The sequence below is a fragment of the Schistosoma haematobium genome, chromosome ZW (genome assembly GCF_000699445.3).
Source record: "Schistosoma haematobium chromosome ZW, whole genome shotgun sequence".
Classification (NCBI taxonomy): domain Eukaryota; kingdom Metazoa; phylum Platyhelminthes; class Trematoda; order Strigeidida; family Schistosomatidae; genus Schistosoma; species Schistosoma haematobium.
The window spans coordinates 33497479-33641657 of NC_067195.1; the positions used below are offsets into that span (position 1 = coordinate 33497479).

A 144179-nucleotide genomic window follows, 5' to 3' on the forward strand; every position below is an offset into this window, starting at 1 on the left:
AGATAAGAAGCAGGTACGGTTAGGATGTGTGACGCGTGTCCATCCATCAGCTGGCGTGACAACCCATGGTGGTTAGAATAAGCTATGTGAGGACCCGAGTCTGTAGACCTCCCAAGGAAATGACGAAGATATGCACCAAATCACCTTATGAAGAGCGCCTCCACTCATTAGAGTATAGACGTCTTAGAGGTGACCTAATAGCTTACAATAACCTTAGCACTTCTGGACATCCCCTAAAACACCTGATTAAGCTTAGTTCCAACACTAACCTAAGGGGTAACACCCAGAAACTAGAGACACAACATAGCAGAACGGACTGTAGGCACAACTTCTACTCCTTAAGAGTTGTCAAATGCTGGAATTTTCTGCCGGCCGAGCTAGTCCAAGCGACTTCCCAGGAGTTTTTTAAGAGGCAACTGGATTTATTCTTAAGGACTAAGTATAGTATCATACTATGACTTACCAATTTCTTTCTCCTCTTTTATTGTTAACATACCTAGTTTCCTGCCTTGAGGTATTGGTGATCCCCTGCTACTAGACACGGAAGCCTGTTAAGCGAAAGCTTCTATTCAGTCCACAACCATTTGAACACATGAACTAGGTGCTGAGAGGCTCGCTTATCACAAGTTTCTTGCAACGATTAAGTAGATAAAACAAAGTAGCATTAGATTCAAAAATTTATTCAAGAACTTTCATTAAGAATCGAATATCAAACAAAGGTTTAAACCAAGTTCCCGTTTAAAAGTTGTATTGGTAATGTTAAGCTGCAGTTCTTGTTGTTTTTTTCCAAACGAAAGAGTAAAAGAAGTCAAAAAATACTGGAAGTGGTTGTGAGACTAAAATGGACGTCCAGCATCCTTTTTATAATCTGTTGTTCGTTGGATCTCCTATAAACAGTTCCATAGGGCCATAGTTCCAAGGGCGAAACAGTTTTCAGGGTCTGTGAAGGCTCACTCCTGTTGCATTCTAAATGAAAAAATATTGATGAATTTAGTCAGAAATGTGGAATATATAAATAACCAAATCACATGTTTTTTAGCAAAGAATTTATGCAGTTGTGATTTACCCTGAGTCCATGAATATTAGATAAGGTCAGCTACTATTACTTGCGCAAAGCATAACATGGGCTTAGTACCGTATTGCAATGCTGTTATTATTTTGCTCCCATTTAAGTATTCCAATGCATATGCGTCTAGTTTAACAGGAAAACATACAAGCAGAGTAGGTGTCTGATAAAATAAAAGTCCCAGTTGTCAAAAAGATTCTTAACATTTGTCCACAGCCAGCTGCATTTAATTGAGACACAGAACACTCATCTTCTAAGACTGTATACTGCTGTTTTGCGGGCAAATAAAAGCTCAGACACTTAGCTATCTTGCTACCGATGTTATTACTGGGGAAATTGTTTAATGACAGTGATCATGAAATATGGTCAGTGATAGATGTACAGTTTAGAAATAAACACCAAACATACTTATCGCTATCTTATAATGTATGACAGCAACAGCATCAAAGGCACGTTTTTTCCTATTTTTAATCAGACTGATCTGAATCCGTATACACATTAGAAACAGGCAACTCTACTAACTAAACTGATCTGTTTCGTTACAGGCTTCAAGCACTATACTTAAGCATATCATAACTCTTTCAACTAAACTGAATTATACGACAACCAAGAACACTAAACTAAGCAAGTGTCATAGTTATTGTTTCACTTGCAAAGACATGTTGCTCAAAACAGTTAAATGGACATAATTAAGCCGATAAAACCAAAACACGAAATATAGGCCAGTTGAACTTACCTAAGAAATTTCTTTTTTTTTTAAAGAAGGATACATATATACTGCTTTCATACTGAAGACAACAGGCAGTTGTTCGTAGAAACATAATTTACAGTACAACAAACTACAGAGGCACCACAGTACTATCAGTACCGGGAAACGTTTTAAACAGTGTTGCTATGCCGGAAGTAAGTGTCGGTAGACAACCAACTTCGAGATCAGCATGCCAGATTTTGTAAGGATCGATCGTAAAGATACAAAATCGCGACACTATGGATCATCGTTGAACAATCAATCAGACGCAACTCGTCACTATACATCAATTACATTGACTATGAGAAGACGTTTGAGTGTGATTAGGAGAACCTTATGGAACCTCGTTCGACACTATGGTGTACCTCGCAATGTCTTCAACATCATCCGAACTTCATCAGACGGAATGTGGTGCAAAGACGTGCATGAAGAACAGCTGACAGACTATTTTTTAGTGAAGTCTGGAGTCAGACAAGTCTGCTTACTCTCTTCCCCACTCTTTCCTCTGGTGGTTGACTAGATTATGAAGACCTCGACATTTGAAGGGATACATGGAGTAAAATGGAGAGGTTGGATGCAGGTAGATGATTTCGACTTCACAAACGACCTTAGCTTTCCATCTCATACACTTCAACAAGTGCAGATGAAGACAATTAGTGTAACAGCAGTCTCTGAATCAGTACACTTCAATACACACAAGGGAAGAAGCGAGATCATCAAATACAAAACGGAGAACACCAAAACCTACCATACGTAATGAAGAAACACTGTAAGAGTTGGAAAATGTCATGTAGCTGGACAGCATCATCGATGAATGTGAAGGATCCGATGCAGACGTAAAAGCAAGGATTGGCAAAGCAAGAGCCAAATCTACGCAGTTGAAGAACATAATGAACTAAACTAACTGTCAACCAATATCAAAGTTCGAGTCTTCAATACGAACATCAAGACAGTCTCACTGATAATTGAAGAACTACCGTAAGCATCATCTAAAAAGTACAATTATTTGTAAACAATTGTCTACACGAGATACTGAATGTCCGTCAGCCGAATACCATCAGCAACAGTCTAGTGTGAGAGAGAACAAGCCAACTTCGAAGTGAAACGGAAATTAGGAGAATATACTGAAAGTGGATAGGACACACATAAAAAGAACCACAAAAGTGCATCACCAGACAAGCACTAAGATGAAATCGTGAAATGAGACGGAAAAGCCGAAGGCCGAATGACACACTGTGTAAGATCCATTTTGAATGCTTTGTGTGTTTGTGAAAATCCCTCCATGTATATACTTGCACTTTGTTCCTATTGATCCTCTTAGTTGTACATTGTTAACTTTTTGACTACATTTGAATTGTTAATATTTGTATTTTATTATAGTTTTCGTTTTTACTACACCTTCACTAATTCCCCATGTTTCTTCTCGAACTGCACTTATGTTGTTTTACTTTATACTAAGTCTGGGTGGCAGCCATTTTTGGTTTGTTCCTGCTTTTGATTGCTTGACCTGTGTCGACTGGAATTGTGCATTTTGGTTGTGAATTGAAGCACTCTTCCAGAATTGAAAACACTGTGTTATAGAGCGACCAATTATTACCTTTTGAACGAATCTGTACGTGATCTATCCAGACAGGATAGAATAACAGTTATTTGTGGTGATTGGTAATTTTCTTGCATCCTGTATCAACTTTCTTATTTATTGTAGTTTAGATTTGATCAATTGAACAATTATTGGTTGGATAGCTGAGTGGTTATATTTGTTTAGGTAATAATGTACACCTAAATTTATGATAAATTATAGAACCGTCATCTTACCCAATTAATTTGTTTTGGTTTCAAACGGGCGAGGGCGCGTATCTAACTCATCCAGACAGCTGTCCGGCAGTCCAAACCATAGTTTGGATCTTATAGTTCTAAACAAATATTTGGTCGAATTTGTTTGGCTTTCGTTTTGTTGATTCCGATCATTATCTCTGGGAATATTTGGTCGTTCGCTTGCGATGCCAAACAATCATCGAAAGAAATTAAGTCCAAGGCTCGTGGATGCTAAAAGAGATGAACAAAAGGATGGATCCCCTCAATCAAGGCAAGTGCCTTATGATGCTTCTATGTGTCATGGTTCATATTCTGATAGGGACGATTGTAATTAAAGTGAATCTAGTTGTGATATAATGGCAGGTGGCATAGAAAACCTTAGTTTAGACGTGAAGCAAGCGAAAAGCGTGATGCCTACGGCGCCTTTCGTTAGTCCCGAGTTACCAAAGGTTAAGTTATTTCGACGGTCAACCTAGAAGTTATTGGAAGTTTTTAAGGGAGTTTGAGACCTATGTAGAATCAAGAATCAAGGATGATAGCCAACGTTTGCTGTATTTGATGCACTATTGTAAGGACAAGGCGAAAGCAGCTATTGAGGGTTGCGTCATGATGGAAGCATCCTCTGGTTATAAAAGAGCAAGGGAAATTCTAAAACGTTAGTTCGGACAGTCTCATGTAATCGCTCGAGAAACATTAGAAGACTAATTCAATGCTGTGAATTTTGAATATACTGACGGGGAGCAACTATCGAACTTGGCTATTAAAATGGAAAACTGTGCTATGGTCTCGGAACAGATGAATTATACTTCTGATCTAAATTCCTTAGTTACTTTGGAAAGAATAGTGAGACTCTTGCCTCAACCTATGCAAGCCCAGTGGGCGGACTGGGTGGATAAATTGACTGAAGATAACAGGGAACCGACCTTCGACGAGCTCACTCAGTTTATCGCATCGCGTGCGAGAGTGGCTTGTAGTAGATTTGGACGGTTAGCAAGTCGTTCAAGAAAAGGGCATAACGTAAAGACGAACTGTCACGTGCAATCGGAGCAAGGGAATAGTTCGACAACGAAAACTAAGTGCAGTATGTGTTCCTACGACCATGCTATCGATAAATGTCCACAGTTCTTAGCGCTTACAGTTCAAGACCGATGGTCCCACGCTAAAAGCAAGGGTATCTGTTTAGTCTGTCTTAGACAAGGACATAGAGTTAATGAATGTAAGCTGACAAAGCGTTGTAACGTTAATGGTTGTGAAAAGAAACACCATTCTTTGTTGCACAGCGAGAGTGAGAAACCTGGTATCTCGAATTGTTGCGGATATACTAAATCACTAATCAGTCAAGTGTGTTTAGGCATGATTCCCGTACGGTTGAAATCGCGAGAGGCCGAGATTGTGGGTTATGCTCTGTTGGACAACGGTTCTGATGTGACACTGATAAAATCAAACTGTTTGAGGTCTCTTGGGCTGAGCGAAGACGAAGCATCAGTGGTAGTTGAGACTGTGGGCGGTGATAGAACAATGAAGGTCACGAGTGCGCCTTTTGAGGTATATTCTTTAGATCGATCTGAACATGTTACGATTGAAGGAGCTCTGATTGTAGCAAGTATACCAGGTCATAAGCCAACAAAGTCAGCAATGAACAACCTAATTAAGTGGCCGCATTTAAGTGATGTGTCAGTAGATAGTCTAGACTCTGAAGAAGTTTTACTGTTGATTGGTTGCGACGTACCAGAAGCACATTGGGTGTTAGACCAACGGTTGGGTGGAAGGAAGAACCCGTACGCTGTGAAAACGTTGCTGGGGTGGACGGTTTTCGGACCTGCGTCATATTCGGAATATAGGAAAAGAGTTGTTAATCACACCAGTAAATTACAGACTTTGGAGAACGAAATACGTAAACGTTATGATGTAGAGTTTTCTAATGTTTATTCAAATGATAAATCAATATCACTAGAAGATAAGGAGGCTATAAAGATTGTGGAAGGTGGCACGCGCTTCGACAACGGTCATTTTGTAGTTTCTATACCGTGGAAAAAGAATCCAGATATGAAAGTGGATAATTATGAAGTAGCAAACCGTAGATTACAAAGTTTGAAGGGTATGTTGTCGAAGGATGTCAGTCTGCACATCAAGTATATCAAAAGTACTGAAAGTGATTTTACTAAGACTTATGCGGAGAGGGTCTTTGAAATATATCTGCAGTCTTATTATCGCCCTCGATGGTATTTACCTCATCATGCAGTATTAAGCATGAAAAAACCAGATCTTAGAGTGGTCCTTGATTGTGCTGCCCAGTTTGCAGGGGTTCCCTCAAATGATATGATTTATCAAGAACCCGACACAACTGCTGAGTTAGTGTGTATATTATTGCGTTTTCGCAAAGAAGCAGTCTCAATCTCTGCGGATGTTGAAGAAATGTTCATGCAAGTGAAGGTCATTGAGTCTGATCGAGGAGCTTTAAGATTTCTGTGGTGGCAGGAGGGAGACATGTCGAGAGAACCATCCGGGTTTCAAATGACATCTCATCCATTTGGTGCCATATCATCGCCGTTTTGCGCGAACTTTGCCTTGAATAAGACGGCCCAAATATTCTCTGACGGTTATGATGGTTATGTCGTAGATGCTGTTAAGAATAATTTCTATGTTGATGATTGCTTGGTATCTTTTCCCACTTGTGATCAAGCAAAGAGTTTCGTTAAGCAGATAAGTGAATTATTATGTAGAGGAGGTTTCAAACTAAAGAAATGGGTTACCAACTCGGAGGAGGTAAGGACCATCTTGCCTGATGTATGTAAAGAACAGTCCTTGATAGAAATGTCAACGGATTACGACACTACTCATCGAACCCTAGGTGTAGAATGAGATTTTAAACAAGATGTATTTAAGTTTTACTTTGATGCACCGGAAAGGCCCCTGACTAGGAGAGGTATTCTATCTATAGTTTCTTCTCTGTTTGATCCTCTGGGTGTAATTGCTCCAGTCTGTCTTACTGCCAAACTCCTCTTGCAAAAATTATGTAAGTCTCAAATAGGCTGGGATCAGCCTCTCAACGAGCCATACATGTCCGCGTGGCTAAGCTGGGTAAGTTTTATGCGTCAGATGGGTCACGTCACGGTAGCTCGAGGTATCAAGAGGAGAACCGACGCGAAAGTGGAATTGCACTTGTTTAATGATGCTTCAGAGGTTAGCTATGGAGCAGTTGCGTACGCACGAGTCAGTTATTTGAAGGAACCACTATATTGTATCTTGCTGTACAGCAAATCTAGGGTAGCACCTATCAGACAAGTCACTATACCGAGACTTGAGATGGCGGCAGCGGTGTTAAGTGTGAGGCTTAGTGAAGTATTACGGAGAAGCCTGCCTAATTTTTTCTGCAAAGTAAACTTCCATACAGATTCCATGATAGTGTTATACTACATTAAGAATATCGAGAACCGATATAGCACCTATGTAGCCAACCGCCTCGCTGTGGTGCACCAGTATACGAAGGTTGAACAATGGAATTACGTAAAGTCGTCACAGAATCCAGCTGACTGGACATCAAGAGGTATACAAAAAACGACTGATCTTGAATCTTGGTTCAAATGTCCTACCTTACTGCACGGCGAATTTTGTACAACAATCACTGACTGTCCGGAACCTGCTCCTGACGATATTGAGTTTAGAAAAACTGCTGTGGTTAATTTGAGTAGTATAAAGCACAACATGTCACCTATTCTCTCTTATTACTCCGAGTGGTTGAAGTTAGTCAGGGCCGTAGCCTGGCTTAGAAGGTTCATAGAATTCCTGATGGTACTTCGTTCCTCGAGTCATGAAGGATCCGTTCATCTAGGATGTTTAAAGGTCAAAGAGCTTGACATCGCCAAGCGTAAAATTTTGTTGATGGTTCAGAAAGAAGTGTATGGAGAAATACTTAGTGGATTTAAAAACAATGGTAAAGTAGTTAGTCACAATGATCTGAAGGGCTTATCACCGATAATGCTTGATGGGTTACTCTGCGTTGGAGGTCGACTAAGCTACTCAGATTTCCCAAATGCCTTTAAACATCCAATAATATTGCCCAGTCGACACTTAGTGACAGAAATGATAATTAGACATTATCATAAGGAACAAGGGCACACAGGAACGTCACAAGTACTGGCCACGATTCGAAAAAGGTATTGGATAATAAAAGGAACCAGCAGGGTTAAGAGAGTGCTAGGAAAGTGTGTGACATGCCGGCGGTTTACGATGAATACAGGGCAACAATTGATGGCACCACTTCCAGCTTGTAGAGTTCAACAAGGATGGTATAGCTTCTCAGCCGTGGGAGTAGACTACTTTGGACCCTTTTTTGTCAAAAGAGGAAGATCATTAGAAAAAAGATATGGATGTGTATTTACTTGCTTGCAAACCCGAGCAGTACATATTGAAATGACACATAGTTTGAATACTGATTCGTTTATAATGGCCTTGTTACGTTTTATTGGAAGAAGAGGGAAACCTGCAGAAATTTACAGTGACAATGGGTCAAATTTCGTGGATGCAATCTGTGAATTAAGGAGATTTGTGCAACAGTTGAATCAACAGAAAATAGACAAAGAACTGTCAGCTAGACAAATTCAGTGGCATTTTAACCCGCCCTCATCCAGCCACAGGGGTGGAGTCTGGGAAAGGATGATTAGGTCCATACGTCGACTGTTATTATTGATAACTAGAGAGCAGACTCTAACCGATGAGACTTTAAGCACTTATTTGACTGAGATTGAAAGGATATTGAACGATCGACCCTTAACTCCAGTCGTTCAAGATGCTAACGATAAACTAGCCTTGTCGCCAAATAGTTTGTTATTATTGAGAGAATGTGACGGAATAGTCGAGAAAGGTAGCATCGGAGATAAATATGACAGACGTTGAAAACAGGTTAATCATCTTGCTAATGTGTTTTGGAAAAGGTGGTTAAGAGAGTATTTACCGTCCCTACAAAAACGTCAACAGTGGTTAGTTGAACACCGCAATTTTCAGAAAGGGGATGTAGTGATCGTGGCTTCGGACATATCGACCCGTGGAAAATGGCCCTTAGGAGTAGTTGAAGATTGTGAAATATATGACGACGGACGAGTTAGAACAGTGGTTGTTCGTATGAACGGTGGATAAGTCAGCAGAGATATACGTAGATTATGCCTCCTTGAAGGCTCGAATTAGTTCCTCGTATTATCAATGTGGGTAGGTCGAGTAGGCGTACTGTTGTAAGTCGTACTCGTTCCTATAGTGTCATATGCTACATAATGAACCATGACCATAGGCATCAAGGTAGCTTGTGTGATATGGAGGGATTTTGGGGGCCGGTGTAAGATCCATTTTGAATGCTTTGTGTGTTTGTGAAAATCCCTCCATGTATATACTTGCACTTTGTTCCTATTGATCCTCTTAGTTGTACATTGTTAACTTTTTGACTACATTTGAATTGTTAATATTTGTATTTTATTATAGTTTTCGTTTTTACTACACCTTCACTAATTCCCCATGTTTCTTCTCGAACTGCACTTATGTTGTTTTACTTTATACTAAGTCTGGGTGGCAGCCATTTTTGGTTTGTTCCTGCTTTTGATTGCTTGACCTGTGTCGACTGGAATTGTGCATTTTGGTTGTGAATTGAAGCACTCTTCCAGAATTGAAAACACTGTGTTATAGAGCGACCAATTATTACCTTTTGAACGAATCTGTACGTGATCTATCCAGACAGGATAGAATAACAGTTATTTGTGGTGATTGGTAATTTTCTTGCATCCTGTATCAACTTTCTTATTTATTGTAGTTTAGATTTGATCAATTGAACAATTATTGGTTGGATAGCTGAGTGGTTATATTTGTTTAGGTAATAATGTACACCTAAATTTATGATAAATTATAGAACCGTCATCTTACCCAATTAATTTGTTTTGGTTTCAAACGGGCGAGGGCGCGTATCTAACTCATCCAGACAGCTGTCCGGCAGTCCAAACCGTAGTTTGGATCTTATACATTGTATCGAGTGTTAGAAGCAGACATGAAAATTATGAATAGCGACTAAAAAGAATTAGAAAGGATTGTAGAAGACAGAGTTAAATAGAGAATGCTGATGAGTGGCCTACGTTCTTCCATGAAAAGCAGTAAGCGTAAGTATGTAATATGTAGACAGTCAAGAAAGAAAATCCCATTTGAGCATTTAGGCCTTGTATCTGAACGATTGCAAGAACACGACATTACTGTAAAGATTCATACATGTCAGATCAAAAACAACTCTGCGGATTTTTGGACACACTATCGATATTCAAGGCATTCGCCCTTTATAAACAAAGTGGTGGCTATTCTGGATTACCCAGAAACGATGAAAATCAATAAACTACGCAAGATCAACGGCCTGGTAGGCTTCTATCGATGGTTCATACATAGCCGGTTGTTTCTCATGAAACCCTTAACAGACCAGTGTTGTGGAAATGTATAGCTCATTAATTTGGACAACAACGAGAATTAAATATCTTAAATATTTAGGGACATTATCGTAAAAGCAACTGTGATCTCAAACCAAAACATCAAAACACATATTTGTATCGCAGTAGACGCATTTGAGTAGGCAGCCGGACGAGTCTTACAACAATGGGTGAACCTCTTACCTTCTCTTTAAGCGCATCTTCAGATAAATACTACACTCGCAAGTCTCGATAACTCGTTTGCATCTCACAGTTTACTTCGGATACACAACATATTTCTGGGGCAAACAATGTAGTTGCAGACGCTTTGTGTTGTATAACTTCTTTGAACAGTTTCCAAGAAAACGACCTTCTTAAAGTCGTTCAGCTTCAAAAAAAGGACACTGATCTTCCGCACGAGTAATACTTGAGAGCGTTGAAACCACGGATCAAACAGATGGAAGCAAGTCGGAAAACTGTACTATATGTCGCATCTACGGGCATGGATCGCCCAATTGTGCCGAAATGAGATCGACGTAACGTCTTCAATACATTGCACAAACTCTCATCTAAATGTGCATGTAACTATCAAGCTCATATAGAACGAATTTGTTGACCTTGTGTAAATAAATACATGAGAGTAGGCACACTCCTGTGTAAGCCATCAGGAATCTAAAGTAATCAGTCGCGATAAATGTCCCTTAAGCTCCTTCACAACTCACGCCGCTCGTTTCGACCATGTTCATTTTGTCTCATAACTCATGAAAACCGCTTCACACAATGACCAGAAGCAGTACCTGCCATGGTCATTACAGCTGGAAAAACGACCCACGCCCTCGTCGAGTGTTGGGAAGCGAAATCCGGCTGCCCCTTAACCGCCACTACAAACCGTGGACGCCGGTTTGAATCTGTAATTTTCCGTTATCTGATCACACTATTAGGAATCACACGATTCCGAACGACCGCCTACCACTCACAAGAAAACAGGTTGGCAGAACGCTTTCGCTGACAGCTTAAAGCTTCACTCTTAGCTGCAGACGTTTCACAGTGGACTGATGCACTCCTTTTACTCGGTATTCGCAATGTAGTGAAAGCCTACATTGGGTACATTGCAACTCAGCTTCTTTGTAGAACGACACTAAGACTTCTAGGAAAATTGTGGCCCTTCATCCACTTCAATGAACGTGGATCTAAACTCCTGCACGAACAGGCTTACAAACACAACGCGTTCAGTTAAACCTGTTGTCACTCGAAAGTAGTCAACCGATGTATTCGTTCCACCTGCCTTACGACATGGTATACACGTTTTCGCATGTCGCGATTCATTACGACGATCTCTCGACGGGCAAGATTCATTCCCTGTGCACGCATTTCACACGTTTGACGTCAAACATCGTTGATAGTCGGTATGGTATGTCAATCAAAATTAGCCTAATGAGGTCATTCAATAGCATTTAGAAGTGAACTGAAAGAAAAACAAATGTTATTGGCTAAGAATTTGATTAAATGCCGTAGATGTAGAGTCATATATATATATAATTGTGTATTTTATTCGGTAACCCAACATGATTTATCGCCCGAGTAGTCAACTGGAAGGTTAGTGTATAGGACATCATATATCAGTACTAAGTTTCAGACACCACACTCCATAACAATATTCACACAACAAATGACCTTAGGTTAAATGTTCTAACACCGGGTCACGTAGATTGCTATTGATGTTTGTGTTACAAGGCGAGGTCTGCTAAAAGTTAAAGACCGTATGCTAAGCAAAAGTATTAAGGTGATTCAAAGGGAATAGGACCACCAACCTTCGCATTTTGTATTCGTATGAACCGCTATTTGCGTAACAGCTGGCACTGCAGCGTTGGACTCACTTGACAGGGTTTTTTGATTAGATAAGTTAACGGTGAGTATATGAGCTTTTCTAAGTTATCTTGGCCAGCTGTATTTTACGAAGTGATTATTTCACCATAAGGAACTAAAAATCGGTTCACAGTCTAATGTCTAACGTTCTATAAATGGCGTTTTGCCACTTTTAAAAATTAAGAATGAATCCTGTCAACACAAAGTTAACAAGAGAGAAATACCTCCAATTGTACTGAGAGAAACCTGGTCAGAATTCGCTTTGCTTCAGTGAAACATCATCAAGGTCATTGTCTTCTCATTCACCAATTTTTACTTTCTTTCCTGAATTTCTTCACATTAAAGTGTGGTTTCATCTATTCGACTGCAGTGAGAGAACGCATTTGCTAGGTCGGTTTTGAGCTAGCGTCTTAGTTAAAGCTCATGCCTATAATTTTGTTTGCCTCGAAAAACCCTAGTGACGTGTCCTACGTAAAACATAATTGCAGACGCCGGATAGGAAATTGAAGTTTCGGATGTATGAAGGAAATGCGTAATCAGTTTATTATTCTAAACTATTCAGCACACTACAGCCACCTTTGATGTTTATCCCTGACATTACCATGTGTAATAGTCGGTTGTCTTGGATGATAAACGTGTTGGTTATCATGAACCTTTATTCGAATTAAAAGAACATTCAGCATTCTGAGTTCGCAAGACTATAATTTATTGATGAACCAATTAGATTTAGGATAACACGTTTTGAGTTTTGGCGCGAAATTCATTCATTTGGATAAATAGCGTTTTGGCATTTTAGCTGATGTTGGTTCGCTGTGAAAATCCTAAATCAAATTCCCAACCGTAATCATCAACTGTAAATCAAAATCTTTGTTCCTCACTTAGCTCTGGTTAATTGGTAAATATTCTCATGGTCACTTTGGAGTTGCTCAAAGGTCTTTCATAGGTCATAGCGCCATCAAGTTAGCTTACATATCACCCACCCCTTGCAAGTAATCCTTTGTAACGATTTATCGGTCATTTGAGGAAATAACCTATAACTAAGGTTGGATTGCATATCGAAAAACAGCTCATTTCCCATGAATTTCGCCAAAACACTTAAGTTTTATCTAAAAAGCCAACTATCCATGTTATGTGAATATGAACAATGTCAACAAACCTCGGACTAGTTTTTATGGAGGCCGCACACAGATGAGTAACTGGTGGTTGAGAACAAATGCAAGTAAGATATATAGCAATTTCAACAGAAAGTGATGTGATGAATGCACAATTGGTTAATTAGAGACTTCCATAATATCTTATTACCTTGTGCCTCTTCATAGTGTAGTTCCCAGATAAAAAAGTTGACTGGCTTTTCACAGAAACAAATAAAAATCCTTTTGATGCATTGGAGGTATAAACAGGGACGTATGACAACTTTTCATCATTCACGCGTGTTTCCGATGGTATATCACGAGGGTGCCGAAAATAGAATAAAAAATAGGATGGGGTGGGGTACAATTCACAAGGTCCATGACTGGTCAAGTCGGGTCCTTTATGATTGAAAAGTTGAGGTACGACTGACCAAACTTACTTATTTCCATCAAGTCAGATTCCATGCATTGTATTTCGGTAAGTTAAAAAAAGAATCAAAAGTATGATAACAAAGTGACACGGGGTTCGTAAACAGAGGAGATTCAAACGAAATTACGAGATTATTTCAATCTCTGAAATAAGGTAAAGAAAACAGTGTTTGAACACAGGGGACATTTTTCATCAAAACTTATTGAGAATTGTGAGCATCACAGTCTTGTTCAGCTTGAACTATTGAATTTTGTTGGTAGGAAGTAAGAACAGTGCGAGGTCGTGAAGATTAGCCAAAGAAGTACTTGTCACAAAGAAATAAAATCAGTACCATAGATTAGTTACATCCGGCTAAACCATAAGGAGCCGCCAGTAAAATATGTTATCACCTACAGACACGGGTGGACTGAAGTTACTTCTTTATCATCATGCTTTCTGGTCGAGAACGCCACCCTCTTCATTTAGTGATGTTAAAGGCTTTTGCGTTTGTGGTGTTTTTTAAAGTTGCTTTAATCCAAGCTGTTTGTTCCACATCTTGCTGGAACGCACTGCTCTACTATTTCCACGTTACAAGCACATCAGGTAGCCAGGGATTTGCATTGCATGTTAATTTTGCTTTTAGTGTAGTACACTGCCATGAGGTCGACTAATGATCTATATTCTAAAATACTAGCCAAACAATATGTAATTTAGAAAAAGTAAGAACAGATAGCTGATCAAAAAATATGAAAGCGACGGAGTTTAGGTTTGTGAAACTTGAGTGAGGCGACAAGTGAAAAAGTAAAAAATTTTGAGTGCTAATAGGTTTTTGATTCTAAACTATTTCTTATTCTGTAGAACATGAACTAGACGGAACTCACGATGATTCAGAAACACATTAGTTCCATATAATCGGCCATAGCTAATTAGCATCTACAGGTTTAGTTAATTTGTCTGTTTACTGTAAACGTAAAGGAAACTTCATATCTGAATGTGAGGGTCAGATGGACAGGAGGATGACTAATATTCAGCAGTGAGAGAGGGGAAACCATGTGACCATGAATTACAGTTGGAGTGTGATACATCCATGATCCGTCAGTATTTCCTTGAGATACGTCCAGATATTAGGCAGTCCGTAGAAATTAGATTGCTGGTTTTTGAACTTTGTTCCATTGTCACAGTTGCGGGTAGTTAATGGAAGCATGTTTAAAAATAAACTATACTTTACTGTAAAAATCCCATTAAGCGTTGATTTTCGATGTTTTACGGTTTGTAGGTGCCGTGGTCAGAATATCCTCATCCTCTGTAGAGAATTAGATACAGTGTTACCAACTATGAACAACTACGAAACAAAGACTAGTGAACAAACAATAACACGGTATTCTTTTCGTTTAACATATAGATTAAGTCGGCATACTGATACAATATTGTCACAATATTAGCAACGAATGTCTAAATAAAATGTCTTTTACACTTTCGTAAGATATTCTCACTGACTCTCAAGTTCAACCAGGATTTCCAGATGCCATGCAACCACGAACGAGACATAATATGGAGGTTCTGACGCCAAGAAAGTATGTTTGCATGTTCAAACAAGATTTTCGGCGTCAACATCTCGAACCCCTTGACAGCAGCGTAGATGTGCTAGTTCTGAGTCTGTATGTGGGGTCATGGGTCACGAATGGGCAGGAGACTGAAAATGGGAGAACATATATCACATTGTAGAAAAAACGTTAGATTATTTTTCTAGCCGATGGTACCATTAAGATTCAAAAAGGAGGTGTTTACGTTTATCAGTGTAGTAGACAATGGAGTTCCATCCTTGCAATCAACGTGTGGAGGTTCTTTGGATATCTTCAACTCGTATCTTTACGTGGTATTCATATTTGAGAAGATAAATGCGCAATATTGAAGGGAGTGTCGTATAACCGTTTTGAATAAGGGGGCATTAACCTATATTGCGAAGAAATTCTATATTACGAAACCCATCAGACATCCAGGTTAAGAAATTATAGCGGAGGTGTGTTCTATAAATTTAAACATCCTGTTTATTCGAAGACTTGATTGTGCACTGATTGGGGGTTTTGAAACAGCATCCACTTAGCCGAAGTAATATTTAAGTAAGAAAGAAAGTTTAGATCAGCGAAGAGATCTCTTTTCGGCGAATTCATCTTCAAAGCTGTACAAACGCAAATATATATACTTATTTATACAGGGTGATAACAATACTGATAATAAACTTCTGTTATACATGGTGAGCTAGGTATATAGGTCGTTCGATGCGTACTTTATCCAAAAGAATTCAAGAACATTGTCCGGCGTGGCTAAAAAGAGGGGGCAACGGCTCAATAAGAAGTTCTATAATCGAACACCTTGTAAACACAGGTCACTCAATCAAGACAGACTCTGCGTTCAAAGTCATCTACAAGGTAAGTAGAAGCCTTCCTAAGACAATTAGACTGCATCTTCTTTGCATTGCCGAGGCAATAGCCATACATTTTGAAAAACCAAAATTATGTGTACAAAAGAGACTGGTACAACGTTTTCTTCTACCATGGTCTTAATGTATTAAAATTTTTCTCCTTCTTCATACTCTTGTTCCCATACGGCTACCTGCTTCACCTTCCATCTTCCCTTCAAATCGTCTACCCCCAACCGGTGTGTATTTATTTCCACGATCTTTCCGATTACATTTCGTCTCTGTTTCAACATTTTATTTAATCATGCTGAGCCATCCTTACCCGATGAATACTTAAGCCATTTACTATCAAACGATTATTTACTTTCCTTGTTTTAAGAAGAAAAAAAGTTTCTAATACCTTTGTTTATTTAACCTCACTGTCACCATGTATAATAGTTTATTATAAGTATTATTATCACCCTGTAAAAATAAGTATATATATTTGCGACTGTACGGCTTTGAAAATGAATTCGCCGAAAGGAGAACTCTTCGCTGAACTAATCTTTCTTTCTTACCTAATGTCATAATGGGTGTATTCCGTTTAATAATATAAGAAGTAATTTTTCTTGTTGATTTTTCCTAAAATGGTTAACCACACGCAAGTTTTTGAATGGAAACTGTCCTTTTTCGTTTCATACAGAGGAATTATCAGAGTGTCCCTGAATCTGGAATATACTTTCACTCAGAGCTTTAGGCTTAAATCTGTATACAATTTTGAGGTCCTGCAGTAAATGACGTCGAGAATGGACGATGATGCTAGTCGTTAGCGATTACAATAATATAGAGCCCGATCAGTAAATGTAGTTTAATCTCTTCTGTATTTAATACCTTATCGCAATTTAACATGGAATAATTGTCATTGAATAATATATTAGTTGTAACTATTTGACACCTAGACGTGTAACAGGTTAAACGTCCAACGTTGGTGACTTCACTAAGGTGCAAACAGAGGTTTGTTGCTATTCGTATTCCGAGCCTACACACATTGTACCAGCTCTCAAATAAATATCAGTGAAGACGGATGAACTATTCTGATCTTCGTTAATCTATGCACACTTTCCCTGTCTATCCCACACTCTTTCCACGAACGCCTTTATTTATGTAAGCATATAGGTATGCATGTATACAAATATCCTATAAATTATCTCAATATAAACTGATAAGTATTTCTTGATTCGGGGATCTAAGCCAAGACGCCGATGTCAAGATTCTCTTAGTATAAGCCTTTCTTACTTGCTAGTATATGGACGGTTGAAATGAATATATTACGTTCAAAAAATGTATTCGAAATTAGTCTTGGAACATGTTATTCGTGAGTATCTAGTAATTAAACCAGTGATCTCAAACAGTTCATTGAAGTTCATCAATTTTAGTATTATGGTAATAAATGGATAGGCTAAATAAAAGTTCTTGTTAGTAGCGACGTATACAAGATCAAATTCCTTAACTGCCATGGCTAGGTAGCCTTGTGACAGACCTTCAGTTATAACGACGGTGTGAGCTTACCTGAGCTTTTGAACAGACTTTAATCAGTCATACTGTGTCATTTACGATCTGGTGATTGAGTTAATCGACAAGAAGACGATCAGATACCCGCTATACGTTGTTCCGATTTAACTAATAATTGGACTGAAAACTAATTGACTATCTATCAAGGAATAGCATTTTACAAATAGCTGCAATAAGTGCTGTTTGACGAAATATATGAACACTAACCCAAACCTGAAGGCTGCATAAAAGTCTATAACAATATGTTCGCAGCGATGCATACTGAAAAAATTTGTAGTGACTCACAATAATCACGAGAACACGACTGGTTTAACAAAAACAATTATTATTATAACTAACTGTACCAGTGTTTGTTTTAACGTGCTTTTGTTTGACTGTGCTAATGACAGCTATATTGTACTTCCATTCTTATTCCCACACTTCGATTGTAACTTCACGCGAATTCGGTTACGTTCTGTAACCAAGGTTGTATTCTGGCACGATCTCGGTATCCTTTCGATACCACGAGATCGCCAGCAAATATATATCTCGATTTGGTCCATTAACTGCCTTCTGGTATTTGGCTTCTCGGAGATTTTATGGATTTCTTTGGTTACGTTCAACCTACGCCTTCTGATTTATTTGGCACGTGTATCTTGGTAGCGGTGTTCATAGTTAATCTCAACTCGACGCCACGCTACAATTGGTGACACGTATTTTGGAACACGCCTCAACCTCTGGTCAAATCTTCCAAAGAAGCCAATTCGGTGAGTCTATGACTTACCTGTCCACGTCTGTCGTATATTTTCATATTTTTTAATATATAATATACTCGACATGACGGATAACGATAAGAATAGCATTAATATAATAGACTCACATGTATGTGTACCGAATCCTTGTCACTTTTTATTCGCGTGACGATGAATTTCACGCTTTATTCGAGAAATTTTCCCCTATTAACTATTCGGCGAGACTCTAATTTAAGGACGAGCCAATCAGAAGCGTTTGAGCAATTTCAAGGTCACGGAGCCAAGTTCAACACCTGATGCTGACATACGGTCGCTTTACAGCGGATTTTAGACAACAGGTTATTAATGAGAGGCTACAAGAGATGGGACTATTGAGAAGTTCTTGTACGTGCGAATGCGGTTGTCAAATGACTGGAGCTAAGTGTCCAGAACACCGTGGTGAGATTGTGTTTCGTTGTCCTTCATGTTGGAAAAAAACGTCTGCTCGAACGGGGACTTTCTTCGCTCGATCGCGTCTGTCACTAAGGCAGATCATGATAATAGTTGCAAACTGGTTAATAAAGACACCAGTAACACTGGCTGCGGCGTTTGCAGATGTTACTGAAACTTCAGCAGTCCAGTGGTATGAGTACTGTCGTGACATCTGTGCAAGTAAAATGACACGCCTACGCCTATCATTCGGAGGAGTAGGATGCATTGTGGAAATAGATGAAACGGTAGTACGAAAGCGAAAATACAATAGGGGACGTGGTATCAAGGAAGAATGGGTAAGTAGCATTTCCGTAAATATACTTGACAGGTACTTGGAATTTATGACCGATCAACACAAAAGGGACATTTTCAGAAAGTCAGAAACCGGCAAGCGAACACAATCATACCAATTATACAGGAATACGTACAACTGGGCACAACAATATATACGGATGATTGGCGAGGCTATAGGTGCCTACATAGACTTGGATATGTGCATCATGTTGTAGTGCACAAGCGCCATTTCGTCGATCCTACAACCGGCGTACATACTAATAATATTGAAGCTATGTGGTCGAGACTGAAAGAAATTTTAAGACCACACCACGGCTCAAGAGGATGACTGTTATGGAGCCACATGGACGAGTTTTTATACCGCATGCATTATGATTTCAGGATTTCTGAACCGTTATCGAACCTCTACAAGTTTTTAAATCATGTAAAAGAAGACTATCCACTGTAATTCATTACTTTCTTATAATATATTTTCACTCTGTATTGTCTTCTGATTGGCCAATAATTGTCAAGGTCATTTAAGATTCGTTCAAAGGTCGTCCCTAAATTAGAGTATCGCCAACTATTCTCCTCGCTGACCCGGCTGTTTGGTACGGAATGCATTCGCATACGCATTAACGTCTACCTCCCAGCATCAAATGGTTAAGTTGAACGGTTTCACTGCCAACTTAAAAGTGCTCTACGAGCACACGAGAACGACAACTCGTACGAAACCTTATCGCTCGTCCTCTTAGGTATTCGAACGAGCTTGAAGGCAGATATACAATGTTCCGCCGCTGAAATGGTATACGGCACGACATTGCGTCTGCCCGGAGAATTCTTCACACTACGGAGCAGACCCAATTTCGGTAAATCAGACTACGTCCATCGACTGTCTGCATTTATGCGAACGCTGTCTCCGGTGTCAACTCGAATACAACATCGACAGGTCGCTCTCTCTCTAGAGTTATCTACCTGTTCACATGTTTTTGTACGAGTAGATTCGGTACGCAAACCTTGGCAACAACCTTACGAAGGCTCTTTTCACGTGATCGCTCGTCACGAAAAGACCTTCAAAGTTGATCGACATGGCCGCGTCGAGATCGTCAGCATTGATCGTCTCAAACCAGCACATGTCGATAACAGTGCCCTATCTGGTAACCTGAGATTCAATGCTAGACCTATTAAACCTAGCGGGATCCTTAAATCTTTTTCAGATCCCACGCTAGATACATCTGAGACCTCATTCTCACGTCCCGGTCAACAGCACGCGTCATCTGCACCGTCTACGGACGAGACGACAGTCTTACGTCCAGATCAGCAGACCACGCCGCCCTTGACTTCGGATGAGATTGTAGGCTCACACGACGCGAACGAGACTGCTGTCTCACGTTCCGGTCTCCGAGTACGGTTACCCGTACGCTTCCGCGAATAGTCGCACAGTCAACAACCGATATGGTGTAGGATTACTCCTATACTACACGCATGCTACACTCTTCTCTTTTTTGCTTTTCTTTTTGTTTCCTGAGCCCACGCCCTCGACCATCTCCGTTTGGTTCCGTCAACTTCAGTCAACTTTGGCGAAAGCTGGATTGGCCACCCACGCTCTTGTCAACGCACTCAGTCGATATATTGGTTTCGAATGTTTGGCATACGCTTGGTCTCGAACTTGGTCGTTATGGTCGCTTCTGGTCTTTTGGCTCAACGTGGTTTCGTCCTTCGTCTGCAGCGTTTCTGGTCCGCATTCCCTACGAACGCAATCTTCAGATTCTGGATACAAACCACTCTCGTGTAGCATGCCAACTCAAGCAACAAATACAGCACACCGCTCCTGGTACCGTTCTCCGAAAACGACCTTCGTTGGCCATCCGACGATCAACGATCGCTTTCCTGTTCCCCAATTCTTCCGTTCTACAATCGCTCGTCAGCCGATCAGTCCCATGATTTAAACCGCTATTTATCGAAAGTGTAAACCCTTTCTAGCGGGGGGCTCCTGTAGTGACTCACATTTATCACGAGAACACGACTGGTTTAACAAAAACAATTATTATTATAACTAACTGTACCAGTGTTTGTTTTAACGTGCTTTTGTTTGACTGTGCTAATGACAGCTATATTGTACTTCCATTCTTATTCCCACACTTCGATTGTAACTTCACGCGAATTCGGTTACGTTCTGTAACCAAGGTTGTATTCTGGCACGATCTCGGTATCCTTTCGATACCACGAGATCGCCAGCAAATATATATCTCGATTTGGTCCATTAACTGCCTTCTGGTATTTGGCTTCTCGGAGATTTTATGGATTTCTTTGGTTACGTTCAACCTACGCCTTCTGATTTATTTGGCACGTGTATCTTGGTAGCGGTGTTCATAGTTAATCTCAACTCGACGCCACGCTACAAATTCATCCAGACAACGGAACTGGTATGTGGACTTATCCTAGTGCACTTGTTCTTACACTTCATTGCTCGCCAACCAACGATTCTTTTAGAGTATCCCGATTATCCCATTTGGTACGGCACTGGTTTTGGTTCTAGACGACAAGATCCTTGAAGCCGAACATTCAATAACAGAGATTTGCATTTAACAATTAATACTTAAAGTCAGAAATCGTGAACGAGGAAATATCTGATCAATATGGCATGGCTCAGACATGCAGGCTTGGTCACTAGACGGTGGTTGGAGGTAGTCGACAGGAAACCCTGAACCCGGGTTTCGCGCTACTTGGAACCCGTCAGCAAGGTGCTCCTGTAATCCTGAAGGAACTGATGATCCCCGACGGGTCCGACCCCATGTCACCCAACTTCACAGTCAAAGAATTTACCACTGAGTTATCCGAGCCGCGACCGACCTGTAGGACTGAGATGTAATCAAAATTGGTTGGTCTCTGGGTGGTGATCAGTATCATGTGCGTCAATCAATCAATTGTGATTACATCTCAGTCCTACAGGAGGTCGGTTCATATCACATGAAGTAATCAAGATAACTAACTACTTCGTTAGGTACCATTGCCAACAGGTTTTATTCTTGAGCCGTTCATTTTTATCGAAACATAATCCAAGATAAAATTAAGCACTGTAAAAGACGGTACCTGACTTATATTTCACAAATATTTGGCTGCATAAAAAAATTCAAGTTCCACATTAACATATGCCAATAATGCTTGGAAATTTAGAGACATTTTCTTTGAATAAATTCAATGTATATAGATTATTCGAGTTAAGATGATCAAGTCTGGACGGTCGAATTACTTCGAGCATATAGCGTTTACGAGTTTGGGAAGCGGTTGAGTAGTTCCTTCGGCTTGGTAGATGGTAGTAATCCAACAGAACTGAACTCAGACTCTGAATTATCTGTTAGTAGTGAATTTAACATTCGGTTACATTTATTACAGAATGGGTAAAATGAAATACCTGGTATTTTTATTTTTAGATGGTTAAGAAAAGTGAACAAGGATATCCTCAGGCCCTAAAGACTTTTGCTGTGATGTGGGTAGTAAAAGGACTGTATAAATACTTGCTTCGTGTGAAATTCTATATAGTAACTGAGTACTGTGCATTAAGGTTTATTTATCACCCAACTAAGTCAAGTAATCGGTCATCCGCTGCCAAGACCACCTAACTAAACGTTTGTATTCTGGTTCAACCATAACCTGCTGATATAGTAAACCTCGCGAAGGATACTCGTACGTGTTTTGCTATGTAAACAGGTTGAAATGTTCAAAGCAAGCTCAAGTTTCTTGAGTTTTACAAAACGAAAGAAGATATATCACGAAATCCCTAAAATGTTTATGATTATGTGGCAAAGTGCTCATCTCTCTTATACTTAGATATGAAGTAACAAACAACCTCCGACCATCTTGGAGAAGAGAAAATAAAATCATTTGCTCGTCAGACTTGTAAGTGGTCTCAGATTAACGTTTATGTGAATTGGAAGTGGAACAAGTGTCCTGCTTGTTTACATAAAATAATGTATAAAATATCTACCTGGAACATTGGCCTGGATCTTACTTGTTTTAAAGACGTATTCACTCAGATAACTAGTTTTGTTCTTTAGTTTGTAGTGACCTACTTTTATCAAGAGAACGCGATTGGTGTAATGGAAACAACTATTATTATAACCAATTGTACCAGGGATTGTTTTATCGTATTCACTTGTTTAACTGTACCAAAATACATACATTCTTCCGTTGATTGTGATCCTGCACGAATTCAGTCACGCTCAGTAACCACACTTGTAGCCTGGCACGATCTCGGTATTCTTTAGATACTACGAGATCGCCAACAAATACATCTCGACTACAACCATCAACTGCCTTCTGATATTTGGCCTACGGAGGATCTTATCGGTTAACTGGCACGTATTCTTCTTGTAGTGGTGATCATAGTCAACCGCGACTCGATGCCACATAATAATACAGTAAACTCCACAGACGGCGTAGACTAATTCCGTGTAATTTATATAACTGACTATCTGGATATAATTTCTTGAGAAGTACACCAGACCATGTGACGTCAGATCCCAAATGTGATTTCATAAATCTTCTGTTGACAGAAAATGTTAAATAAATGCGTAGATGTCTTTCTTGATAACACATTCCTCGTTCTATCCAGTTGCGATAATAATTTTATTGAATTTCTGACCTCTACAACTTGATCACCGAAGGTTTTATTTGTACATGAAGAATTATTATTATTACTGTGAACATTCCACTCCTAGTGCTTCGTTTTACAATTTCGTTTACTAAACTAATAGCGGTTAACGGATATTCTATGTAATTAATTGCATCATACTCTATATTTATTATTACGATCCTAAATAGGTCGAAGTTGTTTTTATAGACATTTTTACAAGATGGATACTCCATACAAGTTAATACTTATGTAGGAATTTGTCCCAGATTAGCCTCGTTTCAGGTACTGTTGAAAACTATAGTGGGTTGGATGACTATATCCCTTTAATATTCGCGTTTTTCGGCAGTGCCCACGCGCGACCCATCCATGGTGGTCGCCTAACAATTGGACTACTAGGTTAGCTTCCAATGAGACAGATTCTCAACTTCAATCAATTTGTATTAAATATGTGGAAAAGCCGAACCATAAAAAACCGTAATGAATCCATCCCAATCTACGATGTCAGTTTAACAAATATTTTACTAGCCGAAGTAGTTTGAAAATTCATTTATAATCTGTATTGTTAAGTTTAATAATAAATTACTAAATACACGTGTTTCCCAATTATTATAAGAAGATTAGTGCGAAGCTATGTCACTTAACAAAGTGGATGAATCTCTTGACAGACCCGTTACAATTACAGATCCTATGCAAACTGTACCTATAGTAAATGACCAGTGAAACGATTGCTACACGTTTGTCACAGAATTTTAAATATACATTACTTGGACTAGATAAAATTGAGTAATTAATACTAGTGTGGTAAATAATCTCATAAACCTAACAGGTTGAATTTCATCTCATCATGATTCACTTTCTGGAATACTGAGAGTTTTATTATGAAAAACATGGTAGTCAATAATTCTTCTACTGGTTCTATTTAACCTCAGGAAGATTATTATGAATTTAGTTAACACTTTCTACCTACTTTTCGGTTCAATAACCAAACCAAAATTTTACCTGGTATTTGAAACATGATCAACACTTTTGTTTTTAGGAATAAGTCTATGACTTTTTCTGATTCATGAAGACCCATTCACATCTAGCTTTGGTATTATTTTCAATTTTATAAAGGTAAACAATAACATTTTTGTTTATTCGATCCTATTTGCTTTTATAAATCTAAATTCTTTGTTATTTCCAATACCAATCGACATCTCTATATCAACGTATTTAAAGTACATGAATATTATATATACATACATACTTTAGGTAAAAATAAGTAATGGAAGCAAATTAATATTGTCTCCTCCACTGTAGATCAGATAGCATATTCATATTGTAGTGGTGATCATAGTCAACCGCGGTACTACACCACACTTCAAGGTATTGATTAATAATAAGTTTAGCCAAAGAGCAATGTGGAGGATATTTAGTAGTGAAGGGATACGCCGTGTATCAGTAACTGATAATGGAGCCCACTGCCTATGGCTCCAAGACATCCTTATTTCAATGGTTCAGCAGAAAACCTCGGCCGCACTTTTACCAGTACCACTACATCAGCAAGTGCAAGTAATTTAGTTCAGTGTCGTAAAACGCGGCGTTCACGAGCCCACAAAAGTCCAGCTCAGCTCTTCAAATCCCTGATCTTTCGAAGTCATTTAGTGAATAGAATGTCATCAAAAGTACAGTTTCACTGAAGAAATAGCTGTCGTACATCCACAGGAATTGGAATTCGGAGTATGGGTAATCGGACGATATTGTTGATTGAAGTGACTACTCCATTCACAGTAGACATGTAACCTTGGCGATAACTAGTAAATAAAGCCACCTCAATTTTAATTCTAATCATTCTACAACCAATCCTGACACAATAGATGTTTTCAAACTTCCGATATATAGTTCCAGTCCCGATTCTAATAATTTACATGCTAATAATGACTTTAGGCAATTCCGAATTCCACAATGAAGAAAATGGAAATCAGAATAAAAAATTAGGAAACCTAATAAAATTGCGAATGAACCCAGACTACATTACAGACAAAAGAGAGGTACCACAGGAGAGGTTTTAAAGGGGACCCTGGTTGTCTATCGTTCTACCCCGAGTCCTTAGACAATTACCGCGGTTTCTCTAGCAAAGATTTTACTTGGTAGAAAAATGCGAACACATTTAGATATCTGTCGCCCGATCCAATCAACATCATGAAGCGTAAAGACGTTTGTTCACTGTGGGTCAAAAATACTTGCTATGGACTATCTTGACAAACATCCCACATTAATAGTTGGTCGGATCGCGGAAATGTAAGGAAGTGTGGTTAGGTTTCAGTTGTCTCAGAAGTTTTTTTGCGCCATGCCAACCAACTGAAACCAACTTCTATCACAAGTATCGAGACCCGAAATAGGATACCCATATGTTCCGTTGGATACCTTTGAAATAAAAACCCCTTGAGCAGATAGGCCAGTTTCTGTGAAAGCGAAGAGTGGGCAAATTGAAAGCACAGAGCAATCGTGCGGTTGCAGATCCAAAGAACTCGCTCAGACCTGTTAGCGGGATTAATGCACGTTCCGTGTAGGACTGTTGGGGCTCGCCGAATGGCTATTTCTTAACAAATCAGCACTAGAATATGCTTGTAGAAGACTAGCACCTTATGTCAAGATTATAAATATACTAATATTCTAATTGTGATTACTGCTTCCATCCAAACTTATCATTTGTGATATATTTACGCTCTTGTCTAACCGTGATCTGATCTGGGACCTTGTAGAGTGAGCTATGTCTAAGAATACTAAGCAATAAGGGTAGCTAGGTCGTAATGAGAGAATCCATAGCACAAAGGTTGCAATTAAGTGAATAGCGATTCGCTATAACACGATCGGTCGACAGTAAAAAACCCGTATTCTAAATTAACAGTGAAAAGGTTAAACGTGGAATATAATTTAACAATAATATAAGAAATAACTTTAACGTGAGGAACTATTATCTCTTCACGAATGCAAAGCGATTGCTGGTAAGATGTCAAAACAACCAATAATTTAACTATAAATATGTCGATGAGTGGAGGACATTCACTTTGGAGACTAATTGGATAATATAGCATTCACGTACCGAACTAAAGGGTGATATTGTCTCAGTAAAATTATCCCGATTCTTAGAACGGCAGTTTACTTTAATCTACAAGTCTGTAGTTGGGAGCTTTGACCTCATTCATAAGACGAATTGATTCCAAAATTAGCAAAATCGAATACAGTTGATAGCTTCACTGGTTGTCTTGTTTGACGATAATATTTGGGGACGTGTACAACCGAAGCCATTTAATGTGATCAAGCACAGTGTTCTACGAAAGGATGAAGTAGAAGATACTTAAATCACAATCTGATAAGTATTATTCTAATATTCCAGATCAACCCGATCCCGCATTACCAAGACCGTTAAAAGTGGCAAACTACATAGGGAAGACTTGCATCTTGATATTTTGTATTCTTGTGGACAACGAGGCTAATCTATGTGAAACAAAACCCATAATAACTTGATTCACTAGAATTGGGATTTGGTTTTGTAATAATTAACTGACTGAGAAAACTTTTGGAACCAGGCTACTATTCCAAACTCAAAGCCTTTAACATCTCTAAATTCTCTATAAGGACTCGCTAAATGACTAACAAAAGGACGTTGCTGATGACGATAACAGGATTTAGAACATTCAGAAGCGCGCTGTGCTTGTCGAATGCAAGACATTCTAAAACACTAGTGCCTTAAGACGTATTTTCATGATCAGAATTTAAGTTAACGTATATTAGTTTACTCATTTCCAGTTTTTTTTTAAACCGAGTGGTTGGTAGGATGAGAAATCCCTCTAGACATGGTTATTTTTCAACAATTCACAGTATCTGGTTTACTTATAAGTTGTCTGGTAACCCTATTGAAGTATGAGTAATGCAACTAACAGTCTAATTTCTATTTCTCCACAACTGAGACATGTCCGCTTGAGTAACAGATAAACTAAGAACAATTAACAAGTCTTGCAACCGGAAGGGGGGAGTCGACTTTGGTCAGGATTTTTTGTTCGTTTTTACATTTAAAACGCGCTGTAAAATTTGCTGGGATCATACAAAAAACCAAAATCTCAATTTACTGAACAATTTTCGGTGGCTTAATATTTTTAATTTTATTTAATATCGAATAACTTTTCAATGAAATGATGAGAAAATTATACGTACGAAGTGAAATATCGTGGAAAACGTATTGATAACCAGTTGATCAGAAGCGTTTTATTGTTAAAGATAAGCCCTACCATCTGACATTGTCTTTACATCTCATTTGGTATGCAACATAAAATGCAAGTAAAAACAAGTTTAAGTATCCGCTTTACCTAACTGGGCATTTTTAGTGATTACTATTATTCTTCACACTTTCAAATGTGCCACATTGTGATCCAGACTTGTTTAAAAACTGTAGATACAGACCAGAAAGATAATTAGATATCTTATTCACTACGAAATGTCTTGATAATAATAAGAAACAACCCTCCATGGTCTGAGCTATCTGTAGATGTGAACACCATATTTCCTTATGTATGAATGGATTAAAATTAGATCGATGCTTGACCTTATCTTGATATTCAACACTGAATATTTATACCCTAAGGCCTAAGTATGATAACCCTGTTTGTTAGCGCTAATAAAATAAGTGTCTGAAGGAGAAAATTTGACAATCGGTTATTTCTCGTAACACCTACAAGGTGCAAAATCTCCTTGATATTTAAACAATATTTTATTCATATTTGATTTAATAAACTAAAGATATTATAGTACACTTAACAACATTAAAAACTCTTACCCAACATAATTTGCGAATCTCTGAAACAGTAAGAGTTTGGTATTATTTCTCACTTTAATATGAAGATACTTAACTGAAGTGATTCCATCTCAAAATTTACTCTTTTGTTTTGATGGGATCACTTTATCCTTAACTTATTTTCGCCATTCACATTACCAGAGTTAATAAAAAGAACCTCCAAAAAACAAGGGAATCTAAAAGTCGTTACGAAAAATCTGTCAATTAATTTTTCAAATAATATCCGAACAGTAAATATATACAGTTTAGCATGATGTCACGAAACTAATTATTTAGAGTAGTGAATTACCAGGAATGGAGACAGAAAATTTCAAACAAAATTCTTAAAAAATTTGATCTGTACAGATATCTACATTATTACGTATGCCGAGTTTTCCATTCAGAATACTTCTTTTGAGCGGAGTCCAGCATCGATTCCAGGTGACTAGTCACACTTGAACGGTAAGAAATAGGCCCAGGATTTCCTGTGTTAGGTAGATGCTCAGATGAATCAGAAGAATATGTGTCTGACTTAGTCCTCAACGATGGATCAACACCAGCGGCGAAGTGGGTTACCTTGGTTGTACGAAAACGAACGAGACTAGCAGCAACACGATCTAACTTATCAGCTAGTTGTGGGGTTGTTACAGGGAAACATGCCCAGAAGTGTCTTAAGAGTTCAGCGGCACTAGAATATAAAAGTGACAAATCTTTAACCTGTTCTGGTGTGAGTAGTGGCGGGCCACGATCGACATCGTCACCAGCATGGTGTTCACCAGAGACTTTCGGAGAGTTCGAAATACGACTGTTTCTCCCTGGTTCGAACAAACGTAAGGATGATTGATCACTAGTTAAGTCACATGGTTTCGTGCGTTCACTATTAAGTTTACCGCCGATGAGACAACCACCAGGTGAGACATCTGCTAGTGCTTGTTGAGATTCAAGTGCAGTTAAAAGTGATACGCCTGGCTTTTTCCCCATGTGATAAGCAGCTACCATCAAATTCTTACATTTCTTTACTGACTGCTCTAGTTGTAATCCATAAAACGAAGTATCTGTTTGCCGGGTAACTGATAACGGATCCATTAACTTTGTAGCTTTACCAGCTATGCTAGGGGTAGGACCCTCCAGATAGTCAGTTACACAAGTTAGGTCTAACTGGATTTCTGTAGGATTTTGATCTTCTACCAGCTCTTTAACGTACACGCGGTCTTTTAAAGGACAAGAGTTAAGCACATCTTTCGGATTTTGAGATGCATTATTAGTTGATGAAGATGCGTCATTTGAACTAAGAGATTTCAAAACGAGTATCGAATGATTGTTGAAACGACGAAGTAACAACTGATTTGCTGATAAATTGCTCGGGATTGCAGGTTCGTTCAATGTATTCTCTACACTCTGATGCAAGACTGAGTCAGCTGACTTCATTTTTGTCGAACCAGATATTTGATCGATTCCATAACCTTGTCCTATATCGTAATCGGTAAGATTAGGTAAATCAAGATGGACATTATTTCGGTTGACTCTTGATTTCCGTATATCACTGAGTAAAAGTTTATCATCAATACCAGCGCAATCAGCAAATATATCATTTTTCGGAAGGTGAACACGGTCACTAAATAAATAGAAGTATTTATTAGCACCTACATTTATAATAGTAACAGAAGTGACAAAATGAAAAACTGTAGTCATATTCTACAACTTGACTGTTCATAAAGATGAAACAAATCAGAGACGGTTTCAGAACACTTAGGCATTTTCAAAGTGAAAATTAATGAGTGAGCCTCATCAAATTAGCTACGTTCGTAAAATGAGAAGCGAACGAACTATCCCACAACCACAGGAAAAGCACTAGAAATAGCATAAATTCCAAATGACAATGATTGTACTAGTAAAATATTACCGATCGATCATTAATACAACTTGTTAACTGATATTATGAACGCCGTTACAATGATGGTCATAAAGAACAGATAATTTGAGAGCCATGGTTTACAGAAGTCGAAAGTCAAATGTTGGATGATCTAGAAAGATAAATAACTAAGGTTGTTAGGTTAGCTTTTTCAATGGTATCCCGGTTGAACTATGTTGAGTGAGATTTGTTTTACATTTTTCCATCAGGAATGTTGATCAAAGAGCAGTAAAAACATAAACACCTCAGATTTGCCACAGGTCATTCACATCCTATTAATATTAAGAATAACGCCGTGTTAATGCTTGAACACTGATGTGCCGAAAGTAGGGTGTCTTCGAAAAGAACTCCAATAGCTGTTTTATCTGTATTTTCTTTACTGAAGTAATTAGTTTGCCGTAAAAACAGAGACCAAGAAGACAATCGACCATCAATGTTACATTATCTGTGACATTTATTTCGGTTTACTAAAGCAAGTGGTTAGTAAAACACAATGATCAATGAGAATATGACTAAAGAAAACACGGCTGATAAATATCTCGCAACAACTGACGTTAACATCGAAAAATACTGTGTGGCAGTTTCGGTCATCTGCAATCACACTCCAACTGTTTACAGTGCACTAACACCCTGGGCGAGACAGCGATGGGTGTATTATATTAATAGGTTTCTATTCTACTCTTCAGTTGTGGAAGATAATACGATGAATTATTAAATGAGGTGGTAAAAATGACATTTCCATCTCACCTTAATGGTGTTTCAAACGAACCAATGGCAGTAACCGTACTCAGCTATGGCCTCTCAGATCATTCTTATGCGTTAGCTGTACTATTCCAGATACATTAACGTTTTTTTTATGTTATGTCATTTCGTGTGATGCTAATGAAAGTAGCAACTTAGAATATCCTTCTGATTTATGTTTGAGTATGACGAGAGGCATAGCGAAATCTCGTTAAAACATTGACAAATAAACACATTTATTGCATGGATAAATCTGACTATTTTCAGGAAGGCGAAGTTTATCGTACTAATTGAAATAGTTGCTGAAATGGATACTAGTTCTCCACATGCATGAAACTTGTTCAGCTACTTTATAGAACGTCTTTAGATCACATAAAGTTACTAACGTCCTAGAAGTTTTTAAACTGGATGACAGCTGACTGTTTTTAAATGTATCAATCGAATTTAATAAATACAACTCGTGTTACACAATACACCTTATTGGTTTTATTGGCCTTTCAGTAAATAAATCATTAAACAAAAGAAATAATCCATTACTGCTGACTTGACATTTAAAGAGTTAAGTATAAGTTTAACAAGAACAAAAACTTACCGGTGGAAATAATGAGACTGAAAAAACTTTATCCAGAAGTCAGCTTCAGATAATTTATCAGGGACCATTTCTCGATGTTTATCACGTACAGTAGGGTAGGCTCGGAATATTGCATTGATTGTTTCGTGAGTAAGGTTGTATTTTATTCCATTGGCACCATCTGCTTCAGGCTTGATATCGCTCAAAAGACAACTGGGGACTCCAATAACTTGAGGCCGGTCGTCTAACTGGAAACTTCGTGAAATCTGACTAGTAGGACCATTTGACGGATTATTATGAGATAACATATTTGCATTGTTAGGAGTTGCTTCTGATGTTCCAGTAGTTCCAGAAGCTTTGTTATTAGCTGTTGAATTATTCAGACACTGGGATGAATTAAAGTTATTATGAGAAAATTCTGGTCGAGCCCAAAACTCTTCTGAGCTAAGTATACCACTAACAACTAATTCTTTGTATAGGGCCAAAATCTCAGGGTTTGATTCGAGGAGTCGAAATTTTTCCTTTAATTCGGCTTGAGCCTAGAAAACAAGAAACTATGTAAGCATCCGGTTTAAAAGCATGTTTAAGACGTAAACAACTTGGTAATAACTAATAAAACACACTGAAATGAGTTATTTAAATGAGAAAACTGAATAAAATCTGTTGAAAATAGAGTTGGATTGCAAAGGATGGCCTTTGGATATTCGACGAGTGATACTGAGTCTATAAAAACTAGAGTTGTCAGTGTAATAAACGAATAGATAAAATAATAAAACACCACACGCCAAACTACTCAATTGAAAACACTTCACAAAACAACACACAGAGAGTAATGGAACATAAACAGAAAAAATATTTACATTAAGAACGACACATGTCACGGAGGGAAGATAAATGACAAGAAATAAGATACGATTTTGAACACAAGGAACGAATTGATACACCGTGGTGAACCAATATTCTGAACCATGTCAATTAAGGTCTCCAGTCACTAATTCCTACTAGATCGGTGATCGTGTCATTTAACTTCAAAACTTAAGTCGGCACTTAGACTAAAAGCTGATGTGTTAACAGACTTGTTTTATGAAGTGCTCTGGTCAAACAACTTCAGTCCTAAGAGGCATCGCAAGCCATAATAGTGCATTAGTTTAAATGGACAACATACGAAACAACCATTTTAGTTGTTGCATATTATCTAGAACCCTTTCGGATCGATACTTACTAATCATACGTACCGATCGAATAGTCAAAGCTTGAGTGTCTAAATGATTAAAGGACTTCCAGAAGTTAAGAATCGTAATCACTGACCCTTGATCACTGGTAACAGCAGCATCACACTGACAGTAGACTATAAGAATGACATTGCAATGGTAAAAAATGATAAGGGATAAAAAAAGATGGATACGAATTTTAATGCTTTAAGACTTGAATCATCTTCATATTTCGAGTTACAGTAAAATGTAAGTGGTCAATATGTAGATGATTATGACGGGTCAACTGACTGAATTCACTTTTCACCACTTTTCTCCAACTGCCATAAATGACATACTAGAAACAGCTATGAGAAGAAAACATGGGGGTTGTGCGGATCTTTTGTCCATAGAAAAACTTTCTCACAACACCATTTTTCCACTTGTATGCCACATACTTTTTTGGTGTCCTGTTGTAAGTGTTGAATTAATAAATTTGTAGCTGATACTGTCGAACTGATAATGTACGTGGTGTGAGAAAATTAACATTCCTATCGAGATTTCAAGATATAATCATCTATCGAGTGATTGTGTATGGAAACATAATACCAAATAAAAACCACTATTTACATTTGAAAAACAGCCAAAACAGTATCATTTAAGGATAAAAATTAAGTTCATCAAACGATCAACCACCACTTTTATTAGCTGTCACAATAGTAGTTCCTTTATTCTTTCTTTTTTTGGAGACAACTGGTTTAAAGTGAAACCTAGAGAAACAAGATTTTCAGTTTTCAAACCTTGACCGAGTTACCCATTCGGCGTAACAATAACCACAGCTGTTTACTGTCCAAGATACCTATGACTAGTTGAATTCATATGTTAGTGGGAGGTGGTTGAGTTAGTATGAGTTAGAGCAATACGAATGACTAGATGAAATGCTCCATATCATCTAGTTTGGTTTGAATTTTAATCACACGCTTTAAATCAGAAGTTAGTGGAAATAGTATAGTGGGTTTATTGCTGTTCTATACGACATATTCTTTAGGAGAAATGAAATTTTATTATTGTATATTCATAAGTGGAAAGTATTATTCACAACTTTTGTCCATGATACAGGATACTTTTGTTAACCATATGTACCGGATTTCATGTTTCACCCGGTGATGGAAGCTCAAAGAAGCGAAGAGGACTCCAAAACAGTTAATTACTTGAAAACGAATTACCTAGACTATTCGACCAGATTGCGGAAAACCAAACCAATATCCTACTTAAATGGTATAGTGATCCGTCAGTTTTATTTCAAGACGTGAAATGATTTAATCCACTGAACCCTTAGAAACAATTTGAACCAGAGGAAACTAGCCATCATCTTGAACGAAGCTTATGACGAATTAACTTAAAATAATCTTGAAGTTTTGTTCGCAGATATGGAATGGAACTAACAACAAAATGCCTTAAAACCAGATGCAGAATCAGTGTATCTAGACAGGAGGATAATGTTAATTCGAATTACGATAACTCTGTAACATTACTGTTGCATGGTTTGATTTCAGTTAAGCAGTTAATCATGTATGTTGTGCAACAGGATTACCGGATGTTGTATAGTCAACAAGTAAAATTTACTGATGATTGGGGGCACCAATCAACTTACACGTAGGGATGTCGACCAGAGTCGCTTTCACGTAGAACTCTAAAGATTCCCGGTCCAGTTCACCATGCGAAAATTATTGTTAGTATTTCTCCAACTTCTCATTAAAAAACTTCTAAAGCGACGCGTTGCACAGCAAACCCTAACAATCTGTTTTAAAAAGAACCAACACATATATGGACAAATCAGCCGGTCTCAGGAGTGAATTGTTCTATACTACTGTACGTATATCAAACGGCCAGTGGAGTTAGGTGGAAAACATTCTTCAAATGTTGAGACTCATGTTTATAAGCATTAGGACTTTTGAAGAATTCCGAAGTTCAGTATAGATTTCAGCAAAATAGTCAAGCAAGTTGTTATAGACTTACTATCAGATCAATTAGACATGATATGCTCAGCACACACAGACACTGATCCTGGAAATTAGATAAACCACAATATGTCCTAGAAAACAGAATCACCATGTGAAATTGTAGACTACTGGTGGAGTTTGCAGCATACACTTGGTGGGTGTTTCTTATGAGATGAGTAGTTGATAATTTGATATAAGTGGTGGTTCACATGTGTTGCAAGGGACCTTTATTAGCCTAACAAACAATCAGTAATTTGTAATCAGGTTATTTTTTAGCTGTTGTGTTTTTTTAAACCATGATTGGTGAGTAGCAGTTAAGATTAAATGAGTTCTTTCAGATATTAATATTAATGCTGACAGCGGGAAATAAAAAATCTAGCAACTTTAGGCCGACTTGACGAGTTAGCTGATACTTGCTAATCAGTTAATGCTAGAAACAAAAGAATTACTACAAAGGTAATCGATCCCTTAACCAACTATATTCTGTCCACACATTTCAAACCCAAAGCAAACAACTAAGATATATATATATATTTGGTGAATCCTTTCTTTGACAAACTCCAATTGTACTATGGCGAACTATACCATTTGAAGTCCTTGACTTCCAGACTTTAAATGAACTTCACATTAGATAGAACTATTCTAGTGCTGACAACGTATTCTACAACGAATCATAAACTGACAGCAAAGATTCCCACGACTCAATTATAGAACTTTGCCTTTCATAGTCTTTAACAAGGATAAATACTGACACAATAACTTCCGTAGAAGTGAGACTGGTTTTCACAATGTTTAAAAGGGTGAAATCTATATCTGAACTAAACTGTCGGATCTATAGTAAACCAAGTAACATGTAATGAGGAATTGAGGAATCATGGTTATTGAACCTACTAATTATTGTACCAGGACCTAGAAAAAAGGCACACGACGGAAACCAAACGAACCTTGTCTTTAAATTTGGGTAGCAAGTTTTGTAGCATTGCTTTCACGTTGTTACGCATTTCAAGTTGCTTCTCCCTGCCTCCAGGATCCGAAAACTGGAAAGTGAAAGACTCCCCACTATGCATTAATAACTGGAGCTGGACTTTTTCCTTTTGGTCCGGACTAATACGCTGTATTCTAATATCTTCAAATTTCGCACTGATGCGAAAACTATCAGATGTTTGGTTACGCCAAGCCACTCTTCCTGAGTTAACATACAGGGTCCCATCTACTTTCTTATACCGTACATGCTTAACCATGAGAAGTACATCTTCTTTCTGCTTCAACATGTGACCAAAATACGTGCGACTTCAAGCCTCCAGTATATTCACCTCTGGCACGAAGGTACTTTTACTATATTACAGTGAGAAAAATTGGAAGAGAAAACAACGAAATAAAGTGAGCCAATGACTGAAAATGCGCTTACATTCAATGATGAGAGAAATCAAGAGCAATTTGCAAATTTATAAGCGTGAGGCTTAGACAACCCGATCGCTGGAACCAGTGCGTATTTCAAATGAGCTAGATGCGACACGTTTTAAAGCCGCGCTATTCTATGTCCACTATGAACGACATTCAAGGCAGTTTAAAACCCATAAAAAGTAATATTACATCATTTTGCTTGGATTGTAACTGCTCATGTTCTGTTTGACATACTGTGCAACTGGATTTATTAATCTAGATGACCCACATTTTTATATCAACTTATAAGTTCGAATTCACACTACACTATACATTGCACCATATGGATTTGTCAATTCCATGTGACAAATTTGACACAGTCATAGTCTCTTTATCAATGATTTATTGAAGCCATAGAATAAAATGTACTTCTAAGTCCTCGGGAAAAGGTAACGGTGAGTAACCCACAGAAGTAAGTTATCTTGTGCACACTGAATGTCGTTAGTTTTAATGAATACTACAAGATATATGTGTAAGGAGACCACCAGTATTTTTAGTTTGACAGTGTCTTAACCAGCAACACCCTCTATAATCGAAATATACCAACCTAGTCAAATCAAAAGTCAGAAATGTTTCAAGATATATTTGATAGATTATAGATATATCGAGAAGTGATCAATCTAAGCTGGCTAGCAGTCGTAGGAGATGTGAAGTACGGCGTACTTACTCACGTTCTGGTGCATATGCGCGACTGAGCACCTTCAATTAGGTGGGTTAATTAAAATTAGTGAGTCCAGTATTAAATGTTGAGTACTCACACAACTATTTACATTGGGGATTTAATTACAGCTACGGGTGATTTGTCAGAAGTCTGCAAAGGACAACAGCACGAACTGACATAAAACATTCCCTTCTTTCTGGACCCTTATTTTTGAGCTATTTTAATTTCTTGTCAAATAATGGTTTTGATGAATACAGTCAAAATACCCTTACTCGATGCTAAGTTTACTTAGTGAAGTAAACATAGTTTACAATTGCCATGTCGTTAATGGAGTCGTGCGTCCTTGATTTCCATGCTAATGTGTAGGTTACATTAGCTTGAATACATATAATTCAGCTTCAGTTTATTAAAGGCAAGGTATAAAGCATCACACATTTCCTATCATTTATCACTATATTCCTCTGGTGTAAAACCGACTCCGTATCTTTGGATTCGATGAAATATTTTGTGACACACATAATGTGTGATATCTTAGTGTCACCAGCAAATAGAATCTTTCGAAGTGGTAAATACTCCCCTACGTATAAACCATCTTCCTAATATATCTTCTAAGCCTTTGTTTCCTGGCTTCCGGTCTGACTGAGTTGTGGAGCCTCGATAATGAATGGGTTACGCACAACAGCACTTTCAAGCTCTGAGTGTTTGTAACATCTTGACACGTGTAAAAGTCCAAGGACATAACCTGTTGGTTTTTAAAGTAACGAGCACTAAAGTCTTTTAGAATAAACTTCACAGTTCAACACAAAATAAGTTCTCGATCAATCAAGTGTTTGTTTCAAACTTTGTGGTAATATGTGCAGCAAAATAAATGTTTTGAAAATCCACTTAATTTGTCCTATTTGATTGCATAACGGTCCTTTCCTAAACTTTTGTCGCTATTTTTGATAGTGAAAATTCTCATTTCAACATTTAGTTTTGATATTCTATCTATCATTCAGTACTTGCGTAATCACTTTTTGATTCGCCTTTTTTGTCTAAACCTTTACGTTGAAGTTTAACCAAGGTAACCTCTATGTAATAGCCTAAAACAAGGCCCAGTTTTCAGTTCTGTGACTTGAATCAAGTTCTGATGACTGCTTCTGTCAACTGTGACCGTTTAGTAATTGCCACCTGAAACATGCTACAGAGAATCATGACTACTGTGTTAACGCAAGCAGAAAAACAAGACTGCGGAAAAATCTCTTGTTGAACGCCATCCACAGAACCTAAATCTCACATACTATTTAAGATGGTCGGTTGGCCAGTAAGTTTGAACGAATTAGGTTGATGATCAGTCAACAATGTAATCTGGGCATGTAATTTGCAGAACATATAGATTTGCCGATTTTAATGACGAAAGTAGTTCACTACCGCATCATTTATTTGTCTTCTCCATACTTTGGCATCCCATATTGCCTGTAACAAAAAATGACATGACAATCTCATCATAATGTTTCGCCAGACGATATTGTTATCTCTGGTTTAAATTCTAGTAAGAACTCGCGTAATCGCTGCTTTGCATTCCTCAATCTTATTTTACTGTGCATTTATTATCCAACTTTTTTTATGAGTTACTATTACTTTCTGATTACGTTGCTGCGTAATTTCAGGATATTAGAAAAAATTGTCATCCTCGCAAATAGATATCTCATCCCATCTTGTTGAGGATACTTTAAGTGGTTCAGGTACTTAACATTCTTGATCGATTTTTACTTGTCTTAACCCATTATTCTATTAGTCCTTTGGTTAATGCTCACATGTATACTGGTATTGTAATACTGATTAGTACTCATAGCTTACTAGCTCAGTTGACACTATTAACTGGTCATCTGTACAGACCATACTTCTCCGATTGACTAGGATTAAGTGACCCGTCCTTTGCTTCTTTAAGAACGATATGTGTGCTATCCACACATTTGCGCACTGTCATAGGCCACGTTAAAGGCTCTAGAAATGACTGACTAAATACATAACAACTGTGAGAGAATATAAGCAATTTCATAAGCAATTAATAAATGCGGACATGAACCGATATAAATGGCCCACAACATCGAAAAAAATGTAATCCGAAAAATTTTTGCTCCTTTATTATTTGCGTTTATTACACTTTTAATTTTTCTCCGTCCAATAATGAAACATTTTCGTGTTTTTTATCAGGTCAGCAGGCTTCACCTTGTTACTCATAATGGTTTTATATATATATATCAATGTAATCTGATAGCAACTGGCTGGACAAGAAGTACGAGTATCATACAGTCTCTTTGTCACAAAACTGTTAGTTTTGGAGGAACTGACTTCTCAAATATTACTTATGTACTTTGACATCAACCCAAAGTGATGAATTAATATCAGATTTGATATATCAATCATTTTCAGTGGTTAGTGATTTAAATACAGTTTATATTCATAATGAATGAATTTCAATTATAACACCTTTTAAATTTCTCACTACTTTTGCTACAGACTGTGAAAATAGCACATCAGCATACATGCTTAGGATTTCGGTGCATTAAGCAACTTAAGTAGATTCGCAGAACGGCTTAATATCTGCAAAACGTTTGATCAATTCATCCGTTGATGGCTTCATCAAGTTGGCAGATCGCTATTGATCTATCTAGCAACGCTTCACACGTTCTCAGTTTTAATGAAGGAACGTTCTGTAACTTAGCTTTACTGTTCACTGTCAACACTGACCGTCATGAACAACTGTCATTTATTCTACTAGCTGGCAGGTAAAACAGCCAAGTTGTTAAATTTGTTTGCAACTGAAAGCAAATTAATGAGTTTGAAAAACCTCTCCAATAGTGATAGAGTTTAATGTAGGGTGCTACTAGATGGCCTTGAGCTCTTTGAACTTATTGTAGATTCTACGTGGCTAACGTTTAGAATTCAAGCAGATTTACTCTGTTATATACCCTATGTATATACCTTTGTCCGTTTTAAGGTGTCGCAAATAACACTAACGGGACTATTGATCACAAGTGGTAACAATTAGGTTGTCAACGTGCACTTTCTTGGATGGTACATCTCAGAAAAAAGTTTCGCCGAATGCTTTTAACCTTTTTATTGCATATTTTAGAGTGTAATTGAATTTGCAGAGGCCGACTGTCTTGAATGATGTACTGAAGACCATCGCATGATAAAGAACACCATCCACAGTTCCGTCTCCTAATCGCTCTAACCAGAAGAAATTGACGCACATAACGGAATTATATCACAACCAGTTACTAGCCACGATGTTCTGATTTAACCACGATCCATGAACTGTGCTCAGTCGATGGAACATCATAACATTAAGGGAGTTTGCGGAGTCTGTAACTACTGCCTCACCGTATATACTATGGACAATCTGAATTTAGAACGAACGTACTAATTCATGCGACATATTTACACCAAAGGCCTCTTTCTCTGGAAGCATTTCTGCCCCTCACTTGTTCAATTCGCTTTCTCCAACTGATCAACTGACACACAGATATTGGTCACGACGTTACTAAATGTTCGTGAAAAAACCAGAAAATCAGCTTCTGCATCAATCACTTCCGGCTAAATTCTACACCAGTTGACACGATAATAGCCGGCTGAAAGTTAAACTGACGCTTCATGGTACAAACATTCTGTACCTTTGTTTAGAGGTAGTTAAAATTCATTTCGTGGCTATCGTCGTGAATCAGGTTTTGATTATTTGAGTACTCAATAAAAATGAGCTTCAAAGTATCGATGGGGGTGGTGTTGACTTCGCTTGTTTCGGTTGATCGTAGTAACATTTAATCTTTTGGCTCCAGTTTTATACTTTTGAATCTGGTTGTTGCCTTGTTATATCCAGATCTTAAAAACTAGTGGCTTGATCCAAAAGTCACATTGACTGATGAGGAAGGCACAAAAGACGTTGCAATATTAATAAGATTGGTTAATATTATGACTAGAATACTTTTATTTTACTAGTAATTGAAACTTGTCATTGCTGAATAAATCTGCTCTCTGTGTTTGCTCATTGACGGTAGTTAATGAATTCGCACTTCGTTTTCATGCTAAATGAACGTTTTATGGTTGGCAAGTAAAGGGCCTCACCAGTTGGCACTTTTTATGGATTGTAATGTGGTACAACAATATGATTCAGGATAATTGAGTTATTGTTCAAGATATGATGTATGGTGGCGAAAACGCACAGTTTTACTAACCATGCATCATTTAAATATGATGGTAATTGTGTTCTGAGTTACTGAGGTCAGTTTTCTGTTTACGGCATGTCTACTAACTGAACTTACAGTTAAGTCTTCTAGACGCCTAACATCTAGATAATGTAAAGAAAAAAGGGGTATATATGAAATAACACAAAACCTTCGGTTTATGATATTTTTAAAAGTTATAATAAATTTAGTAGCAGTTTAAGTAAACGGACTTGGACCTGGAAATAGCAAAATGACATTTTTCTTGTGGAATGCCGGTGGAGTTGGAGCTCTGAAATTACCATCATTTGTTAGGTTGTATCGTTTTTCCGCTGGCTTAGTTATTTTGCGTTGGCCGTTGTTCAGTAAAATGGTCGATCCTGAGAGTAAACAACTTATAAGCTCTTGCTCTATCTCTCATTGATACTACCACTTTGTGACGACCAAACTGTTTAGGTTATTTTTGGTTCTGTGTTTGCACTCCGTCTATTGATCAACACATTATCGTTACTGTCTGCTTGTCTGTTGAATCACAGCAACTATTGAGGAGTTGAGTGCTGTCTTCTTTATTCCCGGTACCAATCTATCAAAACTCCAAACATCTGGCATTCATCAGTCTCATGAAGAAGAAACGTACTGTCACTAAAAGAGGAATAAAGACAATTCGTCAGAAATCTTCCTCTTAACAATTTTGTTTACTTAAACTGAACGGAAGCATTTGTGGTTGATTTATTTGCTGAAGATAACAATCTATAATAAAATAGAGTGGTGATGTTTTATTCAAAGCCTTTACCAACGACAGTCAAAAGTTTCATATATTAAACATGGCAATTTCGACAAAACAGACGTCGCATAATTTTGAATATTTGAGGAGCATTGGGTCATAAACTACTCATAAAAAATACTCATAAAGAAAAAAAAAGAAAAAATGTTTTAGCCAGGCACCTAATATATGATACCGCAATTTACGTCTTCTGTGATATAGATACATCAAAAATTTGTTCAGATATGTAGAAAATTTCGAGTTTTCTATCAATCAGTTAAAACGTAGGGTAAAACATTACTCGGAGAAGGCCTGAGTGATGGAAATTGTCCAGTGTTTTACACGGCTGTTGAGAGGTTAGTCTAACGTAATGCAGGCCATCAAAAGTAATCAATCATTTATTTCAAATCGTTAACAGCAAAGGGTTGGGTAAACGTCAACAGATTTAAATTGTCAGGTGTTTAAGTGCTGTTGTTTTGTGTTATTCTGGTCTAGTTCAATTTTAGTGCATTTAACTTTGCTACTATAGTCATAGACCTAGCCCCAAAATAGTAGAATCGCCATGATCTGACTATCAAATATATGACACCTAGCATTTCTGAAGAACACATTAGGGGTAAGGAGAGAGTAATAAATCCAACACGAAGTGCAAGCGGTTACGTAAAGTGATAACGCTTACGTGGCTAAGCCATACCATCCCGATCAAATGCTCTTGCGTCCACTGCCTGTGAACTATTTGTATTGAATGTTGTGTATCAATTTTAACAGTTATTATTATTATTATTATTATTATTATTATTATTCACAAACATCTTATGGGTACATAAGTGTCGTGAAGAAACCATTTCGGGTTTCTTCAAAAAGTGCAATAATACACAATTTTCAATAATGTCAGCATTATACTTGCCATTTTAAAAAAAATTTAGAGCAATAATAGTAGAATATTAATAATAATGAATCGGATCTGTGCAATTGAGAAGAATATTGAATTGAGTTTAAAGAAGGAAATGGAGAAAATAAGGGAATAGAAATAAAGGAGACGTGAAATACGCAAACAGTCTAATAGGCATGTTTCCGAACACAGAACAAGAATAAACGACTATGTGTGTATCGTTAAATTAGTAACAAAAAATAATTAAGAAAAAATAACTTATAATTGAAGTAAGATATGACGCTAGAATAAATGTCTGTGCAGTTATAGTTTAGAGTGATGCTATGAAAGTTACAATTAAATGAAAAGGATAATAAAATATCAATATGTATGAGACATATATGCATAGTGAAGATAAAACGGGTCTGAGAAGTTAATTTAAGTGTAACACAAGTTATTGTCTTAATTACAAACTTCGTAATCTTAGGAATAATATTTATTTAGAGGGAAAGAAGAGAGAAAAGAAGTGAACACTTGTGTTCGGCTTCAAAGGTCGTGCGAGTAGAACCAATACCACACTACTCTACCACCATAATCAACGAAGTCTATTAGATTTTCGCGCGCTAGATGTTGACAAAAGAATAATATGAATCCCCTAGGTGTGGGTAAACTGAAAGACAAATAAAAAAGAAAGCAGAATCAAGTGATCGGCGATTTCATGTCATAATTTCAAAATGTTTGGTTGAATTCTTAACTCGCTTAAAACGAAATTTCACGTAAAGATTTGTCTGAGAGTTGAACAAGTTGGGATTATAATAATGAAGAATGATTTAGTATAGATATATTTTAACAAATCACATTGATATGCACGTGAGTAACCGTTGGTTAGTAGATAATCCTATGGGCATTACAGGGATTTCGTACATATATATGGGAAAATAATCGATACTGTAGAGTCGTTAATATTGATATTATCTTAAACTTAAGTAAGAAAGTTAGTTAATGCTGGTATGCTGTCCGTATGCGTTAATATTCAGTTGCAACTGCATCAGTAGGCTTACCGGGGGAACAAAAGCATAGCTGTAGAGAGGTAGAATTCCAACTGGTGTTGCAGTTATTTTTCTAAGTTTGATACACCTTATCTATAGATCTCGACCTCTTTATTGTTTGACCGTGATAGGATTTAATAAAACCACCAATACATATAAATGCCCATCGAAAATTCCTTCAATACGTGAATAGTTATAATTATGTGAATTTTGAAAAAATACCTAAGAGAAATTAGTTAAACGTGAGTGTATTCGTAAGAGACATTATCTAGAGTAAATGCTTTATTGTACAACAAACCAAATAATTATATGCATATTTACCGGCTGATGGTGCATTCAAGTTAGTTGCAAGTATAGGTTTCAGCATAAGGTAGAAAACGAATTATTTGAAATATAGTGATTAAAAGTTGTTGAAATGGGCAAAGCCCATGTGCCACAAATTTAAATGACGAGGTGTTGCATGATATTTTCGGTTGAATATGATAAAGTGAATGATGCTCATGTGATTATCAGTGAGAATATAAGTTGTAACTAAGAGGATATAACTTCCAACTCATGTCTATGATAATGGCTTGAACCATAATCAGAGTCGGGGTAAATACGACAGTGATGATTTCAGTTTGCAGGAGATTTGCTCGACTGCTTATACTGATGATTTGCATGCATGATTGTGTCAATAAACCTCCAATTATACTTACAAGATTCTACGATATTTACTGCATGAGCAACCCATAGAGAAACATACTGTAATTATCTATAATGGATGAAGATAACGTGAAAACACCGTTTAGTGATAGTTAGGACTCGATTTGTTGACCAATTTTGTTAATAGTTCCATCACTTTTATCAGTCATATTACGTGATTGTCAAGTCATGACAATGCCTTATTAGGATATCCTGAAACCATTATAGATAACCAGTTATAGTTTTGATTGAGGATAAGCCAGTGGGAAATAGGTATCGTTGTTTTAGCATAAACTTGTAGTACCAACGGATCCGAGCTGCCTGACTATATTTCAAATTGAGATCCAGAAATATTCGTTAAAGTATTTTCAATTTTGACAGAAGCCCGAGTTTTTATTTCGAATACTTGCTTGAATAACAAATGCGTGATAGTTTACTTATTGTACAAGTGTAGTACGTTACCATAGTGAGGTGACTTTACTATTTTACCTATTCTGAACGTCTTTTTTGACCCAAAAAAGTATAGCAACGACGATTATGATAGATTTATTGGAAAACGTTAAAGGCAGTTTAAGTGGTTATAAAATTCAAATGACAAAGAGAATAACCAGTACAACGCATGTACAGGTCAGGCTAACAATTTAAAAATAAGCTTAGCCGAACAATAATTTCAAACAGTTGAGATCACACGTCAGTTGAAGCTAGACTACGATGGAAAACCTGGAAGCACTGGGTGGCCGTCTCGTCCTATTTTGGGGCTCCTCAGCAGTTCTCATCCGCGAATTCGCCTCGCGGGATTCGAACCTAGGACCAGTCAGTTTGGCGCGCGAGCGCTTAACCTCCAGACCACTAAGCCGGCAATGGCGGATGTGTTGCTGGATTCGCGGATTAGTTGAATTTATACATTAACACCGTTGGATGTCGGCTCAGTGGTTTAGCGGTTAAGCGCTGGTGCGCGAGACTGATAAGTCCTAGGTTCGAATTCCGCGAGGCGAAGCCATGGATGAGCACCACTGAGGAGCTCCACAATAGAACGAAACGGCCGTCCAGTGACTCCATGTTTCCCATCGTAATCTGGCTTCAATTGACTCATGATCTCAACTATTGAAATTACTGCAATCTCCACAATACTCCTTCTGATAATAATTCAAAAATTGAGACTACTTATGGAACTTCAGTCATGAATATGACGAGTTGTAAACTTTCCACAAGAAGTTACTGCAGTTAGCCTAGTGAAATTTACAAATACATGGCAAAGGCAACTGAAACTAGTAAACGTGAAATATATTTTTAAAATATAATATGCTTCGTCCGTAAACAACACAATTTTTCATAGTAGTATGTTGCAGTATAAACCTAATAAATATATCTTATACCAAAAGCGTTTTGAGTGCTTTGTATGAAATATATACGGATTGTCTAAATGAATATATACATGTTAAGTAACAAAAGTGTGAATCATTCATCAAAATAGTAAAATTCGCCTGGACTATTTTCAGGTACTGGTCCACCCAATAGATTTGACGTAAATAAGACCAGCTGTGACAGGTAGTAATGATCCAACTGCAACCATATTGAGCACGCAGTATTTCAACCAGTTCCTGGGTGTGCGTGTTACAAGAGTTTAGATAAACACTTGACTTCCAGCGCATAAACAATCTGAAATGAGGTTAAGACAGCCTAAGATTCTGAGGCTTTGTCTTGGCTGTTTGGCAGTGTAACTGGAAAATTGGAAATAAGGCAGGCAGTGATCGGAAAAAACGATATTAATAGATAGTCCATAACTGAAGAAGAGTAAAATGTTAAGTGAAGAAACAAGAAGTATTATACCAGGATAATGATTTAGTGCTTGCTTACATTTCTAGTCAATTTGTATTTACGTTAATCGCAGGCCATGTTTGCTAGTGCTTGATGTTTTGGGAAGTCTATTTCACTGAATCATATGAATGCTGATAAAGCTTGTTTATGAGCAATCATAGCTAATAATATAAATGACCGGTTATTAGTGTCGACTGAGCTAGTAAGCTATGAGTACTAATCAGTATTACAATACTAGTATACATGTGAGTATTAATCAAAGGACTAATAGAATAATGGGTTAACACAAATAAAAATCGATTGAGAAAGTTGGAATGGAAATGAGGACTTATATAAAGCTGCGTTTCTTTAGTCGGGCCTAACAATGTGGAATTATGGTCCAGTTCGCTATTTGTACCGCTCTAATAGTAGACCTAATCCTAAGATTATAGACTTATCATGATGTGACTTCCTAATAATGTGATCATACGTGGACGTCCCATCGTTATCTACAATGACTCGTTTTAACATAATTATCATAAGAAGTGTTTGCTCCAAACCACTTTTTCGAAAACCCCACACCATGCAGTTGAGTTGTGATTACTGTCGTATTCTTTGAACGCTCCTTTGTTCCAGCCTACCTTTAGACTAACAGTGTTGATAGTGGGCCAGGTGAGAAATTAGTGTCAGCCAAAAGAGTAACGAAATTGATAGGTGCTATCGGTAGGTATTTTATAGAGGGGTGAGGAAGTTAAAAAATGAGTTTGGCTGCTTGATCATTAACAGGAGACAAACGTGTGGCATTATACATCCGAACGGTATGATCAACGTTGTAGCTACACAGTACAATCTTGCGATTTTCTCTTGTACCTACAGTCATTGTACATCTACTGCAGTGACCGGTATTGACTTGTGTCTGTTTCGCTAAACAATATTTAGAAGTTACAAGTATAAGCATTAGTCAGTGAAAGAAATGTTAGATAAAATTATTATTGGTATGATGAAAGGATGTGACATCACATTTATGAAAGTCAATGAAATTCTGGATCCTTTTGAAATAGCGATTCCTGGAATTCCGACGTCTGTCAGAAGTGCTTCAGTCGTTGCTACAAAATGAAACCAAAATTTCTGGACACAGGTGCGTACTACTAACATAGACTGCAGAAAAGAAGAAAGTGACACGGCTAGCAGAACAGCTGCAAGAACGAGTGTTTAAAGGGGAGACGAGTGTGGTATGTGCTACTGATGTCGATAGATATACGTAGTGTGTATCACCAATCGAAAGTGGAATCTCTGGCTGTGGAAAGTTGAGTAGCTCGAAGAGAAGAGAACGAGGACAGAGAGTGGTCGATTTGGAAATGAAGGAACAATAAAGTCTGAGAAAATTGATGTCATTCTGCAAATGAAGCATTTCGTTTATGGTTCTCAAATTTTACTAAGAGATTTCACAATTTTGTATTCAAATATATTTAGTTGTCCCAATTTGTGTTCTCGTTCATTATACTACCTCATTGGATTGAGATCTAATGTTTTGAGAACTTCAGAAACGTAGCTGAGCAATAGCGAATTCAGTGAATTGAAATTACGACTAAGCTATGATGGCTTGTTGGCGTCTGGAAGTTCTAACCTACACTTGTGGCCTATCATACATTGTATTGTAGCCGCATATCTCAGTCACGCATTCTTGGTTGATGTCCACGGTGGTGAGATAAAACCAACTGATTCCAACTCAATGTCCGCGCCTGTTGTAACGGAGTGCTTACAGTAGGCCTTAACGCTGAGAAATGAAGTTAGTCGCCATGATTTGTAACAATCCTGCTTATAGTAGCGTTAGGTATCTTGTTGGACATAATGGTACTCCAGGTTATGACGATTGTGAGGCTTTAAATGTTTACTTTAGTGGACGAATGTCTTTTCCCAATGGCGAGCACGACTCAAGAAGAGGAGTCACATTTCGCAGTTAGTCTCAAACTATTTATCTTCCTGGTAGGAGTGTATTCAAAAAACTATCTGTAGATTTGTTGAAAGTGGTTCCGTCAGAACTGATGCACCTTATAGAACTTGGAGTATTTCTTTATGGAATAATCTAACGAGAACGAGAATAAAGCGAATGAATGGGTCCCTTTTCGTATCCATTAATGCAGCCATATTGTGTAGTAGACGACAAATAACTTGTGATTTATGAAGGAAACATCGTTCATTTTATGAAGTTTTTGATTGGAAAGCAACCTAATGTGGGTTGCTCGTATCATATTTAGGTCTCGTATTTCTGCATGATAGGTTACCACTGGCACAGCATAGGAATTTTCTTTGCCTATTATTATTCATCTACTCAGTGTTCTCCAAAAAGTGTGCGATTATCTTGATAATTTTTTGTCGGTTTACGAAATATATCATGATAGGAAACACGTAGCATACGATGTGCACAGTTTAAGTCCATTGCTAACCATGTAGTTAGACATATTTGCTTAGAATTATATTCTGCTCTTTTGAATCATATATGAGAAAAATTCGCTGTTCAGTACCCCCCGGGATTCGCTGTGGCTAAACAGACTTCTCAGTGATATGGCGAAGAAGTCCGATGAATCAGGACATATAAACTAATGTGCATAAGTCTACAGTGAACTGTGGTTTCTGAAAAGAAATAATCGTTTGCAGGGGCTCGAAGATTTTTATTACTGGGCCTAACATTATAGTTATAGCGAATGGGAAGTCTGATTTTATTACACAAAATGTAGAGAGTGGCAGGACTAGGTTTTGTCCATGCACTAAACCCTCAGTTATCTTCACTGACCTGTTTCATTCCGGTAATGTAGGCATATATAGATGATCGGCAGTTAACCACAAGTGTACGTGGATTATTTTAACAGATACATTTTGTAGATGTGTCTCAATCCTTACACAATCTTACGAGGTTATTACCCTCATCTTACACACTATTTCTTAGATGGGGTGACATAATTTCTCAAATCCTGTACCATGTGTACTGTAGGAGCTGCATTGAGAGAACAAAATTGATATGATCAGTTAGTAAATTGTAACGGACGCTTATCGAATTTAAAGGGACGAAATTGTCCGACATCATTTGTAATTATCATGGGAAAAACACGAGCGCTTGTTCAGCTTATATACCGAAGCATGAGCTGGTTGTTATTCATAGCATACATGGAACCAAAAGCAAACTGAGCACAACTGACTACCGATTCTATAGAGAAATTCGCTCTAGGTCAAGATAAAAGTCAACATTTTTCGTCAGAAGTTCTGTGTTTGCGGTTCAAAGTGCGACCTGTCCCGAAAGCCAAGTAACTTAAGCGATGAATGTTGTAAGCCAGATTTTTTTGAAAGACTTCAGGGATAAACTTAATAATATCAACCCTAAAGATAGAGTAAGCCGAATAAATTCCACATTTATTCTTAAATATGCGTATATTATACTGATTTTTGTGATTGGCTTATCTTGAAATTACTGTTGACCGTGTATTTCCTTTTCATCTGGCTTCACAACTACTTACCAACATAACTGTAAGTCTGCAATTGAAGCATTTTTACATTACCTTCCGTACGTATCACATGGCGCTATGGTTCAGGGGCCAACAGGTAGTCTCGGGAAGCATAGATTTCGGGTCCGTTGCTTGATATAACACTAAGCACTTGTTTGTCTATTATCAACATGAGAACTGTCTTGTATTACGTTTAATAAACAGAAGACCAACTCTTATTTTCTGTTTGTAAAGCATTAAGCATTGAGACTGATCATCATGATGTTCAATTTGAGCTCAACGAATAAGACAGGTGGTCCAAGAGTTGAAGCTTAGAAACCAATCCTAGAGAGTATGCTAATGCACACCGTGCATAACAGTGGTTACCAGTACACTATCAACAGCACTTTGCAGTCACATGTTTAGGAACACCGATCTACCCTTTTTATCCGTGAAGTCTGTAAACGTTTGTTTGAACCCACTAAAATTTGATATATCGGTGGAGATTGTACTTTTTCGTCTGTTGGAATTGCGACTGCAACTTATTGTGTTTAACCGTCTAGTTTAAGTTGCCTGATTATCTTAATTCCAGGCTTGTGTTTCTCTCACTTTTTTTCTTAAATTGTTAAATGTCAGCGCATACTGTTTACTTGCTTTTGTCTACTTATCGGTTACTTACTTTTTCTCGTTAACGTTATGCAGTACTGCACATCACCATGCAACATTCAATATATTGTTCCAATGTAGAAGCAAAATTATCAAGCACCTAAAGTTACGACAAAATATAAGAGGGATCTGCGGCCGCTCATGCAGAGAATTTTAAAGAAAGTCAAATTTTGCTTCATTATGCTTGAACGTCGCTCAAACTAATTTTAGAACTGAAATATTTTGATTAATAACAACCACTAAATACACAACTGTTTACTGCCTCAACCTGAGAGGTTCCATTGATCAAAGTTGCATATCTTCCTCTTGCCTAGTGACTACAGGTCTGTAGTGAATCTCGAATATAAGAAAGGTGGATGGCCTGCGAGTGGTCTTTACGACATGTGGCATATGGAGCATCCTGGATCAGCTGGGATAGCAATCCAGATCTGTGGTAATCTTACGAATTATTTCAGTGTGCTAGTAAAAAGTTCTATATGAGACGTACAGCAGTTGACTATCGGGATGGGCAAAATGAGTGATTGCTATCTCTGATTTCTGTGGAAATATGGCAGCTCGATAACTTAGCATTTGAGATCGGACGTGATCATTTCTTAGTTTCTGAATCCCAAAAGTGTGGCCATGACTTTATGTATCAGTTTGAAATATGACTTTCTAGACGATCAGTTGTTTATCAAAGTCCTCGACCTTAACATATGAGCAACAATTTTCTCATCATCTTGGGAACATTAATTTCGATATGTGAACTATTGTACATGTGGTTAAAATTGTTTTTAAGGCTTGACTTAAAGAATTCCAAGAATGCGGGGGGATTCTCTTCTTTCTGTTGTTAAAGACACGTTAGTTTTCCAGTTACAGGAGAATATTAATATTGCCCGCCTTGGTGGTCTAAAATACGTACTAAATGTATTGTGCGAATCCGGACACGTGATTTTTCTCATATTCTTTTCAGGAGAAAATATTTTCTTCGTTGATCGTCATTTTGTTAGTCTTATTTCCTTGTTACTGTAACAAACCAAAACGTTCGTTCACTGTCGACTACTACAATCATGTGTTTATGAAAGATGATGCACCTTTTCAATATGTTTCCGGAAGTATACATTATTTTCGCATTCCGGAACAGTACTGGCACGATCGACTTTTGAAAATGAAGGCTGCTGGGTTGGATGCCATTCAGATGTGAGTATTAAATGTCTAATACTAGTGTTTGGAATATTCATGTTTTTTCTTCAATTTTCTACTTTAAGACTATTTGCACGCCTAGAGAAGTAGCACCAACAGGTTTATGAGATTTTTGCCAGTAGTGTAGTGATTATTAACCAGGTATAAGAGTGGTTCTTGCATTGAATAAGTGGTATTAATAATTTTCGGAGTTTTTATCATGTTTAGTTACTGTTGTATTTGCTAAACCTGTCGCTATAATTTGCTCTAAAAAAACAGAAGGTATCAACCAGATAATGTGATATCGTGAATTTTGAGTTTGTTGTAAAGGGAATGGCTGACATGAGTATTTGTACTGATTCTGAAATAAGACAAATGGTGTTTTGCGATTATTATGTTGGTGTTGATGCCTTTTATCTAACATAATTTGCGAATAATATTAATAACACATGTATTCAGTGGTTGACTTTTATTTTACTCAGTTATGTACCATGGAATTTCCATCAGCCCGAAAAGGATGTATATGATTTTGATGGTGATCGGAACTTGGGAAGGTTTTTGGAGCTGGCTTCATCTTTAGATCTGTTGGTAATTGCACGAGTCGGACCATACATATGTGCTGAATGGGATTTTGTGAGTTTGAAATACCAATGCGTCACGTATTTAGTGTTTCATTCACAACGAATTCTACTTCTAAGCAGTGAATCTGTGCTTCGTTTCAGGGTGGCTTACCAGCTTGGCTTTTGCGGTTTAATCCGTTGATGAAGTTACGCTCCAGTGATCCAGGTAATTTGTGATTGATGCTAAACTAAACTGATCACATAAATTACAAAATCATATGTATATTTTAAAGATGATGTGAACCCAGAGACTATCAGATTCAAAGTGGAATTTATCTTGTTGAAACAGCTTAGGCAGACGTTTCTGGCTCTTACTATTATCCCTCTGGATCTACATTTGTATCATTTTCCATGTGTAGTAGTAGTTTTATGGGTAGTAATTTATTGAACAAAGTACTTGAAATTTAAAAATGAATGAATTCGTAGTATATTTTTGAACGATATATATGATTGAGGTCTAGAAAGGTACAAACTGAAGTGTCTTATATTGTTCAGTCAGTCAGCAACAACGGAGAACTTATATTGTTAGTTACCACTTACAGCAATTACCACTTACAGTAATTATTCATACTAATTACACCTGGGTTATTAAGCAATACACTATCTAACAATATAGGGATATGATAATCAAAATTACCAAGTGACTTGTTGAAACTAAGTAACAGGGACAGTGTTTTTCTGAGAAATCTTAACTGTAACGAAATTTATAGCGCCAGACAAAGCCACTATTTTCATCACTATCTTATAAAAGCCGCAATATAATTTTAGGCTGGCTTTTTGCTACACCAAACTATTCTGATCAGTGTCACCAAGCTTACATGTTAACTTCCTACTTTTCTTTAAATGGCGATTCATTGTCTGGGGATCCCTAAAGTAAATGGTACATCACAGTAGCTAATGAAATAATACATGGTTTCTAAGTGTACCACATTTCAAAGCTACGAATAGCCGAAGTTTATTAGACTAATCATAGTAACAATTCCAATAAATACAAATATAGAAATAGTGTTAATGGTGGGTACGACGTAGCTGTTGTGACGTTTCAAATGACGCTAAATGAAGGTTACAACTATTGCTCTCAGTCGCTTATGAACCGTCTACTTCGGTTTTTATTTAAGTTCATACCGTATCGAATAAAATTTGTTACTTGAGTAGCATTAAGTTGACAGTCGGAAATTTCCACTTAGTACTAACTTGATTTAGGAACGCGTCTACTTCTCATGAAGACATCATATGTAGATATTTGTAACGGCACTGACTAGTGTGTTGCGAATTATCAAACCAAACTGTGAAGTGATTGTAAATGCGGAGGGAATTTTTGCCTAATTTGTTTGTATTCACTTTTACTACACCCACCATAGCAATTACAGTTGAAACAAATCGTTTTTAATTGGTATTCTTCAACAGAATATATGAAGTTTGTGACGATGTGGTTCAATGTTTTGTTACCGAGTATGAAACGTTTTCTCTATGAGAATGGTGGGCCGGTAATTATGGTGCAGGTAAACTACTACTTTATTTAATTTCACCATTGGTTTCGGGATTTAACTAATGCATTCTCAGTTGAAGGAGTCAGAGTCAGGCGACAGAGTCATTATGAGGTTTCAGTAAAACCAGTGGGTGATTATGTCCGTCATGTAAACCACAGATATGCTTTACTGATGGATGCCTTCTTTTACCACAACTTTTATGGAGTTCTTGACGGTTTGTAAAAAAGGAAAATATTTTCTTTTATGAAATTCGATGTTGGATTTTTCGATATGTTCACGTTCTTAGTCCGCATGTTGGGAATCTTCAGACATTTAACCAAACATGTCACTATACAGACACCCAGTCGATTCTTAATAACCCATATGTTTCAAAGTCGATCTGAATTATTATAAGGAACATCAAACAAAAGCAGAGCGACCACCTAGATTGAGTATTTAAACTAGCCTGACATGATAATTTTAGTTTTGTTGTGCAATATTAATCGACTGATATTTAATCTGACTAGGGACTTCAAGATTGTCGAGTTTAAAATTCTGTTGGTTAGGTTGTCAGTTGATGAACTTTTACTTATTAGTGATCACTCAACGTTTTTTGGAAACTCAGAGACTTTGATTTGTTAAATGTCCACTGAGAATTACACTTTTTGAAGTCCATCAGATCAAACCGAAAGTAGGCGTTCTGTTACGAGTTAAATACCAAGCAACCAAACATTGGAAGCTTTGTATAATTATTCATATTTGACTTTTACTGAGTCTAGAGCCAATAGTTCAAACCGTTACGTATGATATATTCTCTGATACCTCAACATGAAGCAAAACGGTTTCGAAAACCTACCGATCATTAATTTGCATTATCAACCACTGTTTAATATCTTAAATATTTTTATTGACGTTTTTGCATTTATCCGTCTTCAGTTGGAAAATGAATATGGCTCCTATTCAACATGCGACGAAACATACTTAAAAGAGCTTTACAATTTAGCACGCTCACATCTAGGGGAAAATATCATAATTTTTACATCTGATGGTCCATCCAACATCTTATTAAAATGTGGTTCATCTGACAAACGCTATCTAGCAACAGTTAACTTTGGTCCTAGTATGTTTCCAATTTCTTGATTTAAATTCTATGCTTTTTAAGTTTTTGTATTTATTTTGATACTGGATTATGCTATTCGGTTATTCCTTGAACACAGGTTACTTTCTAATCCGAGGTAAAACACGGCATTGACCAGGATTATTTGGATTTGTCACATACTGAAATGTTTTGTGTTGTTATTAATCGCGTGTGTTGAACAAAGTTATTTTCACTTTGTTCCGATTTCCTTACTAATTGGTCTTCCACTTTTTTCTCGCTTTGTAAAGCAACTGCTCCTGTACTTGAGGTTTTCAAAGTATTGGAGAATTTCCGACAGAATCAACCCTGGGTAAGTGCTGATGAATATTTATAACAGATGGATTAATAACATTTTTGAAAGCCAAAACACTTATTACCAAATAGGTTAGCAGTGTGTTGATCTTTACTGTGCTTTTTAGGTTAATCAAAGACAACATACTATTTTTGTGTGTGGCTCAAACTAAATTTAATTTATTTCCTGAACTGAACATGAATTGTTATTGCTTTGATTAAAAACATCAATTTCAAGATTTCTTGTTGATGAATACCGGATTTATTCTTTTTCATGACTATTTCCTTTCACTTTGTAAGTTATCGAGGATAATGATATCTCTTTAGAAATAAATGTTTACCACCTTAACCCACTGGTATAAGAGCTCTAAAGAGTTCATTCCCTTCATGTAGTTTGTGCCGAACTTTTAAAATGATCACATAAATATTACCCATACTTCTGAGCGCAAACTTATAATGATTGGTCTACACCTAATACTGACTAGATACTTACCCGTAAGTGACTTTTCTGTCTACTGAAATTACTTACTTACTTAATTACTTACGCCTGTTACTCCCAATGGAGCATAGGCCGCCGACCAGCATTCTCCAACCCACTCTGTCCTGGGCCTTCTTTTCTAGTTCCATCCAATTCTTGTTCATTTTTCTCGTGTCTATTTCCATTTCTCGGCGTAATGTGTTCTTTGGTCTTCCTCTTTTCCTTTGGCCTTGAGGATTCCATGTGAGGGCTTGTCTTGTGACGCAGTTGGGTGCTTTCCTCAATGTGTGTCCTATCCACTTTCAGCACTTCTTCCTGATTTCTTCCTCCGCTGGGATCTGGTTTGTTCTCTCCCACAGTACGTTGTTGCTAATAGTGTCCGGCCAACGGATCTGAAGTATTTTGCGTAGACAACTGTTAATAAACACCTGTATCTTGTGGATGATGGCTTTCGTAGTTCTCCAGGTTTCTGCCCCATACAGTAGAACTGTCTTGACATTTGTATTGAAAATCCTGACCTTGGTGTTGGTTGACAGTTGCTTTGAGTTCCAGGTGTTCCTCAGTTGTAAATATGCTGCTCTTGCTTTGCTGATCCGCGCCTTCACATCTGCATCAAATCCACCCTGTTCATCAATGATGCTGCCCAAATATGTAAAGGTTTTTACATCTTCCAAATCTTCTCCGTCAATTGTGATTGGATTGGTGCATTCTGTGTTGTATCGAAGAATCCTGCTTTTCCCTTTGTGTGTATTGAGACCTACTGTTGCCACACTGTTCGTCTTCTCCTGCATTTATTGTTGCGTTTGGGATAGAAGGGCCAGATCATCTGCGAAGTCTAGATCGTCCAACTGCATCCTAGATGTCCATTGTATCCCGTGCTTCCCTTCAGATGTTGACGTCTTCATGATCCAATCGATCACCAGGAGAAAGAGAAAGGGTGAGAGTAAGCAACCTTGCCTAACACCGGTCTTCACTTCGAACGACTTTGTCAACTGTCCTCCATGCACAATTTTGCAGTGTAATCCATCATATGAGTTCTGTATGATATTGACTATCTTCTGAGGCACGCCGTAGTGTCGAAGAAGTTTCCATAGTGTTGTTCTGTCCACGCTATCAAATGCCTTTTCGTAGTCAATGAAGTTGATGTAGAGTGATGAATTCCATCCACTTGATTGTTCCACAATGATCCGTAGAGTTGCGATTTGGTCTGTACACGATCTATCCTTACGGAATCCTGCCTGTTAGTCACGAAGTTGGGCGTCTACTCGGTCCTTCATCCTGTTTAACAATACCCTGTTGAAGACTTTTCCCGGTATTGAGAGAAGAGTGATGCCCCTGTAGTTATCACACTTGCTGAGATCGCCTTTCTTCGGTATTTTGATCAGAAGTCCTTCTTTCCAGTCTGTTGGTACTTGTTCCTCATCCCAAATCTTATTGAAGAGAATGTGGAGTATCCTTGCAGTTGCCGCTACGTCTGCTTTTAGTGCCTCTGCTGGAATGTTGTCCGGTCCTGCTGCTTTGACACTCTTGATTTGTCTGATGGCCATGCTGATTTCTTCAGTTGTTGGTGTGCTAACATTGATTGGGAGGTCCGTGGGTGCTGCTTCGATGTTGGGTGGGTTCAGTGGAGCTGGTAGATTCAAGAGTTCTTTGAAGTGTTCTACCCACCTGTTTTGTTGCTCTTCAATGTTGGTGATTACCTTGCCTTCTTTGCTTTTCACTGGTCGTTCTGGTTTGCGGCGATTTCCAGAGAGTTTCTTTGTCGTGTCATACAATTGTCTCATGTGTCCTCCTCTTGCAGCCTTTTCCGCCATCGTTGCTAAATCTTCCACATATTTACGTTTGTCGGTTCTGATCCTCCTCTTCACCTGTTTGTTTACTTCTGTGTATTCAGCTTGTGCCTTGGCTTTTTCTGCTCTTGTTCGACTGGTATTGATTGCTGCCTTCTTGTTCCTCCTTTCTTGAATCTTATCCAGTGTATCAACAGTGATCCATTCCTTGTGATGGTGCTTCTTGTGACCCAGGACCTCATGACATGTTGAAGTGATTGCCTCTTTGATCCCCTTCCAGTTGCTCTCCTCAGTAGTTCCTTCTCCATTGAGTAGATCATAAAAGGCCTGGAACTTGTTGCTGAGGTCTATCTTGAATTTATTGAGTTTGTTAGTATCCTGAAGAAAGGCCGTATTGAACTTTTGTGATATTGTCCGCCCCGTTGTCCAGTGTTTCTTGAGTTTCAATTTCATCTTGGCGACCAGCAAGTGATGATCTGATGCTATATCAGCTCCTCTCTTGGTTCTCACGTCCTCTATAGTCCTCCTGAACGTTTTGTTGATGCAAATATGGTCGATTTGGTTTTGCGTGGTGTGATCCGGTGAAGTCCATGTGGTTTTGTGTATGCGTTTATGTGGGAATATGGTGCCGCCTATGACCAGCTTATTGAGGGCACATAGATTTGCAAATCTCTCACCGTTTTCGTTTCTTTCTCCCAGTCCGTGTCGTCCCATGATGTCTTCATATCCAGTGTTGTCCGTTCCAACCTTGGCATTGAAATCTCCCATCAGAATGGTCAGGTCCTTTGTTGGGCACTTCTCGACGATTGACTGCAGCCTATTGTAGAATTGATCTTTAGCGTCTTCATTGTAGTCGTTGGTAGGCGCATAGCATTGGATGATGTTCATTGAAATACCCTCTTTCTTTGTTTTGAACGAGGCTTTGATGATCCTTGGTCCATGAGATTCCCATCCTATAAGCGCATTTTGTGCTTGTTTGGACAGCATCAATACAACTCCTTGTGTATGTGGTGCATTTTCTTCATGGCCGGAGTATAACAGGAGCTCTCCTGTAGTTAGTCGTTGTTGTCCAACTTGTGTCCAATGTGTTTCACTGATCCCAAGTACCTCTAGGTTGTATCTTCTCATTTCTGCAGCAATTTGGAAGGCTCTTCCGGTGTCCCACATTGTACGAACATTCCATGTACCTAAATAAATGGTCGCTCTGGTTGTCAGAAGGGGCATCGGCCTCGTGACTTACGAAGGAATTCGGCTTTCATCATGAGGCGTCATAATTCTTCTAAATGAAGACCTTCTGACTCCCAGTGCAGAGTTTAAAAGGTTTGAATAATTTTTTCTGGTTAGCGTTTTTTAGCGAGTTATTTTTCTACGGGATGGGGACGCTAACCCCATGCCCAACCCTCCTCCTTTATCCGGGCTTGGGACCGGCAATAGCCCACAGAGGGACTCCAGGCGGAGTTGTCTACTGAAATAGGCTAAGCAATAGGCTGTTCTCGATTTAATTAGCCCACGGCTATGGTGTTCAAATTAAATCATTAGTGATTCAGGCTGGGTTCTCTGTGTAGTCTGGTTTTATTGACGTTGCTGTTAAAAAAAAAGCACAACTTATTTCTACGATTTTTTGTATACTTTCTCCAACTATCAAACAAATACAATATATCGCTATCTTGAGTCACTGGCTGTATACCATACTTGACCAAAAAAACTCGGTCAAAAATACTATTTAAACTTACCAACAAATTGCCGCATGTACTAAACAGTGAACTTCATTTTCATCATGTCTTCGAAAGGTAGAAATTCATGGCTGTTTAACGTGGTCATTAATTATTAAATACAATATAATTTATTTATAGTGATGAACACTAGTTAAAATTATTGATACCGATATAATGTTATACTGTTCACTTATTTACGTATGATTTAAGAAAAAATATGAAACAAGTTTCACAACTTTTATGTCATAATTCATAACCGGTGTAACCTATATATGAATTCATCCAAATTAATGTTAATATTTTGGTGTTAATTTATTATGAAAAATATTTACTGGTGAATAATGAGAAAATTAAAGCTTTGGAAATGGTTTATTTATTATTTAGTTATTATCCATGGAACACGAAATATATGTTAATTATTTTGATTGGTTGTACAAGGGTTGTCATGATTGTGAGCCAAAATAATTGGGAACAATTCTATCGATTTAAATGACAGATGTAGTGGCAACTGGATATGATTGAAGAACTTATATTTCATTGTTCATAAATTTCGATGATCAAATATGATATCTAAAACTGATGGAGTCTAGGTAACGAGAAGCCTTCAAAGAAAATATATACTGTTACACTATCAGGATTCTGTCACAGAAATGTCAAGTAGGAAGAAGAGTTTCTATAAATCATAACAATAGTCTAGTACTAAAGAGCTCTTTCTACATAGTCTGCCCTCTCAAAGTGAAGCGCAAGATTTCTAGACCACTTCAATGATAATTCTGTTTAGTCTGATGTAATTTGATGGTAGTTTCCTACAACCATTTGGTAACCGTAATTGAATGAGCTCAAAAATCAGGATTTTTATACTAACTGTACTAGATTGTGATACGAAAGAAACAGAACCTATTTGTATGATAGCTTATGCTGACTTAGTTCAGTTAGTCAATTAACTAGTACATTTTTAGCAGTAATTACTCCTAGTTCATTTTAATAATTGAGTCTGAAATCTACAAGTCATGTAATTTTTAACTCTGAGGAACTGAAGCGGCTTTATAATAACCAATTCACTATTGTGATGATGAAATGTTAACATATGAACGAATTTTTATTTCATGTTATAAGGTAAATAGTGAATATTATGTTGGTTGGTTAGACGTGTGGGGCGGGGATCACCATATTACTAATCCTGAATGGGCAGTGGGTGGACTAAATCATCTAATCAGCTACTCAATGAGAGTCAATGTAAATATGTAAGTTAGTTTTCGCTTTGTTTATTTTGAAGTCTATCAATTTGTTTTCTTCTAGGAAAACGAATGTCATCTTGTGTAACAGCTTTTCATCAGCTTTCAGATTTCATAAATGTTTAGTCTAATTACTTTTCTAGGTAGCTACATGTTTGACGGTTGATTACTGACTACTATGATCAATTTGTAATCTCATAACTGAAGCTATAACATTTCATCGTACTTCTGCAATACATATGTAACATTGTTTCCATTTATTCTACACTTCAGGAAACTTGATTAGTGTTTTGTTTTTCATTAAAAATATTTTACTACCTAAAAGTGTAGTATAATTTTATCTTTTGAATCTGCTTACATTCCATCGACTTCTGTTTAATCACTGCAGGATGTATATAGGAACTTGGCGCATGTGGAATCTGCTTTAGATGTATTCGCGACGACTGAAATTATTTATAATTCTCAGTCCGCTTCTCTTATTCAATGATTTACTTATCGGAATACTTAAGTTGATGTAAACTGACTGAATTCAGGCTTCAAATCATTAGTGTGGACTTGGCTAAATAAGTGGTCATCGTTTCGATTTTCAGTAACAAGTGTTGTATAGTGGATCAATTTATTTCTCATTGACGAGGAAACCAATATTTCATTTCGTCAGTTGATTTTAGTCTTAATATTTGTGAATGGATTTAAGTAAATCCTCATAAATGTAAAGTATATATGATGACACAGTGTAAATGATAAAATGTTAAAGAGTACAACCATGAATAACTTGTTTCTGTAAAAGAAACTCATCTCGTTTTTGCAGAAATTATAAAAGAAGATTGCAACAGAATCGCCTTTGACTTCTACTCTGAGCCATATCGGATAACATCTCAAGCCACTGAATTGCACTTTTTCTAGGACACCAGCCAGGAAGTCATGAGAGACCAAGATATGCCAGTTCTACACAGCTTTGCTTCTTACCACGGCTCCATTTCACGAACTGACTATTTGTTCGCTTTCAACCCAGTCTCAGCTTTGGCAAATAATGCATTGTGTGGAAGTCACTGCTACGACATCCGTAAAACATATCCAATTCACAGAGGCACGTGTTTCAAGATGATGCCACCAATTGAAATATAGTCACTGTGTTGAAATACACATTGTTGAACCATAAAATTACTAATATGGTGTTGTCATTGCATGTCATTGACCCTCCTGAGACAACGATAGTCGAACATCGGGTCGTCGAATGCCCTCGGCCTAAAGGTCGAGTTTTAAAAGCGTTGTAAACCGGACATTTCAAAGCTCCAAAGGTGGCTAATATTAATATGAATCACTCTGACTTTCACTATGTCCAGATTAGTCGCATCAGTCAGGCTACCAACACACACAACTGCCCGGTTACAAGAACGTTCTGATTACCTCTCAAACGTCACTGTCTAGTGTGAATGAAGGCAAATTTTTTAGCCACTGAAGCACATGATAAGCCAACAGCAAACCACGAAATGATCAGAGTCTAGATTAGCATTCCAAAGGAGCAGGAGTTTTTTACATATCTATGGCAGCGGCAGTTAAACATTGTGTGACCAATCTAAGTACAAGCTTCAGTTTCAGAGGGAGGATGCCGCATCGTACATCGGATATTTAAATAGGAGATTGTAGAAGTTAAGTCTCTATTTTCACAGGTGAAATCACGAGTCGATATAAGCTAGACCACCATTTAAAACCTGGAAGTACTGGACGGCCGTTTCGTCCTACTATAGGACTCAGCAGTGCGCATCATCATTTATTCGCTATTCATAATCCTTGCCGAGGTATGGTGAAGTGCTAGATGCCAAGATATTTCTCATATTTTAATACATAGTATCATCTGGGCTGAATAGAAGGGGAAATGAGAAAACTCTTACGAATAGTAAAAATAGCTAAACAGCTCCTTTTTTCTTGTTTATCTGATTTTAGTGTTCAGGATACAATTCATGTATTTGGAATGATCATACATTTTGATTCTTTCGTCGTTTGTGAAAATACTGTGTAGAAATTTAAATGTTAAGGTTTCATAGAGCTAAATGAGCGCTAATAAGCTGTATTTCGAGACAGTATTCTTTTTTTTTTTAAAGGTATATGTTTCACGGTGGAACTAATTTTGGATTTTGGAACGGTGGTGCAAGACCTGAATCATCAATTACAAGTTATGATTATGATGCTCCAATCAGTGAAGCTGGTGATATAACAAGAAAATATATGATAATAAGAGATCTACTTTTCCGGGTAAGTATTTTTTTCATGAAAATTTGACGTAGAAATCCATCCTTTATCCCAAATTTATTTTAGTGTGGATAAATAGTTATGTTATAGTGTACAGCGTCTAAAATCACTAACTACTATTATCTGGCATGTTATTATCTAATCTATCGAGAACGTTCCACTGGATCCGGGAAGCATACGAAAGTGGTTATATTAACAGAGGATAATGCTGAATTATTATGATAAAATACAATGACCAGTAAATGATGCATGTTGTTCGGTGTGACAAAGGCAAACTCTAATTTATGTTTTACAGCAAGATAATTGTATGCAAAAGTGTTTAAATTCGTAAATAAGTTCGGCAAATAAACAAACAGGAACCATTCAATTGTTCATTTCTGTTTATTGGTTGTCTTCAACTAATTTGATACAAAGACTGCACTTTGATTGATTGACAGGTTCGTAAAAAGACAGCTGTTATTGAGACTGAATCGAAAGTGATAACTTCATGTGGTATTCGTCAGGGTTGTTCGCTTTCCCCATTTTCATTCAATTCATCATGGATGTTCTCCTAGAGAAAACACTTCATTTGACTTTTCGGGGGTTGATCTTCTATCAGGAAGTTCACTTATCGATTTATGTTATATAAATGATAGTCCTATTTGGTGAAGACGCCACCACATTGCAGAGCTTTCTGATCGCCTTGAGTAATAATGCTAGTATGTTTGGGATGATTTGCTGTTTAATGTTTTGTTGATTCGCTTCTGTCAGTGGCGGAATTAACCTACCTGATTCCGCTCAAAATTTGTGGCGGGTACAATGTGTTTGAGTTTTATCTGGTCAGAGTTAATACGAAGTAAAGCCATAATTTATGGTTTTGTATTTATAGACATAGGTAAGTCATCAGTGAAGAACATATGTTTTGATTATAACACAGACTAATATAATTTACGTAAGTATTCCTGATAAGATCTGTCGAATTTCCTGTCATTTGTTTTGTTCTAAGAGAAAAGGCACCAAACCACCGGAGTTACCAAGAAATACTACAAAGATTTCGTATGGTCGTGTTAATATGAAATTTGTAAGTCAATGTTTTCGTTTCATAAACGTGTCTTCAACTCAGAATTGATTTTGATTTCGAAATAAATGACTGCGTTTTATTGCCAGCCATGGAATTGTAGAATTGTTTAATCGATATTCAAGCTTCAGTTTCTAACACCATTCACTGGATAATTTGATGTCTTGTGTGTGATGTATATATTATTATCGGTTTAGCACATTTAATTTCACTCATTCGTTAATGTAGATTTAAAAAATGAGGATTTCAGTCAACAGTTGTTGCAGTTTTATGCTCGAAGTTATGTATTCCTCTCAGATTTGTATCTCTTGTAATGGGATAGAACAACAGAAATATAGTTTTATGGCTTTCGATTGTTAATGGAACAAAACTCGCTCACCGTTTTGTGATAAGTGAACAACTCTATGTTATAACTCTGTATTCATACTTCCCACTTTTATAGCACAAAAGGTAGGGAATATAATAGTTATATTTCCACTAGTTATGTTAAGTTAGTTTCACTTTTCGTCGATTATTCTTTCTTTACTTTTCTTAGTTATACTTTTTGTTGTTGTGCTATTTCGAAGCATTCTGGTATTAAGTGTAGACATTATTGTATCAGTTAAGCGATCAGTCAAATTAATATAGAATGTGCTTTATCATAAATGCGTATTTCGATGTAGAAATATTGGGACTAGGGGTGCTGGAAATAGTTGTAGTTATTAGTAATGTTTTAGTAAATAAACAGTGACATGTTGTCTGTCAACATCAACTCTATTGTTGAAGGAAATCGTGTTTTCTAATTTCCAGATATCAGTGAATCAGCACCTTGATTAAAAGTTAGATAGATGAACCACTTTTATCATTGGAATACCAAAAACAGTTGGAAAAGAAACTATAGTTACTCATCATATGTTTCAAATCAATCTTCTTAGAAATTAACAGTGATGATTCATCGTGAAAAAAAATTAACGATATAATTCGTAAATATCTTTCTTAGACATTACTTGTGAAAGACAGTTCACGAAGAAGACCATGAAAGTGGTTTTTACCCAATTTTACAAAATTGTCTTTAACAAAAACCAGTCATAATGTTGTGAATAAAGACTTAGTAGGGAAAACTAATTTATTGTTTAACGCAAAATTGCTCAATGGTGTCGTAAAATATGAAAATCATACACTATATACGTCTTTTGCGTATCTTTCTTGAGTTATCCTCTACATATTCCATAATTCTTCTGGTCCTGTTGTTATTTCGATTGCCCTCTGTTTTCCTTTCTCTTCTTATTTCAATTTTCTGCTGATAAGCATTCCAGTTCCTGCTACGTACTACTTATACCTGTCCGCATAAGTAGCGCACACCACAATAGAATAGAAATAATTATTTTGTATGTTAGCCTCTTTTATAAGTTTCTCAACTGTTGTGAGATGACTTAGTTAATCTGGAAAATACTGTGTATTCGGTTGGACACATTTCAACCAATCTGACCAATTTCCTTTTCAAGGGTATCTTATATGAAAATAAGTTCTACAATTAAATCAAAGGTCAGATGAATTGAAAAATGATAATTGGGATGAAAAATAAATCAGAAATTACCAGGGCATGTCCAAGGTAAAGATAATTTTATAGTTTACTTCATGAGTCAATTAAATCTAGACTACCATAGAAAACCTGGAAGCACTGGACGGTCGTTTCGTCCTAGTATGGGGTCCCTCAGCAACAAGCACCCAGAACCTATCGGTCTCACGCGCAAACGGTTAACCTCTAGACTACTGGACCGTCATCCAACGGTATTGTCAAACTTCAACCGATTCACGAAATTGCGCCGCCGTGGATGCGCACTGCTGAGGAGTGCCATACTAGAACGAAACGGCCGTCCAGTGCTTCCAGGTTTTCCATGATGGTCTAGCTTCAATCAACTCATCAATTCAACTACAGAATTACTAAAAATCTCCACAAAACCCCTTCTGATACTAATCAACATATGATCAATAGCGACTGACTTCACGAGTTAAGTCCTGGAGTTCTAGTGAGAAGCAGTGACCAGTGGAGTAAAGATAATTGTGTGATCAGGCTTTTCTCAACTTGTTTATTTAAATACATCACAAAATGTAAACAACTTTTTATGTATTTATTTGGACATAACTATTGTTACATAAGGAACACCAAAGTAAATACGCGACACAAATACGTGAAGGATGTTCTGAAGGGATAAAGGAAGGAGGGTCAGTATAATCAACAACAATAAATGCATGAGAATAAATGAAAAAGGGTAGTATATAACGGAAGAGACAGTCTAGTTAAAAAGGTACTATCAGGAGACATTTTCGACAGACGTCTCTTTGTTGGGGATGTTAGATCCCCAGAACTCACTTGGTAAATGCCTTAATTTTATAATTTTATTTTTGAAACTTAAATTTCCTTGTTTTCGCGCCAAAAGCGCACTTTTCACCTTCATGTCGTATTTCCCACTTGGGAGAATCTTTAACGCTATTGGTCTGTTGTGTATTTTTAGTATGCTATTTTTGCTACGCTTCCCAAGGACAGTTTTATGCTGTATATGTACGTTTGATTTGTGTCTGTTATTGCTCACTCGAGCTTCTGGCTTAAGGAATATACTTTCCCGTTCCAAGCTTGAACTTCTTCCTGTAGTTAGCGGGGCTGGGACGCATCAAATAGCTAGCTTATTGGTCTAGCTTTTTGTTCCGTTCGCATACTGAGCGAACTCGTAATAGCTTCAGACCTAGCACTCTTCAAATTACACTTTGGAAATTCATAATGTGAGTGTGGAGTGTTTTTAGGTGTACTCATTGAGGTTGATGATTAGTTGTTTGATTCACAATTCAGCTAACATGTATTCTTTTTATTCATTTGATAACAAAACTAAAATGTTAATAAATTTATTTCCATTGGTCGTTTGAATTTTTCCATTGATGTTTGACTGGGATTGATCAGTCTCTTTTGGCATATGTTCTTCCAGTGCGGATCCCTTCGATATTACTGCTAATTCATTATTATAGGTGCTGGCTGGCAGTGGGCTCCAGGATGCGCACTTCGTCCTGTTTGAGACCCAGTTGGACGTATCCTAACGTCACAGTTTGTTATGACTTGCCCTATTAATGATCACGTGACTAGATCGTCAAATTTAGGATGCAGGTATATCCACCTTAGGAGTTCCATATAGGACGAAATGCGTTTTCTGAATCCCATTGTTAGCCATCATACCTCTGTATTTGGGATATTAACTATTGAGTCTATTAGATAGACTGAAAGGTTATGTTTCACTAGTAATTGAAATGATGATCGGTGTACAACGGTAGAAAGTCTTAACTATGAAAGTGAGCGGTCTTACTTTGGTCTATGGATTGGTTTTTTATAGCAATTAATAATTATCGTTTCGAAATCGGGTGTATATCATTAATTTGTGACCAAATCTCCCTAATAATACTGCTTTTATTGTTTTTAAATATTTAGGAATCTCATCTTCTAGAAAATAAAGCTCCTGTTACTCATTCTGCGTTTCCTCTGATTATGGAAAGTTTGCGACAGGTAAGCTGCTTAACGTATAGTTTTTTTGATTTTTGATGAACTCTTTGGTACCTGAATCCACTATCTGTTGCGATTGTCTTGAGATTTATTTTTGACAATGTTTCTGAATGGCAAATACTTTTAAAGAAGACTGACACATTGCTAAAAGATATTATGTAGTTTGGCTAATATTATAAACTTTGATGAGAGATAGTGATAATAAAAATATAACTATATGTCTATATGACTTCCATTTGTAAAAAGTTCCTGAAATGTTTGTGTAAATCTCAAGTATCTACGTTAGTGTATTGTGGTTGACTGCGTTACTTTCATGTATACAGCTTTGAAAACGTTCATGTACTCAAATATCAATGAGGATCAAATTCAAATTTATAAAAGATATGCGTAGTAGTTATAAAATGGAATGGTGATTAGAAGCAATTTTAATGGGACGTCTGCAATAAATAGTAAATTACAACTATCTATTATTGGTTTTTCTTTGTACATCGTACAGGTAATGTTAAACACAAATGAAATAAAGCATACTGTTATTACGCCAGTTTATGTACATGTTTAAAGCCTTTCACCAAGATTATAAACATTAATCAGATGGTTCTCTACTGTACTATGTACGTTCACAGCAATATACTTCCTTAACCGTCTAGTTGTCATAGGATTCTGCTGAAAAATCAGTACTTTCATATTATTATCATTTCAGTAATGTGTTGTGTTTTACCAACAAATATCCTACCAAAATTTTGTAGTATTTCATTATATTGTTCTTGCATGAAATATTCATCTGTGCACGGGAACTAATACATGACCCTAGTCATTGAATATAATGAATATTAGACTGAGCCATGTGCATGAGTGCGGACTACCTGGTTGGGGTTTTGGTGATTTTCGTAACCAAATGGTTAGCGACTTTGAGTGGCGGGGTCCATAACTGTTCGCACCAACTACATTCACTTCATGTCTTTCCTTAGATCCTAAGTATCTAAATTACCTTACAAATCTTTTTATTTCACTAACTTAATTTTCCTCTTCGAATCGTATCTTTGATGCCTAATCTTTTCCATTACCACTAATACTATTATTACCTCTTCTACTCTGGGATTTGCCCTATCAGTTTCATCTCTCTGTTTTAATGGGGTATGGAAGAATTGAACCGATTTACACTCACCAAGTTTTACATTGTTTGTGGCTGATTGGCTAGCAGTAATTAGATCTGACGTCAAGACAGGATACATAATTGAGTGAGACGGTCTCTATACAGAATTCAATTATTATTCCATCAAATCTGGTTTTTCTTTTCAGCGAATTTCTTTTTTAATTGTTGAAGATAGAATTCCTCGTTATTTTCTCGTCGTGCCACTTGTTCATCTTCATCGTTAACGAAGAGTTCTATATGAACCTAATTTACAAAATTGATATTTCAAGTGAGTTATGATTCCGATGTCTCGTGTATGGTATGTAACATAAACTAGCAAATACCAGAACTGCATATTCATACCATTTTTTCAGTTGGTTGTAGGGAAGGATTCTAACTTGATTCACTTAAAAATCTTAGTGGCAATTAAAACTGGAACAAGTATAAGACGAAATTCTAGCATGAAAAAAGAATTTTTTAAGATGATTTATACTCTGAAATGCAAATATTTGCTATCAAATCTTCATTGTTAACAATAATTTTTTGTATTTGTTTTTATCACACACTGTTTATTGTAGCGTATTTTGTACGTGATTATTTTTTGATTTTTTTTCAGTATGACGGCTTTATGATTTATTCAGTCACTGTAACAGTCCCGCGCAATGGATCTATTTTTCTGGAGTTCTTTGGTATCTCAGACATAGCGCATATTTATACTGGAGATAAATCTGGGCATTATGTAAGCATTTACTTTGATGACTGTGAAGAATCTCTTTATTCACAGTTACGTAAATATTTATACATAGCCTTGATAACTGAACATCAGCGATATTGAATACAATAAATATTCGCATAACTAATGGAAGAAAAGGTCTCACTTTATTCTTTCAGCCATAGAATCGGTTTCTACTATCAGTACCTCGAAAAGTTTTCAGCAAATCGTTTTTGAAGTGAATGAATGATTCAGTGGACGCTCAAGTTTGAAACCGATAGGCTGGATTTCGTAAGGATTGATCTTTTACCTACGAAATTGCGATACTCCCAATCATAGCTAACCATTAGTTGAATGGAATCCGTTACTTTACATCAACTTCCTTGACTATGAGAAAGCGTTTGACGGTGTGGACAAGAAAATTTTACGGAACCTTTTGACACTGGTATACCTGAGAAGATTATCACCATCAAACGAAATTCATACGACGGATCACACTGAAAAGTCATCTATGGAAGATAGCTGATAGATGTATTCTAAGTGAAGAGCGGTGTCAAACAGAGCTGCTTACTCTCACGGTTTTTCTCTCGGTGGCTGAGTGGATTATGAAAACCTCCACATCTCAGGGGAAGCACTGAGTACAGTTGACAGCTTGATTACTTCTGGATGACTTGAACTTTGCATATGACCTAGTCCTTTCCCAAACATACTAACAACTGCAGAGAACAGACATTGTAGCGGCAACTTCTGCATAGTAGGCATCAATATACACAAGGGATGAGGCAATATCTTAAAATGTAACACAGTGGCTACCAAATCACACTTGATGGGGAAGTTCTGGAAGAGGTGGAAAGTATTACGTACCTGGACAGCATCACCGATTAACAGGAGGGTTCTGATGCAGATATAAAAGCAAGAATTGGCAAATCAAGGGCAAGATTCTTAGAATTGAAGAACATATGGAACTCAAAACAACTGTCAGCCAACATCAAAGTCAGAATCTTCAATACGAACGTCAAGATAGTTCTGTTGTATGGATCTGAAACTTAAAGAACTACTAAACCATCATAAAAAAGCTCAAGTATTTGTGAGCAATTTTATACACAATATATTGAATGCCCGCTGACCGAATACCATCAGCAACAGCCTACTGTCGGAGAGAACAAACCAGTTTCCAACTGTGGGGGAAACCTTGGAAAAATGCCGGCAGTCGATGAATCACATTTAAGGGAAATTATCATAAGACACGCCATAACTTGGGATCCTCAAAACAAAAAGAAAAGATGTAGACCGAAGTATGCATGGGGCTGGAATTAGGCAGACATCAAAGGAATGAATAGCGACTGTAAACAAATGGAAAAGATTGCCCAGGACAGAGTTGGATGGGGAATCTTAATGGAGGGCTTATGTTCCTCCACTGTGGGTAACAGGCGTAAGTACGTAAATAAGTAAACTATCATCAGTATAGTGTTCTGACACCTATGGTGCCTATGAAGTGTATCTCAAATGTATTTATCCTGTAGAAAACAGTTTCAACTTAAGATCCCTAATTAGGATATCCTGGCTACCTATAAAGATGGTTGTGAGTGCTTTATTTTCTCTTCGCTAATACGACTTTGTTCACAGTCTTTGTGTTCTCCTTTTGTATAATTTGGTAGTTTTGGAATTGTTTTAATATTTGAATAAATTCATTTTTGTCAAGAAATCATAATTATTTGATGTGTATATCTACTTAGTTTTAGTGCTTTTCAAGTAAATTTCCATTGGTAGGGGGCCAAACATACGGTTATTAAATTCGATAGATTTTTGAGTTTGACTTGTAAAGGTGATACTTTATCGATGCGGACACACTAACCGAGCTATTCATTATTCTCATTTATGTTAGCATCAATAAATTACATTTATTTATGGGCAGTCCGAAATTTCATACTCTAATTGTCTTTTTTTTACTTGTATTTTCGTCAGAGCTGTTCTCGTTATATTACAAATTTTAAAAATGCTTTTTAAAATTTTTTACTTAATTAGACATTTCATGGCTCAATACGATATAGAAATAGAACGTTTCAATTAAACAACATTCATGATGTAAGTAACCTTACTATAATTGCTGAAAATGCTGGACATATTAATTATGGATCTAACATGTATTCGGATGTAAAGGTAAGTCGAAGAATGCATTATCTCCTTATTTTGTGCCTTAATAATGAATCAAATCATTGTTATCGTAAAATAATGCTCTCATACTGTGACTTATTACTAGACACCGTCACACTGTAGTTACCGACACCACAAATGGGGAAAATCTATTGTGTTTTAAATACAAAATTACAGAGTATCTTGGTAAAATATAAAAACCATACAATGAATACTTCATTTGCGAATTTCCATCAGTTGTCCTTCACATTCTGTACAATTCTTTAAGTTCACAATTCCTTTCTATTCTCTTCACTCGATCTTCTTAGCCTTCTGCTACCAGGTTTTCCATTTCCGATTGGTGTTACATACAGCTTATGTCTGTCGGCATAATTAGCATACACCACGGCACTACTATATTTAAAGTCTTTGACCTTCTGATATGATTAAACGTTTTGATTAAGTAAATATTTAACTAAACGTGTAATGTGACTGAATACGTAAAGCTAATGACTGTACCATAAGGTTAACTAGAAAATAGAGAAGCAATGATAAATAGTCGATATATCCTGTATGACCATAAATGATACAAGTGTAAGTATCATTACCAAGGTTTGACTTGATAATTGCGAATAAATAGAGCATTGGGAAGATTTTTATAAACAAAATATTATATTTGTAATATTCCAATGAGTAGACATGTCAATTGACTTGTTCAGACCTATTATTTGATTGATCGTACATAATATTCTTACATTGTCCCTTTGTACTACTTAACCTTGGATTAGTTTTGATTTGGTTATTTATTCTCTGAAGAAGTGGCTTACACTGAGTCACGAAACATCAGAAAATTTAATTTTTCTACTCATTGGGATATTACAAATAAATTATTTTATTGATACAAGTGTAAATTCCAGGCTGATAGGTTCTAACCTTTGATTGTCGTTCCACCCCTAACATTTTAATACAAACCAGTTAACGTCTCTCTAGGAGACCGCAGAAATAAACTACTGTTATTCTGGCAAATTTATACTTGTAACAACATCTTTGTCATAACTGACGAGAAAGAATGTTAGAACATGTTCCCTTATTTTATTGTAAAAGTTAAGTTTCAATTATAATCCTGTTTTTAGGGTATTACTGGACCGGTAATATTGAATGGAAAAGAACTTCGAGATTGGACAATGATTCCAATTAGAGATCCGTTTGCTGTAGTGAGCACAAACAAAATGTGAGTAGAATATCTTTAGATTAACACTTTTCGCCTTTACGTAAGGGTGTCTTTCCTCATGATAAAGTTTTCGACTTGACTGTATTTGCCGTCGAGCGAGTTTTATTTGTGAATAACAATGTAATTATCTCTATGTTCTAGCGAAAAAATGATTTGGTATTTTAATTAGCTTTATTGGAAAGTAGGTTCCTAGACTTAAACCTATACAGTTTTTCAAATGTATGTAATCGTAGTTTCCAATGAAGCATGCTAATTTTCGAATAGAACCTGAACAAAAATGGAACGATAAAATATCCAGTTGTTATGAATTATAGAGAATTTACTACTGATGTTTCGAATACGTGATTCTGATAAATAACCTGTTATAAAGGCTTTATCATGGTTTTCTTTATTTGTTATTTTATGCAAAACTACTTTTTGGTGGGGTGATGTATTCAACATAGATTGATTAAAACTGAAAGGTATTGTGAACGTAAACAAATAAGAATGGTAGTATTCGAAAATGTCAATTTTTAGCATCCTCCCTCTCCCAAAACTAGCACTTCACTAACCAATGAATTTTCTATTTTTATTTGACACTAACATTAACAGTTCGGAGTGACATGCTGCTCAACATTTTCGGCTTAATCGAATCTGTCAATTACCTCTGATGTTACATGACCAGGATTCACTGTGTTCTAAACGGTGTAAATGTCAGTGTTATAATCCATTAAAGTCTGTCTATCCATTAGCTGTGCACTAGTTAAGGGGAGATTCATAGTGTGTGTGTGTGTGTGTTTATTTAGCTATTAAATAATGATTAGTGTAGGTCATGGTCATTTCAGCTCGTTTGTTCGGGGTTAAATGATGGATTGATGTTTGGATTTTAGAAGCATTCAATTTTATGGGTAAGAGTAGACGAAGTGGTTTGCCATACTCAACTTACTGACCAAAACATTTATTGTGTAATGTTTTGGCGAAGTATGTTGATGAAGACCAGTAACTAATTTTGATCACAAGTTCACTTCATATAGATGTCTCAAGATAATTATGTAACTACATTGTTAGTCATTCAGTTAGTTGCACAGATCTGCATCGATCGAAGTTGACACTTCATTACTAATCTGTTAGTGTTTTTGTTTGATTATGGAGCTTCACTTAGTTGACTCTGAATTTATTGAAACATTACTAATTCCGTTGATGTTTAATTTCATCATTTTTTCAATCCTAAAAGTATGAATAAGTACCTTAACTGGTGACGCCGTAGTTGAGATTGTGTGAGTATATCATTTGTCAATGCCAAATTGTATTTGAGTGATACATAGGACTCGTCACTATTATGATTTTACCATTATATTCTTTTATGCATAGTGTACATTTCTACGCACATAATTTTACTGTAGAAAACTTGTGACATTCAAACTTCAGAGTTAGTTCACAGGAGCAAAAGGACAACGATTTCTATGTACATGAAACATATATTAGAAATTTTACTAAGCTTAAGTTTATAAACACAATAGATGATAAGATGTAAATAATTCAGAACATCTGTCCGCTTGAAAGAGGTTCTACTGCCAACTGGATAAATGAATATGAGAATATGACAATACTTCTGTCATAACCTGTTGAAAGTAGAAATCCTGAGGTTTATACTAATGATCCAAGTTATAGTTATATGCATCTTTCTAAGCAGAAGTTAGATAGCCAGCTTAAAAGTAGTATTGACCTGATTATCATCTACATTTATTAGGCTGAATATTTTCTGTAAGTCCCAACTACAAATATTTCCTCACAGGCGTAACGAAAAACCTTGCAGCTGATTCGGTAAATTTATGAATTGGTTTTCTATTGAAAGTGAGAAGGATGAATCGACAACTTGCCGAAGCAAATGTCTTCAGATCATAATATCGGAAATTCTCATCCAATCAATTCCTTAACACTCGCTTACTTCAGACTTTTTTGTTCTGTTATCAGATGAATGATTTGTTATAAAGAAAGGCTTTCTAATTTACTGACTAGTAAAATGACCTTTCAGTTGTGTTGTCAATTGGAGAATAATTATTATTAGACAATCAAGCAAATCATATTTCCAGTCGAACTTTCTGAGGAACGTTTTCTGTCCAATATTAAGATCGCGTTACCAAGTTGTTTCGTGTGAATTAGTTTTCATGATTTGAAGTTAGTTTCTTGCACCGAATCAATCTTTTCCCAATGTCTGAAGTCATCATTAGTTCTTATTCAGGACATGTTATCTACAGAATATATGTGTTATAGATTGGTTCAGTAGGAGGTTCATTGTCTTTAAAATACATTGAAACATTTTGCTCAGCAATCACTAATGTTTACTAGTTACTTAATCAACTTGAATTTTAATTGAAATCTGGATTTAATGTCATCAGACTTATTTCATGTTGTTGTTTTAACGACTGTTTATCTATTTTAAAAGGAAACATTTTCTGTCAGAAAAGAAGTGGCCAGTACCTGGATCTATTTATCATGGGGCATTCATTGTTGAGGATTTGGGAGATACTTTCATCCAACCTGATAGTTTTGTGAGGGTAAGGAAGAGGTTTAATATTTGAATTTAAGATGTAAATGTAAAGATGTGTCTAACAGTCATTTACATGACAAACTTTATTCACAAAACATGAATAAGCTTTCCTGATTACTTTCATTCTTTGAACATCGACGCAAACATAAAAATCTGTTAACTCTCTTTAAAAGTTGATTCAATTGAAGAATTACTACAAGAGAGTGGTTCATTCTAATATGGTCTTTATAATTTTACTCTGATATATCTTACTAACTACTGTCTTCATTTTTATCGCCTTCTTCACTAAATATATGATTAACGTATTACAACACGGTATCAAACTGACACACGCTTAATTTTAGATAGCTTTTTTAGTAAGACAGACAGACATTTGATTATGACTTTAACAACTTCAGAATCCATCTTGTTATCCTAAGAGAACAGTCGACAGGTGCAGGAGCTGTTGAAAGTTATTTACACAAATAAATCTTGACCGTTTTGTGAAATTCTGTGTAGTGAGTTCTTTCAAATACAAAAGAGAAGCTTTCAAAGCATAAATCGAATTGTTTTGCAATGAAGTGAGTGGCCCTAAACGTCTCGTCTGTATCAATTTATTTTCGAATAACAGGCAAAACTAAATGTGCAGCTTTTTGATATTTTGATGTGAAATCTTGTCGACTACATACGGTAATGTCTAATAGCAAGTCAGAAAGCGTTAGCTATTTTACTGAAGTGTTTTACTTTACCCCATGTCTTTATGTGATTATAAGCAGCCTTTCCGATTGCAGTATTTTGTCGGTGTCATTGTTGTGGAACAGTGGTTCAAAGCTGTTGGTGAATAAATACATATCTATTTTAAATGTCGTTTAACTTCAACTCCCATGTGTCGGTTCCGTAGTAGAATAGATATCAGTGCTCTAAACAATATGTTAGATGAACGAAATTTAATAAAAATTTAACAGATTGATTTGGACACTCCAAAATAGTCTGGTAAATATTTATTATGATCACTAGATAATGTGTAACTTGAAGCTTTTTGCCGCATACCTACAGGAATGACGACCAATGTTGTCAGACTGACATATCTTCTATTCATTCGTAATTATGAAACTAGGATTTTTATTGTCATGAAATCTAGGTTTATAATCTTGTTTTGTTTCGTTCATAGGGAATAATATCAGTTAATGGTCATCATGTAGGACGATTTGATCAGCAACAAGGACCACAGTTTCGACTGTATGTACCGAAAACATTTTTAAAACTGGGTAGAAATCATATAACAATCACAGAATTACGAGGTCCTATAAAAGATAATGCACATCATGTCCATATTACATTTCATGATCAAATGCTTTGGAAGTAATTATTTATCATTTTGTGAATGCCAGTTTTAAGCCTTACAATGTATTAATTGGACAGAACTAATTTTTGAATTTCTTTTATTCATTATTATTTTTATTGCTGTCTATTAATATACACAATGAACATTGCGCATTTGTTAGATTCTCGTTAGTTTCTAAATGTCCTAAAAGTACATGTGTTTGCGAAAATCATTGTCTTACATTTTCCATAATTCTGGTCATTACAGTCATCTTTTAAGCAGTTTGATGTGCTTGTTTATGGAAATAAAGAATCATTGTTTAGATGTTTGATTTGTAATGGGAATTATTAAGGGTGGATATCTTGTGATCGAATCTGAGACCATCTAATAATCATTTTTAGTGAACAACATGACTGTGAATTATGCCAGGTATTCGGCCGTTAAAAATAATCAATCTATCGTATGAGGAAATGTGTACCTTCTATTATGATTGAGAAAACATTTTTGTGAATGAAATGTTCTAAATTTTATTTTATTTGACTCCAAAACACGTTTACATCATCTGCTAAGTTGGCACTCAGTTTTATCATTGAAATATTCTAACGTACCTGAGGGTAAGCCGCCGGACACATACCGGCATTCAAATAGATGTAAACCAACCAGCAATAGGAGAAATCAGCAAATTCATCAGGCAAATCAATAGCGTCAAACAGCAAGACCAGAAAGCATACCAGCTGAAGCACTAGAGCAAACTATTAAAATGTTAGACGTTTGGGAGGAAGAACACATACCTTTGAACTGAACGGGAAGTTACTTCATCAAGATATCAAAAAAGGATTCCTTAGTACGTTTGAGAACTACTATCAGTACCTCGAAAAGTTTTCAGCAAATCGTTTTTGAAGTGAATGAATGATTCAGTGGACGCTCAAGTTTGAAACCGATAGGCTGGATTTCGTAAGGATTGATCTTTTACCTACGAAATTGCGATACTCCCAATCATAGCTAACCATTAGTTGAATGGAGCTGAACGGAAGTAAGGGTTGTGAGGTTCTGATCCGGTAGCGAGTGACTCGAATTCGGAGATTGTAACGATTAATTCGTAACTCAAATCCACACAGAAAATTTTGTGGTGTTTATCAACTTGAGTTTTTCCTACCTCTTAACCCAACACCTCGTTTCTTCACGTTTGTTAACAAAAATTTCAAAACACAATAGTCTGTAATATTCCGAATTTGGTTGATAGCCATCTATTTTGGAGTTCGTCACTGAGATGATTCAGACGAAGCACTTGTCCAGTAAAGATTCTGAACTTTTAGGCAGATTCTTTACTGTCATCCCTGATATTTATTTAATCAATCCTTCAAAAATTAGTTTCTTGGGAGAGTCATTTTCAAGCATATATCAGAGAGAAGGCACTGGTCAGTAGTACACATTGTTTTTTTATTTATATGATTATATGCACTCATAACATTTTGGCCTGTGTACTTTTGCACATAATGTTATTCTGATTAAGTCACCATGTGTTGATGCGTCGCTTGTGTGGAAAAGGTACAAACGTATTTTTACACAACTTGATAAATTCTTAATAGAAACGAACCATTTTTATCGTTCTGTTGTGGAAATTTGAGTTATGACGACGCTTTTTTATTTTTCATTCAGATAATTATTTTGATTGAAATCTTCAACAAATGAATGTAAAACATTGCTTATTACCGAAAGTTTGTGTTCGTGTTTTCTCCGACAATGTAATTGGAAGCGTCTGCTTCGATCATAATTTCAAGACTGAACTGTTAGCAGCATACCGGAAAGTAATGAAATTACACTGCCAAACGATTTCTGTTATCCAGTAGGGCAGTTCCACCTTACATTCCGGACAAAAACTGGTTGATAAGTTCTTCCAAGTGATGAAGCTGTACTGCTAAATTTCTGTAACAACTGACGAAATCAAGAATGGGATTAAAAGTTGTAAATTAGACGGTCGTATTCTATTGCACGTAGATTTTTTAAATATCGATGTTGTCTGTCCTTATTAAAAAAACTACGATTTTCCGATCCCATGAAAACTGTATAGATCTCTTTGAATTATAACCCAATTTGAGATATTTAAGATAACGGGGCAATAAATCCCCTAGCAGTATAATTGAAATTTCGCAGTAGAAAACTCCATACTTGATTATTTAACAGCCTTAAATGTTGAGTCGTAACTAAGCCGTATCCTATCAGCCTGTTTGAAGTCTTGACCTTGAGGTTGATTTAATCTCGCAAGCGCGGGTTATGACTTTTCAACATTCTAATCACACGACAGAATTTTTGAAGTATTTATGTTCAGTTGATTCGTGCTATTTAACAAAGTATTTTGTAGTTACACTTCCTTTAATACCAAATGCTCTATAAATGGTCATAGCGAATTTGGAATACTTTATCATGGAAAATATTTTAGGTGAAGCTATTCTTTCTGAAACACTATACTATAGTTTAAATAGCGAAGGGATGTAGTAGCACTGACCTAAATACGAGCGAGTTGTATGCAGCCTACTTGGTTGGGCTCCGCGTAACCAATGGTTGGAGAATCTGGGTGACATGACCCAAATTCGATCACAATGGTGTAGGTGTATACACTCTATCTTCCCTTAAACTATGAGATTAAAATCGCTTTATAAATTTCTTTCTATGACCTAATTCTTTCTTCCTGTACTATGTCCTTACATGCAATCTTTCTTTTATATATTACCACCTGTGAATTAACTACTTCTATGAATTCGGTGTTCATCTTTTTATGCTAGTGAGGTATGGCACCTTGAACCGATGCACATATTATATGCGTGGTCCTACGTTGTAGCTGACTGACTTGTATGTTTTGTCATAAGATTTTACTAATAAATTTCACTAACTAGTATATATAGAATTTTATTCACTTAGGAAAAGCCTCCTGTTTTTTTAAATTGAGAAATTGCATATTTTCTCAAGAAAATTCTTTTGAAATATTTCTGTCATTTTTATGAACATTCACTGCTTGCTGTTGTCATTCAGTATGCGGGTATTTTAACATTTGTGAGCTTTGCTAATCGTTACACCCATGTTTTGTTTAAATTTATCAATTGTTTTGAATGCGTATTCCTGAATTTTATTAAATTCTCTATGATTGTTCCTTTGCCAAATTTTTTCAAATATCACACTTCCAGAAGTCAAGCAGTTGTTTGAACTAATTGTAACTAACTTAATGTCTAATATAACGGACTTGAACACGTTTTTCATGAATTACCTATACAAAATCCGTACAGATATTTTTCTGGAACGTTTTTTGACCAATGAACCTGTCTGATGATTCTTCGTTAGAAATATTTGTTTTGAATGTATGGGTTGAAGTAGTAAGAACCGGAGTGACTATAGAGTATGTGCAAGAAAGAATCTTTATTTGACATTCAGATATTTCATGTGTAAGTGGTACAGATACCACAGAACCTAGTTTCCATTTTTTGTTGTAATAGCAAACTACTTAGCAGTAGTATACTAGAGAAGACGTATTATTTGGATAAATAGTTTACATTTTCGACCAGGCTGTTATTTCCGACTTACAACATAGCACACTGTTTTTTTCCTACTCACTGGCATCGTACTTGCATAGCTATGAGAGTAAAATACAGTCAAAATAATGTCTGACGAATTACTTTTGTTGAATTAGTATAAGTTGTTTATATAATGTTTTGTATTACATAATTCAACTAACAATCAGTGTGATTGCGAATTCGTGCTTAAGCTGCCGTATGGTTATGTATTTCACTTGATATTAACATGAAGGTGTAGAAAGATGTGAATTGTTTGGTTTCACTTGAGCAAGTAGTCGGTAACCGATGTATATCATACATTTTAAATGACTAGATTGTAATATACATATATATGAAAATTATTTGTTAAAGCATTGGTTCCCTGTGGAAATATGAACAGAGAATGAACATGATGATGTAATAGAAAGTTTATGATACTAGATTACGCAATGTAAATAGTAACAATGAAAGATTGTGTGTGTGAATGAAAAGCCTTGTAAAACTCACAAATTAGCAACGGTTTATAATGTTATAATTAAGACATTTTTGTTACGATAATTAAAGGTGATAGAGGGGTTAAGTGAAATGAAGTGATGTCAGAGACAGTTTTAAATAAAATCATAGGGATATGACAAACAATTAGAGAGGGGAATATTTTCAAATACGAAATATAATAATAATGACCATGGTAACGGTAAATATAAGACGTACTTCTTTTGAACGCACAGTCCCGGCTTCATCTCATGGATGGCTGAAACTCTTGTTCTTTTAGGCAGTTGGATATGCACATAGAGGCGACCAGATGAGGAAGCTTATTCTTTACGGATATCAAAAGCAAGTTCCTACTAGTGAACGGTAGTCGCAGCTTTGCTGCAAATAACGTTCTTTTTACCGCTGACGTTAACCGACTTTTAGTCACATCGGAAGTTCGGTCGCCTTTAAATTCTATATTCATATAAATATATTTGTTTGAATCGGAATTGCCGGACTTTTTGTTCTGACTTCTTTTTTGTTTTATTCTTCGTGAAAAGACATGGATAGCTGTTTCCAGCCAGAGTTTTCCTGAGGAACGAAAGTTCTTCGTCAATGCATTCCGTATTACTTATCCGATGAATTCGGTAACACAAAGGGTGAATAAGATTACGCTCTATGCTTATTGGAAGCCAGCTATCGAAGTTGTTTAGCTGACCGTTCCATATTTGTTTTTTGTAGACTGACCTTTTTAAGGATGCATCACTTCTTGTCAGACGTTTATTAAGAAAAGCGATTGAATGGCCAAACTTATTTTCTAAAGTGAAATGTTTAAAAGTATGGCATGCGTCGAAGGAATGTAAAGGACGTACCATTTCAATGTCGTCACAAATGTGTCATTTATGTATCTTATAGATTATATCGATTGATAATCGAACTAAGTTGTCTGTTTTCCAGCTTTGTCCTCACGGAACTATTGCTTCAACAAAAAATTTCATATATATACGATTGTACAGCTTCATAATAAATTCGTTGAAAAGTGATCTTTTCGTACTTTAATAATAATTTATATATGCCCTATAGTTTTCTAGTACCACTTACTAACACAAAACTTTCACATCAATATGCAATAATCTACTTGATGAAAAAGCATTCTGATAAAGGTATTAGATTTAACGTTTCGTATTGTCTTATGTCCTGTGGGAAATCTCTGGCGATTGTATCATAAATACATGTATTTATTATAAGTTGATGCTTTTGAAATGTATAAAATGAGGCACATAATTACCTACTCCAATACATTCAAACTTAAAAGTTCATTAATGTAATGTGTGAAGACGTGTTGGTCATCCCTATCACCATTGATAAAATATCTTTTAGAGATGAAATTGATTTCACTCTTTATATGGTATTGTAAACAGCCGATATTGTGTGAATTTTTGTATTTATGACCTAGTCATCTCTGAAAAACTTCCAACAAACTACACCAATGTTTTCGTTTTTTATGGTTGAACCTTAGAATAGAACTTTAAATAAGCTCACTGTGTGACTTTTATCAAAATGTTTTACCTTCACATGTAATTTTGTTAGCTTTATAAGTAACGCTTTTCCTCACAGAATAAACAAGGACAGGGTTTTTTGGAATATGGACACTGATCTAAATCATTAAGATTCTACTTTAGGAATCGATTAATTTTATGAAAAGTCTACTTCCAAGTAAACTAACGGTGTTGTCTTAAACGTTAGTATATAGTAGCGAGCAAACGGTTAACCAAACTGTTACCGTTGGAAGGTGCCCGAACGGATCAATGTTCAGGATATATGACAAAGAAACGTTGAAAATATGGTGTTTGATTTTTAATATGGATTGTCAGAAACTGATACTGCCAAACTACTGACTGTATAGAAAACAATTTTCAACAGAATTTCACTGATATGAATGGTAATTAAGCGTCTAATATCATTTTACCTGCTCTCTGAAAGGCCCACAAAATCATAAACTTGTTACAGATGGGTTCAAAATACATGTTTGAAGTAAGTCTTACATCAGCACGGAGATGATTCGTCAAATCCCTCCACATGCGTTTGAGCTACTATAGGTAAATATTTACCAGTTTTTTGGAACTTTTTTTCGGTAGGATTTTCCAGTTATCGTTCTGTATCAATCCAAAAGTCTTTTTGCTATTAGTGTTCCACACAATTGACATAAACTTACAATCGGCGAAATATTTGCCAGCAGAGTTTTAATAGCTCTAGTAGTGCAACTAATCGTGATGGTCAACTTAGGTTGATGTTATCTTCTCATTTTACTGTTTGGGTGAAGACAGGAGAAATACGGTACATTTTTTGATTAGATGAGGGGTTCAGTATTTATTTTTCCTCTTCAATCATTTCATTTTACTAAACTAAACATGTCATTCCGATACTTAACGTGTTATTCATCTCGTCGGATGCCAACTTCTCTTCAGTTCACTTTATGTAAGTTTCCCATCATATGCTTTTACATGTTTCATCATCTACAAATGATTAATTTATTCCAGGCGCCTATTTTAACTAGAACTCTAAATGTACGGGCTAAAGGTATATTCTGTTACATGGAATAACTTTTACCGACTATAAAACTCTTGGGCATGAAAATCTTTGGTGTGGTACAGCATAATCCAAAAATCTGGCCTTAATTTGAACAGTCCCTCAAAATGATAATCGATTACTCACAAATACTAGACAAACATTTACACGATTTCATTATATATATTTTTTCATTTTACAGAGGAAGCATTACTTTGAGTTGTTAATAGATTGATAAAAGTAAATTTTTTCTGCACTCACATGATTAAAAGTGAAACTTGGAAATTAATTTCGTCTAAACATTTCTATGCGTTTCATGTAACCATGTATGTTGTTACTGATTAGTTGTTTACGGTGAATTCTTTTTACTAGTCTGTAAATTCTTATAGAAAGTAATAAACCTATGTGGTGCTGAAATAAATTATTTTGTACGCTTGTTAATATTCGATTGAGCAAGTACCCTATAAATTTAGATAAAGCTGAAGGTTTAATTAGGAGAAGAACCCATGTGTAAGTTGAAAATAATAATAATTATTATTTTAACTGCCAATATTTCTCTTACCTAATATTATTTTTCGCTTTAACAGTTTTCACTTATCATGAGTCTGTGTTTATAATATACTGCGAGTAAAGTTTGTTTAAACTGGTATTTGAATTTCGGTGATGAAATGTAAAACAAGAAAATTCACCGACACAAGCAAAACTATACAACCAAGTCATTCTATACATGTTAATGTATGTTCACCTCGAAGAGTTGGTGTGCTGAGTTTTTTGAAGGTTCTTTCGTTCAGGTTCACCAAATGTTCATGTAGGAAATCGGAACTTATAAACTGATGTTTTTGTTCCAAAGTAAGGAGTGAGCTCGTTTGTTACGGTTACATTCAAAATATTTTACAATAACCATGAAGTTCGTTATCATATCTGATTTAACTTATCTTAAGTAGTTACACAGTAATGGAATTCATGTTAAGTGTTTCTTCACATTTGTGTCTCGTCTGTTAAACTCATCTGTGTCCTAATGTGTTATTGCTGCTCTAAACTCACGACTTTAAATCCAGATTATATTAAGATGTCATGTTATTTCAAAAAAATGTTACATTCCAAACAATATTATAAAGCCTATTTAAAAATCACTATCTCCCAACCAAGAATAAATCTTTTTGTTCCGTAAATGTCACACACATGCACACCTTCATAATACTTGCAAGAATTAAAATTAGTAGCTGGTTGACGTTAAGCATCTAGTGGATAAATGTCAAATGGCTTATGTCGGTTTCTAGTGTTGATGATTATACGTAGATGAATATTCAGATACTCTAACAGTAATGTTTCAATTTTAGCAAAACTTGAGTCTTTAATTCTGTTGTTAGTCACTCCGAAAATAAATATTTTGTTTAGTTTTGGATAATACAAAGCATACTATATTAGCGAACTAACTTTTCAAAACATTATAGCCTGTCAGTAAAATGTTAAACTATATTTTATTCACTCAGTAGATTATTATGATAAGTGTGATAGATAAGTGTTTGTGTTTAACTGAGTGAGTAAATAATGAGAAAAGACAAAATGGTGTTCTGTTTACTTGGTTCATGTCTTGGTAAATATAAACGAATTAATTCCGTAGCTTATTTAGTGCGGAACGTTATATTTACATTAGAATAAGGAACGTTTCTTTTGTTTAATCATATTATTGTCATTACAAAAACTAAACTTGAGTGACAATATATATTTATTTATCTATATTATATTGGGAGATAACTCTAGTCAGTCCTTTTTTTTCTAACTCTAAAAAGTGTCATTATATAATTAATTTTAAATATTTAGGTGTACAGGAAAAAAGGTTGGAACATGTGCAGAATAAGAAAGCGACATTTTAAATGACAAATACAACATTAAACAATGAAGAAAAGAAAATAATGAACAATGGTTAACTAATAGTTAGTTTAATTAATCGTTTAATTAGTTTGGTTTAAGTTTAGGCCAATCGTCATCAGTTGAAATACCACTTGGAATTCGATTTGAATCACTTAGTTTTTGAATGGTTAGTTTTTACTTCACAGTGGTATGAAGTTTTGATACTCTTCAAGACTGAAACCGAAACCTTTAAGTTTCATGACCAGGTTACATTTCAGCCACTGAGTTCAATTATTTATGATTAGTATTATTTTCTGAGGACTAATAAGCTAAAAGTTATTTATCAATTACAAATTCAACTGATAAATTAAATTTTATACCCTATATATAAGACGGACAGGCCGTATGAATCAAAGGAAGTGGTCAGTGAGATTCCCTGGTAAAATTATTTTCTAACTTATGAAGTGGAATAAAACAATGTTTTACGACTAATCATTCACTTTTTATGAGATCAAATGGGCTGGTGGATTAGAATCTTGTGAGTATTTTGGCATAAGTATGAGACAAGCAATAGCATTTATCGTTGATAAGAAAAGGTAAGTTATCATTTGTATACAGTCTAAACGTGAAGCTAATTTGCGGTACGGATATGAATTTAATTCTGTGAGGTAGTCAGTGTGGTCGTTATAGCTGCTGTTGATTAATAAGCTTTGTTTATGGCGTTTTCCACACTTGGACGATGGGAAATGGTATGAATCGTGGGGATTTTGATGTCTAGTATATTCTTTACTCAGTTGATAAGTTTGTGCAGCTGCTTCAAATGCTGCATTTATTGCTGCTTGAGCGGCTAACTTAGAATCAATATGATCAAATTCTTCCACTGTTTTTATTGGTAAGTCACTTCGTATATGTTTCCTTGATTTAGCTGTCTCGTAAAAACCAGAAGCATTTTTGTTTGTGTTAAGATTTGATTTCGCCCCATACATTTTTGTTTGAGATGGATTTAGATCTGTTACACCATAATCAGAAGCAATAACACGAGTAGCTGCCAAGGCCGCTGCTGCAGTTGCTGTTACAGTGGTTCGGAATATTCTTTCTGAAGTATCACTATCTACATCATCTGTATCACTGTTTACATCATCGTTTTCGTCATCACTTGGTGAACTTTCAGTTACTGATGGCGCGGCGTATTTGTATGATGGCTTCATTGGATACTTCTGCTTCATTATTTGGTCATATGACATCGGTAAATGTTCTCTCCAAGGAGATCTTTCTGAAACACTGTCTTTCGGTTTGTTTTTTATAAAATGAGATTTATTTGAAAAATCGCTATTACGTAATCTCGGATGGATCATTTTGTATTCATGACATTTCATTATATCTTGTTTATCACTAATAGTACTGTTGTTAATTTCAGTCTTACTATTCTTAAAAGCGTTAATATTATGGATGATATTGGAATTAGCTGATTCTAAAAATTTAGGTCTTGATATCTTATTTACTTGTCCGATTGGACTGTCAGAGTCTGGGTCAATAGGACGATATTTGACATCTGATGTAAAATTTGTTGCATTTAGGATAACTTCTGAATCACAATGGTTTATGAAGTGTCCACTGTCAGGATGGATTGGAAAATAACGGTTTGATTGATTATTACTTTTACCACAATTACTGTTACTATTATTATTATTAACGGTCTTATTACTTTTACGTGATAACAGTTTTACAGGTTTGCAGTACTTTTTAAAATAGTACTGTTGTCTGGAAATACTCTTCTCAATTAACTGGTCTGTTTGTTGTAATGACGATTTATATTTTGGTTCTTGTCTGTTTGTGTTATTGCGTGGTGTTTTATATCTATCATTGTAATTATGATTTTCATGCATGTGTCTATTAACATAAAGGTGTTCAGAGTATGGCTCACTGTTACGTCGTTTACCTTGTCCAGTGCCTGAGATTGCATAAATGAAATCTTGCCAAGTGAGTAGTTCTGTTGATTGGTATAGTTTGTTGTTCATTACAGCAAGTATTGTTGCAATACTTAAGAGGCCAAGCTGATCCAGCAGAAAAATACCTATAAGTGAAAGTAATCGAATGATTTGGTTGATATTTGTTAAGAATGGAAAAGGTTTGAAATCCTCGACCAATAATTAGTTTTTAAACATCATTATATAAATTTAACTGAGTTGTTTAACAGACTAGTCGCTACAATTTTCATCACTCCTCAGTATGAAAGCGTTAGATAGTTCAGTATCATTAGTTATAAACAAAGAAGACGTATTTGCACTTGAAATTGTATATTCGTAAGTTTTATTTATTGTGAATGTGCTTCTCTATTTCAAAATCTAAAATATCACGTTGTTTGAACAGCTATTATTTGAAATTTATTAGCTGTAAATTTTCCTATTGGTTCTTTCTACCAATTTATTAATTTTAGGAAATTATGGATGGCATACTGATTCTTCTTAAAAGGTTAAATTTGGTTTACATGTACGGATGCCAGTTTTTCAATGGAAATCTTCATTATCATTATCATAATCTAGGTAACTATGACCGCACACCCATTACAATGATCCTTGATCAAGATTTTGTACAGCTGAAACGAAAATGATTCGAATACCCAGCAATTTTCTTGTGGTAAAGAGAGAAATATATAGGTGATTGTGTGTAACCGGAATTCGTTATGAGTCAGCACTTGTGAAAATGGAAATCGTTGAGTAAAATTGGATGATTTCGTAAATATTCAAATAAATTGTCAGCACTCTGATTCACTAGCGAATTCGCAATCAAATAGATTCTTAACTGATTATAACTGAGGGGCTTTTACGTTGCAAAGAACAATTACCCATTACTTTAGAACTTATGAATATATTTAATAAATAACTCATTTAATATGGCACTTAAGGTTGTGATAAATTGAACATGCTTAGTTTCAGAGTTCACTAAATGAGATTATTCTAAATCCCTGTTAATTATGTTGGGTATCGGAAATGAGGTTAAAATAAAGTCTTAATTCTTGCACTAGATACAATCCAAAAAAATTGTCTGTCATGTTAGAACCTCAGTGTTATATTCATAAAACAAAACTGCTAAACATGTCTCGATTTCATTTGATGTGCATTGTTGTGTTCCTGCTTGTCATATAAATAGGAAATGAATTTTGTTTACTAAACTGGGAAAGTATTTTCTTTTTCGACCATAAAATATCATTCCATAATATTTTTATTATAAAAGTGGATTCGTAGACCTGAAGGTAAAGCTATCCAAAATAATAGGTTAGTTGGAAACGTTTGCTGTTTGATGCGCCATCCTCTGTACTAAGTTTAAGGTAATTCAGTACTAGTTCATACCAGATACATGCAGCTGGAAATTCATACACATAGAACTATCTTTAATTCAGAAATAGAAAGTGGATATGGTAAGAAACTCAGACTTACCTAAAACAGGCAATGTCCTCATTGAGCGGGGAGCATTTGTTGATACAATCACCACATACATAGTCATACTGAGAACTAAGGAAAGTGCAACTGATAACCTATCTCCTGTGTCATCTAATGTGAAGATCAAGCATGCAAGAGCAGATAACATTGAAAATGGAACAAGAACAAGTACAATAAAATACAGCGGCTGCCTTTTAAGATGGATAGCAATACTCACATATTGGTAAGTGACATTCATATCACTACGATATTTCTTCCGTACAAAATGAACAGATTGAATTTCCCATTCACTGACATTAGAATTAGGTAAGTAACTATTATCCACTGCTGAACCATGTGTAAATGGTTGCAAAAGTAATTGTTGTTCACCACTTTGCCATGGAACAAGAATCAGAAAACATGTTTGATAATCAAACGGGAAAAATGATACATCAAGGGGACATGTCACATCTAGAACCGCACCATGAAGCCAAGTAACTGATCCGTCATTGCTTACGGTAACCCGTCCTCTTACACCTGCACTAAAATCGAAATCAGTGGATGCTTTTCCATTCATAACGCCCACATCTGGTATCCATAAATTTGTTGTTGGTAGACTGACTTCTTGAATTTCAGAGAACTCCTCTGGATCCCAAGTCAATCTAGGATCGGTCCATCTCTTCATGATCCAAGAAGGATTTAGCACCAGTGAAAAATTATAGTTTAAACAGAATAAAAAGTTATATCAAAACATGGATACATTGAAAATAATGTTTTAATTTTTTAAAAATTACATTAATGATCACTACAAAAAACTTCAAAGTGATTGCTTACGGAACTGGTGTAGTGAACAGAACACGGGTGGGTACAATCGAATGAATTTAACACAAAATTACAGGACTTGTTAATAAAATCTAACAATCATAAAGTAAATGCTTAACTTGCAAAATATCCACCAATTGTCTCAAAATGACTCAGACTTCATTGTTCTTGGATTTTCATACAAATTACATCCTGTTTCCATTCTTTACTGTTCGATCCTCTTGTCTCGCTGCTGCCAGACCTGTTCACGACTAACATCATATACCACTTATGTCAATATAAGTAGCACACACCATACTGGAACCATCTTCACTCACCTGACAGTTTTTCTGTATTTTTAGATATTATGCTTTTGTGTGTTCGTTATCAGGACATAAGGTAAAGCCAATTATATTATTTTGCTCAAGAATACTCAGTTAATTCAATTTCTTGTTTTCCCTCACTATATGATTTATCAGATCAAGATAACTGACATACTGAAATGGATGTACTCATCATTTGCATGTTTAAATTGTATTTATTTATTATTGAAAGAATGGATATCTTAAGAGGTTTTGCTTTAAAATGTCTATCCTGTTTAACCAGAAAAACGTATCGAACCTGATTTTTTAATAAATTATGCCTCATTTCCCTGCTATTGAGTCCGTTTTTGGTTGGTGTCATATTGGTAACAAGACTCGTAAATGTATATACGCATATGATTATTTGAACAAGATAGAAAACTAAACCTTTAGTTGTTGGGTTTTTTTCATTGTTTAAATCCCTACCAAACTGAACAACATATTGAGTTTTCTTCTTTATATCATTCTACTCCCTAATTAACTATTTTAGAAATTAATTGACCTTTTTGAACAAAATTATGGTAATCGATTTCAACTCCTTACTTATGTACATTTATTTACACCTCTTTTAAATTTTGGTTGTAATGCATTGCATCTTTAATTTCAATTTGGCATTTGTTGTTTTAACTTCGTCTATCTGCTTCCCTTTAATCAAATGTTTTATATAATGTTGATTGATTAAGATATGAATTTTTGTGACATCAAAATGAAAATAAAGAAGAAAGAAATTTATCCCTTAAAGATGAAGAGGCAGAGAAGTAGAGAAAAATGAAGTTGTAAAAGTCAAAACTAATAAATAGTACGTCTGTTTTTTTGTGTACGCTATGAAAAACCCAACTAAGCTTATAATAACTCATCTATAAGTAGATATTGGAAGAACAGCGCAAGTAATGACTTGAATAATTTGTGAGGATAAAAATCAGTAAAAAATGACTATAATTTCTGCTTTACACAAATTTATAAGCATATGTCAGTATTGGTTAAAGGCGATGTGGTACAAATTATTTTCTGCTACTATTGCTACCATATATTCTGTGACCGTTTATAAGAAATTCAATTAACTGAACCCTTACTCGTTATCGGTTGTTCATTAAGATTGACTTTTACCAACACTTTAGTTAAGGTATGATAGTTTTATTAACTCATAAGCTAAATGTTTGTTGAAACGGTCGGAACTGCTTCAGTGTTGTGAAAAGTTAAATCATACCAGTATGAAATGTGTAATTCATACTTAATAATGTCCTGAATGAAGGTTGGTCATTAACTTCGAATAAAACGTTGGTAACTATTGATTTGAATTAAATATAGACAAACTTTAATTCATTAATAAATAATATGACCCTTATACTTGACTCAATAATCGAATGTGGTTTGGATTCTCATTTATAAAGCATCCAAACCCTAGATCGATGTTCGTTTGTTAAGCGATCACAGTACAAACATATCTGGGATGACGAAATCTAAGTTCTCAATGGTTTACCTTATCCAGACTAGGGATGCTTTTTATTTGAAAAATGACAACGTTCGTTTTGATGTACCCAATCTGTTGATGTTATTACACTTGATATTATCAAATATTTTACATTTATTAAAGCACATACCAATCTTCACAACTTTAAAGACACCTTTAAAATATGCTTAGTTTGAACGAAGCTGACTGTGATAAAAGTGGTTTTTTTATCAATTCCAAATAATATAAGCACACAAGATATGCTACACTAGTTTATCATTTTGTACCGAAGGTGTGATTTGACCCACTGAGAATTAGAAATCATAACTGCTAGATTTCGTTATGTTTTGTCCTATTGAAGGCAGTCGAATTATGATGGTAGTTTTTGCCTGGATATAATTCAGGAATGTATTCTGATAAACAAAATAAATGATGTTCCCAAACAATTAGTTCATTACATATAATGATAACTGAGCTATATCAAATAGTTGAAAGATCAGAACATGATAAATGGCTTTTAGTCTAGTTTAAATGTGCAACTGTCAGATGCAACTGAGCTCAATTTCTCATAAACAAATTACATACATCAAAAGAGCGAACGACGACAGTTTAATGGGATGATTGGATGTACAGTCAAGTTTCTTTACTTGGCAGCATAAAAGTACCAAACATTTTCACAAATAAGTGCATCTTGAATAAGCGGTTTAAACTCATTTCTGATATAGTCTTTGATAGGGAATAATGTTAAAGTTGAATCGAAATCCTATTGAGATTTAAGATTAGACTGATTGCTAAGTCTCATATTCATTTTAAAGTCATTTACAAACTTTGTTTGGCTGAAAGTAATATTACCAGAAGGGTTTTTGTGGAGATTTTAGAAATTTCATTAGTTGAAATGATGAGTCAATTGAAGCTAGACCACCATCGAAAACCTGGAGGCACTGGATGGCCGTTTCGTCCTATTGTGGGACTCCTCAGCAGCACACATCCATGATCCCGCCCCAGCGGGATTCGAACCCAGGACCTATCAATCTCGCGTCAGGCTCTTAACCAACTAGACTACTGAGCCGGCAAACAACGGTGTTAATGTCTAACTTCAACCAATCCACGAAGTTGCGCCACCGTACACCATTGTCTTCATTGAGTTAATACTTTACAACAGACCTGGTTGAACTCCATTTGGTTGAAGTTACACATTAACATCTCTGGATGCCGGCTCAGTGGTCTGGTTGGTTAAGTGCCTGGCGCGAGATTGATAGGTCCTGGGTTCGAATCTCGCGGGGGGATAGTGGATACTCACTGTTGAAGAGTCCCATACTAGGACGAAACGGCCGTCCAGTGCTTTCAGCTTTTCCATGTTGGTCTACCTTCAATCGACTCATGATATCAACTAGTGAAATTAATTTATTCGTTCTTACTTCAGCTTATTAATTGGGTGGTTAATGATTGTGAAGAGAAACTAAGTATTGTCAACTGTTCATTGGTTACATCAATCAGTCTAATAATTAACTGCTTGTAAAGTTCTACTTTTATGTATAATTGATCATAAATGTTTTCCACCTTTTTCATATGCCTACCGATGCTGTTTGTTTTACATTCATTTAAAATTTTAATATTTCTGATGAACTGAAACAAACTAGCGAGTGTTACAACTTTTTTTTAGAAATATTATATCCAATGAAACAATAAGCGGAGAAATTTGTTCATGTAATAGTTAACGTGATAGAAATGAATGATTTATGGTCATGTATTTCTTATTAAGTAATTATTCACTTTTTCAGTTGGTAATTATCTAGATTTAGATGAAGACAATTTACAGCATCATATAAGTTTGCTTTGCAGTCTCAAGGTTACATCTGGAATCAGTCAGCAGAAACTAATAATATTCAGCCTTGTTCAAGAGGCGGATAGTTTCCACTTAATGGTTTATTCAAAAACAGTTTAGTAAACTACTTCTTGATGTGTTACACTTGAAAATTTTAGTTATATGAACAATATCGCAACTAAATTAAGGAAAACAGTCCCTCTTTAAAATGGAATCAATCGTTGTAACTGGACATTGAAAAACGTTTTGAATGACTTACCATAGTAAACCATCCGGAGATACTCAAGGTTTCTTCTGATTGTGACTGAATTAGAAAGAGTTAATAAATGAAACTCAAAATGCTTTCATTTCTGTGGTTATTTATTGAACAGTTCATGTAAAATATCTAAAGCAATCCCGGTAGCTAGCAACATAAGATATGACACTTCTTCTGTAACACTGTTTAGAAATATGAAAAGTGACTTTGAAGTTCATTTAGTGATACTTACTTACTTACGCCTGTTACTCCTCGTGAAGGAGCATAGGCCGCTCACCAGCATTCGCCATCCAACCCTGTCCTGGGCAATCCTTTCCAGCTCCTTCCAGTTGTTATTCATCTTTTTCATATCTGCTTCTATTATCCGACGTAATGTGTTCTTAGGCCTTCCTCTTTTCCGCTTCCCTTCAGGATTACAAGTTAGGGCTTGTCTCGTGATGCAGTTTGACGATTTGCGTAATCTATGTCCTATCCATTTCCATCGTATTTTCCTAATTTCTTCAGCTGGAAGCTGATTTGTTCTCTCCTACAAAAGGCTGTTGCTGATGGTATCCGGCCAATGGATGTTGAGTATCTTGCGAAGACAGCTATTTATAAATACTTGTACCTTCTTGATGGTGGTTGTTGTAGTTCTCCAAGTTTCAGCTCCATACAGTAGAACTGCCTTGACGTTCGTATTGAAGATTCTCACTTTGATATTGGTTGAAAGTTGTTTTGAGTTCCATATGTTCTTCAATTGTAGGAATGCGATCCTTGCTTTGCCAATCCTCGCCTTTACGTCTGCATCTGAGCCTTTTTGTTCATCGATGATGCTTCCCAGGTATGTGAAGGATTCTACATCTTCCAGAGTTTCGCCATCAAGAGTGATTGGATTGTTCTCCGCTTTGAATTTGAGGACCTTGGTTTTCCCTTTGTGTATGCTGAGGCCTACTGATGCAGAGACTGCTGCTACACTGGCTGTCTTTGTCTGCATCTGTTCGTGTGTATGCGGTAGGAGGGTTAGGTCATCTGCGAAGTCCAAATCATCTAATTGGTTCTGAGCTGTCCATTGTATTCCGTGTTTTCCTTCAGATGTCGAAGTCCTCACAATCCAGTCGACCACCAGAAGAAAAAGGAAGGGAGAGAGTAAACAGCCTTGTCTGACTCCGGTCTTGACTTGGAATGCATCTGTCAGCTGTCCTCCATGCACTACTTTGCATTGTAGTCCGTCGTATGAGTTCCGGATAATATTGACAATCTTCTCACGAACTCCGTAGTATCGAAGAAGTTTCCATAACGTCCTCCTATCCACACTGTCAAATGCCTTTTCATAATCAATGAAGTTGATGTATAGTGACGAGTTCCACTCAAATGATTGTTTGACGATGATCCTTAGTGTTGCAATTTGGTCTGTGCACGATCGATCCTTACGGAATCCAGCTTGTTGATCTCGAAGTTGGGCGTCTACCATTTAGTGATAAATATCATGTTATTTGAGATAAATTCTGATATAATTGTTCGTCGTATTTTATTTAAAATCATACAAAATGCAACAGTACAACAGAACCCCAAAAAATTATAAATTCAGGTTACAAGAGATCCATTACCCTGATGTAGCGGAAAGTGTGTTTTTCAGAAGACAAATTATAAAGGCTAATATCTTTGCCATTTCTTTAACTTCATGTCAACTAATTTATTTGTGTCTAGAAGCCAAAGAAACGATTACGTACCTTAAGAGCCGCTGTATTTTTAGAGTCGTTTGTCACAATTCATCTTTCCCAATAAATCACATTTCTACGGTAGTCTGCAACTAGGCTTATGCAGTGTATTCAACAGCAAAAATAACATTCATTAAATACCTAAATGTCAAGCTACATTAATATCACAAAATAGAGTTCAAAAACATGAGTATACCTAACTTTCAAAAGGCGTGGTGATGATAAGCTTTTATCATAAATTGTATTTTTAATCATACATTAAACAATTTTTTTTCGTTTTACTTTAGAGATTCATCCATCAAACTACAAGAAATAATGCACTTAAACAATCTAACTGGTGAGTGTTTATAAAAATTTCTTTCCAATTTAGCTGACGTAAATTGTATAAAAAATAAGTCCCATATTTTTTTCTACGACCTTTTTGTGTTTTGATATCTTCTAGTGTATTCATTGTATTTAACTTTGTCATCTTAAAACATTCAGCTGATTGACAATAGAGAATACGGAGTAGTAATTCTCCAAAGACCTAACGAAAAGTTAGATGATTTTCTGATAGAACGATTTTTTGTCGTACTTGTGGGAAACACTTAGTGGACTTCTTACCTATCTGTTTAAAATTTCTTGCTTATGAACGCCTGATTATAGTGAGGTTTTTGTAGTAGATTTGAACATTACCATAGGTATCGATTGCCGAAAACTAGTAAATCTTTACATTGTAGCTTCCTTCTGTTAACTGTATGGCATTTGCAGTCTGAACTTATCAGCTAGTCTTGATTTCTTTAAAAAGATATGCATAACTGCATTTATCAGAGAAAAGATCTAATCATCTTTTTTCGTTCGTTCAATTCAGAACGAAAACGAAAACCTACATTTCTGTTTCATAATGTCATTATTGAAATGCATGATGACTGTGTAGACCACTTATTCATAGCTTTACTCGATTTCAACATTCTTTATAATCAAATCTTGATGGTATAGTGAAAACTCTTAAAGCATTTTCTATCAATGTATCTTTTCGTCTATCCAAGAATTTGTGAACAAAATTTTCTACTGCATTATTGACCATAATATACACAAAAAATAGACCTACAAATCCAAGAATCTGTACAACATTATAAGTTATATTAACGTGTACAGGATTTGTAGACTGATTCATATAACCATTTGGTCGAACAGTTAAACTCCCTCGATTCAGTAGTTGAGCTACCAGTTTTTCTTCTGCTGTAAATGAACCACTCCGAAGATTCGAATCACTTATTGTAAATTGGGGTTCATCATATGAAACTAAAGAAATCAAAAATAGAGTGATCACCATATTAATTAGATAATATTGATTTTTGAATAGAACTAAATTATGATTCTGGTGGAGCAACAAATCTCCACTTTATGATTCACCAACGGGTATCTATCTATGGAAGCCGGATACCATCAGCAACGGCCTACTGTGGGTGAGAACAATCCAACTTCCAGCTGAAGAAGAAATTAGGAAAAGACGTTGGAAGTGGATAGGACACGCATTGAGGAAATCATCAGACTGCATCACGAAGCAAGCGCTAACTCGGAATCCTGAAGGGAAATGGAAAAGGGGAAGGCCAAAGAACACACTGTCGAGAATTAGAAGCAGACATGAAAAGGATAAATAGAAACTGGAAACAACTGAAAACGGTTGTCGAGGACAGAGTTATATGAAGAATGCTGGTGAGCAGCCTATGCTCCTCTACGAAGGGCAACTGGCATAAGTATGTAATCTAACTATGGATGATATTTCGATTAGTATATTAACACTAGATAGATAAAGTATTAAGTGTTATGGCCAGTGAGAATTAATACATTAGATTTCACTTGTAGTCTGTTTTATTTAATATTTGTGAAATTTGCCGGAAGTTTAAGAAATCACAAAAATGTTTCACAATTATGATATCTATTCGAAGAAAATAAAGAATTTAAACTAATGCATTACAAATCTGATTAAACGTTTGAGATGATCATGTGGATCGATATGATAATATGGAAACAAAGTTCACCAAATAAAATGAATTTCAGTAAACCTCAGTTGTTTATACCAGCGCATTAATGCTCCATGTGACGCAAAAAAATCAAAATCAAATTCATAGTTCACTACCTAATAGAATTGTTATTCACTAAAATACGTACTTTGGAGTAACCTAAATTATACTGAAAAAATGTAGATTAAGTTTTAGTGATTAATTAGCAGTAGAATAAACTATCTAATATGGATAAACAGAGAAACTTGTAACTCGAGAGACAGTTATCTCACCTAGGAGTGGACTGCAAAATACAGGAATATCTCAATTGCTAATTGTGTTCAGAAATCAGTAACCCATGAAGCTTATCTCAACCTGAACAGTGAAATTAATCTGTGTCGGGTGAGGCAGTTACCCACCTAAGACAATGGAAGATGGTCGCGTAATATCATGGATTGGTTGAATTTAGACATCAACACTGTTGGATGCCGGCTCAGTGGTCTAGAGTTTAGGCGTTTGTGCGCGGGGTCAAGGGTTCAAACCACGCGTGTGCGATTGTGGATGATCACTGCTGAGAAGTCCCATACTAGGACGAAACAACCGTCCAGTGCTTCCAGGTTCTCAATAATGGTTTAACATTGATCAATTCATGATGTCAGTCAAAACTCAACAATCTCCACAACCATATACTGCTAATTAGGTCAACTGAGTCGTTTTTACAGTTTTAAGTAAAAGGTTAAGGGTAGAGTATATAGAATAGTCTAATTGGTTACCCCTGCATTTCAATGGCATGGTTATACTGTAGGACCCTTCAAACACAGAGCTTTCACCTACCTCCAAAATATCATGAGGAATGAATGTGATTTTTGGTCGGTTTATTTCAATCCAAAAACTGTATTCCAATCTAGACTGATCACTAAATCATATGATCTTAAATTTAACTATAACATTATTCAAACCCCCTAATTATCTGTCTCTGATTGAAATTTCAATCTATCAATTTAGTTTTTGAATGCAATTTAGACATAGACCGTCAGTCAAGACTAATATTCGTGGAAAAAAATATTATGTATATATAGAATTTTTAAGTTAAAATCTAGAAATATTGTATTTCTTCTCCTATGACTGACAGTGGATTGCTTTTTAGCATATTTCAAAAAAAAATAAGATTTTGATTTACACTTTTAAATGTTCTTCATGTATGCTTTGAAGAGATGTTTTACAATAGTAAAATGGTGGTTTATATCAGCGCTATAGGATAATCATTTTTCAGTCTAAGTTAGTAAGGTATTTATAATTATAGTAGAGTTGAAAAAAAAAGTTTTTTTTGACGCATTTTTTTATTTTTATAACAACTGGTCGTTCAATGAATAATTTGACTGGTACTAAGATTTATCATGGACTTGAAGTTATTCAAGTTAGTTGTTCAGGTAAAACATCTGAAAAAAGAGTATCCTTGGAGAAGTCAGGAAGGTGATTGCTTTATGAATAAGCAGTAAGCAATCTTTAAGGAATAATTATGAATACTTATGTTGATTATTTATTATTCAACTAGTAGATAGCAAGTTCTAATAAAAATTAATAAAATTCAATAGACCTGAAATCAATTTGTTTATTTTTGTCAGTTTTATCATTGAAAACTTACATGTTGAAGCACGACCGCTTGTCGTTAATTGAGTTGATATGGGTACTGGTTGTGTTTTTGATGAAGCCGATGCAGCAACATTGGCTGCAACACCCTTACGTGATCTTATATACCATGATTCAGTTGATGCATGACTAAACATTAGACTACTGAAATGTGTTAAGCATACATATGATAAAAGAATGATATATTTTGGATTCATCATCAAAAATATCTTCAAAGATTTGTGTAAATTTATGACGAACATTCATAGAACCTGTAAACAAAATGACAATAAATTAGTTGTAATGAGTTTTGATAAATAGAGCAGAAGTATTCATAACCTAGTGAAACAACAATTTACCTTTTAAAAATTCTGTTTATAAAAGGAATATTTTATTTCAATAAATCCCTATAGAATAATGTTCATTAGCATCGTATAACTTCAAATATTTGTCAACTAAAACTCAATGATTTAACTGTTAAGGAATATTTTTAGACAAATTAATACTGTTACGAATATCATAATTTACTAACTTGAATGAAAGAAGGTATATTCACATAATAACAATAATTTCCTTCACGAACTGACTCCAGGCGGAGAATTATCGAAAACCGAATTCACTAAACAGATATTTCGTCCTAGAGCATGCTTAAGAATTATGATCGTAAATCCACTGAAATTAAATCTAACCCTTGCTTCTGACTCAGTGTTATATAGGATGAACATTTGTCCCAATATCTAGAAGGTATCTGCTAAACTCAATCTATGGTTTCAGTTGTGTTTTGCATGCCTTATGAAGGAATTCTGAAACACCAATCATTTTTAGATATCTGGTTTATTTTGCTTACTCTTAGAAAGAAAATCCAGAAACATTAGTGTCAATGTCATAGGTGTACTTACAGACCATCTGAGTATTAAATGGATTATATTTACACTAACTGATTTGAAACATACAAGGGAACTTTCTGATTAAAGCTTTGTATCATCTTTAGTAAATAGACGGATTGAATTACACCCCCTACAGTGGTTATCGGTCATATTAGTTTACATATTTCTGTCAATTATTTTATTAATAAGATATGGCTGAGTGTGATCATATTAGTGGTTGACATTAAAGTAAATTACGTCCCAATGGGTAGCCACATAAACATAATCACATTTCCCAAATCATTTTAAGTAATTAAGAATACTGTTGTTGTTTTTTTAAAAAATAGTTCAAGTAATAAACTTGACAATACCAGCAACTTCCATTCCGTAGAACAAAGTATAAATAGGTACTTCCCACAGACTTACTTTTTCAATAGAAAATATAAAGATGACATTTTTTATACAATATGTAAGGTTTCAATAGATATATGAGTTGAACCGTAGTCAATAAGCAACCATTTAAAATTCGGAAATTTGGTGGAATTCTTTATGAGTAGTCTAACCGTAGATGTGCTCTCGACTAGAAATTAAGTGAACTGAATTGGAAAGTCTCTTCTAACGATATATATACACAAAATTAACATATTGCGTGCATTCATTTTCAAACTCTTACCAGTAAAATATCACTTTATATGGATTGTTAGATCCTATATTTTTTAAAGCCAAAACCATATGTTTATTAGATTTCTTATGGTCTAGAGTAATTATATGCGGATCTTATATGTGTACAAGCACTCCCTATGTATGCATAAATTCTTGTCATTTTATTCTGAATAAATGAAAATCTATTGGCTGTAAGATGGATCGAAGTTACATCTTTGACATAGACAACAAGATACCACTTGCGAGCAATGACTGCCATCTTACTTAAATTGCATATCAGAACTAAAAGGCGAACATCATTACTTAAAACGTAAATTAAATATACAAATTTAGTATAAAAGTGCTAAGCTAAGAATTCGAAGTTTGTAGATGATAATTTGTGTGGAACAGAGTTTAACATCGTCAATCTCATTTCAAAGGCGATTACATGCAACTACGAAATACGAAGATTTCTTTTTTTTTCTGAACATTTTTTGATGTTATTCAATGACTAATGTATAATAATTTAGTAGTTGTCCTCAACTTGGAGTTATATCACATTATAGCAATAACTTATTTGTCTGCGCTTACACTTTTAGCTTTTCAAAAATAAAACTGGGTTTGAAATTTCTCGTGCTACAAAGCTAAGCTACGTTAAATAACCGCTGTTAATGAATTTGCCTCTAATATCATCAAAGGGGGGAGAACCTTTATAAAAAATGTTCAGCCAAAAACGGAGTTATTAGAAAATATTTTGGGAGCTTACATCTGAATAGTTAAACCGCTTACCAGGATAAGGTACGTTTGTAAAAAATTTATATCAGTTACTGTTGATTTTAAAATCAGACCGGTTGACTGAACTCAGCTCTAGATCGAATTAATCATTTATAAACTAAAGAGGATTTTATCAAAACTATCACCAGCAATTATTATTAAAAAATACTATCGGCTTATTAGCTAAATTAAATTATACTTCAAAGTAAAAGTTTTACTTTGTTTAGAAACAAAAAAAATTAATTATGTACGTCAACTTCATAACAGAATCTTCAGGGCTAAATTGAAATTTGCCTTACAGCGCTTCTGAAATAGTCTTGAAGATAACACAACTACTTTAAATAAAAGCCTAATTAAAGAAACTCTGTTGTAAGTAATTGTATGAAAAAGGTGCTGCTGAAAAATTGAATAAATCTATTTGATATTATTTTGTCACTTTTTGTTCTGCACATAAATATGAAAGAGATATAGGTCTTCGGCACTGAACGGAATAAAGCTTATGTTTATGAAAAGATAATTTCTTATTGATATAAACATTGTGCCGGAAATTTTAACTAACAGTTTACTTACAGTTATCATGACTAACGTATTTCAGTATCATCATTTTGTTTTGTTCTGATCGAAGATCCATCTTGTACTAAATTCAACTTTTTTTTCTTTCATTCTCATTTTCTTTCTTTCTGTTACTAATTATTACCTCTAAACAAACAATAGGAATTTTATCATAGCTTTCTTTTCCATAAACACAGTAAGTGTTTTGGATTTTCTTCTTTTTTTCTACTCTTAGTTATATATAATATTTTACAGAATCAAACTTATACCCTAATTGGACTAACTCAATTTTTATGTGAAGGGAAGAAAGAGATAGTGAGTAAGAAGAGTAGAAAGGAGCTATAAAAACTAACTGTTCACCTTGTCTTATCAGATAAACTTATCGGCAATTGAATCAAGTAATTACAATCTAATAATCAATTAGGATAATCTTGATTTATTTGATTCATTCACTTTATTCTACCATAAGTGAGCTTATATTCACTACTGTAAAGAAGCTAGCAGTATTTATTAGTTTGCTTCTTCTTTCCTTTCTTTTCTGACTTTATTAAATACTGGTGCACGTTTCTGTTTTTTATCTGGAATGAGATCTATCTTTTATAATAAACTTATATATTTACAGTGTTATTTTAGCTAACACAGAAATGCGTATGTCAAATATCACCAAAACCTTTATGCTTGTTTAGAAGATTCGGATGCTGCTAAAACAAGTTTATTAAAAACTTGAGCCGAGAAACATATTTTGAATGAAACTGTCTCAATACGTAGCTCTCAGTCCCAAAATAGCAAGTCATTAAACAAGAAGTTGGACAATATCTTTATAAAAAGGAAGAAAATCATTGAAATTCCATCAAAATATTTTTTCGGCTTCCATGAAGTTTAATGTATCTCAGTTCTTCTTTTTTGATGTAAATATTTGTTGAAGGATAACCATTAAACACTTCACTTCATTAGTGATTATTCATCTGAATATAATAACTACACTTTTATGATTAAAGTTGTTCATGACAATCAACTAATTGGCTTCCCTCCTTCAGAAGATTTCACCTAATATTTGAAGCAATGGAAAAACCAGAGTCCAAAACGGGTCACATAAATAGTATAAAACAACCAAATGAACAACTCATTTTTAACTGAAGCTATTTTGGAAACCAGATCCTTACACACCTGATAGACTATTTAAAAATCACTTACATTCATTAAATGGTAACGAAAAAGATGTTTTATTCTTCATAAAAATGCTTTAAAAAAAACTAATTATGAACTTCCAAAGCTAGTATTATTACACGTTAGAGTTGTCATTCTACTGGAAAACTTTTATCCATTGTCTATTTACGATAACTATGTATTCAGAAAAACGAACCTGTAGAAGATGTATAGTAGTAATATTTTTTACGCTTCATTCTTATCACTTATTTACAACAAACACACTTGTTCAGACGCTGACTGGATGACGACAATTTCGTCATTCGTTAGGATATACATGGTTCCTGGGAAGAATGTGGCATCTCGGTGGCACACATTTATGTATAGATGGAAAATTGGAAAGCTGATGATGTACTTTGTAATATATTAAAAGCCACATTTATAACATGACTGTATTCTTCATTACTATGAAAATTTTGGCGCGGTAACAGACTTGTTTCGTTTCTGCTTTCTGGATTGTTATTTTATTTAGGTACATATAAAATGATGATGAGCTCTTATTTTAAGAATTGTTTAAAGCCTTATTTGGAGATGATTAATAGCTTTTTAAAAGCGATTCCTTCTATATATTCGATTTGGTATTCATAATTTACGTTTATTTAAATTCAAAAATAGTGAGGACTTATGAACTAAGAAATAAAATTGTATGAAAATGTGGTTAAAAATTATATATATGAAATAATACCAATCATTTTACCGAGAAAATATTAAGAATACAACATCAAAAGATTTTTTGAACGTACTAGTTTACAGTGTGTTGATACAGCTTTATTAGTGACTCTTCTGAACACCGTTCAGGGTAGTTTCAGTACTGAATTTATTAGCCACTTACTTCCAGCTTATCGAGAAGGAAAATTGCAGATTAATTGCCCAGTGGTCAGATAATCATAAAAGATCGTCTGGAGCAATAGTATCAGTCGTGTTATATTCTAGGGATTGGTATTACTACTGCCAATTACTGTTTTGGTTAGAATTTTGAAACAACATATACCTAATATATGTATCCGCAGATTACTGAATATTGATTAACATCTGCTGTCTACCTCTTAGTATTGATCGAATTCTTCAGAATAAGTTCTAATGTACCTATTAGTCTAAGTGAATTGACATCATATGCACTATGTTGGGATCTTTACTGTTTCGGTGTAATTGGTAAGAAAAGCAAGAACTATTTTTCCTTCCACGTGGATAGTTTGTTACTTTTGGGGAACGGATGGACGTTTTGGAATTCGAAGAGCCCTAAAGTCGCGGTAAGTTTAGAGAAACAGTTAAAATTATGTAGCTAAAATGAGTCTTCCTTACTAAGAAGAGAATGCACTGATTTCAATCGCTCCGCTTAACATACAATCTAATATATTAAATGCTAGCAATAGAATAAATAAACATCTGTTACTTTTAGGACACATGCGAAAAATGAAATTCGTGTATTGTCTCAAGGTAATGTTGAAATAATATTTTTATCTGCTTTTCAGTTGTTAGTACTTGATAAGATAGTATAAAGAATATTACACCAGTAGGAGGAAAATGATCTAAAGACAGTACTCTTTGTAGATGATAAGTTTTGTTTTACGGAATACATTCAATTGTAGTTTGATCTTTCAACAAAAATGAATAATTTTATGGTTTACCGATCAAATTGCATTAACACGACCTTACAACATATTTCACATATTAAATCAAATGGGGGTCATACTGACGGTAAAAATTATTTTAATTTCTGGTCTTAGAAAAATTAGTGAAAATAATTTCGTGTTATGTAATGTGTTATATATTTAAGCTTTAATAAAATGTGAAAATCGTATTCCGTTTCTATGGTGAAAACCCGCGACATTAATTTGAACAATTTAAGTAAAAGTAAAATTATTTAGTAATCTAGTTAAGTTTAATAGGGATTGTTCAGCTTTGGAGGCTATTCTGAAGATTACCGGATAGTCGTTCAAGCTTATCCAAAGAATTCTTAGTATACACCTAAATTCTTACAACACTAGTATTCATTAAAAGTAGTCCGAGAGTTGAAGATGAATACTTTTGATTGTAAGCATAATAAATAAATGTTTTTTTGATACCGAGATACATGACTTTTAAAATTTTATACAAAATTAAGTTAACCAAAGGGTTATTCTGTGAATTGTTCTCCCTTACAATGAATTCTGTTCGCTATTGTAAAATAATAGTGATTTATTGTTCACTAGTTTATGTTTGTACTCCTGTATGAATAGCCTATAATAGTGATTTCTAAATCTAGTACATGGAAGCAAGAATCAGTTTTTAATCAACACGAAATCCTAATAGTTTTTGATTTATCAACAAAGTAAGTTGAGGATAAATGATTAATTATAATGACTATTCTAAAGTGATGGTGCTTTAGTCTAAAGAAAAATTAGATTTTACACTGTGCTCAATTGTAAACGATAGAATTTCAAAGCATAATATCAGAAGTCATTTTAATTTGTGTTTGTAAATTATCTGACCGACATAAAATCACCAGTGACATCCCTATCAGCTAATTTTCCTGTATGATTGGGTTGTTGTCTAATGAATTTTAGAGCCTACAGATTATTGAGATAATATATATAGTTAGCCATACATATATGGTGGTCCCAAAAATGTCTGTTACTGGGAAAGCTCATATTTCTACCTAATGAAAGTTCTGTAACACTTATTCACGATTTCATCATAAACAGGAATATATTTTGTAATGTTTAAAGTTTAGGGTTCTAAAACAACATGATCGAAGATCCTTTAAAAATGTTAGTTAATCAAGCGTCACAAGATTAATTTGATCCGTATACACAAACAAATTCCAACGATGACAAATGCACCGAAGTAGGAAGAGAGAAAACTGTACGGTGTGAAACACTACTAAAATAATATGTAAATACCACAGGATACATAGCAAGACAAGGTAAACCAAGGAATATTTCCTAGTGACCTTGAAATGTTCTATGGGAATAATACTTAGATACGAAAGGTCACAACTTGAATCAACAGTAACACACTTCAATTACCGATCAAAATGAGTATGTCGGCTTATTCTTATGATAAGCTGTGTCACGTCACAACTTGCTCCCTTAAATTCAGAGTTACAAAAATCAAATAATTTTAAGAACACTTATTTGTATAAATTAAATCTTACAACGGTTACCAAAGTCTAGCGTTAATGTAACTTCATTATCGATTATCAAAAAACGTTCATTTAGCACCAATCAGTTACTAATAGAATTTTATATCTTTTCAGTTGCTTTTCCAAGGTGAAGGATTATATAGTTCAAAGGATTACACAGTTAAAAGTCGTTGAATAACACTTACCGTTTGAATAATAATATATTAGCCAATAGAGGTTTCATGCTAGAAGGAGTTTAAGGGTACCAGAACGTATATATGAAATACATTTGACAAGTGATTCGACTTTAATCATGAACAAAGTTATCTTTATATTAAAAGATGGACGTGATTCTCCTAAAATTAGTAGTGAAAAAACTAACCCTTCTTTTTTCGAAATATAATTTTTTCTAGTTAGTCAGATCAATTATGGTTCTGTGTAAGCCTCTGTTATTCATAATTTTGAATAATCATTCACTCTAAAAACAATTATTTTTATAACTTTTTTGAAACTGTTGTGCCATAGTCAGTATTTTTGCCCAGGAAAAATCATACTATACGAAGTTAACAGAATATAAATCATTGTAATTAGACACGAATGTATACTACTTGTGTAGGTATTGAAGCATTTATTTCTTAACTATACTGTCGAAAGTTTCTTATAATCAAGACAATGAGGGTACAAACAAATCACTAAGGCACATGATAGAGTGAATTTCAATTCGTTTGTCAAAAAGTCACTTTAACTTCTTCGTCTTCTCAATATCCCTCTTTTATATGGATTATCCTTAGGGTTAAACAGGTAGGTTTGGAAGATTTACTATAAATTCAGGTATGTTTCCAGTTGTGTGAAACTTAAATTCAATGGAATATTGTTCTAATATCACGAAGCGTCAGTGAACTATTTAATGACTTCAGATCATTTATAAAACTTTTTAAAATAAAATTGTCATATATAGTACAAATACTTTCATCTGTACGTAAATATAAGACTGATGATTTTAAATGGATCAATAACCGGTTTATATTATAAACAATACATAACCACCATACCTACCAAGGATGAATATCACATTAGTTAACTGTCATCGACACAGTTTTTGTTCTGTTTATAAATTCAAACGATTGTTTATTAATTATTTGGAAAAAAACCTAGAGATTTCTTAATACTTTATCATAAAGACAAAACTTTAGTAAACTTTATTTCAATAAAAATGTGAACTACATAAGATATCCACTTTGCTACAATCCCATCTGATATTCTATCAATACAGAAACTAAACTCAGCAACTTTATAAAACGTAATATTTTTAATAGCTCATTGTGTTTTAATGAATAGACTTTGCTAAATTTCAAGTATATTGAGAAATGTTAAAATGAATTTTTTTATACGCTGAGATATTCTGAATAGATTTTCATATAAGTAGTATTTTAATGTTCTCGATGTAAACTGTAAAGGTGTTTCATGGCATTGGGTATGAAAATATTCGCTTTGTGAGATCGTTTGTGATGAGTAGTGTGGTGAAGAGTTCACAAACGTTTACATCTGTCAAGGAATGTAAAATGTTTCACATTACACGGGGGCAGGATCGTGGATGAGCACTGCTGAGGAGTCCCATACTAGGATGAAACGGCCATCCAGTGCTTCCAGGTTTTCCATGGTAGTCTAGCTTCAATTGACTCATTATTTCAACTATTGAAATTACTGAAATCTCCACAAAACCCTTTCTCATACAAAACAGCAATGTCTTTTTCAATTTTTTCACTTAATTCTTTTAAACAATCATTATCTTAGTTTGTTTTGTTCTTAAAGAAATTCAAATCGATGTGCCAAAAAATCCTTGGAATGTTATTATTTTCTATGTTTTCTATAAAATGTTTTGTTGGAATGTTACTTCTCTATCAGTTTTGTTTAGAGTAGTAGTTAATATAATGAACGATTAGTAACTAAATTTATAACACGTTTTATTTGAAGATAGATGAAAAAAAAGCATTACTTTAAGACAATAGCTAACAAAAGTGTTTATAATTTTGTCTAAGAGCTATTCGACAGATTGGTTTCACGACAAAGTTAAATAAAATTGTCGATTGTTCTATTCAACTACCAGGAAGATTATTAATTTAGCTGACAACACCTAAATACATTTATATTAAGTTATATATGACAGTCAACAAAAACAACGATAGTTTTTTATACTCTCATTAATATAGCATGATTTGTAAAACAAACGGTTAAAAGTTTGTTTTAAAGTTGAATTCACAAGTCAATCAAAGTTAGACCGCCAACGAAAACTTGGAAGCACTGAACGGCCTTTTCGTCTTAGTATGGGGCTCCTCACCAGTGCTCATCCACTATCCTGCACGCGGGACCTGATCTCAGGACCTTTGGTCTCTCGCGCGAAGTTTTTCATCGTTAAATGTTTATTGTAGGTTGACTTATTCTAGAGAACTTCAATCGAACATCAAACATATTCATTTAAAAATTATTTGTCTATAATGTTCTGATAGTTCTGAAAAAACTGTCTTGAATTATGCTACGATAACAACAACCATCATATCATAGTTCCATAAATTCTTTTTCTGACTTTAATGATTAAGACGAGCGATAACTATTAACTAGAATTAACGTATATTGTGTATCTAAAATACTTGGGAGGTGTTAAAATTATGTCAATTTAAAAGACTCACGGACCATATCTCGTACGGTCTAATTTACATGGCTTCAGATTGCTTTATACGGTTTAGCTAGAAAACTGAAACTCCTTATGATTTTAAGACAATCACAAACACAAATATGTTTTAACCTTATAATGGGATAAAGCTATTATTTATTGGTTATCGATTCCAATTAATATTCTTCATCGGTCAATTCATTATGAGATTTCTTTTAAATTAAATACTGAATGAATGGTCTAGCTTCAACTGACTCATGATTTCAACCTGTGAAATTTCTAAAACTCTCCACAAAACCCATTCTGATAATAATCAACTGCTCATTAGTGACTGACTTCAAGAAAAACTCCTGGAGTTCTAGTGAGAAGCCGTTACCAGTGGAGTTCAACCGGTCTGTTGTGAGATAACAACTCACTGAAGACAATGGTGTACGGTGGCGCAACTTCGTGGATTGGTTGAAGTTAGACATTAACACCATTGGATGCCGGCTCAGTGATCTAGTGGTTAAGTGCTCGCGCGCGAAGCCAGTAGGTCTTGGGTTCGAGCCCCTCGTGGTGCGGGATCGTGGATGCGCACTGCTGAGGAGTCCCATACTAGGACGAAACGGCCGTCCAGTGCTTCCAGGTTTTCAATGGTGGTCTAGCTTCAACTGACTCATGATTTCAACCTGTGGAATGAATAACTGTTTGCACATCTCACTATGTTTCATTTTAATAGCTGACTATTTATAGTTATGAGTACATGGAACAAAAAAAACTTTTGAAAGCAACAATTGAATAGAAAAACTTACCACCAAATCCGGAACATAGTCTTGTATATGTCTGTTGAGTATTCTATAATAAGACGAATAAAATCTTTTATATGAAAATCTCAAATGCATTTTATTCGTACCATTATTTGTTATTCATGGAGACTTTTATAGGAAAAGAGACAAGTCAAAGAAGTGGAAATATTTCAGACAAGTAAATAATTGTGTAAGGAATTAAATTAAACGGGTGTTATGATTCTATATGTGCAGAATCATACTTCTGTTTGTAAAACATTATTCTGTTCTAATTTCTGTAAAAAAGTGTTTTCATTCCAAATAACTTGCCTGTTCGTTTATCATTTATTATTACCTAGATAAGAGAACAAGAGAAAGACAGATGAAAATTAAATTTAACCAAAAAAACTAAGTCATAGATTGGAAGCGAATAGGAATGAAATAAAAAGAGGGATGAAAGTGATTAATAGGGCAACATGAATTTAATGTCTACACTTGTGAAATACTATTTGATTGAAGGAAAGATCCACTCACTTTATACTGTATACCTGGTCTTTGTTCTTTCATTCGCTTAGAAATTAAATTTTATTATTACTCAAACTTGTTGGTTTTAGAAGAATGAAATACGAGTTTAAATGATTACTCGATAAACAACAAGAAAATGGATAGGTTATTCTTTTACAACTAGAAGTGAAATGTAAATGAGTTGGGTACGGAAAGTAAACCGATGTTAAAGGAACTAATTTCCACAGTGTTACTAAATAGGTTAATCGAGATTTTCAAAAGCTTGTTAATTTATATTGAAAACAGACAAACAATGAGTGAGCATCAAGTAGTACTGAATATATAATGAATATGTTCTTTTATTGATGCCATATTCGAGTAATGATAGAGTAGATGAGTTACAAACATAGCGTACGTAAATGTTTATCTTTTATAACATCGCATTACGATGTTTCTTATAAGCATAGGTACTCGAATTACATTTAAAATATTTTGTGAATCTTTGAGAAATAGAACCTTGATAGTAAACTGTATTACGATACTTATCTCCTGAAATCGCAAACATTTAACTATCTTAGATTCATTTGGTATTGCTTGCTTGAATCTGCAATTGATCAGTCTCTTATTAGCATTGTGCATCCTATGCGGATCGCCTCGATATTGCCTTAATTCACAAGCAACATAAGCAAAGATGGATAGTGGTCAGCAGTGGAATCCAGGACGCACTGATCAATTGCAGTCCCAAACAACAATGGGAAGATACAAGTAAATAATATCACCTGAATTTAAACATCACCCCATTGCACAAGCAAGCGGCTATCAGGACTCAGTAACTAAATGGATAACACTATGGCGTTTGAAGAGAACGGTACTGGGTTCGAGTCCCAGAATGAACATCAACTCTGAGATGCAGTTGCATCCAGCTGACGTGTCCCAAATGGGACGAAACGCGCGTCCTGGACTCCACTGCTAGTCAATACATATCTTTGCTTATTTAACTATCTTTCTTGATATGCGTTTAAAGAAGAAAAATGCATTTTGTGAGAAATAGGAAGAAAATATCTTGAATGACTTACTGTAGTAGTAGTTCCTGAACTACTACATATACAAACCTGACAGTAGAATTTTACATGTATTGGTTAGCTTTCACTTTACTGGGGTGTGGCTTTGTAAGTATACACAAATTAGTGTATTAATAACAATGACAGTTTACATCATTAAGCAAAGACATATTCCCGATCCAAATAAATTCAGATTGAAAAGAACCTCTTAGTGGATGAAATAATCAAGATCGTTCAAATTAACTATCTACCACCTTTATTAGATACTGGATGGTTTTATATCAGTTCACAATGATATTTATCTTATGAATTAGTGGATTTAAATGTTAAAGATAAATAAAATTCGTTTATTGTTCATAAATTTTCAGATGCAATTGTAACTGATTTATAATTTAGTATACATTAAGGTTTGTCATTAAAATCATACCCTACTTATCCAATTTCTTGGTAGCTTAATATTAGTCTCGTTTATTTCAACGGCAGGAAGATTAAAACTCACTATTGATGTAATAAATATTACCGAAATTTTCTCATCAATGTGAATCTTCTTAGTATACTTAATATAACAATAAAGGAAAAGTTGTGGAACTCCTCAGCAGTGCGCATCCACGATCCCGCCCCGGGAGATTTGAACCCAGGACCACAAAAAACCCCTTCTGATCTTAAAAAAAATTTTCAAAAGTTGGATCGTTCTAAATAGTTTTTTACGTCAATATTAGATAATACTAATAACGGCAGTCAACTCCATTATTTAGAACAGAACAGGCATATGATCCAGTAAGTGTTTAGTATTTATTCTTCTTTAGGACAGTAAGTGTTCGAAGAAAATTCCCCATCGCAAATGAGCTATCACAAATAAATCAACACCAGATCTTACAAAGCTGATTTTAAATCAGGGTGAGTTAATACTTTGAAAGGAAATAGTTGTTTTAAACATGTCAAATCCCGTCTGTCTGCATATCGCAGTGAATTTTGTTCCAAGACTCGAAAAAATTTAGATATCCGTGGATTGGTTGAAGTTAGACATTAACACCATTGGATGCCGGCCCAGTGGTCTAGTTGGTTAAGTGCCTGGCGCGAGGCTGATAGGTCCCGGGTTCGAATCTCGCGGGGCGCGGGATCGTGGATGCGCAATGCTGAGGAGTCCCATACTGGCACGGAACGGCCGTCCAGTGCCTCCATATCTTCCACGGTGTTCTACCTTCAATTGACTCATGATTTCAACCAGTGAAATATCCATTTTCTTTTATATTGACTCCGTAATTCGTATATCTATCGGAGCTTGGACAGAGTTGAAGCCAAAATCGTTGAATGGGAAAATTATTACCACTTTTTTCACTTACCATAATTTATATAAAAACATTTCTAAAGAAAAAACAATTTTTTACTATTTAGAGTATATCGATACAGTAATAAATGAAGCGAAAATTTTAACAGTCCACCCTAATTATTAATTTTCAACCACAAAATTCTGCTCGGAATAAGTTAGACCCAAATGTTCATATTTCTAAATGTAAAACAAAAATTACCAGTAATTAGCTAAACAAATTAAGTAGAAAATTCTGTGTCTCCTTAAATAGTTCTTATGAAAACTGGGAATACGATGATTTTAAAGAAAACATGAATAAGAATTGGAAATGTCACTAAAAAAATGTACAATGTGTTCTGAGTGAAGTCTATCGGTAATGAGACCATTGAAATATCCTTTTGATTAGGTAGTACATACCTGTGAAATTATTATAAAAAAGGTTTGAGTATTTAACTTACTCTCAGCATTACGTAATTACACGGAGTATATTGTAATATCATCTTTGACAAATGCTGTATATAGTCAGTTAACGAATGTACCAGGGATAACTTATTATTTATTAAGAAATCATCAATTGTCTAGCTCAAAAATATGCCTTTATTGATAATCAAAAACATATTTAATTTGCTTATATGTGGGAAAACACATTTATTAAATAGCAGATGTGTATACTTATTATTCAGTTAAGTTTAGTTTCTGAAGTTAAAATGGGCGGTTCATTTTGTTTATCATAGATCCATGAGTGATCAATACGCTATTGAGCTAAAGTTTTACACTTTTATTCCACACCAAACTATACAGATTGATTTCCATTATCGTCAGCTATTTATTTCTTTAAAATAGAACATTAAGGGCTTGACGTATCATATATAACGGAAACTGACTTTACCATGATGAGAGAAATCAATTTCGTAACCAAAATATTTTTTTACTTACAAACTGTACACATTAGTTAGTGAATTTAATAAGTGGAAATTAAATTTTGAAAATATTTTCATACTTCAGTGAAGTTTTAAAGAAAATAGACGGATATCATCATCCCAAAAGTTATTTCGCATTCGTAAATGATAGATTTATTTGCTTAGTTTAATCGCTTAAAACTTCGATAGTGGACGTATTGGAGTATCGTTATAATGCACAAATAAATGTATAAGATATTTTTGATATATTTGACCATAACACGAAACTTACAAGCTTTTATTTGTAAAAATAATACGTTCTAAACTTAACAGTCACATCTAAGGGAAGGTAGCCCATCTATTTGAAAAGATTTTTAACAGCTCCATCTTAGCCCATCTACTTCGAACAGGACATACAGCCAACATGGAGCAATCTCTTGCAATAATCTATCGTATTAACAGCAATTTACCTAATTCCGTCAGACTGCGAATCCTACAGACGGCTGAAGCAATTGCTATTCGGATCAAAAAGCCAGAGGTTTGCATCCAAAAGAAGTATGTTCAGCCACTCCTTTTACCCTGGCCAACTAGTTATTAATCAATTCTATAATATGGTGACGTAATTTGATTAATGCTCATTTTATGTCCCAAACTTGTTATTATTATTATTATCTTAACCACTGTGATTATCATCTTTATCATTGTTATTATTATCTTTACACTTGATAACCTTTGGAGGAATTTATTGAATATCCACCCCGAAATCTACTATATCTGACCTCATTCATATTATTAACATATTACGTAATTTCCGATTTTCATTCCATTATTTTTTCTCTCTCACCCTATGTTGACCATATTTATTTTGATCATTATTTATCGCACAATTTCATTTCACTTATAAACTGATTCAAGTTAACAACTTCATATTAGTCAGCTCCAACATTAACGATTTAACTTGATTTTATATAACAAACAACATTTCTTAATTCATATATTACAATTTCCAATTGATGTATTCTGCCTTAAATCTGGCCAATTTTATGGATTATTAATTTGGATTTATGAATTGTAGAACCTGATGAGAAATTATTGAAAAGAATATTCTTCGTTCATATAATTGTGGGGATTTTCCGGAGTAAAAATTTTTCTTTCTAAACTTAAGGCCAATGATATATTATCATGATAATGAGTGCATACGTAAATAGCACTTGAAAATTTGTTTTCTATGGAACAAATTCTCAGTATGAGTTTGCAAAAAGTAGAGCAAGCAATGATCACCTTACTTAATCCTCTGTGATAAAGGATTAAGGATAATGAGAATTATTTCAATTGATTAAATGTAAGACAATATTCAGTATATGTTTTTGAGATTGAATTAAATAGATATTTAAAAGACCATTCATATCTATATATTTTTGGCTATAATTATGATTTAAAACGTATTATTGTTATGCTGTTTATGTTGTCTAGTTTGTTCAGAAATAAATTAGTTCATTTACCCGCATCAATGCTGGGATTATTTACTGAACTTAGATAAGTAGTTGACGTAGTTTTCATTTTGACATTTGACCTAAAAATATGTACCTGATCATAGGTGTTATGAAATGCGTTTATATCAAAAAACTGACAACTAGAATTTATGTACTGCTTTACGTGATCCGAGTGAATATTTTAGTGTCTTTTTAATTATAAAATAAATTTCTAATCGATGCAACCTTACGAAAAACAGTCATACTACAAACCACTAAATTCTCACCATTCCCCATCTCTGATGTGAATTTTCTGACATTTTGGCTGCAGAGCTTCAGATAGCCGAAATGGAAATGGAACAGTAACTAAACAGTAGATTGAAGATCACGTTAAATCACAAATTGATAGAGGTTGATGATAAAAATCAATCAGTTTAGACTGAGTTATATTTACGCATCTTAATCCAAGCAAAACCTAAAGATTCTATGTTCAATTTTGTACAAAGATTTAAGTGATCACTCCTGAAACGATTCGTATTGGAGAAATTCAAATACCCGATCGTTTCTACTTTGTTTCGATTCTTCTGATAACTTCAATCTGGCGCGACAACTTAAAGTTTTAATAAGCAATTAAAAACCGATAACCATAAACAAATATAGTGGGGTGAAGAAAGTCGCAATATATGCGACTTGGGCAAGGTCTTACTTGAATACTTTGCACAACATATGAAAGTATTCATCTATATTCTAGCATTAGAATACGACTTTCAGAGTTGGATTCGTGAAGTTTTGTTGTGAACCGGTTAGAATAAAACGTACCTTTCAGATTTCTTAAAATTTTGATTTCCATAAAGTTTTACTCGAAGTGGATATTGATAATAAATTTTTGAATTTCATCAGACGTCGATCATGAAATAATGTTTTGTTTATTGACCGGAAAGAACCCCAGTAAAAGCTGTAACAGATTCTTAAAATCAGTAGGCCTTGCGGTGATTAGTCGTCTGGAGATTTTCAGTATAAAGACCAAATAACTAATAATAGTAAAGGACTTATTATTGCACCAGCCATTTAAATAAATAATAATTCGACTTTTCTGTACCGTCGAGCTCATGTTAAGACCAGCCTATTAATGTCTAGACATGGTGACACGTTGTATATTTAACCTTTCACATATTTCCAAACCTCAGATATAAATACTACTGTTGTATTTTGTGCTTGGTTGCTGAAGCATCCAAACAGTTTAACAGTTTGTGAATCAAGTATGATTTGGAGATAATATTCTGATTAATGATGCTAGAATTATAAAATATCTGACGAGTTGGCCAGACATAGGGCTTTAAATCAGTATTTTATTGTAGATATTTATCATGAGGTATTAATATAAAGATTTATCTTGAACCGACGATCAGTGTACCACACGCTTTCAAACCTTTTGTGCTTAAGAAATTGAAACATTTTATTGACTATGATGTTTCATAATCTTCATAGATCAATAAATGAGATAACTTGAAATCACTTGAAATCATGTTTAACAGTCACACTGAACAACAACGTTTTTCAGTTTTAAAGTTATACTTCAGTAAATGGAACTTGAAATTTCATTCAGTATATACCGTTGAAACAATGATATGGTCGTATTTTTGTAGTTGGAAATTATTTTATTAGTTTCAGTTAGAAAAACGAAATATTTTTTCTTTATTTATTTTGTTACAAGTAAACACGGATAAAAATAGCTCAAAAAGACATAATCGAAGTATAATTCAGCTGAAAACAACTTGAGAAATGAATTTACCGCCCAATTTCACCAAACTATTGTTTATAAATGTTTTATTTTAAGTTTTCCTTGTCTTCTTATAACTTAAATAGCTACATAATGATTAATGCATTACGCTTCCAAATATAAGACAGATTAATTATGTTAGTAAATGAAAACCCATCTATGTTTCAAAACATAACTTTATTTTGTTTTCGTTTTGAGTACAAGCAAACTGAATGAGTTCGGAGAATCAGAGTTTACTTGAATTTATTAAGTTTCATTCTTTTATTCTAACCTCATGTAGTGTGGTACTTCAAAAACTACTCAATTAAGCTTCATAAAACGTACGACATTTCTGAGTTGAAATTGAATGTTGTTAATCCATAATCAATAAAGTGTTTAAACGCTATGTCGAACATCTTGAAAACAGAAAACCATTCTTTAGTTAAAAGAGCTGATGTGGTATTAAAGCTATTCATACTGAATGATTTGCGGCGGTAAACACTGAAATAAAAGTTTTATTAGCATTCGTATCCTCAAAGTGGATCAAATTCACCAAGGATTTTTAATGAAAATCGCTATTAACATAATTCTGATCCTAAAAGTAATGAGGATCGGATTTTTCACTGTTGTTATTCTTATCATGAAGTTTATGCGTTTTAAATTGTATATTATTTCAAGTTATGGTCAAAAATCATTATAACTTCGTCAATCGTTAATGAGATGACGTAATATTCTTGGCCAATGCTCCATTTTATAAGAGGATTTTTCATCTTTCACACTATCTTATCACGTTCGTTTTCTGTAAGTCATTTTCTAAGCTTGTAATATTGAAAAATGTTAACCTGAAATAAATTGGTCTGATATATTTCATCAGTCTGCAATCTATTGTTTCCCATCCTACCAATGGGTTAGATGTAATTGGATACAGGTTGGATCAGTGTTTATAGATTTAAATGACGTTTGATTCCGCCGGTTTAAATAAGCTATGAATGACGATAATTTGGTTAGTTATGTTATAAAACAATTCTAACTAAAATAAATATTTTAGTGAAGACGAATAACAAAAAAGCAACAGAACAATACTTTTTATTTTTTTATTCATAATGTTATCTCGAAAAGATCGTGAAGACGCTTTATCAAAGCCTTTGAAGTTTTGTATCACCTCTAACATGAGTGAAACCAGTATGTCTACGGTTCTTTTACCGATAAAGACCTTTGAGTTACGAATGATAAAATTCGTTATGCATCCAAAGAAATCAGTGTAAACTGTTTTATTGTGCCTTACGCGTAGTGTCTTTTGAAAAAGCTATATTGTTATGCAGATTGTTGACGTATATTGTTCTAAAAGAGTCTTAAAAGTGGTAAGTGTTTTTGAGACTATTTATGAAGTGATTATTGACAACCTTAGCTAGATATATCATACTAGTTCCATACTCACTAGTATTTGACTGTCACATAAAATGGTAATCCAATTTCAATCATAATTTGTTGAACCAGTTTGTATACGACTCAATAAAGTACATGTAACACTGATTCTTTGTCATACAAAAATGTAGGTTTATACTAATTTTTATTGTAGGTGGTGGGTCTTGAAATAAAATTGTAATCACAAACTAAAAACTGTATACATTTTTCACACATTTTATTTCTTCTTTGACCTTATATCAATCGAATTTTAAGCTTAATGTATTTTATTATCTAAAATAATTAGTAATTTACGTGACATATAATTATAAATATATCACTAGTCCTTATGAGTTCGCGTCACATTTCCTGTGGATCGAATAACCTCCATTGCTTTAAACCCATAATTCTGTTAAATTTATAACAGTTTTCTTTTCATTTTATTTTTAAATATCAACTATTCATTTTCTACTTTTTTTTCTGTTTTCTATGAAGAAATTTTTTTGTTTTTTTTTTCCATTGAGAACTAAGGTTTAACTTGTAGAATAATGCTTACTTCCTTTTGTTTCTTTAAATAGAAAGATTTTACTACGAAAGCATAGAACAGAAGGCGAACTAATGATTACGTTATTTCATTGTCATTTTAATGAACTTTTGTTTTGGATAAAATTGATTAAAATGAAATAAAGTGTTTTTCTTCTTGTTTGCTTGCTTGTTTTCATTTAAAGGGATATATTCAAGGAGAAATAAGAATTATTATGTACATTTTCTATTAACAGAAACTTTGTTCTCGTTGAGGTCATACCTCCTGAATAAAAGTCATAGTTAAATATTTTTTTTAAAAAAAAAGGACTTTTGAGTAATGAAATATTGTTCATCCTATAGGGTTTGTTTCATGTTATAACCTTTGCTGTAAACGACGTGAAATGGGGATTTAACAACTTGACAACATGATATTATTAGTAGCGTAGAGTGGAATTATATGGTGTCTTCAAACAACTAGCTTTAGTTCAAAATGGCGTGACACTATGACGGTGTTTCTTATCCCTTTAATTGCTATACCCATAGTGCCATCAACATATATATATATATATATATATATATATATATATATCATTCACTATATATCTTAATTAGAAAATACTTTACTCAATAATTAATGTTTGGTCATTATTAGGTGATAATATACTGATTTTCTGATATTTACAAGCAATTTACCATTATCATCTTAAATCAGAATAAGAGTATTTATCAATACACTAAGATTCGTTAGTGTTAATTCCTAGAGGTTACTAAAACTAGTAACTAATGATTGTAATTATTCAATTACCACCAATTTATACGGTAAATGAAGTTGGGATATATTGGTCTGTTTGGTCATAGTCTGGACTTTAAACCGCCCAGTGGTGCTATCGTGATATCAATTAACTCCACCAAATATAGCTTTATCATTTATATATATAACACTCGTCGAGTAGATACACTGCGTAATAATTATATAATTACGTATCGACTATAAAGTAACATCGAGTAATTGGAAGAAAGAGGATTAATAATGAACAAAGTAAGTATTCAAAAATCAAGCAGTTGCTACGTTGCATAATATATATGAAGAGAAGGAACTAACAAAATATTTTGATGAATGGTTAGTAGTATAGCGGTTATGTAAGAAGCAAGAAACGAATGTTCAGAATAAGTATAATACAAAAAATGGGAGAAGTACGAAGACAGTTTATCAAAGTTCTGCCACAAACTCCCATATACCGATGGCCAAAGTAGCGAGAGTGGTTATACGAACTTCTTTTGGATGCAAAGGATTGGTTTGTGAACATGGATTGTAATGGCTTCGGCAATGTGCAAAAGACAAACTCGTAAACCATGCGGCAAATTTGACGGATTATGGTGGATAACTTTAAAAGCTCTATTCAGTTCAACTTGATGACCTGTGTCCACTCTCAGTCACTCTTACCCATCCTTTGCTCAACCAAGACTAATGGTATTTTGTTATGCAATGGTGGACTTGCCTAATTGTATGCCCTATATAACTGCCTCCGCAGAAGCAGTTGAATTGGTAAATACACATGAATGTGGCGAATTCAGGTAATATATCTTTATTAATCGTTATTATTGTGGGGCGTTGTAGAAGATGACACTCAATTTGGCTGCACTAAATGTTTTCTGTACCGCCTTTCTTAACCTCTGAGTCACAATTTCTTTGGTAGCATCATCTATGAATTGTAATTTTAAGAACAGTACTTTCTTCGGAACGGTAGGTACCCTTCATATTCATGTGTGTGTCGATGAATTTACTTGGGTATCCATTCCTACTAAGCAAGTTACGAATATTATCCACTTCATCAACAATAATGTCATTCAAACAAATCATTTTAGCACGATGAGTCAGGATCTCTATCAAGTTTCTTTTTTGTCTGATTGGTACTTCACTATTAAAATGAGTGTATTGCTCAACTGTAGACTTTCTTTGAAACTTCTTTTTTAATGTTACATCTGCTCTTCTAGTTAGTTGTACACCTAGAAACGATATGATATTATTTTTCTTCCTCTATTGTAAAAGTAAATAGATGTTAATAAATATATTAAGTAAATTCTCCTTTTCATGTTCTTTTTCTAATACTATTCAAGCATCATCTGTATAGCGACAATAAGATGTTACATAGCTAATTGTGTCTTTGAGTAGTCCATTTTCTAGTTTTGCAAGAAAAATGTCTGCCACTAGAAAGCCCAATAGTAACCCTATGGCTACCCTATCCAACTATCTATAGTATTCATTGTCAAGTCGGAAATGAACATTCATCTTGCATCTAAAAATTAACTGTTTTATTGTAGATGCGGGAATTACGGTTTCTATGCGCCTCTCTGTTAATTCTTCGCAAATAAAATCCACCGTTTAAAGTAGGAGAATGTTAGTGAATAAGGATTATACATCAGATGATTTCAGGAAGTTATTCTTGACCGATAGATTTTTTAAATTATCAACAAACTCAAAGGAATCCTTGACACTATGCTTAATAATATCTTTATGTGGTGGTTTGAGAATTTGCACCAACCATTTTGACATACTATGGTAAGCTGAGTGTAGAGCCATGACTAAAAACTAATTGAGAAGAAATTTCTTCGCTCTATTCGTTCCTTCTTTATGTACTAATAAAAATGACACGAGAATCCGTTCTCTGTCATAGAAACGGTACTTTATTTCTTCCGTTAATAAACTTTTAGGGTCATTATGGTTACGTATATTCGTAATATTTATTTTTTGCCTTATTAAAACATTTGCTTCCATTCTTCATTGTTTAGAATGTCTCATTTTAACAAATTGTCTTCAAAGCTGATCCAATGTTCAAAGCCAATATAACAAAATATATGCCTTCATGCAGGCTGGTTTACTGTTTAAATTTCACTCAATAATTTAACATGACATCAGGTTTACAAACCACTGTTAGATAAAAATTATTCATGCACAAATGTTTCCGTCTAACAACTCGTTCCAACCCCATAAATATCATGCAAAAGTGGTTATATATATTTGGACAGACTTCCAGATATTGCGTAAATGATGAAAAAAGCCTAATATTAGAACTTTTTGAAAAGTCTGATATCAATCATTGAACGTGTGTATATTTTAACAAAGGTAACTTTAGAGGTATTTTTAGTAGTATTGAAAACAAATGAGAACAGTCAAACTGATTTCCAGATAATTCTAGTGATAAGCCTTATTTAATTTATTTTCCTGTCTCTTTTTCTGGCTTAGAATTATAACAACAATAGGGTAGTTTGTCTGTGGAAATTAGTTTCTTAACATTTTTTTATATCTTTTCCTTATGCTTGTACGGTGTATTAACTTTGATTCTCTAGGGAATTAATGGCAATCGGTAAAGAATATTGGTAAATTTCGATTTTCTTAACTGAACTGTATTCTACAATATGGATTACCAAATCGGTTCAAGTCAATCTAAGCCTTACTTGTTAATTTCTTAAAATATGATAAAAAGTGTTTGTATGGTCTGTTTGATCTCAAGTATATGAAAATAAGGTCTTTGTTTACATTTATCATTTACTCAGCTATCTCCATTACTTGTTTATATGCAATGAAATTTCCATTCCTAATCTCTGGACTATCACGTTAAAATTTATTTAGAAAAATGAGTTGAGTTAGTAAAATTGTATCGTCTTCAAAGTTTTTAAATTAATACCGTTGTCATATGGATATGTAAGATATTGCTTTGAAGGTGTCATTTGTACCGCCACTTAATAATCATTTTGTTTTATCGATTATACAACTTTTAATATCGAGAAAAATCATAAATGAATCAATCTGCCTTGAATTAAGAATATCCAAGATGGTTTGACATCCACTTAATTTGTTAGTGGGAATAATGTTATACAACAACGAAACACTATCAATGATTAATAAATCTACATAGTTTTTATTTCAGATCTGCATAACCTTATATGACTGAAGAGAAAAAGCGTATATCGGTCAATAAATAACACAAATAAACGCGATAAAAATAGTGAGGATTTGCTGCTTTATTGTGAAATTCCAAATATGTGTGATGAAACTTCCTTAATAGTTTATTAGAAATGACAACTAATCGAAATCAGTGATACTACTACTCCAGTTTCTGACTATACAGATCAAGAACGTTACCTTATACTCAGAAAACGTTTGTAGGTCCTTTTATTGCATCATAAATTTTTGCCTTTTCATCCATCAAGAAAATGATTTCATGCATTTAGCTTTATTAAAATTAGCATAGTCTTTAACATAGTCATATTCAAAAGTGATGGTAATGAGAAATTCTGTTTTAGAAAAGATCTTTAGCTGGGTTTGTGTTTAATAGACTAAGGGCCTATCAAGCCTAGTTTTACGCTTAATGTCCAAGATTTGTTTGGATCTCATTGCAGGTGGTTTGATTCGATTTCAAGACCATAATAAGAGATCTAACTACAAGCTCCTTAATTCTAGCTTAACATTTATTCTTTGAGGTACGAATATGTCTGTCAATGTAACTATGATTGATGGTGCCTTTTGTCTACTTTGGTAACCAATTAGTGATAGGAGTTAGAATACATTGGGTTAATGACAGAATTCTCCTCATTGCAATTCTAATTTTTATGTTAATTGTCTTTAAAATCGTATTATCTTTTAATATTAGTAAAAATCATTTGCCTTTATGATCGAAATTACCTGAACTTTGATTTTGTGTTCTGCACATTTTATAATGAATCTCTGTGTGCGAGCTGATTGTTTCGAAATCCGAGAATAATTTCTTTGATTAGTTGTGAGAACACGATGTATTTTCCATTTTTCAAAAAAAAGTTTACTATTTTATGCGGTTATCAACATTATGCCAGTATTCTTAAAGCATGATTTATATCATTAAAATCAGCTTAAACTCTAGACGCGTTTGTATTTTCATTTCGAATTTTAATTACGTTTGCCTGAGATTCATCCTACATATGTCACATTCAACATGTTTTAGTGATGAACTAATAACTAACCCAATAATTTTCCCAATAATGTATTGAACTGTCGTGGTATAATAGAATAGTTGTGTAAACTTCTGAATACAAGAAATAAATCATGATTTTGATCGATTAAACTCATAATTATTCGATACGATTTCTACTGATGTACAAACATCAGATGACCTTACTAATCCAACCGATGTATTTAGAGTAATTTCATACAATTTTACCATCTGGTACACCTAACTGAACTAAGGACAGTTAGGTAGTAACAAATTTATCCACTTTTATCTACTTCAATGAGCAATTTATTTAATATAAAGAGACTGGTTGAGCTGCTAAATACGTTTGTTTTGATATAGAAAATTAGTCTAAAATTAATTACTCTTGCTATTTCATCACATTCTAAGTGAAGTGGTAACAAGATTGATTTCTTGATAGTAGAGCATTTTATTCCCTTCGCTCTTGTTTTCACATAATTTCCGATGAATTTTATTCGAAACACTATGGTAAGTTTTTCTTCAATCTTCTCCTCTGAATGTAGTTTTATTGAGTAGCGTTTTCATCAAGGCTTACTGCACAAAAAATATATTACAATCGCTTGGTATTTATCACTGTCATTCTTTTGATCTTCATTTCTATGATATAAAGTTTGTACCTCGCCTTTAGAAAATCAGTAATGTTGTTTCTAGGTTGTAAGCCGCTGAAAAGGAACCACAAAATAAACGAATTCATGTTATTTTGATGTATTTCTTGTCGTTCCTTTAAGCACATTAATTGTTCTTGGTAGATGTTGGGGACGATAGATCCCCAAACTCATATTTTAAATTTTATCGCATCGATCAACTTATTGATTAAATGTTTACATATTTGTATTGGGGTCAATTGATGAACTGATCGATTAAATGGTTGAATAGCAGTCAGTTGATGAATCTATCAATTAGATGTGCAAATAGGTCAATAGATGAACTATCGATTCAATGTGCAAACAGGTCAATTTATGAACTCATTGATTAGTGTTTAGAAAAATTTTCTATGATAATATCGATTTTATATATATATATATATATATATATATATATATATATATATATATATATATATATATATAACATAACAGTAGAATCGAAATAATTCTTTCTAAATGAGGATTTTCCAAATTTGTTTCAATTTATTAACTAATCATCCAATTAACTTAGTCGGCTTACTATGGTCATTTTACAAGATGTATTGAGAGCACTCGATCGATATCCACTGAAACCTCTTGTTCCAAATTCCTTTCAAACATTTGAGGACTGAAGTTAACCGAAGACACGACTAGTTATTTAGAAATATAGTGCAATTGTTGCTGTGCCAAGGAAATGGTCCAAAATTCCTTAACATTTCATCCTTAATCAGCTCTGGATGGATGTGAAGCATCAGAAACAGTATCTACAAAACACTTGGTTACACCTATCTTAGATTGGATTTTAGAAATGAATATAACATAGCTTAGATAACTTAACGTAATGAGTAATATAAAACAAACTCATTTGCTAACTTAGTTCAGATATATCTCTTCAAACTACGGCCATGAAAATTTATTTCCTATACTTCTAAGTAATATATTTTAAGCTTTTTGGACTTGTTTTTAATAATGAAAACGTTTCGTCAAAATAAATAGTTGTGATCTGAACTACCTGAATAGAACTAATTCTTCATCCAGTTTTGATGTATCATTTTGTAGTTGATAAAACTTATTAGATTAATCTAATTGAATCTACTTCAGTTTGTCATTCTGAAAAAGAAGTACTAAAGTGTTTTCGATAGCAACCTGATATTTAGCATAGTTACGTAAAATTATAAATTATTTGTAAATCACTCACTTCGTTTGTGTTTTAAAATTAACAATACACAGCGGGATCTATTGTATTTTCATGTATACAAATATCAAGTGAATTTTGTTTATGTTTTGGGAATAAATTAATTTCAGTTGAACTAATTCACAAGTATATTTGCTAGTTTTTTTTATTTTACGTTGTACTTATACACGGTGTGCATCATTGTACTGACTGTTTAATGATTCCCTCAATAGAATTAATAGCCAAACTTCCTGATCAGACTGAGACAGATATAACAATTGGTATTTACAAGAAAAGAAATGTAATCAAAACGCTAATTGATTAAATTGCTTCTCCCACTAGCTGAACGTGTAATTTCTAGTCTGATTTCTATTTTGTTTCATGTATATAACAAAACAAAAACGGTTAGCATCAAGTATTCTAGCACGTAGAGCAGTTATTCCTTAACATCTAGTTATATTGAACACATAACCGCTTGATTCAATACTGAAACGGCAACAACATAATGGCTAGATCATGCCAAAAACACTTATATTATATCATAGTTGTATCATAGTTGACCATGTCCAGAGGAGTTTACTATTTGACAACTGAGCAAAGTGTATATCAGTTAACACAATTTTAAGCTTAGAAATAATCACCACGTGACATTCAAATATCCGTCGTAAATCCCATTGTGTTACACATAAATGAGAATGTCTTTAAAATTATATGGAATAATGAGGTATATTTACATGTCCCTCATTTGTTGCATTTATTACTGTGACAGGTAAGACTAAAAAGTATTGTTTTCTTTGCTTCTGTATTTATCTGAATTTTATAGATTCTGGTGTTTAAAAAACATCACAAACGTTTGACAAACGTATGAGTGAAATCTATCACCACAGTACATAAAAGTGACCATAGAATTAATAAAGCTTATCAAATTAGTTGCAGCTGATAAGTTCTTTGAGAACAGCACGTAAATTTACAAGTAAATCATTTGTCATTTAAGCAAGTACATATGAACTTTTAGTTTTACATGAAGTCAGTATGTTTAGCCATTTATAGAGGAACAGGTGTTATTCTTTTCGGAGAACGATTAAGACTTAGAATTTAATAGTTTACTTTTTACTGTAGTAATAAAAGTACCAAAAAGAAACTTTTTTAGTTTAGTTCAAAAATTGTTGTTCTCTGGATGCTACTAATAAAGAATGTGCCATATTAAGTATTGAGTGAACTGTAAGTAAAAACAAGAAATTGGATACAATTATTATCCAGTGTTCTGTGTTAAATTTGCATGTTCTATGTCATAGACTACATTCCCAAGTAGAGAGTTTGAATAGACCATGAGGGGTTGGATCGACTTTTATACTAACTGTATTTACTCATTGACAAGATTCTAATAGATATCTATGCGGTTTCTACCTTTAGACAATAGTCTATCAGAAAACAGGCTGTTTTCAGCGTTGTTCACGTATTTTACGTTTACTGACAGTCCATAATCTAACAAATCTTGGCAATGGATAACAAAGAGCTATTAGATTCTTATTGCGGAAACATCATTTTAAATTAAAATTTGTTTAAACTAAGTATTTCTTCACTACTACCAAGCTTCCATATTACCACACAATGAAAATACAATGGCCATTACTATCATGAAGTCGCATTGAAAAATAAAGGCTAACTAAGCTGTTGATCACTTAATAAATGTTGTCAGTCTGTAGAAATCCTAAAGGTAGATTAATTTTATACTTGAAACAATATTTTGTGGTGGAGAATTGTAGAACTAAACTAATTTATATTTGATCATCATTTAGAAACAAATTATTTTCAATATAATTGCAAGGATATTTTATGAGCATCAGATAATTATTTTTAATTAAATTATACTTTAAATTATACAAATATGTTTATCTCCATTATAATTTGCCTAGGGCTTATTTATCATTAGATAAATAACTGCCATGTTCAACGTTTTGGAACACAAATTAACAGTTCAAAGATAATGATTATAATGGTTAATTTGGCAAGTCAAGCTGGAACATATGATATTAACATTGATAATGGTGTATTAGATAATGTCATAATTACAGTTTCAAGAATGTGACAGTAAGTATTTACGATTAAATAATGATTTTTGATTTTACAGTATGTTGATATTGTTCTGATGACTGTTTTTTTCCAAGATCTTTTAATGTACAGAAACGAAATCAAATGAGATCAGTAATTTCTTTATCTGTGGCGTTGCTTTAGGGTAGAACACATAAATAATCACAAGAGATCATTGATGTCCTAAGATGACCTTTATGAATTATTATAGTAGTAATTACTAAGATTTAAAAAGAATATTCATAACAATTTGTTAAAAATGGACACCTTAAGATCCTATCTAATATCAAAGAAAATTATTTTCACCTCTTGTTCGACCGGAAATCCACCACCCTAAATTTCATTTCTCTAATAGTATAGACTGATTCGAATGTAATAATCATAGGCGAATAGGATTTATTTCGCATTACTATCGGTTAGTATGCTTGTACATATAACATAAATGCGCCTCAAAAAACAGTCATTAATATTTACCATCAGAGCTGGATCAAATTAAGATATATTATCTGTCCTTTCATAGGGTCTACTTATCAAAACATTCTTAGGTAGATTATTTAACAATAAGTTGTCCAATATGGTATCCCAGGATAAAGATAACTACTTGTCTTTTATACTACAGATGAATTTCCTATTTCAGTACAGCGCGTATACCTTTTAATTTTTTACGAAAACCAGTAACTCTATTCAAAGAGGCAGATTAATTAGCTTCACGCAATCTAAAGTGCTAATATAAGATATACAGAACAAAGAAGGGCATTTATGAAGGGGTTATAGTAAATAAATTCACACGTTGTTCCTAAATGATGGCTATATATATGAATGTTCTCGTTTTAGTTTGTAACTAAGGTTTTCAGTCTACATTCTAGAAACTCAACAGTTCCACTAGATCTTTTAGTAAGTGATATACTGTTTTTTATGCAGTTCGTTCAGTAGTACTGACGAAAAGTGCTGATGAACAAAATGAATAGTGTCTGGTTGCAAACTCTGGTCAACGCATTGTCTCAGGTCATGTAATTATAAGTTGGATTCAGTAATTAGGAAAAATAACACAATATAAACAAACACAATTTCAAAACACAGAATAGATGCGATTGTAAGTGGAATAAATTTGTTGTCGTTCATTAATTTCGCAGAGACTAAAATGTAATCCATACTTGAATTTACCGGTGGCGATGTACTCACTTCAGCTGAAAAAAACCTTTTGACCGAAGGAGTTTATTCTTCAGTAAATTTTTGTTTGCTAATATACTTAACCCAATAGGTTTAATACACCTTTTCAGTCATTTAGAGTGATAAATCAATAAAAAATGATATCAATTCTTATGTATATTGAAAATCTGAGTCCGAATTATTTGTTTACATACATGAGCTTTGGATAGATATCGTCTCGAAACAATTTGATTGAAAAGTCTTACCATGTATTCCTTATGTCCTTAGTTCGATTGCCACATTTCCGTTCAAACATTATAGACTGGTTATTCTTTTAGTCAAAGAAAATCACACGTTTAAATCATTTTATCTATCATGTTGAGTTAGAAAATTCATTTGTATCATTTTAAAACAAACATATGGAATGTGGGTCATCGAGCAGCATTTCCCCTAAGACACTAAAATTTATCCTGATGATGAAAAGTTTTTCTCCACATTTTTAGTTGGTTTCTACTTACATGCAACCATTTTTGACACAAGTTCACATATTAATTAATCTTCGGCATACTTCAACTTCTCACTACTGTTTGTGTTTAGTCCAGAACTTTACGATTTTTCAGAAAATGAGTCAGCATGAAACAGTTTAAACAATTCGACTGACTATCAGAAAATGTATATGAAAACACATTAACACTATTTTTCATTACTCTTCTCTAAGTGAAGTAGGCAGTATTATCTTCAACAACCTTCTGGGTAATAACTACAGCTTTATTGGCAAATTAGTTTAGAGCAATATTTAGTAAGTCGCATGTATTTCATGAAGCCTGTACTCCTTCAATGAAAGATATTTGTTCAGTTTACCATGGCATTTATACTTGCTGGTATATACGAGAACGATCTAAACCATAACATTGTCCGCCCCCTAATCTCCAGCAAAAAGCTGATCAGTCAGTCATAAATCTGACCAGTTGTTACCCAAACCTAACTTTCAGTATACTGGACATAAAAGACGTCATTCAAAATTATTTGTTTTATCAAATTTTCTGTGTAATAAGATGTCATTATGAGCAAAAAAGCTATTTCGCATAGTAATTGATACTCTGTAAGTCTGAATAATGCAGTAATGCATTAAAGTGTATCTCAGGAGCTGATGATATTTTAGCTGTTGCTTTTAAATAGTGACTAATCATTTTTTTATTTTAGTTAAACAAATCAATCACGTTTTACAAGGATCACAATGTAACCCAGTTTCCCTTACTTACGCGATCAGACAAATGACAGTTATAACTTTTTTTGTCAAGGGTGAAGATGATGTGAACAGGGAAACAAATAAGCCATGACAAACAATGGAAACTATTTTTGGAGGCGTTATTTCACCTAATTCAAAGCTTGCTAAACGGTAACATTTAATTTTTTCCCAAAGGTATTCTATAAAACCATAAGCTTTCGTTTAACGTCCGATGCATTGCCAAACCCTTTTCTGTTCCATAGCTATTATAATTTAAACTTAGCCCTTGGTACTCTGTTTTCCTACTCTATTGCCCAATTTATACATAAATGTATTTTTCTAATTGTTTGTGCGTTGTGGCCTTGTTAGTCATCTATTTATCCATATTTATTATTTTTACACTTATCGGAATCAGAATCGGGAATAAATCGAGTAGTGCTACAGTTGACTCGTCCTCTCTTTCGCTCTCTTGCTTGTCAACCAATCAGGTGATAGAATGGATTTCGTCTCTCTCCCCAAGGCTATTAGTCTTAATTCGGACCCACGCATTTCTAACCTGAAGGTTCAACTAGTTAGCCTATCGTGTGTGGGCCTTAATCTAGATCTGGACAAATTCTCTCGTGTATACTAATCGGTAGATAGATCAAGGATGTAACAGAAGTAAATAATTTACATACTAAATAAAACATATTAGTATTCAAAAGTGATTTTGGAAATATTTGTCACTAGAAATCGCTTCACAATTCTGAATTGCGACTGAATATTTTATTTGAAACCATTGATATTGCCACCTTGGCACCAATGTTAAGCAAGCGTATTAAACTGGCGAAAAGACTCACTGTAAACGTGTCTGACTTTATGACACCTCAACATATGTTGGAAACCAGTTAATCTAGTAGAATGAGTAGCATTTGAAGTGAAGAATTTAACATTCTATGAATGCATTTATAGAGCAAATAACCTCTGACTAAAACACCCTTAAGTTTTAATTATATGCAAAGTTAAGCTGAATTGATGGACTGATAGTAATACAAAACCGAAAACATAAACAAATTTAAAGTGGCGATATTGAATAGGAATTCTTTAAGTAACTTGTATCATTATCAAGCTTATAGTAAACATGATTAAAATTTTGTTTCATCGGTAACTTAAGCGTTTTGTTTTTGTTATTGATAGACTGATAAACAATCTAATTTCCATCTAAAAAATCCCTTTACAAATCACAAAAATAGTGAACAATTGAAATCGGTTTTCTATGGAAAATAATAGAATCTTAATTTTTTTTTAAAGTTTAGAGCAAAATACTTAAAATAATATGCTTCAATTATTGATATAAAAATCATTGAACTCTATTAGCACACGTATTAGTTACCTAGATAACTTATCCCATAGTTTGATCATGATATTACCCATGACTAATTGTTTATCTGTTATCAACCAACTCGTGAATAACTCCTCACTGAAAAGATCTGTCATATTTATATTGGCTTTCGTAATGTTATTTATGTATTATCAACTAATGAAATATTTACTTAATGATAATAAACATTTATTTATGTTAATTTCAAAGACTATTCCAAGCACAAAAAACTACAGTTATCATACTAAATTTAAAAAATACTATAGTTATGATGAAATAAATGATCGAAATAAAGTTATAATTTGTTTCTATAAAAAACAACTAAATAAATATCAGAAGGGGGTTTGTGGATATTATTGTAACTTTAATAGTTGAGATTATGAGTCGATTGAAGTTAGACCACCATAGAAAACCTGGAAGCACTGGACGACCGTTCTCGCTGATGCAGATGAATTCACTTTTATCTTTCGATCATGAATTCCAACCTTCCTTCCCACACACGTTTTCGCTCTCTTTTTGAAACATCCAAAGGTTCACTCTCTCACTGTCATTTCTGCTACATTATTCCGATCTCTTTTGGGATTCATGTTTTCATTCTTAACCTCACGTACTATAACTGTATGACAACTCCGGACAACCATTTACGATAGGCTTTTTGTTGATGATTACCGACTGATTTATATCTGTGAATAGGTTATATTTAACACTTCTGCACGAATAAGCTACGATTACCGTTATCATTTTACTGTCTATAAATTGAGATGTAATGATTATATTAGGCAATAAGAAATCTTCAAAATAATTTTCTCAAGTATATGAAAGTAATCAAACGTATGACTATGTAATTTTTTGGAAACGCTAATTTTCTGGATGAAAGGCACATGCAAATATTTTTCTTTCTGGCCATAGTTAATATTAGCATTGTTTCTTACTGCGAAAATATTATTTCAGCCACAGGACTCTGGCTATTGCATATTACCATTATAGATACAGAACAGGTTCCATAATGAAATACTTCATCAAACCTTAAATCGGAGCCCAAGCAATAGGTAAATAGTATTCGAATTTCTTTTTAAAAAATATATGGGATCTAGTGTTGAACTATTAAGCTTGGTGAACGTATTTTTTTCCCAAACGATTATATTTATGGTAAAGAAGATTTCACACCACTTACAAAGGACGAGAGTTAAATTCATTTTGTATTTTCTTTCGATCTTTCCATAGATGTTTAGGACTGCAATCGATCCATCTCTTATTAGCATACTGTGCGGATCGCCTCGATATTGCCTAAAGTCACAAGCATTATAAGCAAAGATGAATGGTGACTAGCAGTGAAGTCCAGGACGCGCGTTTCGTCCCATTTGGGATTCGTCAGCTGGATGCATCTGCATCTCCAGGACTCGAACCCAGTAACGTTCGCTTCAAACGCCATCGTGTTATCCACTTAGCAGGTGCATCCAGCTGACGAGTCTCAGATAGGACGGAACGTGCGTCATGCATTCTACTGTTAGCCACCATTCATCTTTATCTGGTCTTTTATTTATAGTCATAGATTTTGTACTCTCATCGTTAACATAAATCAGAATAGCCAGCTTAGAAAATATAATTTAGTAACAATATATCTTAATAAATCGAAATCGTTGTAACAAACTGTTACATTACGACGCATTTTACTTACAAGAGCATTATGGAAGATAGCACAATCTTTTAGCGGGCATCGGATTTGGTTCAATAATCCTACCAAATCTTCTGGCTCAATTATCAACATAGAACTTCTATGTATCATTTTTTAAAAATCAAATTTTATTTTATTCATAATACAAATATGAATTCACATACAAAACTTATGATTATTTTTGTTTTCTCTAGTAAAATTGCTCCAATCACACCGGTTGTGTTTAGATAAACAAAGAAATTATGATAAAGCATTGAATAGCTAAGAAATTGTTACAAATACACCATTGATTATTACAATAGAATATGAACTGATAACTGGAAGACCTTAAAATATATCATTATTCACTAATAGAAAATACTGCACGGTGAAACGTGTGAAATTTTGTTAAGTTTGATTCAATTTGTTGAAAACTAGTATCCTTGCCCAAATCCCACCCATTTATATATATATATATATATATATATATATATATATATATATATATCGCACTGATGAGGAGTCCCACAATAAGACGAAACGGCCGTCCAGTGCTTCCAGGTTTTCAATGATGGTCTAACATCAATTGGTTCATGATCTCAACCAAAAACTTAACAATTTCCACAACCCCTAAACTGATAAAATAACTCAGCTCTAGTATCATAGCCAAATAAGAAAATAATCTTTGTAAATTTATCCACAGTGTTACCCTAATTATAAGAGTATAGTCTATACTTATTTATTGAGATCATGAACCAATCAATGTTAGACCACCGTTGAAATCCTGGACACACTGGACAGCCGTTCTGTCCTAAAATGGGAAACACAACAGTATGGATCAACGATGCCGCATGCGGGATTCCAACTCGGGAACTTCAGTCTGAATTGGCATGCAACAATTTTAATGCCTGATATCGACTAATCCATTATTTGATGGAAGAAAACGGCCCAGTTAATCACCTCTTTAAATGACAATTAAATGTATTTTAATGAACACCCTAGTTGTATGAATCATCGTCAAGCTACAGGTTCATTTTCATCATCACTCGTCAAAATGTAACACAAAACTAAATGTTTCATTTTAGTTAATGGTACGGGAACTTTCTTATCCTATATATTTCTGTCCTTGAGTTTTCAGTTCACTTAAAGTCTGTGGAAGTTGCTGCAGGCTAATATCTTTCTCACCAATACATTCTTTAAGTAATCACATGTAATCACCTGGTAGATTTTCTGTACTCTTTCTCAACAGATGTGTCATCACAAAAGTACATTTTATTCGCGATATCATTGAGTACAATCAGAGGTAGAGTTGTTGTGGTATCTTTCTCTACATTTATTTGAACTGTTAACTAAATCTTACTTTCTTCTTTAGAGTTCATTTTCAATAGAAAGCGTTATTATAAAATTTTTCTTATAAATAAAGGATGCTATAAAAAAATTAATTTATTCACTTCAGTTATCCTTAATAACCAACTGTTCACTCTTCATAACTAAATTAGTATCATGTCAAAGCAAACATGTTACTCTGCATCAGATTGTGTCCTTGGTAGTAGGATGTGCTGTTGTCGGTCGACAACCCTCTAGACATAAAGGTTTTAAGGCTCTTTATTTGTTTTGTTTTTTTGAAGGAACTTATAAGAGTATCTAATTGTAAGACTGAAAAATATAATACTACATATACTACATTTTACACAATGACACACATAGTGAGATATTAGCTAGTTATTCTCAGCACATCAGTTTTAAAATTAACTGTCAATCAACTTGTTGTTACTAATCCAGAATTTCAAACGTATGAAGCGGTCTATTTATGATGACTATAAACCCATTCGAATGAGTGTTGATTTACATCAACATTGAATACATTGGTCGCTGCAAATATTTGGGATCATTTCTAGTTTCAATCCTACCTGTTTAACGCTCATTTTGCTGCTAAAGCTGTCTATATGCTATCTGAAAGTGTAAGTTTGGTAGGTGACCGATATTTTCTAAAAACTATGAACCGTTACAAATAGAAAAATTTATCTAAAAATCTGTAATCAAAAAGTTCAGTTGTTTAAATTAAGTGATTTATGAAGTTTCATTCATTTTTAGTTTGGTACATATTCGTGATGAATGTCATTTTCAAACGTGACTTCATTCTCTTTTTATACTGTTTATCCACTGAATGTAAAATTGATACAGAATTTGTTGTCTTGCAAGATGAAATATTCAAAGATGACCAATTGTGAGTTCTATAGAAAGAAGAAATCTAATGGACCAAGCGAATACATAAAGATGGAGGTTACATACTATAACTGCTTTGTTTAAAGGGTTAGCTTAAAAGAATAGTTACAATAACCATAGGTTATTATTAGTAATTACAAACTTCACTTTACGAGTTATTATGTCCAGTGCATCAATTCTGAATAACTGGTTAGCATCATTGAATATATTACTGAAAATAAGTCTTGAAAATGTAAATAAAAATGGAATAACACGAAAAAATAGTTTTTCTTCTAAATAACTTTAATCAATTCTTAATTCATGTGCATTGAGTAATATCTTGCCCGTCAGCAACATGACCAAATGAAGTAGGATGTCCATTAATTTCTAACTTCTTTATACAACCATTGAAATTTTTGGATTTGATAAAAACATTCTCTTTATGTGAAGATGAATATCCATTACTCATCAGTTCCAGGTATCGTCTTTGTGCATGTAGAGTTTCAGGGATTCCTCCTAAAAGAAAAGCAGCATTACTTCTTTAAATAACACTATAAATTTTATATAAGTAGAGTCTACTAGAAACGCTTAATTAATAATATAAAAATAAACTGGTAGTATTAAGAACTTAAATCAGACCTATTTCTCATTGTTTTGATCGCTTTAGAAAGATCGAGTGGTAAATAGACTAAACAAATGCAAAATACTCAACTTTTTCCTGTAAGGAATGATTAACAGTAAATGAGTAGTCGGGAACATTTTGGATACTGATTATTTATTGCACATGTTTCTATGTTTCAATATTTCCATCATAAGGTGTTACGTAATAGTATATATTATTCTTTAAAAATTATCTAATTATTGCCTACTTCTATAGCAAATACAGGTCTTTCAGTTTAGTTTTTGGTTGAGATCATGAATTAATTGATGTTAGACCACGGTTGGAAACCTGGAAGCACTGGACGGCCGTTTCATCCTAGTATGGGACTCTTCACCAGTGCGCATCCACGATCCCGCACCCCGCGGGATCCGAACCTAGGACCTACTGGCTTCGCGCCTGAGCACTTAACCATTAGACCACTGAGCCGGCATCCAATGGTGTTAGTGTCTAACATCAACCAATCTTTCAGTTTAATTGACAAATGTACGGTATTTTACCTGACACTCCATAAATAATAATCTGTTTGGTCATTCAGGTATCTTGTTTATTAAGCTGTTGTACGAAATACGAATGTTGACAATTGCGACATGTAATGTGTATTATGATCTGGTTAGTTATTAACTATCCAATGTAAATACTTCTGGTGTAATATCATTTGCAGATGTAAATTTTAAGAATTATGATTACGATTGAATATACATATGTTTACCAAAGGACATTTTAACCGATGCTTAATCTACAACAAATTCACCAGTTATTAACAAAACATACTCAGACGTTGTATGTTTGTTTTTTGAAGTCTACACATGTGTGTTGTAGAATTAGCAATCTTCACACTTCACAACTCGTCTGAATTCCTCATATGTTTGAGATTCCGTGAACCAACTTTTGTACTCATAAATCAATTTTTTTCAAAATCTAGGTGAAACATTTAGTACTTTATGAATAATTATCTGACTCTTCTGTCATTCCAATTGGTTTACGTAGGAAATGACCATAACGTTATATTCACAATTGTTGTCCAGAAAATTAAATATTCTTTGGTAAACGGTAGCATGGAGTTCACTTACAGAGAAGCTTTAAAACTTTAGGTCGTTCTATTTTAAAAGAAGTGATAACTCCTTACTATGTTTTTATTCTGTTTTTTAATCACAATATTTATTTCCATTAGTAATAGTGATAATATAAACAGAATTAGGTGAGCTACATTATTTGCTTTTAAAAATGATGACCTGATTTAAACAGGAATGGGAACTATAATATTATGAATAGAACATGACTTTATCGATTTACCAAAGAACAATTGAACCGGTTGCACTTCGTTTTCTTTAAAATAGATTTGAGCAACTTGTGATTGGTTGATAAATAGTGTAATGGCCTTTGAACTTCTAGATAGCAAGCATTAAAAAATCAACAGGTCAAAAATTCAATAAGTCAACATTTGATATTCAGAGCATGGAAACAGGGAAACAACGTGTAACTTAAATATTCCTATCATAATGGCGATTTATGGAGAATGTATTCGTTTTAATGACTGAATTCATGTTTCGACTTACGCTAGACCACCATTGTAAACCTGCAATCACTGAGCGGCCGTATTAGGACGAAACGGCAGTCCAATGATTCCAGGTTTTCACTGGTGGTCCAACTTAGATCGAATCATGAATTTAACTTAAATATTCCGTGATAATAATATCACGGTGGATATGGTTCATCTAAATCCGCAAAATATATCAATTATGTAGTTGAGTTTATCTAAATTCCCATACCTAATTTGTTAGGTTTGGAAACATCGTTGTTAAACAGGGCTTGAAACAGAATTTCCGAAGAGAAAGTTTGCCACTACACATTATCAGACCATGGTAAGATGAATGTGATTATGTATAAAGATGAAGAAAGTCTGTGCAATAACAATGACGGTCTCTTAAACTACGTAGTTATTTTGACTATACAGTACATGGAATAAGAAGTAAGACTTAAGATGCAATCAACACCATATCATGAAAATCTATTTTCTGTTTTCTGCTGCACCAAAACGGTAAATATACAGAGAGGATTGTCTAATAGTTCCTTTAATTGATGTTCAATTTCTATTTATTACTAATCCCAATCTCTTGAAGATAATACCTTTTATTTTTCTGTAAAGAATTGATTTATATCATGAAGGAATGAAACTATTTATAACAATCAATTTGACCAAGACAAGTATTAAGGAATTCAAAAACTAATTTTACTCGGTCTTTTATGTAAGACTGTTATATGGAAATCTATTGTAGAATGCAGTCTGCCATGAATAATGTAAAGTCGACAACTTCCGTTTCTTTACACAACCTCAACTACTGGATAAGAAAATCGATTATCTAATTTATATGTACAAATACAATGAAATGAAAGTAGAGGAAGGAGAACACAATATACTGAATGGTAAAGATGAATCACACGGCGTGACAATATATGACGGGCTGAACAAAATAAATTTAACTGAGTATGAAAAGAGAAATCAAAAATGTGTACATATATAATCTTGTGCTAAAGTACAAAAGCTATTAGTATATTGAACCAACTAAATAGTTTGATTACCTTTAATATACAGTGCAAAAACTATTATGCGACAAATTTCATGGCGACCCAGTATGTTTTGATGACTTAATGGAATAGTAAGAATAAACGATAGATGCTGATGTGAGGTATCTAAGTTGACTTATTGGGAGGTCTGACCAGTGATTTTGATATCTTTAGACAAACGTCTGCTAAATATCAATTGAACGTGTTTGGCTCAAAAAATGACTGCTAAATTCCAGATAATTTGTCGTTTTATCACTCAGGAGCTTGAAAACTCTAATACGTATATTTAAAGCGATTTCTTTCTTTATCTTAACTGTTCATGATAATTTATAAGATAAATCTGTCGAAGTTTGCTTTAAAATTTCAAGTTAATATTTAAAGCATTTACAGCTTTTGAAATTCCTCATTCTAGTCACTTCTCGGACTAAATATGAATGACTGCCAAAAATTACTAATAATGACTCTCGAAATAAGTATCCATTTGAATACGTTGTATGAATAAGGACAAAGTTTACTGTGGATTTACATGTAATTCATGTAACATATTTTTAAGTCATGTCGACACAAATCAAGAAACGATATATTTATCAACGGTGACTAACTTTGTAAGTATGAGTTTGTGCCAATCGTGTCTCAACTCTAACTTCTCTGAAATGTCATACATTTGTATCAACATACGTTGACTAAATTGGTTACGGCCAATTTTCCATAATTCATCATTGTTCGAGGATTGATTAGTCACGTTAGATAAGGTGACTATATATTTTTCAGTGTCTACATATTCTAGACCTAATTTTAGTCTTCTGCTGGAAAGAAGCTGAATTAATATATTTTGTATTTTGTGTACACCTTGAAATACACCATAGACCAAATATTGTTTGAACAGCTTAAATGATGCATTACTTGTTGACGGATAATTTTTCATAGAAGTAATGCCATTTCCCAAACTTTTGTTGGATAGCCGAAATTCAAGCGATATATGATAGTGACGACTATTGGGTCTAAAAAGTAAATCATAAAAGATTAACAGTGAATGCTAAATGTTCTCTCAGTAAGTTAGTATCATAACATATAAATCCTAGCAGCTATGGCCCAATACAACAGTAAGGAAGTTAACAAAATTTATCCAAACAATATTGTTGAATTAGAAAATAGCATAAATAACAAAGGAGTTATGAACAATACATAGAAATAATTTCATGAACACATTATGAGTTAATATAATCTAAACTCTAACTAAGCAAACAATACTCATACATCATGAGGGACAGTATTCGAACTTTCATAAAACCGATTAACGAGTGGCTATTGACAAAAGTTAGTAGTTTATTGACGCAAACAATAAATAAGTTTAATTCAGGTAGTAGAAAAATGAAAGTTAAACGGATTTTAATAAGTACTTTCTGAAGTACATGGGAAAATTTAATTCATTTAGTATGGCAAGCTATTACTCTTGAATTGTTTTGTTTTATTATACATCGTAGAGCTCCTAGAATATTTGGGTAATGTTACAATTATTATGACTAAGTTATCGCTTGAAAGTAATAACGCAAATAGATACAAATAAAAGCTAATCAGCGTTTCTATGAACTAAAATCATCAAGCTATCAAACTTAAATATTAAAGATAAGCATCTATGTTACATATTGTCATTGAAATTAAGTACTGTTTTCAAATGGCTTTACAACGAGCATGATGACGACCAACGTGAGACTGAACATCTGCTCATTGTGATATAATGAATATATATATATTTATTATTATTGGTAAACATGAGAGTTAGCCTTAGAAATACAAACGAAGTTTGTTTCAAGTCATTATTTGCTCTTAAGAAGGACGTTTCAGTAGAAACAACGTACATTCGTTATAACCAATGAATTATGAATATACATTTAATCGAATTTTGACTTTATCCAGTCATCTAATATTGATTTTCTTAGTTTTTAGGATTGAATATCAATTAAACTGTCGATCAGCATCATATAATAAGGGTTGGGTCATTTCTGACAGAATTAAATTTTTATAAAATTTACAGGGTTACTGATAAGGAAGAAATAAAAGCTTCTCGTCGTTTTCCTTCCTTTGACAAATCAAAGGTTTATTGTGTTCATTCTCTTTGTTCTACAAACAGTCTCTATATTCTCATTAACTAAATCTATAAAGGTTTAACTTTTTGAGGGAAATTCGATAATTAACGCTTCCAACAAAAATCATTTTTAAACGGAGATGAACTTCTCAGTACTTCTCTAGAAGAAGTAAAATAATAGTCCCCAAAACATTATAAAGTTGAATTTCACTTGATCATACTATAATCCCGGACTAACATCACTTGTAATGTCACTGAATTACGATGAAAACCGAATAGACGGTTTGTCACCTGGAGTTGTAAATGCAAATTTTTTGAACATGAATCTGTAATCCAAATGTATTGTGCTTGCTTAGATAGCTGAATAGTTCGTGTAAAATCGCGTAAAATACCCAATAATTCAGCTGAAATCAGTTCAGAATGTGAAGTGACTTCAAATTTTTAAAAAAATGTTGAGAGCCTACTATCTTTATAACTGCGCTTGTCATATGATCAAACAGACGAATATTCATGTTTCTTATTTATTAAAATCGTTCGAGACTTAACTTTCAAGTGACTTGACTAAATATCTGCTATTCATAAAACACACTAGGTGTATTTTGCTTATACCAGGAATTAGAATTAGAAATAAAACATTGTATTTTAAACCTTTTAAGTCATTCTGTCATGATCGCTGACAAAGAAGATCGTACAACTTCTGGAGCAGTTTAAAAACATAATCCATCGCTTGTACTTTGTCGTAACGGACTTGACTACATATTTCATCACATCACTCGTCTCATATCAATGATTATAATTTCATGAACACAATGTGGTTCAACTGATCAAAATTTCGGGTTTGTAGACTAGTATTGTTGCAGTCATCATAAAAAGGAAAGCAGAAGCCAGTTATTTAAAAAAATATGATAAACGTTAAATAAAATCTTAACCAACCTATAATTTAATGAGTTCGTTGTGAATTTCACGAAACTGTTTTCTCCAAATGCAGCTAATTGCTTCCCTTGCCAATTAATTTCTTAATGAATATTATCAGTGGGTGTTTAGAGAAAAAAAAACATAAACTGAAAATGATAAAATTTCAGTTATTTTGACTACTAATTAGCTCGATAATAATTTCAGTTATCTCATTCTTTTTTCTCAATGATGTATACTATCTGATTGTACGTATTAACAGTTTACCATTAAATATATGCTGCAGATATGTTATGCAATACTAGTTTCCTCAGTAATTAGATCAGCTTTCCCTCCGATCGCCAGATAGATACATGGTATTTCTTAATTTAAGGGTATCAATACTCAGAATTCACTACTTAAATCAGGAGTACATGTATATGTTGCAAAAATTTGATTTTGATTCCACATTGATGGAGTTTTATTAACTCTCTTTAGAATAGTTAACCTTATTAGTATATCAATCTACTTGACTAATAAGGGTTTAGTTATTGTGCAACCTTTAAAAAACAATTTTTATAAATCCACAAGTTATGTAATTTGTTTACGAGAAACGTTGGTTATTCAGACTTTCGTGAGTATTTTCAGGACACACTATGGAAAAGTTAAACGTAATTTACATCAAAAGTGGATTTTTAATTCACTTGGTATTGTTTTACTTGAATCTTCTCATTGATGTTTAGGACTGAGATTGATCAGTCTCTTATTGATATATGTGCATCCTGTGCGTGTTGCCTCGATATTGCCTTAATTTACGAGTATTATAGGCAAAAATGGATAGTGGCTAGCAGTGGAACCCAGGACGCGCGTTTCGTCCCATTTGGGACACGTCAGCTGGATGTACCTGCATCTCAGAGTTGATGTTCACTCTGGGACTCGAACCCAGTACCGTTCACTTCAAATGCCATCGTGTTATCCACTTAGCTACTGAGTCTTGTTAGCCACTTGCTTGTGCAATGGGGTGAATTTAAATTCACGCGGTATTATTTTGCTTGAATCTTCCCATTGATGTTTAGGACTTCAATTGATCGGTGAACATCAACCTTAAGATATAGGTACATTCAGCTGACGAGTCCCAAATGAGACGAAACGCGCTTTGTCCTGGATTCCACCGCTAGCCACTATCCACTTTTGTTTATAAAGTAGATTTTTTATTCGAATAGATGTAGCTTGATATGTCATCAATCTTTTATTTCCTGGACATTAATTTGTAGTCACTTTAAAGTTTACTGAGTCTAAATAACCTTCACGGAAATGTACATAACTTTGTTTAACTTCCAAAATTGTATGTGTCACAGTTCAACTTAGAGAAAAACAAACTTATTGAAACTCATACAAATCCTGCTATTAGCAAACTACATTGATGCAGATGAACAAACATCAAACAAACGAATCAGGGGTAGACATTTCCCTTCAATTTATTGATAATTTTGACATCTTTACTATCTATAGAGTTTGTATTTTTCAATGAGTAATAAACAAAACAAAATTATCAGAATGATGTTCCGGAAATCGTCAAGTTTTATCGAAATCCTTTAAAACTTAGAAGCACTAGGCGAGCGTTTCATTATAGTATGGGACTTCTCGAAAGTAATCCCTAACCGGGAGTTGAGCCCAAGACCTTCAATCTTGTACATTAACAAAAATCCCAACTTATTAATGTTAACACAATCAAAATTCTTGCATTGTAAAGTGAATGAATTGGTAAGAATAATAAATATGTGTAGACCCTTAAATTTGATAGATGTATGAGTTTTGAAAAAACATATGTTCATGACATCAAATTCTGATGTTCTTTTACCCAATTATAAGATACTCTAGTTGTGACAGACGCAAATATTTTTAATATGACGGTTTTAAAATGAGAGTTAAGAATAAAAATGTCTTCCATAAGTACATAGCGAATCTAAGTTCTCATATTTGTAATGACTATAAATTTTCACGAAAATACAAACCCACATATTACAAGAATGAACATATGGAGTTAGCTGTCAGGCTAAGTGTAAAACTAAGTCTTCAGTTTCTAAGAGACGATTGGTTGTAGCGTAATCTGAATACGATATCATATGAAAGACCATTAAAAATCAGGAAGTATGCAAGAATGGTTTTTTTTGGTTGTTTGACTCGTTAGAAATTAAAATGCCTTAAACATTACAAAGAAATATATACATCCTCATGGTATGCATTAGATACTTAAAACTTGATGTGCACGTGAAATAATCAAACAGATTTCAATAACTGATTCTAATCAGTGACATGCTGGACACTTGGAATTGAATGAGGCCGGAAAATATGAACCGCTAAACGCCTATTTTGAATCACAAATATGGGAGATATGCATGTTTAAAGGCAAAGTGTAGACTAAAGCAGCAAATACGCACTGTATTTTGTCACTAGCTATAGAAGATAATTGAAATCAAAGCGTTTTATTTTAAATAATCATGAACACTCCATTTTATGAAAGGTGTCCATTAATAACTAATAAAGGAAGGAAATTACTATAAAAGCCGCATGGTGTAGGATACGTTTCAGACTAATTTTATGCTTTATATCTGTTTGAAATCGAAACTCAGATAATCTCTTTTTCTTTTCTCGTCAATAATTTCATTTTAGAAGTAAGAGGTTATGTAAAGTAAAACTTCTGCCTATTGATAATATCACTAAGATTATCTAAAAAATACCACCAGTGCTCTGCTATTACAGTCTAAATATATTCTTATATTATTATCATGTCGTTTAAAAACTGTTTAAGAAATCTTATACTTCCCTATTCAACTCCATCAGTTTTGTAACACATATGGTTTGCATAGCTCAAATTTTAATGTGAATGATGTCGCATCTAAAAATCAGATGCCTTCTAAATAACGGAATGGATAGTCAGTGTATATTTAGAAGATTCAAAGTTATAAATTGCGGTCTCTGATAATTTGCAAATACTGAAATCTGAATGATGCAGATTGTCAATCTTAATCTTGAGTCTCAAATAAAGTAGCGTTCAACTTTATTAAACAGTTAGAGGGAGAACAGTTTTACAAACTTGTATACACAACTAACATCGTTATTATTAGTAAACAAGTGCATTAATTTCAACTATCGGTGAGAAGTGATGACTGAAACACATAAATTGGAATAATTAACTGATGTGTTTAGGTAAGTCAATGAACATGGAAATCAGGAGCTTCATACTGCTGTAGAACATGACAATCGACAGATTTGTTTATTACAAATGGTTTACATAATACATATACACAGCTTTCGATCATCCGTTTGCATCTCACAGTGTGTTCTGCAGTCCATACTATCTTCTGGTCTAGTCATCGAGTGTTTTTTCTAGAACAAGCTTCCGATGTACTGGAACTCTTCACTCTGTCTAACGACTGCAACGACTTCGAGGCCACGTTCCGCACTATACTACTTACAACAAATCTTGTGAGTGGCGTCTACTGCACTATTCTTAATTACATATACACTGCTTCCACAAGCAGTCAATAAACTCCAACCGTGGATGAATAACCTCTTAATAAATGTGATAAATAACCTAAATAAATGGTAGCATCAAACATCAGTCAGACTTTGCATTTGCATCTCTTGTAAACCAGAACTGTTTTATCCCCAAACAGTACTCCGAATATCTATTACATCTAAATTATTTTTTCCTTCGCATGATAAAATTGATTAGTCTTAAACCTATATTTGTTATTTAAAAATAAATAAAGTAGTTTACTGGTTTTCACAAACTGCGCAAGCACAATGCCTAGCCCCTGCCTACTTTTTAAGCACTAACTATCTATTTTGTTACTGGCATCTTTCCATAAAATGAAGATGAACTTGAAGTTTTGATTGTGCATCTAAGGAACTTACATTGGTTTTCTAGAATTAGTTACT

At 34.5% G+C, this 144179-nt stretch overlaps 5 protein-coding genes across 8 annotated transcripts in view; 1 reads left to right on the forward strand and 4 right to left on the reverse strand.

The window, feature by feature from the left end:
- Positions 1-17826: 17826 nt before the first annotated feature.
- Positions 17827-19565, reverse strand: MS3_00003345 (uncharacterized protein). Its single transcript, XM_051211112.1, has one exon. It carries the CDS (start codon positions 18942-18944, stop codon positions 18570-18572), a length of 375 nt encoding a protein of 124 aa, XP_051071146.1. The 5' UTR covers positions 18945-19565; the 3' UTR covers positions 17827-18569.
- An 8767-nt stretch (positions 19566-28332) lies between these two features.
- Positions 28333-36297, reverse strand: GTF2H1_1 (General transcription factor IIH subunit 1). 2 transcript variants are annotated; one of them, XM_012941326.3, is made up of 4 exons: positions 36185-36297; positions 35721-36111; positions 31605-32122; positions 28572-29974 (listed from the first exon to the last, which is right to left on the reverse strand). In XM_012941326.3, exons 2-4 carry the CDS (start codon positions 36045-36047, stop codon positions 28738-28740), a joined length of 2082 nt encoding a protein of 693 aa, XP_012796780.1. In that variant the 5' UTR covers positions 36048-36111; positions 36185-36297; the 3' UTR covers positions 28572-28737. The 2 variants fall into 2 exon arrangements, with proteins under 2 accessions (XP_051071147.1, XP_012796780.1); XM_051211113.1 differs by having other exon boundaries at positions 28333-31555; positions 34428-36297.
- A 13887-nt stretch (positions 36298-50184) lies between these two features.
- On the forward strand, positions 50185-84288 carry GLB1L_1 (Beta-galactosidase-1-like protein; the record flags this gene model as incomplete). 2 transcript variants are annotated; one of them, XM_012941325.3, is made up of 15 exons in its annotated part: positions 51452-51573; positions 52038-52188; positions 52278-52341; positions 53583-53677; positions 54581-54764; positions 55031-55092; positions 60173-60300; positions 62394-62544; positions 63527-63601; positions 67053-67127; positions 68873-68995; positions 70994-71128; positions 72235-72332; positions 74758-74869; positions 76013-84288. In XM_012941325.3, 15 exons carry the CDS (start codon positions 51452-51454, stop codon positions 76205-76207), a joined length of 1770 nt encoding a protein of 589 aa, XP_012796779.2. In that variant the 3' UTR covers positions 76208-84288. The 2 variants fall into 2 exon arrangements, with proteins under 2 accessions (XP_051071148.1, XP_012796779.2); XM_051211114.1 differs by lacking the exons at positions 60173-60300; positions 62394-62544; positions 63527-63601; ... (4 more) ...; positions 74758-74869; positions 76013-84288 and having other exon boundaries at positions 50185-51573; positions 52038-55745.
- A 207-nt stretch (positions 84289-84495) lies between these two features.
- MS3_00003349 (uncharacterized protein) lies at positions 84496-108688 on the reverse strand. Of its 2 annotated transcripts, XM_012941324.2 has the most exons (6): positions 108633-108688; positions 98044-98299; positions 95504-95697; positions 92720-92764; positions 88041-88701; positions 84496-86677 (listed from the first exon to the last, which is right to left on the reverse strand). In XM_012941324.2, the coding sequence occupies exons 2-6, from the start codon at positions 98288-98290 to the stop codon at positions 85107-85109; spliced, it is 2718 nt and encodes a 905-aa protein (XP_012796778.2). In that variant the 5' UTR covers positions 98291-98299; positions 108633-108688; the 3' UTR covers positions 84496-85106. The 2 variants fall into 2 exon arrangements, with proteins under 2 accessions (XP_012796778.2, XP_051071149.1); XM_051211115.1 differs by lacking the exons at positions 84496-86677; positions 88041-88701 and adding an exon at positions 90902-91048.
- A 25662-nt stretch (positions 108689-134350) lies between these two features.
- The window catches only part of MS3_00010362 (uncharacterized protein), a gene marked incomplete at both ends in the record, with an annotated part of 26356 nt that continues 16527 nt past the window's right edge, over positions 134351-144179 (reverse strand). The window contains 3 exons of the mRNA XM_051218724.1: positions 134351-134570; positions 137860-138258; positions 139582-139774. Coding sequence (XP_051071150.1) covers positions 134351-134570; positions 137860-138258; positions 139582-139774 — 812 coding nt within the window. The remainder of the gene's footprint in view (positions 134571-137859; positions 138259-139581; positions 139775-144179) is intronic.

Coding starts and splice junctions, on each gene's coding strand:
- MS3_00003345 (XM_051211112.1), bottom strand. CDS start 18,944: ATGCTACTTACCCATTCTTCCTTGATACCACGTCCCCTATTGTATTTT.
- GTF2H1_1 (XM_012941326.3), bottom strand. CDS start 36,047: ATGTTGAAGCAGAAAGAAGATGTACTTCTCATGGTTAAGCATGTACGG. Junction 32,123..35,720: donor TACCCAAATTTAAAGACAAG/GTTCGTTTGGTT, acceptor CTTGTTTTCTAG/GCTCAAGCCGAATTAAAGGA. Junction 29,975..31,604: donor CAGTCTCATTATTTCCACCG/GTAAGTTTTTGT, acceptor CTATTTATTTAG/TGACCGTGTTCACCTTCCGA.
- MS3_00003349 (XM_012941324.2), bottom strand. CDS start 98,290: ATGTTCGTCATAAATTTACACAAATCTTTGAAGATATTTTTGATGATG. Junction 95,698..98,043: donor AAGCGGTCGTGCTTCAACAT/GTAAGTTTTCAA, acceptor TGATTTCTTTAG/TTTCATATGATGAACCCCAA. Junction 92,765..95,503: donor TTGTACAGATTCTTGGATTT/GTAGGTCTATTT, acceptor TTTCTAATTCAG/TCACAATCAGAAGAAACCTT.